This window comes from Rhipicephalus sanguineus, chromosome 10, assembly GCF_013339695.2.
Source record: "Rhipicephalus sanguineus isolate Rsan-2018 chromosome 10, BIME_Rsan_1.4, whole genome shotgun sequence".
Lineage (NCBI taxonomy): Eukaryota > Metazoa > Arthropoda > Arachnida > Ixodida > Ixodidae > Rhipicephalus > Rhipicephalus sanguineus.
Genome location: NC_051185.1, coordinates 44,278,858 through 44,423,036, shown reverse-complemented (window position 1 = coordinate 44,423,036; position 144,179 = coordinate 44,278,858). Strand labels below are relative to the sequence as shown.

General features: G+C 46.2%; 2 protein-coding genes across 2 annotated transcripts; one reads left to right on the top strand and one right to left on the bottom strand.

The window, feature by feature from the left end:
- Window positions 1-22,610: 22,610 nt before the first annotated feature.
- Window positions 22,611-129,796, top strand: LOC119371778 (orexin receptor type 2). The gene is made up of 6 exons (XM_037642238.1): window positions 22,611-22,974; window positions 116,740-117,221; window positions 121,539-121,731; window positions 124,290-124,584; window positions 125,753-125,865; window positions 127,151-129,796. The coding sequence occupies exons 2-6, from the start codon at window positions 116,829-116,831 to the stop codon at window positions 127,255-127,257; spliced, it is 1,101 nt and encodes a 366-aa protein (XP_037498166.1). The 5' UTR covers window positions 22,611-22,974; window positions 116,740-116,828; the 3' UTR covers window positions 127,258-129,796.
- On the bottom strand, window positions 103,403-105,049 carry LOC125760238 (uncharacterized). Its single transcript, XM_049420063.1, has one exon. The coding sequence runs from the start codon at window positions 105,047-105,049 to the stop codon at window positions 103,403-103,405; it is 1,647 nt and encodes a 548-aa protein (XP_049276020.1).
- Window positions 129,797-144,179: the final 14,383 nt, after the last annotated feature.

Sequence of the window (144,179 nt, the reverse complement as noted above, 5' to 3'; positions counted from 1 at the left end):
CTTGGCAACACTAGCCGATATTGTCCCTTATTTAGCCAACAAAAGAACGACGCAAGCCAGCACCACCCATAAGTAAGCTAACACTGGCCATCACTTAAACCAACGCAAGCCGACATTAAACATTACTGGTCAAGACAAGTCGACATTAGCGGTAATCCATCAGACACTAGCAGGCATTAACCAGTGCTAAGCACTGCTGATAGTGTACAAAAAAAAATGCGGTATGCTAGGTGCTGGTAATATGTGGGAAGATATAGTAGGCCGTAACCGCTGTCATCGTATTGCTGCCCTTCAAAGAAAAAAAAGGAGTCACACTACAATGTGCAGTAGCGCATAATGTAGCTACTTGTCGAGACAACCATGTACTCACCCCAGCTAACTCTAGCCAGATATGTAAAATATACCGTCGCACTATGACGACTGGCGACGCCACCAAATGCATATGTTGCTGACTAATGCATGTAGTTAGTCAAACTAAATTTTTTGTTCTGGCTAATAGCGTAATTAGGCAGGATAATTAACCAACTTTTGAAGCAATCAAGCTGGGCAAAAAAAAATAACATTTTTAAGAGTTGTAGATTCAGAAAACATCCCTTTAGAAAACATTCGATTAGACAGTTTTTAACGTTCCATCTATTAAGTATTTGTGTTTTTTCTGCTTGCCGCCGCCGCTAGAGTATATTCATTGGCTGCTCAGTGCGCGTGGCCGCAGTAGACATTTAATGCCCAAATGAAAGAATGTATAATATTACAGCCGATATGTAGTCGTACCGCATGTAGAGTACTGAAGAAGAGAAGGCGATAATTTTAGGGTGTTAGTCCTCTTGCTTCCCGCTATAGCGAAAGGAAAGTCCCCGGATTTGCTGAGCTTTATTGCTTTTAGTAGGCAGTCGAGCCGCGCCACGAAATAGATTGGACTTTCTAATCCTTACATACGTCTACGTCATTGGCATTTTCCGAGAAGCGCGATTATAAAAGTGAAAAAGAACTCTAATAACTAATTTTGATGGTTTAGTACGGCGGGGAAGATATATACGTCCTGTGGATGAAGCAGAGGATTATAGAAAGCAAGCTCGCCAATTAGGTTCCTCTTGCACTATCGTTGCTTTGACGGTAAGGCAAGGGCTGTGAAAGCCAGGGCTTATATATTAGGGATCTTGTTTTGCTACCTGATCACACTTGTGCTTGTAGCACATATAGATAACATTTCAATCACTTGTTTTCTTTCTTTCTTTCGTTCTTTCGGTGCGTAAATTGCAGATAGTTATAAGTATATAAAGAAAGTGTGATCACAAAATAGCGACCATTTTATTTACCCAATGCTGTCTCGAGCATCAGGCGATGTTGAATGCGTCACTGAAAATAAAAAAGCGAAAAAAAAGCACGAACGTTTCATTTGAAAGAAAAAGAAGAAACGTTCTTGTGTCATAATTTATTGCTGTGGAACACATTTGTTTTACTTCCGCAATCATGAATCAGGTATCTACGCATATTACAGACAGTGTTTATTGGTTAAAAATTACACCACATTTGAGCCTGTACAATTTACTCGAAGCCTAATTTGATCTTATTCAACAAACGTGTACAGATAACCGTACGACATGCAAAAAAGAAATAATAAGCAATTTGAATTTGCTAGAACTGTATTCTAGACGAAAATTGAATATTTCAGTTTTGAAATACGAAATTTGCGTATGTTCAGCAGCAAATTTTCCCGCTTCTGATAAAAACGCGTAAAAGTCCTTCCGTCAATTTCTGTGTGCTTTTGTACACGTGCGCGCCTTTTTAAAAGACCAATCACTACGGCTTGTCGAACTAATGCGCATCATCGTTTTTGAATATTATTTTAAATGCTGCTTAATGACACAATCGACTCGCGATGATTCCTTTTAATATGCAGCTTTTTATTTATTACTGGCATGAGCCATCACTCCTGGGGAAATTTATGATCCGCAATCCTCTTTTTGTAAGCAGACTGGATTAATAATACGCAATTACAAGTGAAAAAGAAATCACGTCGAAAGCTCAAACATACCTCGAATGCAAACTGATGTAGAAGAAAAAAAACGCCAGGCCTGCGCTGAAACCGCAGCACAGTCACAGCGAAAGCTGGAAGAGCAGCGTTTCTACAGCCCGTTAAGCTCTCTTGGGGCTACAAAACAAGTACACTAGAAAGGTACCCACTACGCCATAAATCACAATTTTTGTGAAGTTGGGAAGCACCTACTAAGCCATTATTCGTCATTCTGCGGAGAAGCGAGGCACCAGCTACACGTCAGTAAGGCATCATGTGCACTTTGTTGACGCGACGACTGATGACGATGAAGAATTATGGCTCAGCCCTTTGTAATGGGTTGGAATCTTTAAACGGCCCACCAGTTATGTAATTTGCATTGGGTGACGCCCGGTCACTATTTCCCTCTCCCGTCATGCTGTATAACATACGTTGACGTGGAAGAGAGACGGGGGGGGGGGCGAAAAACTTTACTGAGACCCCGAGGAAATGGATCATGCGCTTATGGGCTTCCTTGGCAACCAATACAAGTGCACTTGCGAGGAACCCACTACGCTATAAATCAGTGTAATTTTACTGAGACCCCGAGGAAGTGGATCATGCGCTTATGGGCTTCCTTGGCAACCAATACAAATGCACTTGTGAGAAACCCACTACGCTATAAATCATTGTAATTTTTGAGAAGTAGGGCAGCAGGCATTGTGCCATTTTTCGTCATTCTACGGAGAGCGTTGGTACCTGCTATACGCATGTAAGGCATTATGCGCACTTTGTTGATGCTGTGCCTGATGACGATGAAGAATTATGGCAGAGTCCTTTGTAATGGGTTGGAAGCATTCAACAACCTACTCGTTGCGCAATTCGCATTGTGTGACGCCTGGTTACAGAATTCGCGTTGTGCGACGCTTGGTGCTTATTTTACTCTTCTACCACGCTATATTGCATATGCTAATGTGGTTCCTTTCCGACATGAAGCCTGTATAGGACCTTTTTGCAAAGCAGTTTCAAGCACCGGCATGGCTCAGAGGTTGAATACTGGGCTCCCACGCAGAGGGCCCGGGTTCGAACCTCGTTCCATCCTGGAGTTTTTTTCTTATTTCGTTTTTTTTCTTATTTCGAGCGATACTGGTTAGGGACACCGGCGGCGGCGGCGGCGGCGGACAACTACGGCGCCAAAAACGGCCGGTGAAATGATCTCATAACAGCTTTCGCTGTAAAAAATAATGGTGTAAAAAGAAAAAAAAAATACCTGGGGCTACTGGCACCAAAGACACTTGTTTGTACTAGCCGTTGATATTGAAAGCGTGGTACGCTGCCCCAGTTCCCCGCTATCCCTATTTAATTATGTAATCACATCGTCGCTAATTGTGGATTCAGTTAAGTGCCTAATGGGACGGACTCAGGGAGATTGCCGTAAATAAGCCATGTTTTATTTAGTATTGACACGAGCCGCTACTTACGGTGCAAAATTCACTTGCCGTAATCTCCTCTTAGGAAGCACGACGCATTTTGTGAAGCTTAATTAACGCATGCACAAGGGAAACAAGCGCGCCAAATGTTGAATGATGTTCCGTATGCAAGGTGTTCTGTTTTCAGAGAATGGAGTAAGGCAGAGAGAGAGAGAGAGAGAGAGAGAGAAACTTTTATTGGTGCACGAGAAAGAGCTCTTCCTCGCTAGTTGACGGTCCCATTGGCTCGCGCCGCTCCAGTTTGCCTTTTGCTTATGAGCAGTGATATGCAGTTATCTATGAAACGACATGTTATCCGGTGTACTGTGGTTCCAACGTGGACAGAAATGTGCGCTTATGAACGTTCCAGTAAATTTTAAACGTTACCAGTGTACTGTCCATTGGCATGTTATTCCCTTTATCCCTTTGCGACAACCATTATGATCTAATGTCAATAAATTCGGGAAACTTACGTAATTTCGTGCTGACGTTCTGGAGACCAAAGTTACAGAAAGCGCAAATGTTAGAATACATTACAGTGTATTACAGCGTAAATAATTATCTAATTATTGTACAGTCAGTCAAACTATCTATCTTCATAAACCGAATTCCGGACCCACTGAAATTATATGCCATAGTTATCTGCTGGCAGTGAGTAATCCTAAAAAGGTAAACAACATTGCAGTGGCTTAGCTCGGCTACGCCAGGATAGACGTAGCGTTAGCTAAGGTTCAGCTGATTATTGTTAGCGTGCCTGGTTGTCAAGCTTCTCCGCTCTTCTGCGCCGCTTAGCAGCTTTCGCGCTCTCCTTCTTCATGGCTATACCACACTGGCAAACACCAGCCAGCCAGTCTGGCAACTGGCTAACCCCCCTGTCCTTCCGTTTTTCTGTATCTCCTCCTCATTCCAGCTTTATCTATACCCCCACTGATACGTCTGCGCATGCGCGCAAACTGAGCGGCGCTATCAAGCGGCTCCGGCGCAGCGTCAGACGGCCACTGTGCAACAGAGGCGCCCAGCTTGGCGCGCGCCGGCGCCAGTGTGTCTACCGCGGCTATGACGTCACTCCTCGGGAATGCGCCGACTGGCGAGGCGCTCGCGGCGGTTCCGGTGCGCCAGCTGTGCGCCGTGTGACGTCACTGCTCCTCCGCATGCGCAGCATGGCTCTCGGACTGCCAAGTGAAACTGCTCCACCTCGGCGTAGCTAACGCTACAAAACTACTTTGAAATTCCTGTCGGAACGCCCCACGCCCAACGTCTCGTTAAACACGGTACTGGCTTCTCCAAAGCCATATTGTGTAGCAAAATATTTCAACATAAAGTGATATATAGAAACTTTATGCACCCCGCAATGCTGGTCTAGTGGTTATGGCGTTGGACTGCTGACCCGAAGGTCGCGCGATCGAATCCCGGCCGCGGTGGGCGCATTTTTGATGGAGGCGAGAATGCTTGAGGCCCGTGTGCTTAGATATAGGTACACGTTAAAGAATCCCAGGTGGTCGAAATCTCCGCAGCCCTCCACTACGGCGCCTCTCATAATCATATCGTGGTATCGGGACGTTAAACCCCAACAAATATTGTTATTAAACTTTAGGCAATAAGAATGTTTACTTTGCCATTATCTCAGTGTTTGTGTTTCCTTCCTTGCCAATAGCGCACAGAAATGGCAACGCCACACTTTCGTGTAACAGGTAAAGCATCAGCAACAACCTTGCGTGGTTTCGTTGGATTCGTTTGGTGGCACATCTGCTCCGAGGTTTCATAGACGGCTATGACGCTGAATACTGGCTTCCCCCAGCGGTCTTGTGCGGTATTACTTCGAAATGATGCAACAGCTGGAGTATTATGGTTTGCAATAACACACACGCATACACGCACACGCACGCACATAGATAGATAGATAGATAGATAGATAGATAGATAGATAGATAGATAGATAGATAGATAGATAGATAGATAGATAGATGACGGATGTGTAATTCGGCATGAAGGGCAAATTTAAAGTTGATGGAAAACAACCGTCACTATTGCTCAATTGGTAGAACTTCGAGTGCATAGGACGCGTTGGTAGAACATCGGAGCTAACTATAATCTGTTCCACAACCTCAAAACCCACAACACTAATGGCTACATCAACAACTACACAACAACTCCAAGTGCAAAACCGTTTGCCACTCCTAAAGCCATTAGAACCTTTTCACCGCACTTTTACCATGGTAACACCTACCCGACAACGGCTCTGCGCCGACAAATTGTTTTCGTGTTACAACAAGGAGCGACTAACAGTACACAGAGCAAGAAGAGTCGAAAGAGGAGAGAGCAAGGTAGGGACGGGTTGCATACGCATTACGCAAACACGAGAGAAGAAGAAGTGAAACGGCTTATTGAGCACCGGAGTGCCACCTGGTTCTTTTGATCTCTCAGCGTCGCTCCCTAATGTTGCAGAAAACACGGAGCGGGGAATTACCGCTGGCAGCAGCTGTCGGGAGGATTTGCTGTGGCAACGTTGTTTTCCGGAGCACCCCCGCTGCAGCCTAGTCCCAGGTAAGGAAACACTAACACGTGTTCAGCGGCTTTGGCTGGAAAAGCACGAGCGACTGCAACGATCAAGAGTGCGGTAAGCGGGAAGGCACGAAAACATCGAAGAGGGAAACGTGGAGAACTGTGCCATCGATGCATCGGGACCGCGCTGTTGCTGCTCGAAGCCACGTGGCAAAACAAGCGAGGGCTTTTGCTGACTGCGGTGAAGGCCGCTACACTGTGTACTTTGGGAAGTTCGGGACCGATCTACGTTGGTATAACCGCCAGCTACTAATGGGTGGGATTTAATTAACGCGGGAACTGACGGTGGGTTGCGTTCGTCTTGCACACAAATCGATGGCACGCTTGGAGGTTAGAGTGCGGTTGTTTCATTCAAACCTTTTTTCTGTGTTTGTTATCGTTCTTCGATTGCTCGTGTTTTCTTGGCTTGCGAGTTAAGGAAACTTTGTTTACTTAGTTGATGTTATAAAACTGACAAAACATTTTATCTTCTAGTTGATTAAGCGATGGTATTTTGTACAGAACACTGCCGGAAACTTATTCGACCTTAAGAATAATAGCCAGATTACGCGCCAACGTGTTTACTTGAAGGAGTTGCAGTAACATTCAACGGCATACAATTGAACTGCATTGCCGGGATGTGATGCAGGTCGTGGACTAGCTCACGACGTGATAATCTAAACTCGGTATCACATTTCCTAACTGCGATCACTGATTACTGCTTGAAATAAAGTGGCAATCCTGGAACCTTTCTCCAAAGGTTACTAAACGTTATCACCCTGCTTCCGTTTATTATCAGCCTTGTGGCACGTAATCACGTTTGAATACATTTTGATATATTCGTATGACGTCAAGAAAACATGCTTCTAACTGTATTTATGCCTCGTCAGAGTAAAGTAGCACAAAATTCCGTAATTATTCAACAGGCTTAAATTCACAAGGTGAGCCATAACATCTCCTGGATTTAAACCAAATATAATCGCAGTAGAATAAAATACAGACCGCGGATACCGAATTAAGACTTAACCGAGACCAACCGTAAACGTACTTGTACAACTAATGAATGTAGGAGAACAGGGATGACATTGCAAATAACTATTTCTAACGTTCATATTTTACCGCTAAGGCAAACCGCTGGCGCAAGTGAAATGACTTTCCGCTTTACACGAAAGGATACGATCGCAACGCACCTTCATTGCAATTTCGTCACTTCCTCGTCACGTGTAGATCCGGCCTGACGTAACAGACAGGCCGCGTTTCCTGCGTAGCGGGCGTGGTCAGTTTTGATATCAGCCTTAAAATTCAATATTGAATACCTCTAACTATGTGTGACTTCCCTGATTTCTATAAAATTAATATGCCATAAATTGGGTCGCACTACACCTTTTTTAATATAAACAACTGCCCTCAAGCCAATCATTAAAAAGTGAACTATGTAATGTGTGTTAATTAGTTGCGCCAATGTCATTTTAGCTGTTGCAAAGTATTTTCGACTCGAAACACAGTTCATGTGCGAAAACAACAGGAGGCTGATTGTCATAAAAGCTATATAAAATATCTGAATTGTTTAAAAACAACACCATGTATATGTGGCAAGTAAGGACTGATCGACAGAGCAACAGTTACTCTTTCTTTTCCTTAGCGCGAAGCAATTTAGCGTGAAAAATATTGCTTAAGGAAAGGAAATGGGTCCAGAGCGTGCAATGATCGAAGAGATTCATAAAAGTGAAAATTTTAAAAACGACGGCATTTAACTAAGCATCAAAACGAGAAAGGCTTCGCAAATTTCGTAAAGATCAGTGCACTGCTTTGGTATAATATTGTTACAAGAATGTTTCACACTGCTGAAGCAAGGAAGCCACCAAAGAAGACGACGTGATGTTGCTGTGTGCGGCACGCTCTGCGTCATCTTTTCTAACTCTTAAGCGTTGTGTAAATACATTGTAAATACGCACTGCTTCCCTGTGTGCCTTCACGTAATATTTTGGTGGAGGTGCGGGGTAGCAACGCACAACGGAGCTCGGCAGCGGCCGCCAAGTCGCCACTTCAAGCATGTCTACCGGCAGGGATCCTGCGTCAACAGCCGCGCCCACCGTACCAACGGCGCCCACCTCGCCTGTGGTCATTGTGGCCGCCCCACCCCCTGATCCTGGCAACTTTTCGGGCACTGACGGCGAGGACGTAGATGAGTGGCTTCAACTCTACGAGCTCGTGAGCGAAAATCACAGGTGGGACCCAACCTTGATGCTGGCAAACCTTATATTTTACTTGAAAGGAACGGCCAAGGCATGGTTCAACAACAACGTGGAAGAGCTCAGAAGCTGGAGCGTGTGTAAGACCAAGTTACGCGAGGTGTTTGGCCAATCTGCCGGCTCCAGGCGGGCCACCAAGAGAGAACTTGGTATGCGTGTCCAGACGTCCACGGAGACGTACCTGGCGTATATTCAGGATGTCTTGACCCTTTGCCGTAAGGTTGATGCCACCATGGCAGAAGCTGACAAGGTAGCGCACGTGCTCGAGGGCATCGCGGACGATGCATTTAACCTCCTTGTGTTCAGAGGCTGTTCGACCGTCCAAGATGTCATCACTGAGTGCCGACGCTTCGAAGAGGCTAAAAGCCGTCGCATTGGCCACCACTTCGCCCGTCTTCCTAACACTGCTGCGACATCAAAGTGTGAGGACCTTCGTATAGAGACCCGTATAGGACATTCGTATAGAAATGGACAATATTTGGCGACTCCAAGCCGGCACTTCAACTTATCAGCAATTACATGAAGCAAGGAACCGCATACAGTCCCTGGTGTGCGACAAAATGAATATGTGTAACTGAGGCGTCTCAATCCGGCCATACCGTTGCGTTGCAATGGATTCCCAGTCACTGTGGCATAGCTGGGAACGAGAAAGCTAACGCAGAAGCAAAAATGGCGCACACTAACGGCGAAGTCACATCAATTCAATTTTCCCGACATGACACCAAGGGCTTTCTGTCTGAGTCTATGAAAACATCTATGAGACGATTATGACATGACCTGATTTTCGCCAAGAGCGAATTTGCAGACTTTACTCTGGTCACAATTTTCGGCTTCCGTTCCGGCTAAGAGACCAGGAAACACTACTACATTGATTGCGGCGGGGTGTTACATATACGCGAAGATACCTTTGTATGATTGGGCAGAAGCAACACTCTAACTGCAGTGTGTGCCAAACGTCAGAGACTATACACCGTATGCTGTGCGTGTGCCCTCAATACGCGACCAAAAGACAGTCACTTAAGTGCGTCACAGATCGTCTAGACTCCCGACCCCTTTTGGAGGAGAAGCTTTTGGGTGCCCGGGAACACGCAGACCACGCCCAACGGAGTTTAAAGCGCCTCTTAAGATTTCTAAGCGAGACAGGTTTAGATGCTCGTCTTTAGAGCATATAAAGACTTTCGCGCGTGTCCTGTCCCCGCCCAGGACAGAGTGTACATGACTCATTGTATCATACCCTAGTCACCTATCATCATACTTTCCTCTTTCTCTCCCTTTTCCCCTTACCCCCGTGAGGAGTAGCAGGCTATAAACCCGCTTTCCAGGCCGACCTCTCCTCCTTCTTGTTATTAAACATCTTCTCCTTCTTCTTGATTTTCAGAGGCAGCCGGTAACATCGACTCGACAGATGGCCGCACCTCAGCCAAAGTCACGTTATTAAAAAACGACGCTCAATGTATACGAAAGGACGACTAATCTTGCGTAACTCATGATTTCACGATGGCTTTGAAGGTGATTCTTTTCTGGTGTAATCTGTAATAATGCGAGGTTACCTCAACGCAACCGCAAAAGTTGCGTGTTTCACTGTCAACCATAAGAGTAGCAAAAGAGTCGTCGAGTCTACACGATACGCTGTGCAGGCGCGGAAAAATGAAACGGCATTGCAGTTTCGCAACTAAATAAACCATGCCGAAGTCGAAGGCGCGACAGGAGGTGAAGAGAGCACCGATAGAAGATTGAGAAATGTCCACTTGAATTTTAATGTTCTGATTAAAATGCGAGCAGCGGATACAGAACTTCCTTCACAGAGGGGCCTCGGCGAAGACACGTGCCGACGAAAGAGCCCCAGAAAGAGAATAAGGAGAAACCAGGGAGCTTAACCATACTCTGATCAGTTTGATGAACAGCATTATGACCGCTCGCTAGGAACGCTGCCCACTGTATACTCGCATGGCCTTCACGACGCGGCGGAAGGGAGGAACCGAGGTAAGAGGAGAAAGAAAGCTACGCCGCTTCAACGACCAATGCTTCCTTGCTCCATGTTCCATGTTCAAAGTTCCAGATGCTGAACTGGAACGAGCCCCAGTGTCTTATTGACCCGATATCCCGATGCCCGTCCAGTTCCTTCATCGGGGATTCCTTGAAAGGGGGGAGCGAGGTGTCTTTTCAAACACTAACGTCTTTTGCTCTGCTTCCAATAATGCAAATTATTGAAACGGACAAGACAACAACGCGTGCTTACTCTATATTGTATTTACTAAACATATTTCGACATACAAACCTTTATGCACCACATTATGGACCACTTTACTTCTCATGATATGATAACCATGTGGTTATGGTGCTGCACTGCGGAGGCCGAGCTTGCGGTTTCGATGCCCGTAGAAGCGGCCACAGTTTCATGGAATAGTAATAATATTGTTGGGGTTTCATGCCGCGAAACCACGATATCATTACGAGAGACGCCGTAGGGGAGGGCTCCGGAAATTTTGATCATCTGGTGTTCTTTAATGTGCACCTAAATCTAATTACACGGGCCTCAAGCATTTCGCCTTCATCGAAATGCAACCGCCAGGCCAGCATTCAATCCCGCGACCTTCATCACAACCACTAGACCACGGTGGCGGGTACTACCACATACGTAATTCGACTTAACTGCTGATACAAAATCACGCGTACTATATAATTATGCTGGTGTCTGCCTCAACGGCCTGGATTATATTGAGGTAGTTTTGGCACGTACGCAAAAAAGTCCGATATTTGTTTTTCAGTTGACCTTGTTCATGTCACGAAAAGCACCTTTTAACGCATAACAGTGAAATGTTAACTTTGCAAGCACCTTCATCAGTACAGTATTTAAGTTACGATACTTTGCTAAGCTATCAAAAATTGAAAACCTGCTAAAATGCAGCTAAACGCCACTACGGGATACGTATTAAGTTTTTCTTCAATCAAGCGCACTGCGTCTAATCAAATACGTTGGACAGGGGTGATTTCTTACAATCATCATATGATAAAGGTAAGAAAAAAGCAAGTGCGATAATGTTATTACTGACCACAATCAATAATCAAACTGCCTTTTTCTTTAATTTTACGTAGTAGGTATGAGCCACTAATGAGAAACAAGAGGTGCGAATCAAGAGGTACATGGGCACCGTTCGCTTGCACTGTTAATGGTGACAGCACAAAAGAGCAAAAAAAAATAAAAATAAAACGTAAACCTACGAGCCAGGTCTTGGCTCTGACACTTTTCCAATAGCCAGAGTAGATTAGCTGACACATAGACTACGTTCTCTGCAACGCTGCTTTACCACGGGACCACGTTGTGTGACCTGGCACGTTCGCGAAGCCTTACCTATCGATGCATTAGTTATGGCGGGCGTCACTAGAGAGCAATCTGGGTGAACATTTTGTGCGTGTGACACACGTTGGAGGCGGCCTACTCTGTCAGTGCAGTTGACGTGATCGCGATAATAGGGTGGCTCTGAAGAGAACTGTACCAACTGCCAACATATTAAAGGGGTGGTGCCATCAAATTTCGAGGCTATAACAAGGCTGTTGTGGGTGTCCTCTGTATGCAAGGACATTCCACACGAAGGGTCGGACACAGCAAACGTTTAGAATATACTTTAATTCACTTGCAAAGTGTACCTAAATGCCCATTCTCCCGATCGAAACCCATCGCTAGCGCGCCACCACTGACGTAGATCTGTAGGATGGGCAACGAAAGATGTAGTGACGTCACACCAAATCTGCTGTAGTAACGTGAGTGACCTCCGGACCTCCGCCACTCCCGCAACGTACGTACCGGCTGTAGTGAACTAGAATATATTCTAGTTCACTATAGTACCGGCAAAGCATCGGTTGCTACATCACTCGCCGAGTTTCGATCGCTTCCTGGCTAAATGCGTCACAGCCTTGTGTGGTCACGTGACCACGCCTCCTACATTTCTACGTCACTTCCCAACCTCGGCGCCCAGAAACCGAAACCTAAAGTTGTCCACATCAAACGGTGATATAAATTATTTAGCAAGGATGGATGAATCTTGGTGAGTGCATCATGCTTCCTGGAGCTATAGGAAACGCTTACAGCAAAGAACGCCCAAGCCACAAATTTAGTGGCACCACCCCTTTAACTTTAATTTTCCTTAGTAAAACGGAATCACAGGCAAGTTGGGACCACAAAAATATGACTAGCAAAAGCCGAGCGCTGAATAAAAGCTTTAACAAAACTCACAGGATACCTTATGCGTTCACCTAGGGCTACTTAAAGGCGAAAGCCATCTTTTTCTTCTCAGTCGATGTACTGATCCTGTGCCGCCACCCTCCGCAAGCTTTCTGCACCTAACGTGGTTTTGCACTGCCTCCAGGATCAGAGGCACCTCACCGGGTTTTGCACTGCCTCCATGATCGACCTAACTTCGACCAAGCTACAGTGTTGTGTGATGACGTCATCGTGGGATGTTACGTCACTGTGACGTCATAATGACGTCACAAATTTAAGCCGTCTCTTATGTCATGATGAAGTCATATGGTGACGTCACCACTTGATTTTTTTGCATCACTCGCGTTGACGCCGCCGACGGCGCACGGCGACGCGGGACGCCGGTCACTTTTCGCGTTTCATGAGACATCTAAGGCTTTCACCTTAATAATGGCTATGGTGCGTAAGTGCTGAATTGCAGCCAGTTTATTCGTTCTGTAAAATGCATGTGTGTAACATAAAAAACCGCAGGCATGGATGTTCTAGGGGCGACGCACGTCAGGCTCTCTACTTGTCGGCGGTGCATCGTCGTCTGCTGTCGCCGCTTGCATCGTCGAGACCCATTTTTTAACACGAAAGTGTTTTATGCCGGGGTCCACCAAGTACATCCGTCACGGATATGACGTTGATAAAAAGGACGCCAACGGTTGAGAAAGAAAAAAAAACCAAGAAAAGGATACCCGCGCTGGGAATCGAACCCACGACGTTGCGGCCGCGACGGCAAGCGCCCGACGCCCAACCGAGTAAACTCGGGAGATGCTAGACACGGCGCGAACGCGCCTTATATCTTTCACACATTCTCTTTCGCGGCAGGCGGAGCGGGGCGGTGCCGCCGTCTGTGAGATGTGAAGAGAAATAATGCTTCACGATCGACACTTACTAGCGCTTACTCCGAGATTGCGCTCGTTATCAGAGGTCATGGTTAAAGCGTCTCGATACCAGAGAAGTAGACTGGCCGCGCTGGCGTCGCCGAGGCACCCTTGACGCAGTTATGTTCTTTGCCTTTGGCTTCGTGTTAGCGTGCGTCGGCTCATCGGAGTAGTGCAGCTGCCACGTGCACCAACGGGCTTTCTCCGCCACCGACTGCTTCAATTGCGAGAGCACCGACTACTAACAAAACTGCTGCAATATGCGTTGCAGAAAGGACGCGATTTTGACGGGCGAATGTCGTGCCTTGGTGGAGCGAGAGCCGCGCCTGCGAGACAGAGGCCAGCGGGACGCACGCGTTTGCGGCTCAGGCTACGAACCTCTACCTCCCGTGTTGCTGAAGCGCAGTGTGTGTTATGTATGCATGAGCACAGTCGTCGGCTACCCATTACTAGAAAGCGCACACCGTGCCGTTTCTCTCCTTAATTGACGACGCTTTGAAGAAGCGCATACCGGGTACCAGTGTTGATTATGAGCTTGTTGATATCAACCTTACGCGGGATTCACGATTCGCTGTGTCCAAATATATGTTCACACCGTCAGCTACCACAACGGTTTAATCATGATCATGGGCGTTAGTCGTCGCGATAGAGAAATGCTGTCAACATGGGTGCATCCACGTCAAACGGTGCTATAGCTGCCAAACACGAATAGACATTGTACAAGCTTTCATATATCACTACACAATAAGCACTACTTCTGTGAAGATACGTTTAACTTTCGTGTTATACCGATTCCTATGACGGAGGGATCAGCCATGTTTTTTCTTACATCGTCGTGTCCTGTTCATTTGCTTGAGCGCAAGAGAGAGCGCCACCGCCTCAGCGCTCGCCGTGTAGCGAGAGAGAGCGAACGGCGCGCGTTGACTATGGAAACGCTCTTTGTGCGATGAACGCTGAAGTACCAGCTCGCGAGGAACGAGAACGCGCCCTCGCCCGCGAGAGATAACGCCGATGCAGGCAGCGTCTGCTAGAGAGTTTCTTGACTGAAAAAATCCACGCATATCCACGAAGTGAATGATGATGAGTGGGTGAAGCTCTGGGGATCGTTCGGTCACCGTGAATCTCCCGTTTGTCGTTTTTCCCGTTTTGCCGCCGCATCCCGCGCCCTCGCCTCCGGAGTAGTAGCTTGTCGTCGGCGTTCCCGTTGAGCCGCCGCACGCCGCGCCTTACGTTCGTTTTCATCCATGGCAGAAAGAGAATGTGTGGTCTAGAACGCGCTTACACACGCATTTGCGCCGCAACGTCCTGGCGTGTATTCAAAGTGAGAAAGAGTCGATGACAAAGCTCTGTCCTAAGGTCCATAATGTGTACGTTGAAGTCGCCGACTAGTATAAAGGGTTTGTGCTTGTAGGTGGTGTATATTGTTCCGTCAAAATTACGATTGTTGTTCGTCTATTGTAAACCTTTTTTTTATTCACAGACACACATATGTTTCGACTATAGCAACGGTTTTCTAACCACCATGGCAGCGGACAGTGAGCGTCGACGACAAAGCTAGGTCCTAAGATATATAATTTCTGCGATTAAATCGCCGACTAGTAAAAAGGGCTTGTGTTTCTAGGTGCTTTAAATTGTTCTGTCACAGGTATGATACGCCCTTGCGCACCGCAGCGCCCCTAGCGGACTCCATGCAAAACTGAAACACGCCGAAGCCTCGCTGGACACGGGACATGCCTCGACCCTAAGGTGCTTCGCCCCTAAAAACCGACTGCGCGCGCTGCGCAACCGTTCACCATCCTCCCCGTATATATAGGCACTGGATCTTCACCTGCAATGTAGTGCCGCTGGGAGATTTCTCTTGTGTGTAGTTGAACAACAAAGATTCGCAGTGCGCACGTTAATTAAAAGCGGACTGTGGGTCGCTGTGTGTAATCTTTCTTGTCTCCCATAACCCATTAGCAGTGATTTCACTGTGGGAAGCACCGGCGCGCACTGCATGCTTCGCCCCTCCACAGGTTTCACGTTAGTGGAGCTGGAACGCCCTTCCCTACATGCTTCGACCCTCCCCAAATTTTTACCGGCACGGAGACGCGTAAGGTACCCAGCTTTCAAGCTTTCAGTGGCTGCCCTCCAACGAAAAGCCAGGTGCTTTTGTTTTTGTTTTTTCATGAAAAGTTAACATATGCAAGCTTACATTCCGCAAGTAGTTCTATCTTCGCAGTCTAGACACCTGGTGAGGAGATCCCTTAGAAAGCAAGGTTAGGTACACTTAGCCAGCTCGCTCAAGCCTCTTTGAGGCCCACACATGGCGTATTTCTAAAGTGTCATCGGCGTCTGGTGCTACCAAATGAAGTTTTCATATGTTTGGAGGTCTTACCGTCAGATGCCTCAACCTTTGAGAATGAGCTAAACGCCAAGGCTTCTTGCGATATGCATTTGTTACAAAGCTGTCTTAGGCTGTCTGTTAAATAAGCTTTGCTCCGCAGCACAAGCAATCATTCCAGACCTCTTCTTTCTTGATATCACGACATCACTTTTCGCAGATTGTGTAACTAACACAGTTTCTAACTTCAATATGGGCGTATGCATGAGCCGAAACTATCCAATTTAATTTCTACGCTGACTGCTGGAATATCAAAGGAAAGATGTCCTTCGCGACGTCGCGTTACGCGTAGCTGTCTTGTGCAACAGAAAATCCTGCTTTGTTCTCAAAGCTTAAATATCAATCGGTCTCGAGCATACGTCGCCTACAGCAGTGAGGTTTGACCAACGACACCTGATTGGTTGCGAAATGTGGGTGGCGATGATGGCTGAAGCACATTTCAAGGCGAAAGCCTTTGATGCCTCATGAAACGCGAAAATTGACTGTCGGCATCGGCGTCATCCCGAGTGATGCGAAAAAATCATCATCTGATGGCGTCCTCCGATGACGTCATTATGCCATATCAGGTCCCAAAAGTTGCGACGTCACCATGACGTCATCAAATGTCATCGTCGCTTGGTCAAAGGTGGGCCGATGCCGGAGGTAGTACAAAACCACGTTGGATGTGGAAAGCCTAAGATGGGGAGGGGGGGGGGGGGATAATTACACTCGACTAAGAAAAAAAATGGCTTGGGCCTTCCAGTCGTCATAGGAAAATGCATAAGGCTCCGTGTCACTCTTTTACAGCAGAGCCGTATATGGCTAGGCGAAACCGAAATTCCTCTGTCCTATGTGCGCAAAAATTCCTAACGCGTATCTGCAAGATATATTGGGCAAGCCGCATCATTCACCACTGGTCCACTAAAAACAAAGACGGGAACACACAGACGGAAAACGCCAATTAAGATTCCTGGTTAGACGCAACCACTAATTCAGAACGACATTATTGAACCGTCGGGTTTAACTCGGTGATAAGCACCGGGGCCGCACGTTTCAGATTCGCTGGTTAACTATCTTTACGGAATGCTTGAGCGGTGTTTTCTTGTTTATTTGAAGGCCAGAACCTTCTTTCTACAGACTGAAGATGGTCCAACACCGCACCATTACACCTGTCGCGGCGTGCCTCAAGGTAGATATCGTAAAAAAGTCAGCGCGAACAAGACGGAGCACAAGAGAGGAAGGAAGGACACAGTACAGACACAGTACGAGTTCCATCTTATTTGCACTGACTTTCTTACAATATACACCAATTCTAACTCGCCCACCTCTCTAGCTTACTCAAGGTGCAGTTCTGAGCCCCACACTTTTCAACTTACCGCTTCTCGGCCTGATTGACACACTTCCACGGTCTGTTCATATACCAATATGTGGAGTGACGCGTCTCCACGTACGTGCCAGGCTTCAGAAAGCGGCTACACTAACATTTATGGACCTTCAAGGATGGGGGCTGGAGGTGTCATCAGAGAAGTGCTCGTTTGTTGCCTTCAGGCGCAAAGCGATGGACCCCTATGTGATTAGAATCAACGGCCATGCCATCACTTATGAGAAGACCCACCGCTTTCTGGGGGTCATAATTGATCGCGACCTGTCCTGGAGCGCTCACGTCGCCTACATGAAGAAGAAACTGACCATGATCACCCACGTTCTAAGGTTTCTTGCTGGAAAATCGTGGGGTGCATCTGTGCGAGCGACGCTGCAACTTTGCACCGTCCCGTTCCTCGGTTTCACGCGCTACAGCCTACCTGTGCTTTGTAAAACACGAAGAACGAACCTACGTGTCCTCCAGTCGCTGCAAGCTCAAGTACTGAAATTATGCCTTGGCCTTCCGAGACGCACATCTACAGCAGCGACTTTCGTCATTCCATGTCTGCTTTCTTTCTCTTATTATTTCTCTCTATTTTTATCTCTCTCTTTCTACAGCTTTCTCTCTCTCTCAGTGAACCAGTGGGATATGCCGAATTTATGTGGCACATACCTGCTCATAATGATGATACTTTTTTTGTTAGGCCACCTAACTTGCGGCTAGCTTAAACAGATTCGCTGTTAAAGTTATCCAGGACCGGACGGGATTTGAACCCGGGCCTTCTGCGTGGCAGTCGAGTACTCTACCACAGAACCACGCCGGCACTTGATACACTTTTACAAAAAGACCCTATACAGGCGTCATGTCGGAAGAGGAATCACGTTAACAGTTGTAATTAGCGTGACAGAAGAGTAAAATACCGCCAGGCGTCACGCAATGCGATTTGCATAAGGAATGGGTGATTTAAAGCTTCCCATGCATTACAAAGGGCTCAGCCATAATTTTTCATCGTCATCAGCCGCAGCATCAAGAAAGTGCGCACAGGCGTAGTGGGTACCTAGCTTATCCGCATAAAAACGATTAATGGCACAGTGGATACTTCCCTACCTCGCAAAATTATGATAGTTTATGGCGTAGTGGGTACCATGCAACTGTAATAGCAGTAGTCGCCCCAAGAGAGTTCACAGTGGGCTCTAGCAAGGTCGCTCCACCACCTGTCGCTGTGGCTGTGTTGCGTGTTCCGCGCAGGCCTGGCATTTTTTTTTCTTTAACATGAAATCTTCTTGTATTTATACATTGTCCTAGTCGTAGTTTTATATGAGCGTTTATAGGTTCTACTGTACTTCATATACTAAATACTTGTTTCCTAATTTTGGCTCGTAAGATGGCCATTTTATGGAGACTCAGAAATAGTCTACGAAACCAGAATTTGCTTCTCATAGAATGCTTCGTATTTTCAAGCACAGCTGGGAACTGCGCAGAAGCACCCAGACACAAAAATGTGTTCCACGAAAATTTGGATAGATAGAAGAGACGAAGCGCGGGGACAAGGAGCTCCAGCTGTGCCGGCTGGTCGATACGAAGCCATTGTAACTCCACACATTCGCACTTTCATTCAACGAACTCCGGTTAAAGAAAAAGTTGCGCAAGCGCGGCCGTTCGCGCTCGCAATGCTGTGCCGCGCTCCCGCCGTCTCGAACGCCAGAGCCAGAGGCCTCAGTACTCCTTTCTCAACACAGATGGCGCGACGAATCTGCCTGCCACTCTGGGGCTGGCGCTCGCCAGCGAATAATACGAAATGAGGCGTATTGAAGGCCAGGAAACGAAAAAGAGGTGCGTGGCTTCACGAATGAATTACGGCGGCATAAAAAGAAAAACAGATAGAAACTAAATTCTTACGTTTTAATTGCCAAAACCATGACGTGATTATGAGGCACACCTTACTGGTTGAATTCGACCACCCGCGGTTCTTTAGCGGGTAACTGAACACGGGCGCTGTTGCATTTAGACCCCGTCAAAGTGCGGCCGCCGTGGCGGAAAATAGAGCACGTGCTCTCGAGCTTAGTGGGGAAATAACCTCAGCCGCTAAGCTGCCATGACGGGTAAGGTGGGCAAGTTTCAAATTTCAAGTTTACTTCGCATTTTCCTTTTCTTACACCAAAAACAAAAAAAGACAGAGAAAATAGAAGGGCAGGGACAAAACCCTGCACAACAGCAGCTTGACGGGGTTCCTGCCCCCTTGGTTTGACAACCAGACTACGGCACGTATACAAATAAAGAAAAGAATGCAATACATATTCTACACATTTCTATATCAACATCTGTGCTTATACAACATCTGTACATATACCAATCTATAAACGTACACACTTCATATCCACATCTATTCACGTACAACATTTGCACATATTTACATCCGTACATTTGTATCTGCATAGAAATATAAATAAAAAATACAGTTATGCACACGAATAGAACTTTATTCATGCAGAAAATGATAACGAGCAGATACATAAGTTATGCTATTGCTAATATGGTTTTATTACCAAATATTGGCGTTGTTCAGCTGAACAAAAAAAAACAACAAAGCTAAGAAGAAATAAAGGAGGGAGTAGGAAAAGGTAAAAAAAGCTAGGAAAATTATAGGAAACATTACTACAAGAGGGGCACACATGATTAATGAAAATATACCTTTTTTTATTAAATTTGATTTCAGCGTCTTTTCAACGCGAAAGCATTCTGCTATTACAACGCAAAAAGCACTCTGCCTTTTTTTATTACATGTTTCATTCCTTTAATTAACTCTCACGACTCTGACTCTGAAGACTCTGATGCCTTAGATGTGTCAGAGTCTTCAGATGAAACGCGAGAAGTGATCGTCGGCGTCGGCGTCCACAAGAAGTGATGCCAAGTATCATGTGATGAAGTCATCGTATCACGTCCTTTTGACGTCATAGATTTCCAGAATTTTTGACGCCATCATGACGTCCCATGACGCGAGGTGACGTCACGTCATGTCAGTGTACTTCAATAAAGAGATTTCTCTCTCTCCTCTTTAATGTATCTGCTATGTTATGACAATCGTGTGCTGTCAGTGCCAAAGATTGACTGTGGTTGTCTGATTGTCTGTACAAGTCTGTTTTGCCTCTAGTTAACTTTCAATTAGAAGTGGCACGAAAGAGAAAAGCATGAACAATTTTGTCCACTGCTTACGTTAGTCATTCTGAGATGTTCATTTATCAGTACTCGGAGTAAAATTAATATTTAGGTGTTGTAAAATCAAAATCCGTGAAGATAACAGCCAACTAGCTCCCTTTACAACACGCATTACGTGGAGATAAAATGCAGTTAACTTTTCTTCCGAACTTATTGACTTCGGCTCTATTCCAGTCTTACGGAAACCATTCGTCTTCCGCCTTAAAGCGATCAATGTCCAGATACACCGCATAGCAAGTTGTTTTTGCCACACAAACACTCATGTTGCAGTGATGCACCCTTTACAGCTAAACTGCGGCAGCTTGATCTACGCGTTGCGTTGGGGAGCGCTAGCTTGTTAACAACTGGAAAATGACCTAGAAACGTTCTTTCATTGGAAAAGCAGGAGACGTTTGATGGAAAATACGGAACGAAAGAAGGTGATACGTCCACTTCAAGCCAAAAGACGATATAGCTGATATCTCTGTTCACACATACTGTGGTATTATGCCAAGAAAACGAGTTACACAATCGTGTCATACGTTTCGTGCCAAACGTTCTTCAGTCTATCACCCCCCCCCCCCCGCCCGTCTTTCAGATATTAAAGACATAGCGATAACGCCGAAACGCTACCCCGTTAAAAAAACGTACCCTTTTCAATGGAAGCCTTATCGCACGCGTAATTTCTCTGCACCGTTTAGTTTCGGCAGTGCGGGATTTACCAGCGTAGATGCGTAACATATCACGAATCGGCATTCTGCGCAGTTGCGTGCACTGTTCCAGGCTTCGCAGTAGCGCAATTGCAGTAATGAAAACAGTATATAATTTATTTTTGTTGTAATGAGTAATGTAATGAATTACTTCAAGCGAGTAATTTCTAGGAAATTACTCATTATTTTGGCAATTACTTTGGCTGAGATATAGCACAACCGCTTCTTCTATGGCATAAACAAATGAACAAGAAAGAAGGAAAAATAACAAAGAGAAGTCAACTTGAGGGCCAAACTCAAACGTGGGAACGAGGCAGGCCGATATAAAAGATGCGTAACATTCGACCTCGCAACCTCGAACAACGTTGCTTGAACAACTTTTGTTAAAGTAATTTCATTGCTTTTCACCAGTAATGACAATGCTGTCATTGCTTTCAACCAGCTGTAGCTTGTAGTGTAATTTGATTATTTTTTAATTCCGGAAATTTAATTGGCAACGTAGTCTAATTACGTTTCGGGATACGTGATTTCGCCACCTCTCATTCCTATCTCTAAATGCGGCCGGCAGGCTCGCGTAGTACTTCGAGCGAGGAAGCGAACTTCGACCCACTGCGATTTCTGTAACGTCACCATGTATGTACAAAAAAAAAAGAAACTCGGCCACTTACACGCCATGAAAACTGTGGGAAGTGTATGTGAGAGTAGACTAAGGCAATAATAATATTTATATAATTGTTGAAGTTTTACTTCCCGAAATTACGATACGATGATGAGGGACGCAGTAGTGAAGAGCTCCAGAAGTTTCCGCCACCTAGGGTTCTTTAATGTGCCCCTGAATCTAAGTACACGGACCCCTAGCATTTCTGTCTCCATCGAAAATGCGGCCGCCGCGGACGGGATTCGATCCCGCGACCTTCTGGTCTGCAGTCGAACACCATAACCTCTAGACCACCGCGGAGGGTTGTAGACTAAGACAGCGATGTCTCATTTCAAGCTTCATCATCATCATCATCATCATCATCATTATCATCATCACATAGAGATAACTGCACAGCGCAAAATGAACAAGGACAGATTAGAGGACACAACACAGGCGCTGTGTTGTGTCCTGTCATCCATCCTTGTTCATTTTGCGCTGTGCAAATATGTCGATACTAAATCACCAACTAGCCCAAGCTACCGTGCTATCGTATCGGGCATCACCATCAAGATGACCATCAATTGCGTCATCATCATCATTCTAATTTCGAGCGTCATCATCAATTCGTTTTACTTATTTCATTATTCGACACCCGTTCTGGCCACGTGACCTGCGAGACACTGGAGACACCGGACTCGACTTAGAACAGCGCCGCTGTCAAAAAGCCAATAAACGTAAAGGAAACCGAAAGCACGGGAACGCGAGGCGACCGCTGGAAAGAGAACGCTTTTGAATGCGAGCGCGCCTGTGCGCGCGAACGGGATGAGGGGAGTTAGGGAAAGACGAACAAAATACGAGAGAGAAAAAAGGGGAGAGAGGGAGAGAGCCTAGGCTCCGCCTCCCGGGTTCGAGGAAGACGGCCGTCGAAGTGCGCGCGCTCGACTCGCCCAGAGCGGGCTCCAAAAGTTGAGCGCGCGGCAGCGTCTGCTCTTCTCCCGGCGTGCAAGTTGGTGGCGCGCCGCTTCATGAACTTTGTTGAGCTTAGTGAGGCTGCGCCGAGAAGTTTTTTTGAGTTTGGGAAAAGATGCGTTCCGCTTCGTTGTGATCTGGGGAAGGAGCTCAAGAAGAAGACGACGGGAAAAGTGTTGCACACTTTGTTCACATTTTAGAAAAGAAAGCCACGAAGTTCGTGACGGTTGATTGACTTCTTCGATTGTGCGACGATACTCGTGGAGTTGGAAGTGTTTCTTCGGACCGCTCGCTCGGGGGAAAGTCTCGAAGGAAAGAGGAAGTGCTTGCCGGGCCAACCAAAAAAAAAGGTGAGAAAATTTAACTGTTTTTAAATAATTGGCGCTTTATTTCGTTTACTTAAAAGAAGTATGAGAATCTGTGAAGTTCAATGTGACGATTTTTAAAGCGAGTTTTCCGAGTCCTTTAATAAAAGAAAGGAGGTAAAATGTAAGCCGGACTTTGGGGCCAAACTCGCGAGCCTTTATCTCGGAAAACTCTCTAGTAGTCATTTAATGGTCCCATTTTCTAGGTCATTGATAGGTGGGGAAGCCGAAAAGTGCAGGTTCTTGTAATCTGCTCCAGTGAACCATGAGGATAGTTGAACAGAAGCTCATTTTTAAGTCGGGAAAGTCGACAAATGTTCGCCAGCGCTTAGGCTGTAAAAATGCTGGCCGTATTTTTGTTCATGATGTCTGTTTATTTTTTTCCTAAAAAGATATTGTGCCATATTTTGTATAAATAATGGCGGTACGTCAACAAACACAACAGAAAGAATGTGCGAATAAACGCTTTCAAGATGTAGCAATTTGTAACACAGCAATTTAGGAAAAAAATCTTTAGAAAACTTGCAAAACTTGTGTAGCAACATGACGTACACGTACGGCAAAAGAAAAGACGGGACGGCGCACAGACGCCCGTTCTGTGGAAACTGCTAGTCTGTACACCAGCAACTTTTGACGTTTGATAACCGCTTCAAATTAGACAAATGAAGAGCACGTTTTTTTTTTCTTTTACGAAAACAGAAAAACGAGCAGACCGTTTACATGTCAAATGCGTGACGAGATGCATGTACAAGCAACACGTATGTTAACGAGTTATTTTTTTTATTTCCGGAAAAACACACCACATTACGAATTATTTCTACGATTTTAAAGAGGTCATAAACCTCATACGAACATTTCAACAGACTTTGGAGACAATACTCAATGCCATAGACAATTCTTGGCATTGAGTATTTCCAAAAACTCACAGGTTCATCCTAGCGTTCGCCTAAAACGACTTGCAGGCGAAATATTCGGTGTGGCTATCTTACCGTGCACTTAATATCGCGTGAACACCGCTTTATTTTAAAAAAAGTGAATTCATGCGAACGCCGCAAAGACGAAATGAACGTACACCTCGCGGGGTGGCTTCACACTTGCGCTTTAAAGAAGCAAGTGCCAAGTGAACGCGCATCTTGGATGCTCACATGATCTTTGCACTTTCTTAGTCGTGCGAACGCCGCTTATTCATTTAACTATTCTGGCGAACGCCGCAAAGAGAAAGTGATCGCGCGGCTCGTGTTCAAGGTTACGCCCATGCCAGCTTTTCTTTCAAGGTCATGTTCGCCTGAGACATATAAGGCTGTAGCCTTAATATGTTTTTCAAGATAGAGTTATAATGTACCGTCGGCACAGTGCGCTTGGTCATGCGCTGAAAACGATTGCTTCAATCAAAAATTGCAAAAACAATTATAATTTCAGTGCGGATCGTTGTAATTTTGACTTTGAGATTTTTTTTGGTAGCTAGCGCAGTCAGCACAACAGCGGCACAGCGGAGGAATGTGCAAGAAAGAAAGAAAGAAAGAAAGAAAGAAAGAAAGAAAGAAAGAAAGAAAGAAAGAAAGAAAGAAAGAAAGAAAGAAGGAAAGAAAGGAAGGCGCCTGAAAGATGCTCCTGAACAAAAGAAAAATCATAACAAAGCCCGATAGTTGCCACAAAATTGTGGAGCCCGAACCATTGCCGAAGGAGGGCCATAGGACAAACATTCTAGCCGTTAGCACAGTAGGCATATTTCTTGCAAAGAGTAGTAAAATTATTGTTTAATTTTAACTTGGTTTCTCACACAATCCACAGTCGGCCGGACGGAAATGCGGGCTCTCCTCTTTGCACTCAGTGAGCCTTAAAGACTGAAACCACATTTTTTTTTTCTCAGCAAATAAATGAGGAAAAATTCAGAGCCCTTGCACTACTGCGAAGACGGAAGTCAGGGAGGTTGGAGCTATGGTGGGTCTGGTATAGTAAATTTCACTACAGTGAACTTATATATTAACGCGATAGCATTAAAGAGCTTGTTTCGCAGAAATTCCGGCATCGGTGTCGGAGTTATTGCTTGTGAGCGAAAGACCATCATTAGTCCGTGGCCGAAAAATCGAGAAAGATGCAAATAAAATAAATAACAATAAACTTCCGTTCGATACGGAATCGAATCCATGCCGTCGGCGGGACGACCAGGCGTTCTACCACACAGCCGCGCTATTGCTTGAAACTGCTTCGAAAAAAAGAAAACACCATATGAGTATCATGTAGTGGAAGGAGTCTCCTTAAGGCATGTAATATTGCGTGGCAGAAGCGGAGAATCGTGCCAGGCTTCAAAACATGTGAATTGCGCAATGAGGGGGTGTTTTAAAGGCCCTCCCATTACAAAACGCTCAGACATATTTAATCATCATCACCTACAAAAGCATCAACAAACTGATCAACTGCGTAGGTTCGCGTGTTGCCTTACGAACGCGCAGCAGGCCCTTCGCTGATTCACAAAAGGAGGAATTATGGCGTAATGGCCACTGCGCAGCTATACCTGCAGTATGCATTCTAGGATAGTTTGAAACGGCCAATGTTACGCGCACAGTCGTTCGTTTTGTTACGACATGGTTGAGGCATGCACCGAAAACCAAAGCCAGGCTAGCAGTTCAGAAGACGATGCGCACAGGCCCCGATTACGCTATCGCGTTCTACTCTTGTAGGCGAAGCTCAAGCGTCCTTCAAGTCTTTGCATTATTGACTGTATATCGAGCGAATTCAGAGACATACACTCAAAGTTCGTGGCGTTTCTTTTGCGCAACACGCATATTATCTCATCAACGGCGTTCTCAAAATGAAATCCGGTAGTACATAACAGACCCCGCTGTTTAGAAAGCGCGAAAACATCATGACGTTCGTTTCTTATGCAAGTGGTGTTGTCCTTGAGGTACACTTCTTCACATTACTATGCCACGTAGGCGAAATCCCACACCTGTATGTTCACTTTTACGCCATGCCCATTTTTCAACGCAAAAATGCTGGATTAGTCACGTTAATCGGTTGGCCCAAAATTCTTGTTCTGTGTGCATTTTTTTTCCGCTAACGCCATATGCCAGAACTTGGCCACGTAAAGATTCGCTTTAATATTAATAATTTGAGCACATTCACGAGAAACGCGTGGAAGCTTTGTGCGGTCGAATGCTTCCCGGAAATGCCTGACCAGTGCTGAATCCCTGCTCCACGATTTAACCCCGGTAAATCCTTGTAGTTTTAAGAAACTGGTCGGCGCTTGGGGCACTGGGTTTAAAAGTGGTCTCGCCGCCTTCGCGTGCTCACTGTGTCCCATTATTTATTTATGGGCGAATATGATTTAAACTTATGGCGAGCATAGAAGTTCACGAGTCCGCATATCTTCGTCAGCATCAAGGAATGAAAAAAAATTACGTGCAGGAAAATGTTTTCATTTGAACTAAATACTTCTCGTCGTTTCTAAATACGTCGAGCCTATTAAGCAGTAAAAGTGTTGTGGTCGCTTGCAAAGTTTAAAAAAAAAGGAAAAAAAAAGAGATCGGGGGTCCTTTCTCTATCGGGCTAACGGGGGCAGACAAAGCTTGGCCTATGCGTACCTTTCTTTCTTTCTTTCTTTCTTTCTTTCTTTCTTTCTTTCTTTCTTTCTTTCTTTCTTTCTTTCTTTCTTTCTTTCTTTCTTTCTTTCTTTCTTTCTTTCTTTCTTTCTTTCTTTCTTTCTCATACTCCCTGCGTGCCGGCAACTAGAACTTCATCCACTTGCTTATTAGCAGAAGACTTCGTTAGCTGTAGGCAACAACGATGGCCATGCGTGAAACAATAAAAGGCACCAACAAAAGGCAATACTGAAATGTGGCTACGTAAAATTACACGTGACCACGATAAAAGATCACGTTGCTTTATCAGAAACGGCATATCGCCTACATGCCCACCATCAAAGAGGGAATCAAGTATTGGAAAACCGCGCACAGAAATGCGCACGTGAGACCTTCAAGAGCGGCATTTGTGTGCGCCCTCATTTGTGCACACTCGGCGCCGCCGAGTTTTTCGCGAACCATGCCGCCGCCATTGAAATCTGTAACTCATAGAAGCTTCTTTTTAAAATTTCGGAAGGTGGAGAAATTTCTTGAAATCCTTCAAGTGATATAGTGATAAATCGAAATTGCGTTTCGTTGTGGGTATATCCAAGCCTACGCCAAATACGTATCGCCTTACGATAGGGTCCTGGGCATAAATACATTGAGGGTAATATGATTCCTTACGATATCACCACAAGTATAGTCGGAGAAGCTCGTAGCTCCTCAAAATTTGTGAATTATGAGGAAATAATTGGAACGATATTGCCATACTGCATCATAATCAAGATCACTAGCTTATTACATAAGCCAAGGTATGACTTTTTGAACACACAAAAAATGTTTATTTCATAATGACATAGAGCGACATGCTCGAGTAATTATGCGTGTGTAAACAGCCATGAACAAGGGGGTAACAAATATGTTTGTCCTCAAATGGAGTCGTGAGTTAAATTTCTATCCTTGCCATCATTAATGTTCCTAATACGAAAGTTCGAGGTAATGCCACTCGCCATGTTATTAACGCGATAGTGCTAAAGAGCTCGTTTCGAAGGAAATTCTAGTGTAGGCGTCATTGGTTGTGATCGAAACATCAGCGTTGTCCGCGGTTGAAAAGTTGAGATAGATGCACAGAAATAAATAGAAAATCTTCAGTCTGAGTGTGAATCAAGCCCAGGCCTTCTGCGAGGCAACCAGGTGTTCTAGCACGGAGACACACCAGTGCTTGAAACTGCTTCGTAAAAAAACAATTTAAAAAAGAAACGCTAGAAGAATAACATGCAGCGGGAGGAGGCTCCTTAATGCATGCAGTCTTGCGTAGTAGAATCGTAGACACGCACCAGACGTCAAAATATGTGAATAGCACAACCAGTGCGTGGTTTAAAGCTGCCCACCCATTACAATGTGCGCAGCGTAGCAGATTCGCGTGGCACTTTACGTACGCGTAGTGGGTACTTCGTCAATTTGCGAAAGGAGGAATTATGGCGTAGTGGGCACCTCCCAACTGTACTTGCAGTGGCCATTCTAGGAAAGTTTTGAAACGACCAATGTTACGCGGACGAAAATTACTTCCCTTGCGACACGGTTGAAGGCGATTCACAGGGGGCCCAATTACGCCATTGCGTTCTACTCTTGAAGGCAAAGTTCGAGCGTCCTCCATTTTTTTTTTATCTCGTACCTTAGTTAGGCTATGGCATCGCGCTGACGAACTTGAAGTTGATGTTTCGTTTCCAGCCGAAGACGATTCCACCTCTTTCGTTTTCCTCTGCTGCCCTCTGCCGTTTTGGTAGGTGTTTGGTAGGGGCCGGGACAACCGGTATTGTCAGAAGCAAAGCCTCCGAGATGATGAGACGTTTGGCGACTTTTCCGCTAGGGGAGAGCTCATGCGTGGAGGCGCCGTGAAAAAAATCCACGAAATCCACGAAGCCAATCACGAAGTGAATGATGATGAGTGGGCGTAGCTCCGGAGGTAAATCTGGTAAACCGTGAATCCTCCGTACATTTTGCCCACTCGAGTCCAGACCGTGACGACGCGCTCATGCTACTTCGGCTGCGCGAGCCCTCGCCGCCTCTGGATCGTTGGTTGCTCGTTGTTGTTGACGGCCAGCCCGTGCCACTTCGGCTTCTCGAGATATCACCTCCACGTCTTGACGGCGAGCCCGCGCTGCAGCCGCTTTGCCAGCCCTCCAATCCGCCACCTTGTCTTATTCGCTCCTATTATTATTATGGAAGCGCGCAGACTGACGACTGTCGAAAGAGAGAGGAAGCGCACCGAGAGCGAACGCGGTTTACAGTTGTGGCCCTCTAGCGGTCTCCTATCCAAGGAGAGCACGCGTCGGAGTATACGAGAGCAAGTGCAGCGGCGCCTCTAGCTGTCTCCTATCAAACTAGAGCACGCATCGGAATGGAGCGAGCGCCTCAGAGCCATCTAGTGGGTGCTCCGGGTGCTAGCGGCTGACTACGACGCAATGGCAGACAAGCGTCGACCTCGAGGAGCTTCGCCCCTATATTGCGGATTCGAATGAAAGATAAATTCCAGGCCGGCACGCAAGACGCGGCACAGTGGCGGCGTAAGTACCAGGAGCGAGATGAGAGAACTGCCTCTTATATGCATTAAGACCTAGAAATATGCGTTCTTGCTCTATCTACGCGGTGCTTGAGGCACATTGAACTAAAAAAAATATGTGTCAGCGGAAGTGGCTTCCTGGACGTTCATGTCCCGAGCTTCTAAATTGCTCTTTGTAAAGTTATTTGTCTGAAACCCCCAAAGTTTCTTAGAGCAACTCGTGTGCCCTTGTTCAATCACAGGTAGCATGCCATAAGCAACTTCGGCTCCAGCAGTGACACTGTTGTTGTACCTTGATTGCAGATGCGGTAGGACTTTCCTGTAACCGTGACAGCTTATTGCTCTACTGTAGTCGAGTGCATACAGCTAAAGCATTCTCTACTTTGTGTAAGCAGCCCCCGCGTCTAACCGTTCAGATTAGAGTTTTAGAATTGGGGCCCCGAGGAGCTAGGGGGCCCAAAAAATTTGCGAGCTGCCAGGGCGCATGCGCAGAACCCAAGCCACTCTTGGGTTTTCGGGCTCGCATTTTCCCAGGACTCGAAAAATCGAAAGCCAGCGCGGGTCGTCAGCGAGACGACGCAGCATGACCCGCGCCTCGCATAACTAATTTCGCCGCGTCTGGCGTCCCGTGCGTTTTACCCAACGCCGCCTGCGTTTGATCCCATTAGATAGTTTGAGAATTGGGGACCCAAGACCCTGGGTCCCCAAAATGCGTTGTGTAAGCTGCTCTTGCGTTGGGAACCGCAGCAGAGTTTGAGAATCGGGTCAAACGCACGGGGCGCCACATGTGGAGAAGTTAAAATTATGAGACGCGGGCCATACAGCGTAGTTTCGCTAGCGGCTCAAGACGCCTTGGGGATCCATGCTAGTTTGCGATTTTTCGGTCTTGGGTGAACGCGAGCACAAGAGCCCCAGAGTGGCTTAGGTTATGTGCAAGCGCCCTGGTGGTTCGCAAATTTCTGGGGTCCCGAAGCTCCTTGGGGCCCCAGTACTCAAACTTTATTAGAGAGTTTGAGAATCGGGGCCCCAAGCAGCTTGGGGACCCAAGAAGCTTGCGAGCCGCCAGGGCGCCTGTGCAGAACCCAAGCCACTCTTGGACGCTTGCGCTCGCGTTCACCCAAGACGCAAAACTCGAAAACTAGCGTGGGGCCCCAAGGCGTCTTGGGTCACCAGCGAGAAGACTCAGACGCAGCGCGGGCCACGGCGCAGTATGGGCCGCGTCTCGCATGATGTTAATTTCCTCACGCGTGGTGCTTAGTGAGCTTGACCCAACGCAGCCTACGTTGGCCCAATTCTGAAACTCTGCTAATCTTCCGAACGCAAGAGCAGGCTGCCCAACGCAGCTTGGGGGCCCAGCGTCTTGGGTCCCTAATTCTCAAACTCTCTATTCTGACCCAATTCTCAAACCTTATTGAAACCCAACGCAGCTTGGGGACAAAGCGTCTTGGGTCCGCAACTCTAAAACTCGCTAATATTTTTGTTCCAAAAGACGAGTTGAAAAATCATTTCTTTGACCAGACACATCCAGGTTAGCGACGCCGTAGAAAACCAGGTACTATAACATCAATTATTCTAATATTCGGAGACTTAGCGGGCGCTTCGCATTGCTCAGACGCAGCAGCTGCTTTTCGGCGTGTTCTCGGCTCTCCTGTTCTTAAACGGTCACTTGCCAGGTTTGCGCGCTCTAAAAAATAAGCGCGCTTCGCCGGTTAAAGCGAAAGCCTTAGATACCTTTTCAAACGCGAAAGGTCACCCTCGGCATCAACACGAACGCAAAAAATTATCGTGTGATGACGTCATCATGGCATCAGAGATGGCCAAAGCTAGTGACCTCAATATGACATCGTCACATCACATTGTTGCTTGGACAAAGGCGGGCCGATCCTGGAGGCACTGCAAAACCATGTGAGGGGCAGCAAGCTTGCAATGCCTCCGATCCAGGAGGCAGTAGCTTTAGGGGCGGGGTTCAACGCAATGGACTGAGTAGAAAATAAATAAGTAAATAAATAAACAAGGAAAGCCAGACGACGGCTTTTGCCTTCTAATCGTCTTAGGAAAATGCATCAGAGACATCGTGATATTTTTGTAGTTTAATTATTAATTGTTCGGGTTTTACTTTCCAAAACCACAATAATATTATGAGGTGCGCCGTAGTGGAGGGCACCGGAAATTTCGACCACCTGGGGTTCCTTAACGTGCACCTAAATTTAAATACACGGGCCTCTGCCCTTCGCCTGCATCGGAATGCGGCCACCGCGGCCGGGATTGGATCCCGCGACCTTTGGGTCAGCACGCTAGCACCATAACCACTAGTTCACCGTGGCGAGTTATTTTGGTAGCTGACCATGACGTCTGAAATATATGACGTACCTGATCGGCGCGAATACGGTCGAAATTTGAGTACAAGAGCCATGCGCCCTACCTATCAATGGAGACAGGCTTGGAAAAGGAGAGAGAAAGAGGGTGCCTTCGTAAAAGGTGCAATCCTATGTAACATGAGCTACTCGGAACGTCATTGACCAAGGCCCGTCAATTCAGTTCTTCAATAGGTTTGGGCTATAGTGGTATGTGACAGGGCTGTATATTTTTTTATTGTTGATATACGAATGGACTTATATGAACTCTGCCTAGCCGTTATTTTATGTAACTTTTTTATTGTTGTTATTTTCACATATCCTATCATCTGTGAAAAGGAGTAGCCATGCTATACAAAAGCGACAACGCCTTCTAAACATCACATAATAAAAAAAAAGCACGCAATGCGCGCGCTACAAATCAAATTGCCAAGAGAAGAAAAAAAAGGAAGCGGCGCTCGTGACGTAAACATGACGCGCACAATCTTATTTCTAAAATAAGGTACCACCCGTTTCATGGCCGATCCCCCACGGTGGGTTGCGCCAAGTAGCTGAGGATCAACCAACCAACCAACCCTTTGAGTCCGGAATTTGAGAGTACGCACAGTATGCCAACGCTAGACGAGTCGCAGTGGGAGAGCGTCCGCTCTGGTTGTGAAGCTCGATTTTTGGTTACAGTAACAGCACAGTTTTACCCTTTCCCTCCCTTTGACGAGTATAGTCGCCATGAGATTTTGTACCAAAATCATCGATGACGACTATACTCGTCATCGACGACAATTGGTCACACGAAGAACCAGTGACGACTATGCGCGGTACAGTTGCGTTTCTTGACGCTAGATGGCCACACTTGTCGATGTTGTGCCGTATGTGTATCGGCTTTCATTGTATCACCATCTTTCATCGTAATGCCATGCGGTTAACGCATCTTCAAGGAATCTTTTTTACGCAATGAGTGAGGTAAAGTAACCCCATTCAATAGAAATAAGGGTCGAGTTTTATTCAGAAAAAAGAAATCTCTACAAAGTGAGCGAAAAAAAATTCGGGTCAATTTGGCACAATTTACTTTTTTCTCCACGTTAGTGAAAGTGTTAAACAGTTCTCACATGTCCAGTAAGGAACCAATTCTGAAAAAAAAAATTCAGCTAATCCCTCCTAACACATACACATGTCAACTTAGAATGAGAAACCAAACGTTTTGAAGTAGAACCTCTAATTCTTTGTTATATATTTTTTTCTACGTTGCTACTGCGGGATATCGAACTAAAAAGCTTCGGCTGCGGGAGGGGGCAATTTTTAGGAACTTGTTTGCCGATGGCGCTGCCCACATACCGATATTCTATTACTCAAAAAGTCACGAAGTTCTTTAGAACCATTCATACGGCTGCGTTCATGCGCAATTATCATTTACCAAGTAAAAAAGGCTCCAATGACGCCGTACAACATCATGACATGGGTTGCTTAAATTGTATCGTCAATGTGCAACGCTTGTTAATGCTTTAAGGAACCGCCACAGGCGCTCGATAAATAAAAGGGAAATGGTGCGGCCTGTTGCGTCGCGCTGAAACACACGGGCCCAAGCGTTAACGCTTTGTTCACAGTTCCGTCCGCGTTGGCGCTAGTAGACGGACAGCCACGAGCGTTTAGAACAAAAAAGAGACGAAAGTTACACCATCTCCCAGTAAAGGGAACAATGTGGGGATGCGAAGCAGCGCGTGGGTCGACTTAAAGTTCTGTTCATCACGGGCACCTTGCCCGATGTTAACGCGTCCTTGCAAGTGGAGCACACCATAAATTCACTGTAGTTGCTGTTGCTGTTACTCGTCCCGTACTCTTGTTGGAGCACGCCACGCGGGTGCACGTGCGTTCATCACGCGTCTGCAGAATATCGTTGCCCGACACCATCACGTGATTGCTGAGAGAGTACAAGGGGGAGAGGCCACAGCGTCTTACCCAGCCCCTTACACAGGCCCGAACGCGCTGGCGCGTGCCAGCGCGTTCTGACTAAGACACAACGCGTTGGTGCATCGCGCGTCTTCAGAATGTCGTTCCCCGAAGCCATCTCATGATTGCTGAGAGAGTGAAAGGGGGAGAGGCCACAGCGTCTTACCCAGCCCCTTACACAGGCCCGAACGCGCTAGCACTATCTACGCCCATGCCAGCACACATGGTTCCCGAGCGGACGGTCGGCAATGGAAGGGCGGACACAGCCCCGAGCAAAAGCTGCTTCGCATCTAAAATAACGGGGTTGTGGCGTGCGCGCGACATTGTATCCCGCCATACATGCGCATGCCGAGGAGTCGCTGCGTCTCACGATGTCTTTGAACGACAATAAAGGATGTCAACATTGGGTACCACGAATTCACGAGTGACACGGAATGCCGTTAAAAGTCTCTACGATAAAACAATGTATCCTTGTTTGCGAAGAAAACAGTGCATCCAGCAGGGATGTTGGTGACGTGATACCAAAAGATATGCGCCAAACGTTCGATGCTTCGCAAGAAAACCCGCAACGCAAAGATATTGGTGCGTTCTTTAAACCACTTTGGTGCAACCCAGCTCTAGTGCGACCTGTCTTGTGGCGCCACAGCGGTAATAAGTTCAACTGGGCAGCTCCGGCTGTTTTCCGGGCATGCATCAGGCCGAACGTTTTTTTCTTTTTTTTTCTTTTCTTATCGCGCGGTCGTGGAACAGTCTAATGCTCTCCCATATTAATAAAAATAGACTCACAAAGGTCTATATATGCATTCGCCTAATACGACCCGGAGACGAAAGGCATCTTCTTTTTCTTCTCAGTCGATGTATTGATCTTCCTCCGCATCCCTCCGAAACCTTTCTGCACCGGACGTGGATTTGCACTGCCTCCAGGATCGGAGATATTGCAAGCTTTCTGCACCTCACCTGGTTTAGCATTGCCTCCGTGATCAGCGCACCTTCCACCAAGCGTCGATGTCACATGATGACGTCATAGTGACGTCGCAGACATTGGCGATCTTTGACGCCATGATGACGTCATTGTTGACGTTATCACGTGATGTTTTTTATTGCATCACTCGTGTTGACGCCCACGCCACGGGATGAAGGTCTACGCCCATGGCCAAGCTTCGTGTGTTTGCCGAGGCATCTGGGTCTCTAGCCTTAATACATGTAGTACTCCAAGCGTTCTCATTTTAAATGCGTAAGCGTTTGTCTGCCAACTCACCGAGAAAATTGTTTGTCCCTACGTTCTTTTGTCACGGTCTACGAATTGTTACAAACAAACAAATAAATAAATAAAAAAATAAATAAATAAAACGAAATGAGCTTTCTTGGTTGTGTGGGTTTTGAACATAGGGCCCTATGCTCGGAAGGCATCTATCTGTTACCGACTCAGCTACATGCCCACGCTTGCAGGAGGACGAATATATCTGAACCCTATAGGCACCGCCCATCGACCAGAGGGGGCTGCGCTGCTCGTACTGGTACGTCCCAGCTTCGCCGACATCGGCCGTTAGGGGCACGCAGAAAACAGACGCGCGCACGCGTCCCCCGTCTAGCCCGGTCACTATCCGCCGACTCATGCAGGGAGAGAAACCCGCGCATAGCATTACACTTGGACCGACCCCGTCTCATTATTGCTTTTTTAGATGCGAAGTATCTCTTGCTCGGGGGTATGTAACGCGGCGTGGTAATCCGCACGCAGCGTAGTAGTCCGCACTCACACTACGCATGCGCGACTCTCCTCCTTCCCTGTCTCCAACAGCTGCGCGTTACTCTCTCCACTTCTCTACCGGCACCTACTTGCGCTTCTCCTGCGTTCTCGCTTCTGCTCTCACGGCGCATACGCTACTCTCTTCCTCTAGACTTCTCTCCTTCAAGTGGTAGAGCGCTGCGCGCGTTCAGTCCAGCGCTTGCCTCGGTTGGCTCCTCTGAAATGCGGGCTCGACATGCCTAAATTCTCTCCTGCGCAGCGCCGCGACGAGGGCCAGCGTATGCGCGTTCCCTCCCCTTCTCTTTCCTCTCCTACGCTGCCTCTCTCTCGCGCGCCTGTCGACGTTCCCCGCGCGCCCTGTGAGAATTAACGACCAGGCAAGAGGGAAGACACGACGCGCGTAGTGTTCCTCTTCGCGTTCCACGAGGCGAGGTCGGTAGCATGCCCAGCGAACGCCAACGGAACGCGATCGTACAAGTGCTCCGGCTTCGCATCGCTTCATGGTCCCCTTTAGCGGGAGATGGTGTAATTTTTTTTATCCGCTAGACTTAGCGTTCTGGCGCTGCAGTGGCACTGGAAAACTCGACTGTACGGTGCCCATAAATGCGTTGAACATGCTGTACAAAACAAATGTAAAAGAGCTTTTCTGTGAGGGCTTTGTTGAAATATTTTTTTTTTAAATTGGCGCCAGTATGCCCTACGGCATAAGTTAAATAAAAGGAAAGAGTTCAGATTCGCTGATAAAGGCCAGGAGCGGTCGATGCAACGGCCCGTGCGTCCAGCGCGTTAAGTCGGGTGGTCGACCGGGGCGGTAGTCAAGGCCTCGTAGGTGGCTGGTGCGAGCCTTGTGAAGGCCCGGACAGGTCCCAAGTAGGTGATCGATCGTTGCCTCTGTGGCTGGAGCAACGCAGAAGGGGCATGTCGTTGGGGGAGGCTGTGCACCGGATGTCCATGCAGCCCGGATGGCAGGAGTCAACGCGGCGCCCACACGAATCCTCCTGAGCGCAACCTCCTCTCGGCGAGTTAAGCCGCCGGGAAGGTCCGATCCACGCGGAGGAATGAGTGCACGCGTGGAGCGCCGGAGGGTTTCTTTGTGCAGGAGCAAGCTGTCCTTTGGGGACAAACGAAGTAGAGGCAGCGGGTGTTGAACTTCCGCTGGATGGCAAGCGGCATCTGCGGCCATTTGAGCCAGTGTAGACCGACGGGTCCACAATACGCGGACAGGGCAGGCGCACGAGTAAATTAGTCGGTGCACATCGGAAGCTATATCGAGGGAGCTGCTCACTTTTCGCAACTCTCGAACTGCCTGCGTGGAGTCCGTATAGACGAGCAGCCTATTGAGTGACAAGCAATCCACCTTGGGTATCATGAGTGTTAAGCCGTCCCGTATAGCTGTGAGCTCCGCCAACACTGATGGAAATGGTGCCTCTGTAACATAGGAGCATGTATGTTGCGTTTCAGGTAGCGTGGGGCATACGAGGCTGGTGTGCAAAACGCAGTTATCGATAGCTGCATCTACGTATACCGCTAGTGAGTCGTCGATGGTAGTGACGACGGCTTCCTGTTCCGCTTGTCGGTTGGATTGTCGCAGGCGAGTCAGTGGTCGGTTGTCGCTGGCCTGTGCCTTGAGCCATGGTGGAATTTCTGGCAAGGGTGCAGCAGGCTGTGGCAGCGTTGAATTATAGTAGTGAGCTAGAGCCGCCGCCGCAGGAACAGCTTGACTCTTTAGGTGGCGAGCCATTCGACGCTGGTGTACGATTTCGTCGATGGTATTGAGCTGCGCTTCCGCCTGGAGGGTCGCGATAGGTGTTATCCGAGGAAGGCATGTGATCGCCCTCATGGCATCTCGGCTGGCGGTTTCGAGCAAGTCCCAATCTCTCAATGTGAGGCGTTGAAACTGAGCTTGATAAACAAGCCGAGGTTGCAGGATCGACCGCACTAAAACACGGGCCATTCGAGAGCAAGCACCTCCGGTTTTTTGAGAAATACGTCGAATGAGATGGAGGGTATTAGCACTCTTTCGACGAGCAGAGCGAACCCATGCACTCGCGGAGCCAGATGCGTCCAGTTCGACTCCGAGCACACGGATAGTGGATACAGTGCTGAGGGCTTGGCCATTTAGGCTCAAACAAATAGGCGTCTGCAGAAGGCGACGGCGACCTCGTCTGTTGGTGATAGACATGAATGCCGTCTTCGTGGCCGATAGTGTGAGTCCTATGCGCGCACACCAGTCCGAGGCCTTGTCCAGAGCACTCTGGAGTGCATGCTGCTGGCGTTGCAGGTCTGGATGTAGTGTCCACACAGTCAAATCGTCCGCATACAAGAGGAAGAAGGCATCTGGAATGCTTGCTAGTTGCCACGCGAGGGGCAATTGGGCAATATTAAAGAGTATCGGAGCCAGCACCGAGCCCTGCGGCACACCCCTTTTCGTGACAAAGTGGCCGGTTCTTTCCTTGCCGACTCGGATGCAGAAGGTACGGTGTGCCAGAAAAGACACCACGAAGTCGCACACACGAGGCGGAAGTTGAAGCCATTGCATTACGCGAATGATGGCAGAGTGGCTGACGTTGTCGTAGGCCTTATGAACGTCCATTGCGAGAAGGGTTCGAATGCTGCTTGTTCTCCCTCCCACGAGCACCATTGACGTCATATGATCCAGGCCATCGACCGTTCATGATACAGGAATAAAAGCCCTCTATAAGACAACAAGTAAAGAAGCAAGGAGCTTTCCATAAGTTAGGGGAATTGTATCTTTGAGAAAATTTAATTCCCGACACGCGTTTCAGGCGACGCGGGAAGCGTTTTCCGTGAGGCAGTTCCAGACGCTGAGGAACGCAGGAGTAATGTGGAAGACGCCGTGCCGATGAGCCGGTACAAAAAACGTTCCAGGAAACGACGCAGCGTGGCGCTTCTTACAGTAAAGCTCAGCGTTTACGCGTCCTTTAGACCATAGAGTTTCCTACAATACTTACTAGAGGGAACTCTGGCGCTAGTGTCTATGGGAGCTGCAATGCATCGCGCTTCAGCCAGCATGGGAATCATGGGTAGTACACGGATTTGTCTAAACTTTGTTCTTTCGGCTCCGTTTGGCTCCGCGTCGCCTGCATCCGCTTTGTCGCAAAACGAAGTTCAGCAAAAATCAGCAGTTTCACTTCACCACTTTAACTTCTTTAGGCTCACCGATTCAAATCTGGTCATGAAGTTCACAACAATCCATTCTTTTATCCGAAAGAAAACCAAAACATAGCAATAAACAAAGCCACAAGTGCGTTCGAAGCCCACAAGCACGAAGACTAGGCAAATCCGTGTACTACCCATCATTCCCATGGTGGCTGAACGATCGCAGCGCCAGAGTTCCCTCTAGGTGATTTTAGGAAACTCTATGCTTTAGACCACATAGTTTCCTATCCTATAAATACACTCTGTGTATACACTCTGTGTATAAATATTCTGGCGCTAGTGTATGGGAGCTGCAACGCATGACGCTTCAGCCAGCATGGGAATGATGGGCAGTACATGAATTCGTCTGAACGTCGTTCTTTCGGCTCCGTTTGGCTCCGTGAGGCATGGAGCCACATTGTCGCAAGACGGAGCTCAGCAAATGATCAGCAGTCTCACTTCCCTACCTTAACCTTTTAGGCTCACCAATTCAAATCGGCTCACGAAGTTCACAACGATCCCTTCTTTTATCCAAAAGAAAACCAAAATACAACAATAAACAAAACCACAAGTGCGTTCAAAGCTCGCAAGCATGAAGACTAGGCTAATCCGTTTACTACCCAACATTCCCATGGTGGGCACAAAGAAAGAAAAATTAGAAGGAAAAAATTCCGAAGCACTCGACCGCGGAATCAAACCAGCGACCCCTCGCTCCGCAGCGCACCGCGTTAGACAACTCTACCACGCGCCATACATCCCACTGGCGTAATCAGAGAGTTTCCTAAAATTAACTAGAGGGGACTCTGGCGCTGCGATCGTTCAGCCACCATGGGAATGATGGGTAGTACACGGATTTGCCTAGTCTTCGTACTTGCGGGCTACGAACGCACTTGTGGCTTTGTTTATTGCTGTGTTTTGGGTTTTGTTTCGGATAAAATAATGGACCGTTGCGAACTTCGTGAGCCGATTTGAATTGGTGAACCTAAAAGGTCAAGGTGGTGAACTGAAACTGCTGAACATTTGCTGAACTTCGTCTTGCTACAAAGCGGATGCAGGCGACGCGTAGCCAAACGGAACCGAAAGAACAAAGTTTAGACTTATCCGTGTACTACCCATCATTCCCATGCTGGCTGAAGCGCCTTGCGTTGCAGCTCCCATAGACACTAGCGCCAGAGTTCCCTCTAGTAAGTATTGTAGGAAACACTATGGGCGTAATAACAACCGAGCTACCTATATACACCATTCACCGCTGGCGGTACGGAGATCTCGAAGGAGCTTGAGCGTGTTCTCTGTCACGCAACACTCCTACATTTCCTTTAAATTTGAAAACTGCCCTTGAGACGCCCACGAAAAAGTGGTATTTTTTGTGCCCACTCGCGATGTGGAACGAAAAAAAGAACGCTGGGCACACCTTGCGCCAGACGCCACCGCGTGGCAGGGGACACAGGGGGGTCACTCCACGCGCCGCAGTCTAAAAGAAAAAGAGCACCGGGCTCTGCATAGTCGACACTTGCAGCGCGCTAGTCCAACACAAAAACGTAACAACTGCGACAATTGTTAGTTCCCACTTGTCCTGTGTACACCTGTGCGTTCTTGTCGAGCGTCCTTCTTTGTGCATCAGCGCCGCGCTTCAAGGTTCGAGTTGCCTGCCGTTCTTCGTGTGACATTCCAATTACTTGCTATCGCATTCATTGCTTCGCCCTTGCGGCGAAACATTGATTTTTGTCTATCTACTTACGACGACGAAAGCATTAAGCAACTCATGCAGTGGTGACCTTTAACGTGTTCTCGTAAAGAGACACAGCGAGCCAGATTGAAGCCGAAATTCCGAGCGGCGTTCCACTCAAGCATGGCACGAGGCACGCCAGCCACGCGTTCGCTGTCAGGATAATTGTTGAAAATTAATTGAGTTCACTGAAAGATTGTGAGCAGCTGGGATTGTTGCAGCACCTGGCGGCGCAGATTTCAACCACGTGCTTTCTAGGTGGCCTCCGAGATCCTCTTCGGCGGCGCGCGAAACACAAGGTCAACAGAAGGAATAATACACCAGTGCACACGAACGCCGGCCTTCGCGTGCCGCTACCAGAGACCTATGTAAAAGGTTAGGGTCGCCTCTGACCCTTTAAAAACGAACCCCATTCCTAGATAACAAAACGTCACAGCTTCGCCGCAAGGTTGAATCAATGAATGCGGGAACAACAAATTGGAATGTTATGTGAAGTTAGCCTAGCAGATCACTCCTTTAGCAAACATGGCCGCTGCAGCGAGAGTAGGGATCATCGTGAGGACTATGGCTTCAACGCAAGCATTGCCGTTAAGGCACAATCCGTAGAGAGCTATGAGCCAGAACTCCCCTCAAGAGACACCCCCCCCCCTTAAGAGGTAAGCGGGCGTACACAGGCGACGGCGCCCTGTATGTCAACGTACAGAGTCGAAGGCGCGCTCTGGCGAAAGACGCGAGGGGGGTGGGGGGAGCAGTAAGCAACGCTGAAACCAAAGGCTAGAACCAAAGGCCAGAACCCACCGAAAGTGTACGCATAATTGCTATCGCACTAAGATGGAATGCCACATGGCACATTAACAGAATGAAAACGCTCTCATTAGTGCGTGTAAGGCTTATAATTCTTTGTCGTTACTTAATTTTTACACGCTGCTATTAAGGTATATTCAAATAAAAAACTTCTGTTGCCGGCGTGAGTAGTTTTCGAGAGCTTGTTTGCGTATCGCGCTGGTCACACACGGTTCTTCTATCAATCAGAGAGCCTCAAAGCTTTTTAGGACGATTCACATGGCTGTGTTCAAGTACATTGAGCGTTTGTCCACTAATAACGGCTGTTGCGGAGATACGTTTTCATGTGTCCACTGAATGTAGCAGTTTGTTCACCAGCGGGAGGGCGTAGGGCTCTCCCATAGTATAGAGTACACAGTATTCTAGATCGTTTACTATTTCTTCTATGCATTGTATCAATGCGCAACACTTGCTAATGCGCTAAGGAACACCCTAAAAACTAAGAGAGTGCTGGGCACTCTCTCTGGGAGAGTATATTCTTGTCCCGTATTTAAATATCTTTTTCAGAGTAAATCACCTCTTCTTGAGGCAGAGTACAGTAATGCCCCCAGAAAGGGTTATAGTACTCCACCTCAACAGAGTAACATAACTCTTGCCGAAACAGAGTAGCTGGACCCCTCCGAAAGGAGTAGTAGTACACTCCAAGAAAAAAAAAAATAGCCGAACTCGGGCGAAAACAGGGCCTTAAAATTGCTTTTGACAATTTATTCATGCGTAGATCGTAATGATGACATAATACCGAGCACTAAGACAAAAAAAATATACGTTAAAAAAAACACGCGGGAGCGAGGTGCCAACCAGCGACCCTCAGGTTGCGAGCCCGACGCGCTACCGCAACGCCACACTGGAAGACGAGAACCAGGACCTTTTCTTTCATGTTGTCACGGATCATGTCAGTGGTCTGTCTTCATTTTCTTGTTCAGAAACGCCGGTTTGAGTGTCGCCATACGTGCGACAACCAAACACAGGGTAGTTCATTTGTTTGTTTAGTGCTTCCCGGTATCAGAACGTCAATCCGGCACGTTTCTCAGCAAACAAGATTAGCGTAACCGAAGATATGTGCGGCATCCGCATTGACTCGCTAAGCGGTTTGCCATTTCTGTGTAAAAGACGCTGTACTTCTGAAATGCACAGTGAACACTTCAGTTTTCGGCACGCCCTTGGACATATTTTCGGTCATTATTGTTCACGTTCCGCGACTACAGCCGTAATAGCCCACTCTAGCCGTACGTACCATTTAGCTTAGGACAGTATACTCTGTGCATGACGTTCGTAACGAAAAACGTGGATATTAAAATACGAAGAAATTAAAAACCTTTCGAATGTAGTTTCGATCGCCGACCGACTCCATGAGGTGATCTTCGCTTATTTAACTGCACAAATCCAAACCTAAAAACGCGGATATTATGCTTTATGCAAGTGCCGCCCAGTACACTAATTAGCACTGGAAGGCACTGGAAACGCTGCTTTTTTTTCATTAGTCGCCTCAAGCCCCGCGACGAATGCAGTGCTCTCTACTGTATTTACGTGTGGTTAATAATGAGTGGTCATCGCTCGCAGTATGCCGGCACATCGATATATATATATATATAATATATATATATATATATATATATATATATATATATATATATATATATATATATATATATATCTATATGAGGAGCCGGAGTATAACTGCATTTTACTCTCTGATGCCAGAAGAGTATACGGGCATTCCACTCTCTCAGACAGAGGAGGAGTATAAGCGCATTTCACTCTCTCCTTTCGTACGGAGTGAACGTGCGTTTCACTCTATGTGATGCTTTGCGAGAGTAAAAACAACGCTCTGTAGAGTAACTCGGCTTTTTTTACTCTTGCGATACCCTTACCAGTTTTAGAGTGAACGTCTTAGTGTTCTCTCACAGTAGAATGCATATACTTCTCTAAACCGTCTCCTTTTAAGTGCGCAAGCATTTCTCTGCGGTGCCAACGAGGAAATTGTCACTTCGTTCGTTTCTCCCTAAGACGAATCACCATGGAGAAATAAGTGTATCAAAACAAAAGCTCACAGGGTTCCTAATGCATTCGCCTTATACGATTCGAAGTCGAACGCCATCTTCTTCCTTTTTCTTCTAAGTCGTTGTATCGATCCTCCCCCGACCCCCTCCGAAAGTTGGCTGCATCTAAGTTGGTTTTGCGCCGCCTCCGGGATCAGAGGCCTTGCAAACTTTTTGCACCTCACTTGGTTTTGCGCTGCCTCCGTGATCGTCCCGCCTTTGAACAAGGAACGATGCCATGTTATGCCGTCATCATGTGATGCCACGTTGTGCGACGTCACAGTGATGCCATGATGAAGTCGTAACGATGTCAAGAATTTTGGCGAGCACTGAAGTCGTAATGACGTCGTACGGTGAGGTCATCGCGTTGTGATTTTTGCACCGCTCGTGCTGACGCCGATGGTCAGTTTTCGCGTTTGATCAGGCATCCAAGTCTTTCGCCCTAATAAATAATCTCGTTCTGCTGAGGTTTAAACCAAGAGCGCCCTTCGCTCCTAAGGCGACTGTCTTGCCGACCGGGGCACCCAGTCGCGTTTGCTTCAGAATGGGACGCAAGGAACGCGCAAGAAAGGCAATGTCCAAATATTCTCGTAATCGCAGCGAATAGTAAAAACGACTTCCTTTTTCAACATCGCCGCTGACAGCTGGACCTGGACACCGTAATTTGCCTTCGGGACCCCTTTTTACGCAAAGCGAATTTCGCAAGCCTCGGGAAAAAAAACTGAGAGATATCTTTCTATGAAGAGATTTTACAATTCTCTCTCGCGAATCACTTGAACGCGACATTGAATTGAGCGCGAGTTCCTTGATAATTGCCGTCGATGCATAGTGCTTGAATGAAAAAATATATTCTTCGCCCCTTTTTTTAAATTTTTTGTATGAGTTTGTGGTGTTGCAACGCCACGCCAGGTGTTACCTGGACTTTCGACGGGAGTTTCCAGAAATACTCTCGCCCGGTATTAGTGAAACAACCAGAATGTTAACGTAGCTAAATGTGACTTTTCGAGAACAATTTCTGTTGGAATATTTTTTTTTTCAAGTTAGTGCAGAGAGTCTCTGGAGTTACGAACTGTGGCAGGGACCTCCTATGAGCAATTAACAAGACAGCACACTTTTTTAGGGTCGCTTTACACTTTCTTGTCTGCTGATATATAAAGGAATCCTTCGAATCCGGTGTTCTTTAATGTCCACTGACATCGCACACAACACGGACCTCTAGCACTTCGCTGCCATCCAAATGCGACCGATGCAGCTGGGACCGAACCCGCGACTTTCGTTAAAGCAAACAAGCACCATAATCGCTGAAGCACCGTGGCGGACTCCGGTCTTTTCTGAATGCTAATGTTATGCTGAACTGCTTATTGTGATGCTGCAGTTTGTAACAATATTTACCACCAATAAAAAAAAAGCAGTCAGTCTTTCATCCTTAGTATTCAAAGGAGCAAGACAATCATCGTTAGAGGAGAATATCACGCAGTGGCTGCTGGTAAAAACATCAGTAATAATCGTACCTAAGGAAGTCATGGTTAGTTTTTTTTTATGGACACCCTTTTTAAAGGCGTAAATAAATGAAAAAGTAAGGCAGCTTCGTATTATTGGTACCAAGCCTGAAGGAAGTGCGGAGCTGGGAAGGCATTCTTTGTTTCTCTTCCGTTTTTCTCTTTCTTTCCTCCTCTCTTTCTTTCTTTTTCTCTTTTCAGTCTTTCTGTCTATTTTTTTCTCTCTCTTCATTTCTATTTATTTCTATTTTTCTTCCGGCTTTTTATCTTTCCATTTCTCGCTTGCTCCCTCTCTTTTCGCTATTTTTGTGCGTGGGTTTGCCTACGTTACGCCAAGCAAACGACAGCATACGACGACAGCATATGACAGCATACGACAGCCCGGACCCCTCATGTGCTCCACACTTAAAATACTTCGACCTCCATCAGCCCACTTCACGTTTATAATATACCACATAGGCCACCCTTGTTGCTAGGCAAGAAATAGAACAACAGAAAAATAACAATTATAAAACAGGCAGCGACGACGGCGCATTGTGATTAGTGCGTTAGTCTAGTTTGACTCCATCAATATAAATACCGCGTGCTTAAATATTGTTAGTTATTTTTTTTTTCACACATATCAATTTCTTTTTAACATCAGAAAGCTATACGCTGAATCAAAGGATGCCGATAACATTCACTTCATCACAACCATTCAAATATCAAACATCCCATTTGAATTCCTTACGTAAGAATAATTATTTACCCGCATCTTGGTTTCCACGCAAAGAAATGGTTTTAACCGTCATTTTTACTTGTGAGATCGGCATCCTACTATGAAGCTGAAGAAACCTGACTGGTGCAGAGTTCGGCGTACCGTCTTCCTTGCGTTGTCCAGCATCACGTTCTCAAACCCGTCCTCGACTCGAAGCTATTCTCACCCTGCAGGTGTTAAGCAACCGCCTCACACCTCGACTACGCTTCTCGAAAATTTCCCCCGTGCGTCATTAAAGATGCAGCAGCCAATTCTTTCCCAGTGTGGCGCTGCCGTTCATATTCTAGAGCGGACATGGAGTCCAGTTTGTTGAACGAAGGAACCTTCTGGAATTCGGGATGGTTAGATCTGCATCGGACTGGCGGGACATCAGAAAACAAATATACTTAAAAAGAGGCGGTAAGAAGTGCAAAAAAGAAAGTCCCTTTTCTTAGTCCTTATCTTACACTGACCGAAACATGACCGCGCAAGGACACACATTTCGCAACAGAGCACACTTTTGTTACGCGAAGCGTTTTTCCATCTCTTTGTTAGCTTTCTGCCGGACTCGCCATCTCGACGCCAAGTGCCCGAGACAGCGAGGTTCTAGGAACTTTCTTACTTCGCTCCAGAGCACCGAGCAAAAGAAGTCACTCCGAGGAGTGCTCGAGTACAACGTCCTTATCTCTCCAGGCGTCACGCTTTTTTTTTCTCGTTTTTTTTCCTTCCCAGGTCTCGAGCGACTTTTTTTTCTTCATTCTACGCACTTCTTGCCCCCTGTCCGGAACACAGTGTGCGAGCACGTTTTGCTCGCCGGTCACGGAGCGACGCGCTCTTCGCGTAAGTTTAGTTATTTTTAAAGACGATAGTCTTTCTCGGGGAACTTAAACGCAGAAATTTTGGTCTGTCTTTCTGTCTGTCTGTCTTTCTGTTTGTCGGCACGTCCCTCGATTCAGCCACTCGGCCAAAGTTGAACCCCTTGCACAGGGGCCAGCCATCGTGAACGGCTCACTAGGTTCATACTTCTCTACATGGTTGATCAAAAAGCAAACATTACGCATATCTGAGGCGCAACATCACTAGGTAAGTATTAGGCGGTGTGTTCCTTTAATAGAAAATGCATAGATACGTAATTCTAGAGACCCTAGTTTCTTAAGCTGCGCTGAAAATGCGACTGCGCCGAAACTTGGCTTCCTCCGTGCCTGCCCTCTGCGCGAGCTCATTGTTGTGTTTCGGTTTCAGTTCTTCTTCTTCTTCTGTGGTTATTAATGAAAGGAAAAATGCACCTAATTTCTCTCTGCCTATAGGCGACACGGCGCAGTGCCTTGTAGGGTGGGGGTAAGGAGGGAATAAAAGAATAGTGGGAAAATAGAGAGAAAAGCGATAGGAGCACATCCATCCAACGAAGAGAAAAGAGGACAGGAAAGATGGGGACACAGTCACGGGAGTTCATGGACGGGTCCGCGAAACACAGCTAGAGGCACGGTGCACAACATCGGCGAAGCGGCGAAGGCCCCGTCGATGAGCGGCGCAGGGCATAGCGGGCGAGGAGCCCGTCACGGGGCGCCGGTCAGCGAGAGGTACGAGGAGTAATCCAGGACATCGCGGCAGGCACGTCCGTCTTGCTTGAAATCCAGCGAGCGAGCTCAGTTCCGTTCTCGCATTCCTGCTTTACCCAGGCGACGTGAATATAAAAGAGTGTGTCGAGAGTACTCGTTGAGTGCGGACGTTTCTTCTGCTTCGGCGCTTCGCGCCAAACCGCGTGTTCGGGCTGGCAGGCGTCCCCGCCGTTCTTGCCTGCTGCTGCGCCGGCACTACCAGCCCGCAACACAGCATTCACGTTTCCCGACGTATTGCCAGATGGCGTTCATATCTCACGCAGCGCCTCTTCTATCGTCTTTACACGACATTTGCAGCGAAGCACGCAGATACGCGGCCAATTTTTTTTTTCAAAGAACAAGAAATATTAAAATTAATATCCCGGTTTCTTACGTGCCACAGATACGACCCCGATCACAAAGCACGCTGTAGTGGGCAACTCAAGGTTACGTTGGACGAGCTAGAGTTAATTAATATATGGGTCATATTTCAGTGCATTATTATATTTTGCCCCAGTCGAAATGCGAAAAAACATGGAGAATACATTTCATGCATGGACAGAACTTCTGGACGCGTACATGTCGCGCCATCTCTCGGTGGTGCTCCCATACCCTCCACCATAAATGAAATGCAAATTGGCTTAAACAAAAAAAAAAATTATAAAGAAACTCACAAAGTTCCTTATGCCTTCACCTAAGACGACTGGAAGACGAAATCCAGCTTCTTTTTCTTCTTAGCCTGCATGGATCCTCCTGCGCAACGCTCCGAAAGCTTTCTCCGCCTAACGTGGTTTTGCACTGCCTCCAAGATCGAAGGCATTGCAAGCTTTCTGTGCCTCAGCTGGATTTGCACTGCCTCCGTGATCGGCCCATCTTTGACCAAGCCATGGTGTAATGGTATGACGTCACAAGTTTTGGTGATTTGTGAAGTCACGATGGCGTCATGTGATGATGGTTTTTTGCTTCACTCCTGCATCACTCGACGCCGACGGTCAATTTTCGCGTTCTGTGAGTCATCTAGGGTTTTCTTCCTGAAAAGAATATCTGACGATCAAGCCTAATTATCGAGATAGATTCACGGTTATATGCGCTAGAGACCTGCTGGAAGACATGAAAAACTTCCAGAATCATTTCACGAAAAGTGTAGGTTAGCGGGTGATTTTGAGGTTTCACAACACCTCTTAAGTGTGCCATCAGAGTGTTTCTAGTAACATCGGCAGGAATAAGAATTAGACCATGCATGCCTACGCGCCGGTGCGGAAAGCAAATCCACACCTTTCGATCTGTTTGTTTAGTCGTGAATTGGAACGTCGTTCGCGGGTTCTGTCTCTAAACGTTCGTTATAGATCTTGCTGATAGCATACAGCCCCACTTGCCTGTATAATGAAGTGATGTCTATAAAAGCCAGTGAAAAGTACATTTAAACGGCGATTCTACCTGCGTTCATCATCACTCGGGTTAAAAAAGAAAAAAAGAAAAAGAAAACACTGCTCGGATTTGTTTAGGAAGTGACCGAAAGAACCCAAAGAGGTTTTTAAAAAATTCCGTGAAAGAACCAGACTTGAGATGAGTAATTACACGAGTAATTAATTCGATTTATGAAAAACGAGAACCGCTCTCAGTAGGCGACAAGCATTCATTGACATAGACACAGTCACACTGTGATGAACTAGTTAGTAATATCTGGCTTGATATCTATCTTTCACTGACAGAGAGAGAAAAAAATATAAAGAACAATAAAAGAGGGGGAGACCATCAGGGGTCTACCAGAAATGCATGAAGTCATAATAGGAATAATTGTTCGGGTTTTACGTCCCAAAACTACGATATGATTACAAGGGACACCGTTGCGGAGGGCCGCTCCGGAAATGTCGACCACCTGGTATTCTTTAACGTGTACCTAAATGTAAGTACACGGGCCTCTATCATTTCGCCTTTACCGAAGTGCAGCCGCCGTGGCCAGGATTCCATCCCGCGACCTTCGGGCCAGCAGTTGAGCACCATAACCACACCCTAAGAAAAAAAAGAGCATGTGTGACTCCTTTCGGAGAGTCCTGACTTGCCTAGTGTAGGACTCTCTTTAAGGAGTCACGTTAACTCTTTTTTGGCTCACATGACTCTCCGAAGAAAGTACAGCGATCGCCAAGAGAGTCATCATATACGTGGCAAGTCATTTGACTCTCCAAAAGGTCTCAAGAGACTCCTTTCTTTTCTTAGTGTGCACTAGACCTGCACGACGCGTAAATGCATCAACTAGAAAAAGCGATGTAGCGCGCAATCATTCGCCCAAGCTTTTTGAAAGCCAAGGCAAAACACTAACAATAAGAAAGAACATGCGCGTATAATCAAAACCCCAGAGTTCCTCCCGAGGCCGTTAATCCTCGGTAATCAGCGTTGGGACATATAGAAGTCATTTAGCGAGCGTCGAGCGAAGACTTGCGCAAGAGGCTTTCAGCGACTCAGTCCCGAGTTTCTTAATCATGAGACTTCGCAACGCAGCTAATAAGGACGCATAGGCAGCGATGTACTTCTCTTGCTTTCCGGCTCGCGAATCAAAGCACTTTCTAGTCGATGAGTTACGCAGCGGTACACATGAAGCGGAAGCTATTTGAAGCGTGAAGAGTGTGATGTCAGGGAGTGTTACCGCGACATTTTGCAACCCTAATATCGACTCTGTGAACGTTGGAAGGGCTCGCGGTCCTTCACTCTAATGTGTACGATCGCGAGCAATACGAGCGGGAACACACGAGTGCGTGGCAAATAGCCTCAAATCCCAAATTGACTGATACTCGGATAGCACTCTTGGAAATGAAGTGGAAATGGTGACGCTTTTTCGCGAACTGTTTGACTCTCACCACGCGTTTGTTTTGAAGACACGCCAAAGATGTGACACATAACTTGGTTCTGTAGCGCCTAATATAGCGCTCACGCATCGAGAAGAGTGCTACTTTTTTTTTTAACAAGGAAGCTGCTTAAGGCGGAGGTTAGACCGTTCGGTGGGCGCAGAAAAATCTCGCCGAGCGATGACGCCACCATGCGTCGCCTAGCAACGCATTGGATGAAGGAAAAAAGGAGGAGAGGAGAAGGTAAGTGGAGAGGAGGAGAAGAAGAAATAAATAAAACGGAGTAAAATTTCTTGGCGAGGTGGGATTCGAACACGGGTACCCACGTTCCGACTGTGAGCGTCGTAACCTCTCGGCTACCGAAGCACGCTAGCAGAGCAAGTATTCACGGAAATCATGTGACTGCGTTGCTAGGGGCGAGGGAGCGTAAAAATCATAGCGAGAAAGAGAAAGAAAGGGAGAAAGAGTAACAGAAAGAGAGAAATAAACATAGAAAGCGAGAGAAATAAAGAGATGAAAAGAAAGAGAAAGAGAGAGCAGCAAAGAATGAGAGCCCCAACTTGGCTGTCCTAGGATCAACTTGGCTGTCCCTGGTCTAACTGCCCCTCTCCACGCTGATGTGGCGATATCTGGGCTTAACTGGCTACGTCTAGTCTTGGCAGGTATGCTAAGGAAGGCCGCCGAGCTCCGCTGTTCCTTCAGGCTTCTCACCACCTGTGCGAAGTTGCCCTAATTTTTAAATGCTTCTTGTTCATTAACTTGCCCGTTTTGCCTTGTGTGTTTGCGACGCACACACACACAAAAGCGAATGAAAAACCAGATTAACTGCACTGTCTTGCGCAGGGTCATAGGAAGCACACCGCCGCGCTCTGCGTGGTATAGCCGCTTTATGACTGCGAGCGGCCGGTGGCACGCAATCAGCTTTCGTTATTTATCAACACTGCCGAACCGGGAGTGCTAACAGTTAGCGAAACCACGTTACCCTTGCCACTATTTTTTCAACTACAGAAGCCGCGAACCGCCCCACATCGCACTCGAGACTATTTGCCACGCCGCTCACGCGTTCCCGCTCAAATTTCATACAATGGAACAAGACCCAAGTGCTCATTGGTCGATTACAACGAAGTGCTGCGGCGGTAATATCATTTACGTGAGAGTCCGAGTAGGTCGGCGTAATGAAAAAGAAAATCTCGCTCAAAAGCACAATGCCTTCCTGTATGCCACGTTACTTCGATAGAGCCACGTTACTTTGAGAGCCAACACTACTTCAATAAGATGTTCTCAAGGAACATCTCTTCCATAACTGCAGACAATACCTTATTACATCCTGCCTTTTCGTTCAAGTTATGTCATGGTTCCCGCAGTAAAGAAGTTACCTGACATCACTTCCTTTACCTCACAGATTCTTTTAAATAAACAAAATAATAAGACTTTTTTACAGAAATCCGTCAAAGACGGATATCACATATTTAACTGAAAAACTCAATCAGTCATGCAATAAAGAAGGTAAAGCTGACGATAGTGAAGGTCTGTCGCAATATAAGTGCACCCGGCTGATTCAGTGCGGACGTTCCCTTTGATCCCACATAATTTCTGTTACTTGAACGATAAAGTAAGCCTAGAAAAATAAAGGTTGGTTACAGCATCCTGTTACAGATTATTATAGCATAGTTAACTAAGAAATTCTACTAGTCTCACATTAAAGAAGCTAAGCCTGACGGCAAATCATAGTGAAGGTCTCTGACAATATATAGGTGCAGCCGGATGGAGTGCTGACGTTTACTTTGATCCTACATCCCTTTCATCTCGACAATGACAGCAGCGACAGAAAGATCAAGCGTGGTTACAGGATACTGTTAAGCCAGGTTACCGCATAGTTAACTAGCAAATTGTATTAAACCCAAGAGTAAGGTGAATCCAGGGGCTTGGTTTTTCTCACTCAAGGTAAGATGAAATGACACGGGCCGAAGGGAGAGAAAGTATAGTTAATAACTAAGTCAGCTGTGATGTTTAACATAAAATGTAGGAATGATAGACAAAATGCAATCGGAGGCGGATAGAAAGGGAACATGCCACTGTTCGAGATCTAACCTATACTTCGTCGCATCCCGCGCATATCGTGCTCTAACGTATTCAGCTGACGCGATGTCCCCGCCCCTGACAACTTTTAGGCTGTCTGTGCACGCATGATCATGAAGATCTGGGCCCGGATTCGCAAAAACGTCTTATGCTAGAATTTTTCGTATCAGAACATTTGAGCCACTCACGATGCAGGACATATCGTTAGCGAAGCCGGTTGACCAATGGGAAATAGCACTTACAAAAGAGAAGTTTAGTGAATTGGGCTCAGCATTATGAGTCGTTTAACAGTTTCACATAGTTCGCAAGGATTTGCCCATTACAGTTAGGAACCTGCATGCGTGCTTGAGAAATCGTCAGTTGAACTTCAGAAGCACTCTAGATTTTCTCAATCAAGGTAAGAGGAATACGTGTCGTTTGTGACCCACGTCGCACTCGTCTGCTTAGCTTCGTACCTTTTCTTCTCAAGTCATGAACCAACTAGCTCAGCAACAAGTTGCCTTAAATCAATTTCCGCAGTTTCAATATCAGAAGCAACTTCCGTCCGAGTCAAACTTCTTCTGGGTACTGGCTAGTGTGTAAATTTTACTACACTATTAATCTGATATGAAATGAGTAGCCACCGCTGTATAACGGCTCCGATATTTGCTAAATATTCTGTGTTGAAAAGCAGGCAGCCCACAACATGCGTGTAAGTTGTGCATCACCTAAGAATTCCTGTCTATGTATTAAAAAAAGCGCATACACATTTCCTGAGGAAAGCTTGCCTGTCCCAATACAAGAAATAAAGGAATGCTTTTTGAATTCCATCACTCGGGAACTTGTGCCTTGTAGAACAACCTCGCCGAAAACACTTTTTCTTGCCCTCAACTAAAACAAGAACGAACAAAGAAACGGACAATTCAAAAAGGCACAAAAGAATGAAAATGATATACTGCGTTAAAAAAATAAAAATAAAATAAGAGAGCAACAACTGGCTGCTGATATCAGGTTGTTGGAAACCGCTTCTTTCCTCTTTTGTCGCCGCTAGATACACAACCCAATATTTCACGCTTGCGTCATGCAGATCCACCGAGGCACCCACAAAAAAATAAAGAAAAAAAAAGGAACGAAAGAAATAAGGCAGAGAGAGATAGAGAGAAAATGACAAACATCGGGAGCAATTTCTCAGCGGCATAACACTCTGCAGCGAGCGGTTGCCTCCATAACGCATCTCAGAACAAATCTCAGCAGTTCGCATTACAATGCGCCATTGCCCGTCGGTTTCTGAAATGCGTTCCCCCACATATTGCACAAAGCTCAGCCATATAACAATGTTTATGATAACCCAGGAAATATATATATATATATATATAAGCCAGACCCCGTGAGATTGGGGCAGATGGTAATCGAACATGGCTGGACTCGGCGCGCTTCCAAATGAATTATTTATTTTAATATTTTCACTGGCATTCTAAATTCTTCCGTAGCTTGTTTTCTTCGCGCTTTAATCGGTGTTTATCCATGCAAGCGGTGCTTTTAAGCGTCATGCCAGAGATTGGCCGCACGCGGATGTGCATTTTTTTTGGAGATGCAATTATTTCCGTTTCACGGCCTGAAACGCGAAAATTTAGGGCTAAGTAATGCGCGTATTTTCATTTGCAGTGTCTTATGCTCGTTTAATATCTGCGTAATTTTGACTCGAGCACTTGCATCATAGTTAACATTACCTTTAGTGCCCAGGGACCACTAGGGTACCAATATGGGCTTGTTGGTTCATCTTGAACAGGCTAGTAGCATAGCGCGGGAAGACACACGGAAGACATAGCGCTTGTGTTCGTCTCGTACCTCTTCTTTGTCCGTCTGTCTTCCCGCGCTATGCTACTAGCCTGTTCCAGGGACCACATTCACAAAACTTCTCTCCCGTAAGTTTTTTTTTTCTATTGTACAGCCTGCTTCGATAATTATATGTCCCGCATAGTGATTGGCTGTAATATTCTGTTACAAAATTTTTTAGCTTAAGACGTTTTCGTGAATACGGGCCCAGACTCGCAGGGAGATCACGCGGTTATCTTGAGCAATTTCTCATAGCATTCGTTCTATTTAAAAGATTGATGTCGCATTTCAATCTGTGAGGACTACCACATCGAAATAAAACACCAAAAAACCAGAACAGGTGTAAAGTCGTTTGGCCATCGGTTCTGCGGAACCCCGCACGGTGACGGAAGGGTTAGGAGAAGGAAATTGACGACGACCTGTTTGTAGCACGAAGCCACAATCAAATGCATACAGAATTCCCAGAAAGGAAGGTTCTTAGTAGCTGAAAAATTCGTCCTGTTCGGGGGATCAAGACCGGGACCAACGTCTTGCCGGGGCGTTCCCTCTAGCAACTGAGATAACAATTGTGAAAATGTCTCTTTTGAGAGAGAATTCCATAGGTGAAGTCAGGATATACACAGCATCACGAGAATAAACGAAAAAAAGCTACAGCATCGGTAAATCATGATTGTTTCCACATCAGAGAAGCACAAATACTGTACGCAGCATCTGAAAGGCTGCGTCAGAGATGTACGTCTTTTTTCCGCGGGTGTTCAGCGTTGTTCGGCTGATCCTTATGAAGTAGCAACCCAAAAGAAAAGAAAACATTAAGAAAGGCGTGTAGCTTCTTGCTACAAACGGGTCGTTGTCAATTTTCCTTTCTCAACCATTACGCATCCTTACGGTATTCCGCAGAACCGACTCGCAGTGTTCTGTGCCCGTGGGCTTTGAGTTGTCAATTATTTCATTCATGTGATCCACTGAAGAGATTATCACAGTGAGAAATAAACGAGACAATGAAGGAAAGGCAAATGTCAGCACGAAGGTGCTCATTTTTTTTTTTTCCATAGCTTTACGTAACACCTAACAGTCGTTATCGGTGGTCATCCAACCGGGTGTTGCAACAGTGTTCGGGTTTCCATTTCGCAACGCAGCGGACGTGATGACAAGCTAAAAATGTTTCAACTACCTGACGCAATATAGTGCGGCTGCGAAAGGTTTCGTAATGCAATCTTGCCGAAGTCAAGCTAAAAAGCCTTACTATTTTTCGTTTCATTTTCAGTATTCCGTAAGGTGAGCTCGTTCATCAGCTGGCCTCTGGTGCTTGTTTTCTGTTTATTCTCGCAAAAATGGTCCCGAGTGCTTCTTTTGTGGGCACTCCTTTCTTTTTCTTTCTTTATATCTTGTTTTGATGCGTGCAGCTCCATCCTTATATTGTTTTAACGTACGTGTATGTCAAGTTTTTCAAGTTTTATACTTTGAGTGTACTTTCACTTATTCCTAATAGATAGATAGATAGATAGATAGATAGATAGATAGATAGATAGATAGATAGATAGATAGATAGATAGATAGATAGATAGATAGATAGATAGATAGATAGATAGATAGATAGATAGATAGATAGATAGATAGATAGATAGATAGATAGATAGATAGATAGATAGATAGATAGATAGATAGATAGATAGATAGATAGATAGATAGATAGATAGATAGATAGATAGATAGATAGATAGATAGATAGATAGATAGATAGATAGATAGATAGATAGATAGATAGATAGATAGATAGATAGATAGATAGATAGATAGATAGATAGATACCTTATGTTGTAAACACCCAGAGGCGTTCACAACGTGGCGTCACCACAGCTTGCACCGAAGATGGCTAGCAGCTTTCAGAAAAGACAGTGGAATCTTTCGTATTTAATCAACTCGACAATGACGTTCCTAAAGAGTGGTTATCCGATGTCTATATCGAGGAGATCTCCTTTTGATGACTGTGACTGAAATGTTTTGTTCTGTAGGAAAAAAAAAACATGACCAACTTGAACAGAAACTGTGATAATGAGGGCTCACTGCCAGTGGCCCGTTGGAAATGTCAAGCTGAATGCTGCTCTTTACCTTTCCTTGTACACTGAAACGCGTCGTTCGAAATAATGGAGACCAGTTCAAGACCTCGAACTCGTTTCCTAATTCCAAGGAAAAGCAGGCACCCGGTTCCTCAAATTTAACGACCGATTTTGTTTGCTTTCTTCTTTTTCCTTTCCTTGTCTGCGGTTCCTCGCGTACAGCTACCGAGATTGTTTACGTTGTTATCGCAAGCGGAGGAAACGTTTAATCGCGCCTGAAAAAACAATCGCGACTCGTCGTCGTCTTTTTGCCCAAAGACTCGCCGTCGCCAAAGTTTCTAGCAAACGACGGTCAAATAAAATATCCCCAAAAGATGGCGGTTACATCTGACGACGGCTTTCCGGACGTCACAACCATATGACACAGTGCTCAGTTCTTTTGTTTTTTTTCTCTTGAATCGGTGCGGGCAAACAGAATGTCTTCAGCACAGTCGTGTAATGGAAAGGGCCCAAAGAGAAAATAATAATCGAAACCCAAGAAACACTTTCTCGGTTTCTTCTATGTCCAGCAGACAGAATTGCAGGCAAAACGCATCTCACGACAAACACTTGGCCGTTGCAGCCGAGGGTCTTTCTGCCTTTGCTTCGGCTCTCCCATAGCAACCGTGCACGCGTCCGCGACCCATCACGACAGGCGTGTGAAACTTTATCCTCGGAGCAAATTTGCAACAGGGAGATTGGGGCCTTTGAAGTTGCGGTTGAGGGTGGGCCATTATCGAACCTTAGGTTGCGCGCCACGTTTCCTATTTATTCTTTTTTTCCATATTACGGCTCCCTTGATTTTATTGAAATGATGAATAAGAGAGGTTGGTGCCTTTGGCGGCAACGGCTACTCCTTCATGCTTAGCGAACTAAATATACAATAATAAACAATACATAAATAAAAAGGCCACACAATATGTCATACTGTAGAACACAGCATGTGCAAAAACAGCACAATCCGACAGCACTTGACTCCCAAATGCTCGAGCAAGATTTCAGTTAAGTAAAATAAGTTCATTTGTACACGTACAAAGTCAGGTGTTCTGTATGGATTGACGTGAACAGTAAAACGCACGAAGTACAAGTAATTACACATAACATGAAACCCACGATCACAAAAATATACAACACCGAAGACATATCAAGATTAATGTTAAAGATATTCCTTTCGGTATAAAGTGTACCTTAATGTTGAAATATCCTTTCTTGAGTTCTAATGTTTTTCTTTTGCCTCCTGGTAAGGTGTATGTAACACTACGCACGTGCCTTTCGCTGAGTGGGCGTAGCGGACAAGATGTTTTACTGGCTTTGGGAATTCGTTGCACGGCGAGGTAGTTTCACGACGGGGATAGGAGATAAAAGTTAAAAATTCAGTTCTCACAGGTCTGCTTCCCGGTGAATAAAAATTAAAGAGAGGCGAGGGTTGGGGAGGCGGCGGAGGGGAGGCAGAAAAATTGCTCCCTCGGAGATAAAACAAACTCGGTTCCTGACGCAACGCCTACACAGGGGAGTTCTACATGCGTACTCTTTTTCACGGGATATATATATCTTCTTTCTAGTTCACGCATGAAGAACAGTACTCTGGGGCGTGATCTTTTTTCTTCAAAAGAAGGTCTTCGCTGAGGACGAAGGCGTGCGCCGGCATATGATGCGGGACACTCTGTTTGCGGACTACGCTGCAATTAAGTGAATGAAAGCCCGCTTCAAGTAAATTCATTGAAAAATGGTTCCCGGGAAGTGCGCGGTAGAGTTTGTTTCGCTTCCGACGTGCGTGAGAGGTTTTCAACGCGTGTGTGTCTGGTTTCCTCTCTCTTTAACGGCCCACGCTTCTTACGACATACGCTGGAAACCATGGTAACGGCGCGTTGGAATGACAACGTACAGTGAAGCCGAGAAAGAAATAAGGTGAGTACGCTGGCGTGCCACTCGGTGCGTGTAAGCATTCACAGCGAGAGCATTCACAGTGAAGTTAGAAACGCGGGTCTTGCCCTCGGACAGGAATTGAAGGAAACTTGGCGATGCGTAATGCTTAAAAGATAGCTCCGTTTTTTTTTTCGTTTTTTTTTTGAGATGACGAAGTGCGTGGCTGCTCTTTACACACTTGGAGCCGGTTGAGATGATAGAGCCGCTTTTCGTCCGTGCAAAAACCCTGCGCTCTTTCTGTCTCTTTCTTTTCACTCTGACTGCATTATTTCTGATTGTTATCCTTATTCTATTTAGCTTTCATTGCTGTCCTCGCTATGAATAATATCGAAACGTTTCGCTGCGTTGGCTGCAAAAGCGTTAAAATACAAAGATGAAGAGAAAACTCAACAAAGAGAAAATATTCACGCATCTCCTTTGGGAGCTGTGTAGGTGATGCGTAAGCGTGGCGGTTTGTGGCGCCCAAAGGCTCGTTATGTTGCATTCGAAGAACTGTTAACTTGCGAACTTTACCCCAGAAAGCCGCACACCAATGGCAGGCCTTTGTTAGAAGCATGTCATAGCTTCGTTTTCACTATGGCATCAATTGTGGAGCTCGTTTTCTTTCGGACTCGACCAACAGGGACGCTGCAACAACAATTCCTCCCCCCCCTCCCTAATGAGGAACCCCGCACACGCCTATGTTCATATCTCCCAGGTAAAGTACTTTCGAAAGCTATTATTATCATACGCAGGGTTTCAAGTGCGGAGCGCTTTAGGGGCCCCGGCTGTCGTATGCTCTCGTATGCTGTCATATGACTTGGCGTAACGCAGGCAAAACCACGTATCAAAATAGAAAAAAAAAGACGAAGCAAAGAAAGACAGAGATAGAAAGGCAAAAAATTCGAAGAAAAATAGAAACAAACAGACGCAAAGAGAGAAAGAGAGACAGCAAAACAGGAAAAGAGAAAAGGAAAGAAAGAAAGGAGGAAAGAAGGAGAAAACCGAAGAGAAAAATCACATCATCTCCCGCTAAAGGGGACCATGAGGTGATGCGAAGCAGCGTTCCGGCATGTCGAGCCCGCGTTTCAGAGGAGGAGCGGAGAGAGGGAGTGGGAGTGGAGAGGGGGAAAGACGGGAGGGGGAGAGGGGAAATGGAGAGGGGGAGTCGAGAGGAGGTGTGTGGAGAGGGCTTGCGCATGCGCAGTAAGGGTGGTCACGCCGCACACCACCACCACCGGTTTGAACTCCGCCATAAGATGCTTCGCATTTAACAAAGAAGGCTGCCCAGCTCCGCACTTCCTTCAGGCTTGGCACCACTAATGCGGAGCTGCCTTCATTTTTATTAGTGTCTCCGGCTGCATGCTTGAGGATCTGCTCTTCGGCAGTTTAGGATAGGAAACTGCCGCCGACCTTCGCCCTGTATGATCGCAAGTTGACAGGAACACTTCGTCCGATTCATATATAGCCTCGTCTTCCGCAGAGCCTTTGAAAGGCGGGCGTTCCGCAGAAGCGTCATTCCTCACCGCAAATATATTTTCCTCCCAACCCTGATGAAAACCAGAACACAGGGTTGCTTGGTGACCGGACACGCGTTCTGCGGGCATGCTTCCAAAGTTCTCGCTGCTTGCTCCGCACTGGAGAAAAAAGCAGCGATAACTATTTCCCCGAAAACTATTCCGAACTACAACACAGAGCCCTGCCCCTTTCCTTTGTTGTTTATTTGTTTGTTTGTTTGTTTGTTTGTTTGTTTTCGCTTATCGGGCCTAATCGGCTCGCAATTCGGGCGTGTTATCTGTCTTCCGCTAGCTCCTTTGTCTTCCTCTCACGGCGCAGTCAGTGCGTGTTTGCCTGACAGGCGAGAGATAAATCATACCATACTACGGCCGCGATAGATGGGAGGCGCGCGCGTCGCGTCTCCCATTTAGCGCGGCCGTGACCGAACAAAAAGACGTTGTATAGGCAGAAATGGCTGTTATAAAACGATGCGTTCACGGAGTGAGAACGGAGCGGCTATGGGAGGACGGTGCGAAATGCAGAAAGTGTTGTTGTGCGGCATCTGTCTTCGTGCCAGCGTTTTCCCGTTGTGAATAGACGCGGAACCGCGCGCCCCGGCAAAATAGAAGCATGGATATGAATGTGCGGTTCGAGTCAAATGCATTCAAAATGAGGTTAACGTTGTGATTTGGCTCGCACTGCTGCAGTTGTGTTTCGTTTAGGTTCCTAAAGCAAAGCGTCAGTATACTTTGTTGAGCTCGATTCTAAGAGCGCATTAAGTAACAGCGTATTAAGTCGCCGAGCGTCATTAACACATGGTTTTGTTGGTAAAGTAAGAAGACTGCGTCTTGCAAAAAAATATCAATATTATCGGTAGATATCATTAAAATTATTCAAAACTGTTTTCATGGACGTCGATACACGACTGCGAACGCGATTTCAACGCTACAAAGCCTCCCCGAAAGTCAACTGCCGTGACCTCTTTCAGAGGGTCTGTGAGAGCCCGTTGGATGGTGGGAACAACGTCGATACGTTGACCTACGTGGCTTCTCTTGAAGTTAGGGCGCAATAAGCTTGCTAGGCTCACATCAGGGCTTTATCAGAGCTGCATAAGCCGTGATGCGAGCCCGAAAGACTTCCTCTTTCACATATGGTTCCATGCAAGTCCCACAAACAAGTGGAACATTATTACGAACACGTTCCAGTTATTTAGAGAAATATAATAAAGTGGAACAGCATTAAGACTGTAGACGTATAACCAGCGAACTTTACCACCGCGTCCAATATCGTACGATGTTGACGTATTACACATGCGTTCGTGCCCACGAACCAGTTGGTGCGTACACGCGTAAACTGCTTACGCCTATAACTGGTTATTCCTCTAAATGGTTACGCCTTTAACTGGTTACACATATCCCAGGTTACGACTAGACAGTTACGCCTATAACTGGTTACGTCTAGACAGTTACACTGGTTACTTCTACAGCAGGCTACGGCTACAACTGGTCACACTTACAACTGGTAATGCAATAACTCATTACGCCTAGGGAGTTACACGTACAACTGGTTAAGCCTATAACAGGTTATGCCTAGAGAGTTACGCATATTTGCGTAACTCTGTGAGGATAGAGCAAAAATATTTTTAAAAAAATGTGAGTATGCCCTCGTCTTAAAACTCTCTTCGAGCATTTTGATAAATTGCCAGCCTAATGGCAAACACAAATGCGCATGCAGTTAAAGTATACCTTAGCCAAAGTTCCCCAGACGTGCTGCACCTTTCGGATTAAAACGCTCCCGCCGGTCTTTCGCAGTTCATAAAAGGAGACGGGCGAACCTATTATTCTAAAACCGACGTTTTCATACCTCGCAATTATTCATGAGGGCGGAGCAGGTGAACAGAGAACAGTCGGAGTGGGGGCACTCGTGGATTTGTCTCTGAAGAAATCTCACGGTGAACGAACACCTGGTCTCCTGGCGGGAAACTTTTAAGCGCCGCACACTGGATGGCAACGTATGCAGCAAATGCGCTCAATATGTTATCTAGAACACAGGGCAAGGAACTTTTCGTCATAAAATTATATATATGTACATTCCAGAGTTTTTGCAGTCAGCCTACTTCAATGACTAGTGATGTATTGCGTGGGAGCGATGTTTTCCATACGCTTGGCATCGCGCAATTTGCGATATAGAGGGCGCGCCAGAATGTTAGCAATGGCTGGAGTTTTATGTGCTAAAAGAGCGATATAATTATGAGTCATGTCTTAGTGGAAGCTCCGAATCAATTTCGACCACCTGGGGTTGGTTACCGTGCACCTACATATAAGTGTACCCGGTTGTCCTTGCAGCACGCATCACCCGTGAAATTGCTCGGAATCGAACCCGCGTCCTCTAGCTTAACAGCGTTGACATCCTACACTCTAAGAAAAATATTAAGCCAGCTTCGCCCTGGTGGTGCCAAGCCTGAAGGAAGTGCGGATGCTGAGCGGCCTTCTTAGTCTCTCTTTCTTTCTGCCTCTCTTTCTTTCTTTTTGTCTCGCCTCTCTTATATTGTGAAGTAGCGCACTTTTGACAGGGACAAAGGGGACAAGAAGGACACGACACTCGCTAGCGAGTGTCGCGTCCTTCTTGTCCCCTTTGTCCCTGTCCAAAATGAGCTACTTCACAATATAAGTATAACGATCAGTCACCAACTAGCCCAGCTTTCAACCTTATTGAATCTCACCTCTCTGCTTTTTCCTACCTTTTTTTGCCTCGGTCTGTTTCTTTCTTTCTTTCTTTCTTTCTTTCTTCTTTCTTTCTTTCTTTCTTTATGTATTTCGTTCTCTTTCTTGCCTTTCTCTCTTTCTCTCTCTCTATTACTGGTTTCCTCTCTCTTTATTTCTTTCTCGCTCTTTTTATCTTCCTTCCCCGTCTTTCTCTACATTTCTCACATTATTTCTACGCTAAGCTTTACTCTCTCCCCTTATCCTCCTCCTGGCATCTCTCCTCTCCACCTTCACTTCCCTTTCCCACCCACTGGCTATACTATACTATACAAGGCTCTGCTCTGCTCTGCTCGCGTGCTTGGACAGCCGAGTGGTTTCTACTCTCACTTTCGGATCGCGGGTTGGCGGACATATCGGCGCACGTATTTTGGGAGCGGAGCAGAAGACGAAGAAGAGCACGAAGAGAACGCTTGCCGTTTCATGATGATGGTCGTTTTCCGTTCGTTCTGCACGGGCTAACAGTCGGCTTAAACAGATCTGCTGTTAAAAAACAGTCCTTTGACTTTTTTTCTTTCTGAGTCATCACTTGTCAGGCATAGACTCTACTTAAAAAAGACACGTGAAGTATCTTAGAAGATCATCATATTCTGCTCAAAGAGTCATGCACCAAAAATAGCATTAACGTGCCTCTTTAAAGAGAGTCATATACGTGGTGAGTCAGGATTCTACCAAAATAGTAACATATACTCTTTTTTTTTCATAGAGTGTACCAGCTAGTTTAGCACGGCGTTCAGAGCGCTAGCATGTTGTTAATCCGTCGTTACTCTAGGATTTATTGGCCATTCTGACGATCGCACCACAACACAGACAACACATACGGCTGACGTTACGACGGCGAAGCGCATTATCGCGCTGAACTCACGTCATACGACGACGCTGGACGAAAACATCATCAATCCGTATACGACACAACACACCCCGTCCATTCGAGACGTATCGCCGCCGTTTCATTATAGCCCCATACACCAGTACCTGGGTCTGGTTTCTTCCGTCGCGCCGGTCTTCTCACAGTCAGATGGCAACGTGCTTGCGCCCGCAATTTCCGGCTCAGTGTCGTCTCGTATTCGTCGAGCACGCAGTCACAGGCCTCGCGTCGTCGTAGGCCGGCCCCTAAATGATTGATGGCGCCGCGTAGGGAGAAACGGTGGCTGCCTCCGTTTGCGGGACAGCCTTCATCTCGCAAGCTAGAAGCGTGGTGCGTGCACGTCACGACACTCAGACGTGCCGAAACGCAAAGACAGCGATGTCCCTAGGCACGATGGTGTTTAGCGAGAACGGAAGCTTCGTGTTTGGACTTTTCCTGCGCATTTTGGTTGGATTCGCGAGCAGATTGGTTGCTAGGAGCAACAGCTATTCGCGCTCAGTAAAGTTCACCAACACAGCATACTGTTCACTTCTTTTCCTATGGACCACAACTGTGATACAGTGTTCGCGGTGTACGGCTGCTGACCCGAAGGTCGCGGGTTCAATCTATGCCGCTTAGGTGGCATTTCGACGGGGGCCGAATGCTATAGGGGCCCGTATATACTATGCGATTTATTTGCACGTTAAAGAACACCAGATGGTCGACCTTTCCGGAGCTAATGTTAGCTGAACTTCGAATATTAATGTTCAAGCAGATTAGATATATTACCCTAAAGGGTTCGAAAAGAATATGTCACGAAAGTCTACATATTATGCATGACTCCTGCTTTTGAAGTCAACTTTCAACTTATGACTCACATATATTGATTAATATGCTTGAGACATCCATATTCCGGATAGCACTGTCAAAAGAAGTCGTTATAAGTTATTTAGTACATACACTCTTCCGCTTGCTGCTTCAAGCGTTTGCCACTTTACAGCGGGGAAAAAAAAGAGGAAAACACCAAGATGGTCATTTTTGTCTCTGAAGCATCTAAACCGCGTGTTGGTTCCACAGATGCCCAGCAGGATTTATGATTCTCGAGCTCTGACACTCTAAGATAAACAAAACAAACACACAAAAAAGCAACGCGATGAACGGCAGGCAACACTGTTAAGCGCACGATTACTCCTAGTCGAGCAAAACATAACTGTAAGCGGTGTTTATCGTCAAATGAGGATAAACATCGAATGACGCAGACTCCTGATTGGAATGATTAGATCATAAACGGAGACATATCACCACACTGCCAGTAAAAGTTCTTACGTCCAGACGCGGTAAACAACGTCGGGTGATGGTCTTTCTCATAGCCTGGTCCCGAAATGTCGTTCCAGAGCCGACGGATATGCGGCGAGGAAGGCCGTTTCTCGGGAATGCCTCATTTCGGACAATGGCGTTTTTTTTCTGTTGTAGTTGTCTGCGACGCCTACTCGAAGTTGTATAGAGGAGCTCTCATATTCACTAGCGCCGCTCTGCCGGCAATAAATAGGTGGGGGGTCTGGTACATGTATTCTTCGTCATCCACGAAAGACAGCTCACGCGTTGCTCAAACGTCTTGCCGCGAAAAAAAAAGACTATTATTGGGGGCGACCAAGGCAGCGTCACCGCAACGCACCTAATGATCTGACCCCCATCCCCAATTCTTGACCCTCCTGAAGCTAATACTGTCATACTTGCGGCCGCGAACGGGTTCGGTATGAAGAAACTCGGGCGTAACGTTAAGTGGGGGCTATATTGGTATCTTGTGACATATAGGTCTCCTGACATGTGTCCCGTACTGCGAGTTGTTGACTAATTTGCCATCGCTGCTAGCATCCTGATTAGTTCAATTGGTAGAGCGACCACACCGAAAAGCGCGTTGACCCCGGGTTCGTACCGCGGCTTCGTACCCCGGACCAGGATGAATTTTACTTCAACTAAGAAGCTTTTCTTTCTGAGAAATTCTCATGGGTTTCCTTATGGCTTCGTGCTACGGGCGGGAGGTTGTCAGTTATCCCGTTCATGCTCCAATATAATTGAAGAAGGATCAGACGCATAGTTCCGATACTGGGTTTTTATAGCGTGTCGTCTGAGACAGCGCGCCAGTTATGACACCAAGCCGACTACGGGATGTAATTTGGCCTCACTGCATGACCAGTGCTGCCTCGCCTCCTTTCATTGCCAGTCCATTCGCGTGGCTGAATCGACGGCATGAAAGGTGGTCACTCTCGACGCAACGTCGACTAGCGCCAGCACGTATTGAACCTTAACAACGTTCTTAATATTGCTCCGCATAAGTTCCTCCAACTAATCGGAACAGTTCTGTAGATAGTTTACTTTAGTGGAACTAACCTAGTATAATGTAAAAGCTTGTTAATTCGGATTTCACGGCACCGGAAATAGTGTCCGAATTAACCGAATTCCGAATGATCGAAAGTATGAAGAAAACAGTAAACAAATGTATATTACGTCAATACGCGCTCATTTTCTTGATGAATACGTAAATCTTGTACTTACTTTACATAAGAGCAGTTTAAAAGCCTTAATTTTCGCCACTCGCGACGTTGTTCACAATGTGACCGCGGCTCAAGACCTTCCTGTCGTGACTATGCGGAAGCGTGCTAACCAGAAATTAACCAGAAACTTCGTTGCCGTCGTTACCGTACGGTTCGCGCTGATGGCAATGCCCTCCTAGCCATATCCTGCTTTTGGGACGTTAAACCCCAGATGTTATCGTTATTATCACAACGTATTTCTCTAACGCCAGCTTACAAGCCACTCAATGGTTCGCCCACAAAATTAATTGCTGCAAGCCCGCTTTTGGTGGCATTACATAATGATCATAAATCTTCCGGGAAATAACGAAACCCCATAAGGAGAATCATCAATAATTCTAGCGAAGTAACACCCGCCTAACCCGCATCAGCATACCTTACTTCGCAGTGCGATTGTGCAATTGCCTCATTACGCAAGCATTCCCATCACGCACCCCAGAGCAACACAGCAGCGCCGCTGCAACAAAGACACTTTATTGCATACGCAAGCCAACGCTCACCACGTTACTTGAAGCAAACCAAACTGAAACGCTAGTTCCCAGTTAGATCGGGCTTTCTCTCATTGCCTTGCCTAATGATAGTAGTCAAATTGGCTCTCACGTTGTATGACAAACGATGACAGGAGGATTTACGAGTGCGAGATGGCGTGGTCGCGTGCGTATGCAAGAGTTGCCAGAAAACGCAGCGTGTGGCACGCCAAACGTGGTGGTTTCTTGCGTAACGCGAAATCCCTCCTGTGCCATCAAGCACGTCGCAAGTACGTTCGATGACAGTACCAATCGAGATCGTAAAAGCATTCCATATTTACGCGCAGCGCACGTCTGTGCAACTTTCATTACTTTTGCTGGAATGTCTTTACTCGCATTGGTTATTGCATACGAAAGGTTGATGACAATGAATGAGTGGGTTGTGAAAATACGAGCGCATCACTGCTGTCACGCGCTTTATGGCGTCGCCAGGAGATAAGTACGTTAAAATGTGTCATCTTGTAGTCGGAAAAGATAATTGAGTTTAATGAGAAGAATATACGGTGTCGATTGTCAGAGTCCTTAAAAAATCGCGCTGTATTGGTGAGGCTCTTAATGAAGGCGTGTTTATTGTTGGAGATATTGCAGTTCTCTTCGTTGTTTTCACATATACATTAGGGCAAGAGCCTTCTACGGCTCATGAGTAAGACAAAAAAAAAAACGGCGTTTGCGGCGTAAACACGATTGTTAAGAAAAGTGAAGCGGGCCATACCCGGAGGCAGGGTGGCCCCTGCCTCCCAGGAAGCTTCAATGCAGGAATCTTCAATGCAGGAAGCTTCAAGAGGAAAGGGGTTGGGCGGTGTGTGGGGCAGTTAATGTATCATAAGAGAATTCAAAGGGATTAAAGGCGATAATTAATGCATAAGGCGAATGAAATGTTAGTGAAAGTGAATTAAAGGGAATCGAAAGTAAATTACGTAATACAATGTAAGATCACTTGAACTAAAGTTAATTAAATATGAGGTATTTGTGAACTAACGTGAATGGACACATAGGTGGCCAAGTCTCATTATATTGAACCAGTACTGGCGTCTAATAGTAAGAACTCTAGGGGTTTTACGTCCCGAAACCACGATATGAGCTTGAGGGACGCCGTAGTGGAGGGTTCCGGCAATTTCAACCACCTGGAGTTCTTTAACATGCACCTAACTGTAAGTGCAACGGGCCTCTAGCCTTTCGCCTCCAACGAAGTGCGGCCGCTGCCCGCGACCTACGGATCACTAGTCAAGCACCATCCCAACTACACCCCCGTCGAACGTGTAGTGATGTCTAGGCAACCGGAATACAACCACAGGAAGTAACAATGCGGTCGACTGCGAACGTCTGAGCAATTTGACGATTGCCTCGTGAGAACGTAAACTTTCAACTATGCTTTTCTTAGCGTAGTTAGAGGGGCTGTAGTTAACTTTCACTAAGACAGACCTGCTGGCTGTTATTCTGAAGCTGCTGAACCGGTCTCGTTAGGTTAAGCTGCAGAAACCATATCCTCATTTAATGACTTCCGGATGCAGGGCAGGCAACAGATCGCCGACCATATAAGATCCTTCTTCCTGAACCCTTCTGACGCTGTCAACGCATCTCAAGCAAGTTTTCTTAACAGCCGCTTAACGATCGCGCGGGGGTAATTTAAAGTTACGACGCGCGACCATTTTGACCGTTTAGAGCTTAAGGACGAAGGCCGTAGCAAACAACAGCGCGAAATTGGTTTCCGAGCCGCCCTCTTAAGCCGCAGTTTGAGTTGTGTCTTTAATGAAACAATTTTTGTAGTATCAGTGCCCCTTCTGTACGACGTGGATCTGTATCGCTTTGCAGGAGTCCGCAGCTGCTGGCGACGTGAAAATAAGCGTCTTTAAGAAACAGTGTCGCATCGATATAATTGAAGCTATGAGTCTAAATGTTTTTTCCTTTCAGTGTTTGGGGCAAGCCTGCTCTTTCACGAAATAGATTGAGGCGGTTTAATACTTTCAAACGGATGGGCAAAATGAGAAAGGGTATGCTCACAAATGAGGTTTAAAGCGTGGTGGAAGTGGCGGCGTTATTTTTTTTTGCGGCCAATTGCAGCAGAACGGTGCAGTGGGCTAAATTGAAGAACCGTGCGTGGTTTGATCTGTTATATCGTGGTTTGAACCGTTGAGACGAAATTGTTAGAATTACCCGCAATAGAATGGTCATTCATTTCGGAAGTTGGTGAACCCTGTGATAGAACGAAAGGCAAAGCGATATACATAGAAGCAAGGCGTACTTAAGCACGTACACATACATACATACATACATACATACATACATACATACATACATACATACATACATACATACATACATACATACATACATACATACATACATACATACATACATACATACATACATACATACATACATACATTCTTGGCGGTGGGTATAAACCTGGGGCCCCATTCACAAATCGTTTCGCTCGTTACTGATTTATTGCAATTAGTTAGTCGGCTTCTCTTACAACTCTTTTTTCCGCTGCAGCAACAACACGTAAAGTCACGACTTAATATAAGAAGAGCAGGCGGCCCCACATGAGCACCAAATTCCCTTCAAATACAGTTGACAAAAAACGCCATTAGGCCGTGGCGTAAGACACATCTGATTATAAAAGTTTCCAACTTTCCGAATCAACATTCAGGCTGTCAATAGCGTCTTGTCCTGTTTGTTTTGTTCCTTCGCTCGTGCTCCACTAGTTCGCACCCCTTAATTGCCCTGCTTCCAGACCAACACGCCCAGATTTCTCTTCTGAATAATCAGTACGTAATCCCACGGTCTTGTACGCATTTGATGAGAGTGGGTTCACGATTTCAATTGCCGAGCGGCCCTTTGTCCCATGTGTATAGCATCCCTGTAACCCGCAAGTCACCCGCAATCATCGATCTTCTGAACGGTGATTCACTTGGGAAATCTGGATGTGAGATCGCGCTACTATTGATCAGCTTTTCATATATATTTACGCAGCAATAAACGCGCATAGCGCGTCTCTCTACATGCCACCCAGCCTTAACTACCTTCAGATGAGAGTCATATCGATTGCAACGCTTAAAAGTGACGAAACTAAATTTCGATGCACTTTCGCGTTATCGACGTGTGTGCATTCCCTGTCAGGCGAGCAGAGTCGGCATACGCTTTCGACACCAGGGATGCGGAGAACTCCCGCTTAAAGTTGGCTCCTTTTCAAAGTGGTCATTGCTACGCGGTCATTTGGTCACGGCAAGCTAATTACACACTGACGGCTCACACTTCGCCGATGTGCTGTTTGCCTCAACCTCTCCGGAGACGCTCCCTTTATTACAGAACAGATGCGCCGCGTAAGAAGCTTAATTGAATTTCTCATAGTCCTCATTGTGAACTGGTTAGCGAAGACCGATGAGTAGTTGTCAGTTAGTATTCATAAGACAAGAAGTCGATGATTACCCAACAAAGGGTGTCGAGTGGCCATAAGACAAGAAACTGATGAGCAACCATAAGACAAGAAGCAAAGGGCGATAAGTAGACATAAGACAAAAAGTCTATGAGTAGCCAACAAAAATTGATAAGCCACAAGACAAGAAATAGCCGAGACCACATATGCGCCAACTTCTCCCATGCCGTTAATACTAAAAATTTTAAAAAAGGCGGCGATATTAAGCAGATTCTCGACCTGCGAATTCCGCACACAGGTAGAAGTGAAAATGTTCTTTAGGAGCAATTGAAAGCAGAAAACTGCGAGTACATATTTAAAGCCGTAGGAATGCATAAATACTTCGACTGTACATCGAACAGCGAGCAGTCAACTATAAGAAAAAGTTCCGTATATAGGAGTCGAACCCATGACCTCTCGGTCCGCGACGATGGCTGGCGAGCCCTTAGCCCACTGAGCTACCGCCAAACACATTGCGGAAGCTACATGAAGGCGCCTTTTATCTTTCACACTTTTCTCTCACAGTGCTCTTAGTTGAATGGATGGATGGATTCTATGAGCGTCCCCTTTATAACGGGGCTGTGACATGTGTGCCACCAGGCTCGAAAAAAAGAAAAGAAAGGCGCCGTTGCTACGACCACCCCATTCGGCGCGTTTCCAATAGAAGTGTAGTTTCGTCAATGCTTTAACACACCCCGAGCCTCGCTCATAGCATCCTTCCATATCGAAAAATAGCTCTCCGACGCTCGCCTGGCTGTCGCACCACGCGCCCTGCTCGTCCTGCGATAATTAACCGCCCGGCTAGAGGGAAGACACGACGCGCGTATCGTTTCTCATCGCGTTTCCCGGCGCTTTGAAGGAGTGCATATCGAGTATCAGTGCTTGTTATGTGTTTGTTGATGCCATCTTTGCGTGGGATTCACCATAAGCGGTGTCCAGGTATATGTTAAGAACTTCAGCTACCGCAAGGGTTAAATATGATCATGGGCGTTATTTGTCGGTACGGAGATGTGCCACTAGGTGTCAACGTAGCTGCGCCCTCATCAAGCGGCGCTATATCTGCCAAACAACAGTAGACGTTGTACAAACTGTCATATACCAATGCAACATGAACAATCAACTGCTTCTGTGGCGACACGTTTCACTTTCGTGTTATACCGATTCCTATGACAGAGAGATCAGCCATCTTTTTTTTTTGGTCATAGCTTTATCGCATGTCCACTCTAACAAAAAAAAAAAAATAGTAAGCGTTACTCTTTTTGGTGAGTCCTGACTTGCCACGCATGTGACGCTCTTTAAAGAGCCACGTTAACTCTCCTGTGGGTCCGATGACTCTCCGACGAGAGTACAATGCTCTCGAAAGAGAGTACACGTGTCTCTTTAAAGAGAGTCATATACGCGGGAAATCAGGATGCGCCGAAAATAGTCAAATGACTCCTTTTTTATTCTTAGAGTGTTGAACGACTAAACAAGAAGGAAACAATGACCCTGACAATCGCCGACCATGCCTGCAGTTTTCCCAGTGATAACTTTCTATTTCGGTGTAAAATAGGACAAAATAAAGCGAGTGACTTTCCCAGGAGGCGTGTTTCACGAACAACGCGTAACATCTGCGTGGGAAGAGATTCTTATCTTCCGCTAACAACAGTCGAACACTACCAAAACACCGTTCTTGAGTAAACTAGGCAACCCCGCAACAAAAGCTTGATTTGGGCGCGTTGATTCATGCTGAATATAGTAGGTGCAGTGGGAGAAGGGTAGGAAGGAACAACCTGTCTCTGTTGTTCCTGCTGTAATCGGGCAACCCCGGTCACACTCACCTTATAGGAACCTTACTACATCTCGCCTCTAAGGTTCCTCGTTTTTACCGCGAGCTGTTTCACCAAAAGAGCGAGCTTAATTATTTCGCGCAGCCGTGTGAAACGACCCCTCGAAAAGCGCAGTACGCACAAAGAAACCAGCGGAAAAGCTGGAAACGACGCTTAGCCAGTTTCAAACCAAACTCTCCGCAAGTGCGCTCCCGATAATGGGACAATCCCAGGAGACAGGGGCGGAGAACAGTTTAAAACTTTCAGTATGCAGGGCATCAAGTGAGTCGACGTCGAGATTAAGGCTTCATACCACGGAGCTTCAGCTGGGCGGGGCTAGAGGCCGTATCGTTTTAACCCGAGAATGCAGGGGTGGGGGAGAAGTTCGAGAAGTGGTTCTGAATGGAAACTACTCTGAAACAGGCCAAACACATTGTGCGTATTGGGTATATATTCCTATAAGAAACAGGCCTAGGCGGTGTGCTCCTTACAGCTCGGCGATTCGCCTCTACGTGACTGGTCGAGGTTGTCGGCGTTCCCTTTGAATATCTGCTCCGAGAAAGGCAGTGGGAGACCTTACAACGGTGATCGTGAATGACTTTCCCCCTGAGAGGCCGACAGGCTCGAAGCTGATTAAGCCTGGCGGGTCGCTTTCCTCTCGTTGCGATTTCTTTGGCGCTGCTCCCCGGTGTTTTCGTCCTCTATAGAGAGTCCGAGGAATGTGTTTGCGGGATCTAACAAGTCGCGGAGGGAGGATTGGAAACGACACGACGCCACGATAAGGCGTTAGGGTCTGGTCGGTCGAATCAGTAGGCGTCGGTGAAACTGCTGGACAAGGCAGGCGGCGCGAACAGTAGTGGCCTTCCAAGAATACAGTCCTCTCCGATAAGAATATTTGGAGGAAGTTCTTTATTTTTTTGTCTCGATTCGTGGCCCGAGCTGCGAGCGTGGCCACTGGAATGTAGTTTTCGCGGAAGTGTCTCACGGTTGTTCCTCGAGAAAGACTTTGGTGAGACTTAACCTCTTATAGCTCCAAATTCATTTTTTTTTAAACCCTAAGGAATGCGTTCAAACTGCAGTTGTGAATGCTTGAATACGAGCTATGAATAAGCGAAATTCTTCTCACAATAATTTATGACCGCGGATAGAATATCTAAATAAACCGAAACAATGTTTCTAGTACAAAACAACGTATTTACGCTTGTATGTTCTTTCACTGAACAAATTCAGATTTAAATACTGGGTAGCGAGGATTCGACAGAGGGCACAGAAAGAACACTGATGCACAGGACAAGCGCTTCTTTGTTCTATTCTTTCTCTGTCCTGTGTCGAATCCGCGCTAACCGGTATTTAAGATTATGAACCAGCTAATCTAGCAACGAATTTTTTTTAATTTAGACTTGGTGGCTGAACCGGTCTGTAATCTTACGGCAGTCTGCAAAATATTCGATATTCCATGGACAGTGCTTTCAATTTACCCACCTGTGTGGACACACACGAGCTAGTTTTTTTTTTAGGTGTTCATCCTCCTAGGAAATACCATGCGCAATGCGTTCATTTATTTCCTAAGTCTGAGACGGTGACACGATGTCATATTATTTTTGTCATATGGCGACAGACGACTTCAAAATAGAGATATCGCTCTCAGTATCAAGATTCCAGATTCGGTACTTCGCGAAAACACGGCAACGGTCTAAAATAGGTTAAGAGTACTTGAGTCTTAACTCCCTGGTTTTGTCGCATAGGACTTGAACGCTTTGGAAAAGTGGATAACAAAGATTAGGTGCGAGATTCATGAAGTCTGCATTGGTGATTATTCGAACCACTGCTCACGAGTAAAAACACCATCAAGAGCAAAAGCGCGCATGTCATTGGAGTCTATCCAGGAACTCCTAATTAACTTCTCTTGAACCACCGGCGAAAGCATTAGAATCAGACTAAGAATAAACGAACTAGTTAAGTCTTTCTCTTGAAAACTCTGCTTTTCAAGGGCCTGAATGAAAGCTTCTTTCGCAACGCTGCACCACGGCGCAGAGCATTTCATTCGGTGGTCGCTCCGGTCAGAGAATAATTAAGGATTTACGCCTCGGCGTACGGTTTCCCTAAAATGGTTCGAAATCTGTGCACTCCAAGAGCAACTAGAGCGGATAATGAACAGGGCACTGCTTACAAAATGTTAATCACTGCTCTAGTGTCTGTGATCGCATCTTCTGATGCATAAGCGCCGGCCTTCTTCAGTTCAGCCGTTTTGTTACTGCGTAATTTACAACCTTCAGCGGACGTCTGCGCCCACAGGAAGCCAGTATTTCTGTCGTAAAGACCGGCGTTTTGCTAAACGTTGACTAGGAAGAAGCTTCGAAAATATACAGTAACTCTGATCAAGACTAGTGTGTAGGTGCAATTAAAGGAGATAGCGCTTCATTGTTTTTCTAGCCATTATTGGGAAATTTGTCTGACATTGTTGAACAGAGAAATATGGCTCTGTTAGTGTATGCAAGTCTTGGCAGTAGCAAGAATAAACTGCAACATTCTTCGGAGAACAGGAGTGAGAGAAAAGCAAGGAAAGAGAGGGCGGTTAACCAGACGGGGGGGGGTGGGGGTGGGGGGGAGTGATTTTAAAAAGGAAGAAGGGTGTGTCCAGATAAGATCGAACACGAGGTCCCGGTCACCATTCCCGATTGTGATGAAATTTACTGTAGGTCTAGGCATTACACCCAGAACAACGGTTTCGCAGTTAGTTCTGCGAAAAAAAATTTTGTTCGCCTGAAAAAAATATATATAAATTTTGGCCACAAAAAACGCTTTTCCGCCAATTTCGCGATTTCTGAATTTTGAGCGCACCTAAGAAAAAATCGGTGTACTTCTTCGTCACAATATTTATTCCCCTTAAAGAACAAGTGAAGTGCAATCTTATGAGTCTATTATTTCCCTTGCTTGTCGAAGCACCTTTGAAAAAAAAAAATCGCAAACGTGGCAAATCGCACAAAATACCTCTATTTCAGGAATTTATTGCTGCAAGCAAGTTAAAGTGAGGATAATCAAAATCGGTACATATTAACTTCGATACTTTCGCTCTCTTTTAAAATAATTCGCGTGGTTTTATCGCGCTTGGTTTTACTTGATATTCGGGCTGAAACGTAAGTGATTTACCAAAAACGCCGAACTTTGAAAATGATTTCCTCAAAAAGGCCATTTTTAATTTAAAAAAAAAATCCCTCTGATTGAAGTCAAGGACGTCATCTACGATTGTGCAGAAAAAAAACGTTGCATTATTTTGGTTGCTAACAAGTTATAGTGCGTCAAATGTGACCAGGACAGCCTAGCGGCCGCGTCGTTCGTTATTGGCTGAAACTCGGATATAAGTTGCTAAAAATGCTTGTACGTGACATAATCACAAATCAGCAGCTCTACACCAACAAATGCGCAGCCCGGTGTCATGGTTAAGCAAGCTTTGTCTTGGGATCAGCCGCTTGACAAACCCGCAGCAGCGGCCGCTCGATGCTGCGGGCACTCACATTGCATGAGTACCGCTTCGACTGCGGATGAGCTCCGCTTGCGCGCCAAACTATACGCTCAGAGGACAAACGAGAGAAGGAAGGCATCACTGTGAAAGTTAAAGGCCGTTAAGTGCCAACAAATGTCATAATATGCAACGAAAACTCTGCCGGCGATTTCCCAGTGAGCGCCTCCAGTAGTGCGCTCATGTGTTGCTTTCTTTCTTCGGATGGCCTAAATATATTTAGATACATTCTATGAGAAACATATGGCACAAAAGAAAGCCACTGACGTCTAAAGACAGCTGTCATACGTGCTTCCGATGGTCGAGCAACTCAAACTGCAGTTGTGCATCTTGTGCCAGAACACTTGTGTCAGCCGGCTGTGAAAAGAAGTGTGTCTAAGTCCATTACTTCATTAAAGAAGCGCTTTTACAATACTGTATTGTTGCGCGTCCGCAGATAGAATATTCAACGCAAGTCGAGCGTTTATCACGATATTATGCGGCTTCGGGCATAACAGCAGGGAAAAAAATACATCCGTGCTGTATTGAAGGAGCTCACTGGGAAATTGCCGGGAGAGTTTTCTTTGCATATTATGACATTTGTTGGCACTAACGGCCTTTACCTTTCACAGTGATGCATTCCTTCTCTCGTTTGTCCTCTGAGCGTAGTTTGGCGCGCAAGCGGAGCTCATCCGCAGTCGAAGCGGTACTCATGTAATGTGAGCGCCCGCAGCATCGAGCGGCCGCTGCTGCGGGTTTGTCAAGCGGCTGATCCCAAGACAAAGTTTGCTTAACCATGACACTGGGCTGCGCCTTTGTTGGTGTAGAGCTGCTGATTTGTGATTATGTCACGTAAAAGCATTTTTAGCAATCTATATCCGAGTTTCAGCCCATAACGAACGACGCGGCCGCTAGGCTGGCATGGTCACATTGGACGCACTATAACTTGTTAGCAACCAAAATAATGCAACGTTTTTTTCTTCACAATGGTAGATGACGTCCTTGACTTCAATCAGAGGGATTTTAAAAAAAATTAAAAATGGCCTTTTTGAGAAAATCATTTTCAAATTTCGACGTTTTTGGTAAATCACTTACGTTTCAGCCCAATTATCGAGTAAAACCGAGCGCGATAAAACCACGCGAATTATTTTAAAAGAGAGCGAAAGTATCAAAGTTAATATGTACCGATTGTAATTATCCTCACTTTAACTTGCTTGCAGCAATAAATTCCTGAAATAGAAGTATTTTGTGCGATTTGCCAAGTTTGTGATTTTGTTCTTCAAGAGTGTTTCGACAAGCAAGGGAAATAATAGACTCATAAGATTGTATTTTACTTGTTCTTTAACGGGAATAAATATTGTGACGAAGAAGTGCACCGTTTTTTTCCTAGGTGCGCGCAAAATACAGAAATCGCGAAATTGGCGGAAAAGCGTTTTTTGTGGCCAAAATTTTTATATTTTTTTTTCAGGCGAACAAATTTTTTTTTCGCAAAACTAACTGCGAAACCATTGTTCTGGGTGTAATGCCTAGACCTAAAGTAAATTTCATCACAATCGGCAATGGCGACCGGGACCTCGTGTTCGATCTTATCTGGACACACCCAGAAGGAAATGAAAATGAAAATTGGGTGTGGAGTGCACGAAAACTGTCTCTCAAGTGAGGACACCTCAACCGATACACTCACGGGGGATTGGGGAATGAAGGGACTGTGAGAGTGAAAAGAGTATGGTAAAAGAAGAAAAAGAAAGGTATGAGTGGACTGCACTGGGGGAGAGGGATAAGGGGGAGAGACAGAGGGAGAGAAGAGAAGAGGGATGGACACAATCACGAGAACACTTGGGGGAGCACATTCAGTCCACAGGCGGTCGCTCAGATTTGTCGATTTCAGGTACTTCAGTAGCGCTTTAAGTGCGCTTTTGAAGCTCGGAGCACAAGAATTTCGAAAAAGAATAATTCTGAGGACATGAGTGAAAGTGTGTTCACGCAATGAGTGAACGAGTGAGAAAACTGAGAATCGAAAAAGGCAAGGGAGGTGGAAATTGGCCTCTTCGGCACTCGCTACATTAGATGTTGGCCCCTAAAGAGACAGAAGACTGCATGCGGAAGACACACACACAGACCAACAAAATACGGACTGTCCGTGTTGTGTCCGCACGTACACATGCACAAACATGCAAACACACACGCACACACATACACACGAACACGCACACACTCGTGCGAGCCAGCACCTATTATGTTCCCCGCTTTAAACAAGTATATTGTCCGAGCGCTCTTGGGAGCACATAGACTTCAGAACAGGACTGTATGCCATCTGTAGTAAGTATGCAATATACAGGGGGGGGGGGGGGCATATATACAATTTATGGTAGTCGTATACCGGCACGAAAGCCAAAAGAGGTCCGCTTGCCAAACTGTAACCGACATGAAATTAAGAGCTCTGAACGGCGGTCAGCAAAAACCTTTTAAATAGCTCATCTTTTCTGAGCGGTTCTAGATAATTTTTTCCTGCACATCTGCACCGCTGTCCTCTTTCTCTGGTTCACCTATCCCTATGACATTTCGAAGAACTCGTCACGGTTGAGGTTTACCGTAAATCCGGTTAACAATGCCGCAAAGGCTGTATTGTGCGGTGAAGCAATATTGTTGATCGAGGTTGATATCACGCTCATAATTTATTATTTTCTGGCCACTGAGAACCGAGAGTCTAAATGCCCAGAGGACACTTGAACAAGCCCCCCCTACCCCATTGTTTAGGACTGTTAATCAACTCTGCTACTTGTCAGAACTTGCACGGGAACACAGGTCTCAGAACCGATGACAAGCAGTTTTGACGGTAACCAACAGAACAATAGAATGTTCGCGTGAGCTGGTGCCACTTGACAATCCATTTACGAGGTTCTGGAAAAAGTAAATTTTCTTCTTTTGCGATTCCACGATTCTTAAATTCTTTCTAAGCCGCATGCAGGTCTTTCATTCTTCAAACTTCAGGCTTTCAATGTCGAGAGAAGTGGAAATGTACGCAGCTCACCGACTCAATTAGACTCAAATCTATTGAATAGAGTCTATAAGCAGCGGACATTTCGCCCTTCTTTCTGGAGCGAAAGGCAAAGACGCCAAGGTGGCCTCGTGGCTTCTGAGCGGCCGCGCAGACTCCCAGTGTTTTGATTCGCTTACTGTCACCGAAGGGCTTGCGCGCGAAGCCCATGATTATTTGATTCAATTATACAGCTGCGAGCTGTAATCTAAAGGCACCGCGCCGAATCTGTAATGACAGGAAATCCCTGTTGTTTCCACCTGATTTCGGTACGGCTCGACACACTGGCTCATGCGAACCTAAACAAAAGCACTTCCTGCTAAGAAGAAATATTTTACACAGCTGCTGGTATAGATCAGCGAATGCTTTGCTTTTGTTTATTTGGGCACTGTTGCCATGACCATGTTTTTAATGACGATACTTTCCTTAGCATCTTTGCCAGCCTTGAACTTCGTGTTATTACAAAGCGGTAATACGGCTTGAGTTGCGCTGGAAGGGTAGGAAAATAAGAACAGCAAAAAAAAAAGAATTCCGAAGCCCTTTCCCAACTGGAACATGGGGACAAGCGAAGTTCTACCTGTGTGAGCCTGACCTACTACGTTTCTTTCTTTCTTTCTTTCTTTCTTTCTTTCTTTCTTTCTTTCTTTCTTTCTTTCTTTCTTTCTTTCTTTCTTTCTTTCTTTCTTTCTTTCTTTCTTTCTTTCTTTCTTTCTTTCTATCTATCTATCTATCTATCTATCTATCTATCTATCTATCTATCTATCTATCTATCTATCTATCTATCTATCTATCTATCTATCTATCTATCTATCTATCTATCTATCTATCTATCTATCCACATGCTCAGTGGCGCAACACCTCAGTTGCTACAGGCAACAACGACAGTCATGCGTTTGCATTCAGGCAACAATGAAACGTGGCAATATGAAATCAGAAGTCACCACGATAAAAGATGGCATCGCCGTGTAAGAAACGGCTTGTCTCCGACGGGCCCACGCTCTCGAGAGCATCAGTTATTGGAAAACGGGGCATACAAATACGCTCGTCACCGGCGCACCTACGAGCCCCGCATCTCTGAGCGCTCGCCGGCGCCGGTATCTTACTTATTCATTTTGTTTTCGCGTACGACGCCGCCACTGAAATCTGTGAGTAATGAAAACTTCGTTTAATAAGGAAGCGAAACGACACTTTGCAATGAGCTTACAAACCTACGGCACCCACGTTTTTTTTGGTGGCTAACCTATTCCTGCGGTGCTCCAGATGAGTGACCCTTTCATCTGTAACATCCAGGTCATGTTATTTACCGAGATCGCAAAGTGTATCGCTTACCCCAGGATTTCGGGACATGTACAGGCGGGTCCAATGTTAAAGGGAACACTTGCGTGCAGGGCATGTTTGGATTTCGCTCTCTTGCAAAGAAATAGTGGCTTAGATTTGCACTAGGCTACTGATGGTTGACAGTTCTGCCTCTTTTTGACAGACTCGTGCAGTGCATGAACAATGTTTCCATGTCAACTTGCTGTTAGAGGGTCAGCAAAATTAAAGGTGCTCATTGGAGTGTTCCCTTTAACAGTGGACTATACTGTACATTGCACGCCGTCTCTCGGCGGCGGCCGGGCGCCCCGCCGTAACTGAATGGTTAGTACAAAAAAAAGCATATCTCACGAAAGAAACAAGATATTAAAAACCACCCTCGGCTTCAGATACTAGGGAACCAGTAGAACATTTTAGGTGTAATTCTAATAACGTGCCGCAAAGCATCTACCTCGCCAGGCCATTTGAAGATTTTAACACACAGCCTATGAGAGCCGCCTCAATTTAGACCCATTTTGGCCTGTTTAAACTTGGACTGCTAAGCTCAGAGAAGAGGTTTCAAAAACTACTCTCAGTTTTAGATTGGCTGAGAAGCGCTCTTTGAATTCATATGGTGCTTCATTGTGTAGCTAAAGCTATGTAATTTCATCGGTCGATTTGTCGGCCTCATTCTTGTTGTTTCCAAAGCCCACATCTGCTCCATTGTATCGGGGTGTGTCGGAGCAGCTCGCGGTGCTGACAAAGTTTTTGAATACAAGACTAAGAGGGTGCTTCTGTGCCCCAGTGAGCCCGCCTCGCCACTGGGGACTACCGATCAAAAGTCCAGCGCCGGCGAAAGTTCAGGGCTAAATTAGAAGAAGCTACAAAACACGACGCCCCGCCACCAAGATCCACCCGCTCCTACGAGGTCATACTCAGAAGACTACAAACACGAAGCTTCACAACAATCCCAGTGCTTCACAAGATGTACCCGACTAAATACCCTGACCCCAACTGCGGCTACTGCCAAGCCCCAGCAACCACGGAGCATATCCTCTGGGAATGCCCAATTCACGAATCAAGCCGAGCTGCTTTCATAAAAAGAGCCCAACGTATGCTGCCCCACCTACGGCAAGACATGGAGGAAACCATCCACTGGATACTCGAAGATCCACTCATCAGAGCCAGGCTAAATATATGGTGCAATGACTTGCGCAAGACGGCCATCTCCTGCCCAGCAATAACAAGCACAACAAGCTCACCAGATTAAGAAAATCACCTTTTTATCTCTTTTTTTTCTCTCTTTTCTTTCCCATTTTTTTACACCATGGTGCTGAAGCCAACAAGCGAGAGCACTTTGTATATATTCCAATAAAGTTTTCAATCAATCAATCCTGGCCATTGTCGGACCTTAGGGCGCCGCAGTGGAGAAAGTTTTTCTTTGAAAGAGAAAGAGTGAGAGAGGGAGGGGGCACAACTCTCTCACGAGTTGTGCCCACCCCTCTCTCACGAGAAAGGACACAGGCGAGATCTATGCCTGCAGCGGTTTTCATGAATACCGTTTCTTCCGAAAACATCCACGTCACGAGATTTACCGAGCAAACGAGAGCGTCGTTCCAAAGCGCCGGCGCAAAGCCCCTAAGCGATACTGTTAAACCACTTACCCGCTTGCTACAAAGTTTCCATCCCACGAGCTCAAATACTCGAGAGACGCTTTGAACCGCCCTAACTACCCCCAGGCCACTCTTTACAAAGAAAGCCTTTTGACTTAACGCGTTAGATGGGTTATTAAGTTATTAGTCCGAAGGAGTGTGGCCATTTTGTCTTTGTGTTCGTTTTTGTTTGTACGAGCGTTTCGGGAAAGTTTAGGGAACGAATAGGTGCATAAAAGGTGTTGATGAAGGCGTTGAGGAACTCAAACACTCAGGGGAGAAAGAGTTAGGCTCGCATGAGTGAACGAATATAGGTTTTGTGCACGCGCGCTATTCCTAGCTTTATTTTCCCCCACGAATGAAGCTAGAGGCCTTAGCAACAGTGTTTACGAGCGTCTGATGTACAATAGTGCCAACTGGGAATCAAAAGGGGGTGTGTATGGGCTTTGTAAATGCGTTGTGTCCGTTTCCATCCATCCATCCATCCATCCATCCATCCATCCATCCGTACGTCCGTCCGTCCGTCCGTCCGTCCGTCCGTCCGTCCGTCCGTCCATCCGTCCATCCATCCATCCATCCATCCATCCATCCATCCATCTATCTATCTATCTATCTATCTATCTATCTATCTATCTATCTATCTATCTATCTATCTATCTATCTATCTATCTATCTATCTATCTATCTATCTATCTATCTATCTATCTATCTATCTATCTATCTATCTATCTATCTATCTATCTATCTATCTATCTATCTATCTATCTATCTATCTATCTATCTATCTGTCTATCTATCTATCTATCTATCTATCTATCTATCTATCTATCTATCTATCTATCTATCTATCTATCTATCTATCTATCTATCTATCTATCTATCTATCTATCTATCTATCTATCTATCTATTGCTGGAGCTGTGGAGGGCGAAACGAACCTTTCGTGTTGGTCGAACTGCGCGCGAGACAGGACGACAAAAAAAAAAAGAGACATCCAATATATACGTCGTTTAGTTGTGCCCCGCTATGCAGCGCAGTTTGAACCAAGATAAACGCGTACCAACCTTGCCCAGGTTTCTGCGCTGTTTACCTAACTTTTTCTGAAAACGCGACAATAGAGATGGGATTAAAAAAAATCGATAACGCGTGTACTGTATTTCACCTTTTTGTGGACAGGGATAGATTAACAAAAGGACAATATCGACTATACAAACAACACCTCCGCCAGAGCGAACATTGACGTGCACGCTCGGCTGTGTTCTGCACGAGTAAGCGCATACGAATGCGGAGTGAATAGCCGTAATCACGCTTTGAACCGTGCATTAGTTCACGTTACCAAGTTAAGCGCTACAGTTGTGTATAGGCGTGATTAATGAAGGTGCGACAATAGAGAGTTAGCGAGAGCCCGAATATCTACGAAAATTTAGATTTTATGATTATCCGCTGCGTAGTAAACATTTATTCGCAGTCTCTTTATTCGAGCGCCGTTTAGGAATAGCGTCAAAGTTTGTTTAGCGTTGTCAGGGGATACCACGATACAATGGGATCTTCTTTCTCTTTGGTCCCGCAAACTACCGTTCTCGACCTGTTTCTACGTTATCGTGAATGTAAAGCTTGCCCTGCCGCCGAATCGAGACATTAGTTTCAGACGGAGGATTCCTTTCTTTACCTAGGCTATTGATTTCAAGTAATGTCTCTTCCTACATATCAGCGACCGCTGTATCTCATTAGATCGGCGACAAATACTCCCACACCATTCCGAGGAACAAAATTTACTGATAGTAGTCTGCATGCTTAACACACAATGGGACAGTACAAACAATCACTCTCAGCAAGTCAGATACGTTCAAGAAAGCAGCTCGTCATCGGAAACCCTCTAGTGATTTAGTAAAACTGATGTGTGCTAGGAATAAAAAGAAATGTTTTATTTCGCTCAGTAAGTTATGACTACAAGCAAAAAAAAAAAGACTAACTATACGGACATACGCTATAGCTGAAGCTTTACCGAAACACAATGCCGATTTGGGAAGCTTTCCAGTTCACTGATAGAGGGAAGACATAAAGTGTTTTTAAATGCGAAGCATTTCTTAGCGAACCTCTGGCACTTTGAGCGTTTCTATCTACGTATCTATCTATCTATCTATCTATCTATCTATCTATTTATCTAGCCGCCTAGGTCTGGATGCTCTCATGGTCGCCTCCTTAACTTGGTGTAGACCAAAATTTGCATGGGAAGGTAAGAGGATTTGACGAATATGACTGCCGGGTCATGACATGAATAACTTTAAAATCCTGTCGCGTACGTCGTCAAACCCTTTCCACTAGACACGTGTGGCACATACCCGTTTACCACGGGCCGCGGTGTACGGGTATGCACCACAGGTGATTGACAGTTTATATCTACCCAGGAACGGCGAGAACAGACATTGGTAACTTAATTTCTAGAGCGTTAAGAAAAACCAACATCGGCAGCGCTGACTCAACGAATAGAAAGAATGAAACCTAGGATCCCAGCAGGAATCGAACCCAAGCATTCTGCGTGGCGATTAGGCATTCTACCACTGAGCCACGCCAGGTCTATCAACTGGTTTGGAAAAACAGCCTACGCAGGCGTAATACGGTGCAACGTCAATTGTGGTTGTGGTTCTGGCTATTTAATTTTACAAGAAAGCAATAAACACTACATGATCCTCCTACGATGTGTACTCTTACGATACAGGCGTCATTTCAGATTAACGTCTGTGGTTCCAGTGTTGGCTCCGCTTTTATAGCCGTCTAATAAACATTACGTTTGTATTCCTATGATTCAGCAAGCTATGTTGAAGCATTGCTCGACCCCGGAGGAATACATTAACGAAAGTTACATATGATATCCACATCACCGCACCGTAAAGTGCACTTCGGCCACCAGAACGACGTAGTGTCCTCTTCATTACTTACGAGGCTGGGTGATGCCTCATGCTGACCGAGAATGACGCCAGATTGGTTGACAGCCGCTTTGTAGACTAGGTACGTAGGCCACATACTCCCAGGTAGTCTACCAATACGACAAACACCATCCACTGACGTTGGTCTACGTAGCACTATCCAGGCCTACCGCCTCGATGGCCTATAACTCACCAACGAGAAGGGTGACTTCAGGTTCCGACATGTCGCCGGCTCTGTCGACAGTCAATTTGTCGACGAAATGACCGAGGTATCCACGAATTCCAACAGCTCTACTATACCACATACTTCACTACACATGAACCCCTCGTCACCACGATCACGACCGGATCCTATAACAAGTCATGACCAGCTGCTGGTGCTCACTGATCACGGTGATGATGCACTTGTTCAAGAACTGTCAAGAACTTCTTGCACACATGCACACGGGTTCGTGAAACGTGCGTGCGTTCTCGGACCCGTATAGGCACTACATATCAGCATACCGCTTCTGGTGTTGGTAATACCCACGTTGCCATTGGCAGCGTTACCTACCGTAAACAACTGGTTATATAACACATATGCGGCTCTTCAACATATATATGTGTGCGTATAAAATTTGTACAATTTCTTTAGCGTCATTTTGTAACGTGTCACTCAGTAAAAAAAGTTACGCCACAGTCACCTACCCGCCGCATGCTTCGCATAACATCGACTCCCACGGTACGTGGGACCTGCCGAATTTTTTTTCTTAAAGTAATCTAGACGTAGGATAAAACATCGCACTTCGTGCCTTGCTTCTATAGCGTACAGTCAAATCAGCAAACTTACTTCCGGGAACTTACTTGCATCCGGCATGAAGACGATGTGGATGCACACTGAACACGCGGACAGAGATGAGACGGGACCTACACAGGGAAACTTTCAACTTTTTTTCTGTGGTGGGCGTTCCGGCTCATGTCTGTCCGCGCCTTAAAAGCGCACCAACATGCTCGCCATGGAGAACCAACTTGTCCAACTAACTTCTTTCTTTCTTTCTTTCTTTCTTTCTTTCTTTCTTTCTTTCTTTCTTTCTTTCTTTCTTTCTTTCTTTCTTTCTTTCTTTCTTTCTTTCTTTCTTTCTTTCTTTCTTTCTTTTCTTTCTCTCTTTCTCTCTTTCTTTCTTTCTTTCTTTCTTTCTTTCTTTCTTTCTTTCTTTCTTTCTTTCTTTCTTTCTTTCTTTCTTTCTTTGTTAACACTTCCAACATAATCGACCGGTTCTAGGTAAGTTGACATGATAAGAAAAGCAAGACTTAGAGATAAAAATTTGAAAGTTAAAGTAACCTGCTTTTCTCATGCTTGCTAGCCCGGAGTTCATTCTTTTCTTAGCACACTTCCCAGAACTCGTTCGTCACGCTAGTTTTCTTAATAAATATTTCGTAAATAAATGTACAGAGATAACAACTGCAGCGGGATAAGCTTGGAGAGTTTAACGTCTTTCAGGACGCCAGGCGTTGGAACTTGGCGGTGCAAAGCTTGAAACTTCACTGTCGGCGGTCAGATTCAGCCTTTTTTTTGTCACCTCACTGAGGAATGTGATGTACAAGCCCTACCAAAGAACAATAAGTTTTTTTTTCTATTCATACAAAGGCGGTGCTCCCTTGAAGACGCCACCCAAACACTTTCAAAAGAATTTCGGAGCATGTTCTTTACGTCCAGAATAAATTAAGCCTCCCCCACTGACCTTCTCTTATGGTTCTCACTTCGCCTCAGCTAAAGGTCCGAAATAACTCGACTCTTCAGATATTCAGGAATGCTAACAGTTCCCAAAGAAACTTAGATACAGAGTTCATGAAGAGAGTAATCAATTACAGGGCACTGATGACGTCGCAACTCATTTCGTGTCGTAGTGTGTCGACTTCGAAGTAATGAAACCTTAAAGCTCGAATGGGAAAAGACGAGTGAATTTGGCATTCGTTTTTTACTTTCCTGTCCGTGAGTATTTGGTTAATGTTGCAGATGTACCCTAGATTACACATATTATTGAAAGTAAGGTGCTCGTTGTGATGTTAAATGAGTACTGTGATTCCGTAAAAGATCATCAGGAACAAAAGTGTCAGAAGTCGTCACGAATTTACTATATCGATTGATCTGCTGTTGTAAACTACCGCCTCATCTTCCGGAGAGGTGTCTTTCAAAAGATATTATTGTTAGTCGCGCTGGTTTCCTCGTCTTGAACGTCATAGAATTGACAATGACGATAAGTGGTATAGCTTAGGAAGTTGGCTAATTACGAGTTTAAAAAGCTTCTTGTAAGGGCGGTAGCGTTTTTACGCTTGATGTTAGGCCTCATTCCTGTTGGCATATGGCCGCTTTGTTCCAAAAAGCAAAGCACTCTACTTCGGAAAGAATATTTATGTATCCATAGTAAAACGTAGAACGACTCGAAAAATTATTGTAGGGCAACACGGTATGCAGTAATTATTGAAATTGAAAGAACGAAATTGAAATAATGTTGGTTAAACGCAACGTACTGCACGGCAATAATTTCAACAGTACATATACCAATTAACACTGAGTCCATTTAGCGTGCGTAAATAGCAGGTGCATAGTTTACCCAATGCATCTTCGTGAAGACATAATTTATGCGATGTTTATTTACAGTCTTGTACAGACACAAGACCAGTAATTCATAAGAGCACCTGTTACGTGCCTAGAGAAAAACTTACTTGGCTTGAAATGTCGTTGGTGCAAAAAATTTCCCTTAAGAACGATGCGATGCTGTTTTTTAATGAGTAAGCAAGAAAGCGATACCGAGTAACAATGAAGTTAAAGACAAAACAAGTAAGTAGATAATAGAGTAATAAATTTTATTTGAAAGACACAGATGGCGCACAGTTGTGCCGCGAAGCAAGGCCTGGTAAACCAAGTGTTAATTCTACGGCTCACACCAAAGTGATAACCCTACTACCTGTTTCCACGACTTGCAAGTTCGCAGCGCGCAGAGGTTGTAAAAATAAAAAAAAATAAAAAATAAAGAAACATCTAAGACAAACAAATGCTTGGGAGAATACGAAATTCATGAGTGGCTTTGAGTGTGACTCACGTCAGGAGAAGCCAAAGACAAGGTCAGAAAAAAATGGCAACGAAGTTATGGTCACAGCGGCAACGAAGAACAAGGGAAAAGCACATCAGTCTGCACGCTTCAAGAAGGCGGTGTTTAGATGCAATGCCCACAGCGCCAAGGCGTTCCGCGGAACGCCTTCGCGAGGTCATCTTGGATGCAGAGAAATGGACACGAGCGCCAAATGAAATTACTGGCCAAAACAAAACGGTCCCCACTTTGTTCTGTACGAGCATGCTCGCTGTCTGTCACGCATAGGCAGACACTTCGATCGACCATATGCACTCCGTTTTCCTCATACCCGACGGGGGGTTACTTGGAATCAACCAAAGCCTGTACGTGTTCTCGCTGTGACAGAGGCCCGCTCGATAGCGCGCTCGCCGTTTGCTTCTTGCTTACTGTGGTGCGTGACCTTGGGAACATTGCTTGAACATAAAATATTAGAGTGTCCAACAATGTTTGACGCGGCGTGAATAGCTACTGAGCTGTACGGCGCTCTACGATCTCCTATTTCCGAGTGGATGTTGTGGTTTTTGACGTAACGAGACTTATTCGTGACCTGCTAACTTTTTGATCACTGGGCCTTCTCGTTTGCAGAAATTCTTGTTTGCGTTCCATACTTCTAGTTTAGTACTCCGCGTGTTTTCTGTATGTCTGCGTATTCCTTCCCTCTCTATTTCCCCGTATCTTACTTTCATCCGCCTATGCGTTCTTGCCGAAAGAGAAGGCAGGCGTTGTAGCCGTCTAGGCGCAGTTGTCAGCCTGGTCCCTCCCTATTTCCATGGTGTAATTCTATATCATTGAATAAATATGAATTAACAATAACGACGATGACGGCGACGGCGACGCCGACAAGAGCAACATCAACAACGACAATAATAATAATAATAATAATAATAATAATAATAATAATAATAATAATAATAATAATAATAATTATTATTATTATTACTATTATTATTATTATTATTATTATTATTATTATTATTATTATTATTATTATTATTATTATAATAATCAATCAATCAATCAATGATTTATTTAACGTGCCCAGGAACAACCGTAAGGTCTTTGTGCTGGCGCACGCAAAAAAAAACAATAAAAATAAAAAATACAATACAGACAGTTTTCAGAAATAAAAAAAGCAAAAACACGTAGACAAAGAGAAATGAACACAAAAGGGGAGGAGTAAAATAAGACAACACGAGAAATATTGACGGAGCATAAAAAATTAGATTGCATATATACAACTATGTGGAAAGACTGAGAAGGGAAGACTTTGTACATTGTGCCACACTATGTCAAAACAGTGCAAAGCTCGGATAAAAACAATGATTGTGGGCTATGAAAAACGTCAAGATCAAGAAAATTAACATTATAGAGACTTTGTATTCTGTGAACGGTAGAGTGTTGGAAGAAGCAGGCGGGTACATGAAACGGTCTGTTCTCTCTGGTTAACTTACGCGGAATTCGAAAATTCGAAAATAATAATAATAATAATAATAATAATAATAATAATAATAATAATAATAATAACTTTCTTATGCACCCGTAGCACTTGAACCGGGAAGCGTTGCCGCAGAAGCGCCCATCTATATACATGAAAAAGTAGGAATGGTGTTCGACAGCCACTGCAGTCCACAAGCTTTCACTAAGACTGTTGCAATAAAAAAAAGAAACGAAATAAACGTGATATCGTACTGTCTGTAGAAAAAAGTCTGTGTTGACCAAGCTTTGGGATCTAACGCGTTGCTCTTTAGTTTTATACACTCTATTAAAGCGTAACAGAAACAGCAAATAATTAACTTGGATGACACTCGGTTTTCGATACGTCAGGTGCTATGGTGGTTGTACCGAAGGACTAGTTGCCCGAGAGCTTAGCTGAGTTTTCTATCGCGTATCTTGTTCGATTATATAATCCCGTGCAGGAAGAACAGCTTATAGGCTCATAATTTTCTCTAAGCAGGATTTCTTGCGCACCGTTATTGGATGCCACCGGCGTTATACGTACACCTCGTTGTGCTCAAAGTTGGCTTAGCAGGACATTGTTCGCGCTGTAAAGGATTTTCATAAACCGTCAATGTATACCCATCCGGGTCTACACCCTAGATAGGTAAAGCCGCCTAAACAGCTTTTCACGCAAAGTGCTATCTAATAACTCACCGATACACTGGATATTGGGTGGTTCCACGCCCACGCGCTAGCTATGGTCTTCAAACGCTTTATTATTGTCTTTCCTCAACGCTGAATAAATTATGTGATGAAAACGTACGTTTTGTTCCTAAAACACATTGCTCCAAGCGTTATTGTGAATGGAAAATTTTTTGCGTGTCTCTTGAAAGAAGTTGTCCGTGCCGTTCGAAAATGCTAAATTCTCATTTTTGTTTTGGTTTGCTGTTAGTATTTTTTTTTTCAATACTGCTACAGGTGTATGAATTGAGCATTCTTACCATTCTTCTTCTGTTTCACGGGGACGTGATATTTGTGAAGCCATTCCACAGCTTTTATCCTACCATCCTCGTTGTTTACGTATGTTGTGTACAGTGGTAATGAAATTCAATTTATTTAAGCAAGACGACAAGTTGGAACAGTTGGTTGGGATTCAGCTTGAACTTGGTTACAGCGCAACAATAGACAAGGACAAAAAGAAGGTAACGAACAACACGGCGCAGACTCTCAACTGATATTTCCCTGTAAATTATCAGAAAATATCATTTGAGAGTCAGCGACGTGCTTTTCGTTTCCTTCCTTTTGTCCTTGTCTATAGCGTGGCGCTGTAACCAAGTTCAATTTATTTAATTGAATTCACAATTACAGAGAGTTTCTTCGAGAAATGTCCTGATCCGCCACGGTGACCTAGTGGTTACGGCTCTGGAATGCCGACCCGGAGGCGGCGGAATTACCGTGTACTTAGATTTAGGCGCACAATAAAGAGGCCCAGGTGGTCGAAATTTCCGGCGCACTCCACTACTGCGTCCCTCAATCATACAGGGCTTTTGGGACGTAAAACCCGTCAATTATTATGTTTTACAAAGTGCGCAAATCCCAAAACTGTGCAGTGGTTTCTAACGGCGCTGTTGCTCCGATAGATAGGTCATCCGCATTTTCTGCGCTTGGTATACATAGTTGCCTCACAGCCAACGCTGCATCTAACTAAATTTGTAAGAGTAAGGTCGTTCCGCGGGCTAATTCGGCGCACAAAAAAAAGAAAGAAAAGAAAATGCGCGCGGATGTTGAAGGCGAGATAAGAAAGAGATAAGCCCGCGTGTTATCACGTGTGAGTTGATCCCCGGTATTATACGAGTTGAGTCAGTACGCTGTACGCTCGGGCTCCACTGATGGCTTCTTTGGGAATGACGCTGGCATTTCTATAGCTTACGTGAGGTACGATGGTGACGTCCCGCGGGTAATCAGGGCTGTTGTGTGGCCCGTCGCGAATCGCTGGCCTATACATATACGCGCTTTTACGACAACGACGACGTGCCAGCACCCCCCCCCCCTCCCTCCCCTTTACCCCCCCTGACAAGCTCATCGTGAGCGGCGCTGTTCTATGACGAAGCGCTGTCGGGGGAATCTCGCCATTAGAAGACGCACACGAGCGACGAGGCAAGCGTGACGGCTTAGTGGTGCGCTCATTGAATCGGCCCATCAGCAGCACTATAACTGGCCTTACTTTGCCCCTTTTTTTTTTTTTTTCGTGTGAATTTCACGCCACGCGAACAACTGAGACGCGTTGAAAAGCCACTGGCGGTTTGAAAGCTTTTTTTTTTCTCCCCTATATTTTTTTTGTTATACGGGAGACAAAAGGCAGCCACAATCTTAGTTCTTCGTCAAAAATAAGAGAGAGAGAGAGAGAGAGCAGGAGGAAGAGGAGAAGATAACTTTAAGTAGGTAACCTAACGGCATTTCTGGGTCGGGCCCTCAGTCCAGGGCTCCAATGGCTCTTGCGGCTCGCTGAGCTTGGTCCAGGCGGAACATCGATTAAAAAAAAAATTATTATTTCCAAAAAGCTGTTCACGAGGAGCCGGTAATTAATACCCTAGGAAGAACCGTGAGTAAAGATTAAAAGCACCACTATATAGGGTGACCTAGAAAGATCTCTTGTGCCCAACATTTTTTTTTTCTTTACAAAACTGATATAGCGCAAAGTGCTCCGAGGAAGTTTCCGCAGACAAAAAGAAAGCATTACCTGTCCACTGTGTCTGACGCTTTTAATATGTGCGCCCATCGACTGAAACGGGAGGAAATAATGTTCGAAGATTCATTTATCGGCGGGAACCACTTTCTCCTTGTCCACGGAGACTGATGCCGTGGTTTTTCTGATCTAATGGAAGTTCTGAAAGCGAGTCACAGTTGCTGGGCGCTGAGCGCTTAAGCGTATAAGCACAAGGGCAGTGAAACAAAGGAAGAATCGACGCGGTAAAAGTCTAGCGAAATAGAACCAAGGTGCCGTGCACATTTATACCGCAGCGTGAAATCTCACGAAGCGATCGATACGTACAATGTGGTGTCGTAGGACATGAAATGTTCTTACGGGGACAAGCGTGCGAATATTTCTCCCTCTTCGATCGTGGGTAATGCGTGCCGTTCCGGCAGAGGCTATAACATTAGCTACGAATGTTTCTCCCATTTATCGCGTAATCAAGAAGAAGAAACAAAAAAGAAATCTATGAATGTGGTTCGTTTCGGTCGATATTTCTCACACTTGGTGGATCGAAGCGAGCGACGGCCACGCGAGCTTTTTTTTCAAGAACGAAAAGACACCGCTGCGTACCACACGCAAGCTCGACCGTGCGAACGCCCAGTGTATTTCTTTGTTTAACTTTTTGTGCACACCTATATAAAGGGGCCTGATAGTTGGCTACAGCCTTGGTACTTTGCGTGTAGCAACCGTTGTATGTGTGTCCGCGAAAATCACTAGCTGCGTTCAAGGTACGTACTCACGTTCGACAACTTGTAACACCCAATAACGGCACAACAAACTTTCGTGCTTTTTGTAAGGTGTATGTTCCAGTTACAAGGATAGTAGTACTTGAAGGACGCAGCAACAAAACTTATTGGTATTTTCGGGAAAATGTGTACTCCCGTTACACTGATAGCAGTTCTTTAACCTTCAACGACATACGGAAGTACGGGCCCCTAAATTGCTCCACACTTATCATCATCAAGACGCTCGAAGAACAAGAGGATATTGGCGCGAGCGCGCGCTCGGTATGCTACAGATGGCTACGCTATACGTAGTTTTGCCTGCGGTACGCCAAGGAATGACAGCATACGACGGCATACGACAGCCCGGGCCCCTTATGTGCTTTGCACGCAAAAGCATGTGGTTGGTTACCCCACGCTGTGGGATTGGGAAACGGGAATAGAAAGAAACTACACAGATTATGGAAAATGTCTGCTGAATTAGTTGACGCTTGTGGGACGGCACCACTTAGTCAAAGGCGCTTGCACTCGCCTGTCGTCTTTATGAAACACAGAGCTGTTAGTTCGATAAAGAGCAAAAGGAACTGCAGCACGTTCATTTAGTGCTCCTTTTTCCACTCCCTACGATAACACAATATCACCTCCTGGCGAATCGTGCAGTTCATGAAATGAATGGCTCGCTCTTGGTCTTCTGCTCACGTCGGCTATATGCGAGAGGCAAGGACAACCACGCCAAAGTTGCGTCGCTTTGCCGCCGCCATTATTCTGAAAGGCGATATACGCGAGGAAATGGGCGCCTATAGGAGGAGACTGTGGGCGTAGAGTGCCGACACAAAACAAATGACAAATCTCGGAGCCACGAGCGTGTCGCTTTGGCTCTATGATACCCGCCAGTAGACGCGCGAAACGCTTTGTTCCGTATCCATTTCATTATCTTGCTTGAAGCGGCGGAAGGCGGCGTTGCTTCTTACCTAACAAGCACACGTCCGAGAACGTTATTCAGGACCATTCATCTTTCAAAGTCGTCGTCCAACTCCCAGGTGCACGCGAAAGTGGAATGGCTTTCTCTATGCCGCGAACAGAATAGGAAGATGAGTGCGTTGCGTGTACATCTTTCTATGCCATCAGTGCGTATTGATGAGCACTGAGGTGGCTTTTCTTCTCACTGCGACTTGTTTGGCCGCTGCTATTACCTTTCCTATCGCACTCTGAACGGTGCCTGGTTGTTTGGTCTGTTGGTTTCTCGATTTTCGTTTACCGAAAAACTAAGCCAAGAATTCTATTGTGCAATCTGTAAATAATCTATACGTCCACACACCGTTTTCTAGCGGTTTTACAGCCATGAGTTTGATAAAGAACCTAAACGCTATGAATGATGTTTACCGGACAACACGTTCTATATATAAATTTCGCAGCATGTGCATGAAATTAGAGTAAAACAAATATATGAAATAAATAAGAAAAAAAAATGCTTCTTTTGAGAAAAGAGACTTGAATCGAGCAAAAGTTACAGTATAGAGCAGATGTTACGAAGCCGTATGCAATACGGCCACTTGTTATGATCAGACGTGGAGTCGGTGGCAGGTCGCGTTAGGTGTGGCGGCTGTTCGAGTTAGGGATGGGTGAAAGCTGCAGATCTTTCTGCGTGCATCTTTCTACGTCCTTGTCTTATTCTCGCTGGTAAACTGTGTTCAACTGAGAACCAATTAGCCCAAGGTTCAGTACTGACGACAGATGTTCAAGAACGAGAGTTGATCAAAGCGTGCCTCTTTCAGCCGTCACTGGGAAAACAGCTTATGCACGGGAGCATTGTTTCGCAATAAAAAATGTTTTTTTTTAGGAATGAATTTTTGATGTTAATTGGTAATCGGCCATTTAGTTGCCTGTTCTATCATTCTACTTTTAGTAACATAGGACATCAACATCTATAGGTTTAATGAGGCTCAGGTGAGCCAACACAATTCTGAAGACAAAGAATGCTGCATAGCGAGCATTGAATTGACGAACGACTCATTTGCAAGAAACACTGCCACAACAAAATCCTAGAGTTATCTATACATTAGAACAGCCAGCCGCAGTACTTCAGCATAGCACACAGAGTGGCTTTGGTTTGAAGTAAAGGACACCAACCCAAACTCTCTGAACTTTTACTTCAGAAAAAACCACTAACTTTGGTAACTGGGTTCATTTGATATTTTTCGTCCTAGCAGCTCCCATTCCTTGCCTTTCTCGTAAGTGTTAGCGCAATGGTTCAACGTTTACTCTCGCTGTTTCTTCTATAAACATTTTTGTACACGTTGTTTAATATAGGTGAATCGGTTTCTCACATGTAGCTACATCTTACAATGAAGTTTTCGTTCAGTAAATAATGCTGCATTGATAATTACAATTTATTCACTGAACGCAGTCGCAGACTTGCTGCAAGTAATTCCGTTGCGGTTATTGTGGCAGCGCTCACAACAGGAGGGATCCTCGACAACATTTTGCATTCGAGGTTAAAAGCCACGTTATGGGACGTCATGGTGACGTCATGACGACATCACAAACTTTTGTGATCGGCGACGGCATGACATGATGATTGTTAGCATCACTTCATATTGACGCGCTCGCTTTTCCCGTTTGATGAGGCATCTAAGGCTTTCGCCTCAGTAAATAGCACTCTAGGAGTAGGCGAATGTGCTTTCTAATGGATAGCTATTTGTGCCGGTTTATAGAAAAAATTCTATTCCGAGATGCCCCACAGTTTGGAAAAAGAAAAAAAAAAAGCAGGAAAGCGTATGACAACAAAACAAGATAACAAAATAACCGAACAGTACATGACAAAATTAATGCCACCCTAGGGAACATCGCGACCCGCGTACATTTTCTAAAGTTGTTTATAAAACTTCAGCTTTCTCATCCACGCCCTTAAAGTTCGTTCTTCGCCGGAAGCTCTACTGATTTTTGTCGCATTGGTCGCCCGGGGGCGTCGTTCTTGCGCAAGGAAGTCCCGACATTGATAAATCGGCGTACGGCGCCGGCGATCCGCCCTTGCACCCTGCTACGAACGACGCTGCCAAACAAACCGTGTTTTCCAAAGTACAGGTATGGCGCAGTGTTTACACACTAAGCGCGTATAGAGGTCGCTTCCTGATGATGGCATTTTGGCGCGACTCCGGAGAGACTTCCAGAGGATCTCTCCTTCCAAGAACAAGAACAAGATAGATAGATAGATAGATAGATAGATAGATAGATAGATAGATAGATAGATAGATAGATAGATAGATAGATAGATAGATAGATAGATAGATAGATAGATAGATAGATAGATAGATAGATAGATAGATAGATAGATAGATAGATAGATAGATAGATAGATAGATAGATAGATAGATAGATAGATAGATAGATAGATAGATAGCAAACGACGATGCATCGCCGACAAGCCGAGACCCTAACCCCCGAATGCAGAGATGTTACTTGGCTCGTGCCTTCAACTTGACTTGAGCAAGTCGGCCCGAAGCAAGCAGCGGACCTGAAAACCCCCAAGTCGGCCTTCGCGTTTCATAGACGCTCAAGCTGTCTTGCTTGGTCAAGTCAAGAACGAGCTTCAATGCAGAAACACGTTGCTCGCCTGGTACCGAGGTTAATAATGAAGTTGTTGGCGTAAGGCACGTGTTACAGCAAGAAAAGTTCGTATATTTGAAAAGAACTATCCCATCAAAGTGCTACAAGCATATTTTTGTCATTTTACTGTTAACGATCGGCACGTGGTTCCCGCCGCCGCAGCGATGCGCAGTGTTGCTTGTGTAAAGCGTCCGTTGCCCGCTGGTTTCAGTGGCCGCCCAAGCGCGGCGCGTTACTCCAAGCTTGCTTGTTTTGGCGTGCGCGCTAATAGAATTTCTCATAAAGATGCGAAACAAGGCATGGTTTGGGTTGTGTCCTTTCGTCTTTTTTTTTTTTTCTTATCGAAAGCGGAGTGTATATGCGCTGCCCTGGCTCGCAAGTTTTAAGCGAGGTATCGCGAATTTTCAAGGTACTAGCCTTTCTATTTGCCTAAGGACATGATTGTAGCGAGCTAGGTCGCAGTTATATATGAATAAATAAAAAAATGCAACAAGTTCTGGAAACAAAGTGTACAAAGCCCTTGTTCGGGCCCATGTGGGTGCCGCCACCCAACAAAAGAAGCTAAAGAATAGAACTGGAAATGCTAATTATTTGTCTGCTTTCGTTGAACATCTGATTCTTGGTAAACAAGACAAGAAGCGGGGCTGGGGATCATGGGCCGCGGCGGAATTTTGCCTCGCGGGGTGCAGCAATGCCGCGCTGCATGTTGGTGAGGGGAGCGGGGAGGGACGCACATGGTCAGGATATGTTATCTGCTGGAAGCTTTGTCGCGAACAACGAAAAAGAGACAGGCCTGCCATGTGCGTCCTGCGAGGTGAACGAAGAGCTCATCCACGTATTTGTACGAAAGCACCTGTTTGTAATACAAAGCGACGAGGGAGTCCCAAGAAAAGCTTCGCCTTGTCACCAAAAAATTTGTGCTGGTCCGTGGATTAAACCCGCACTAGGGGAAGCTCTTTTTTTCTGAGAAAAGCTTAAGGAATTTTTCGTATCGTTGTGCTGCAAACTGATGCCTGTCAAGTTTCTCAATCCCACACAGCTGCACCGAACGAGACAAAAACGATGTAAAATGTTGTGTACTATGAAAACATTTTCCTGCTCATGCTACGTCGCCCACGTCACTTTTCGAAGCGAAGTCGTCGAATCAAGGAGAAAGAACCATTCGCTGAGATGTCGCAGCAAGGCATGTTGTGGTCCCAAGAGACACCACAACGCAAGGCGGCCCCGCGCTTCACCGAGGACGAAAAAAGTGTGCTGATCGATCTTGTGAGGCAGTTCAGGCACGTTATCGAGTGGGAAAAAAACTGATGTTGCGTCAGTGGCGCAAAAAAGACAAACGTGGAAAGAAATAGCCAAGCGCTACAACGCCAACCACGGGATTACCAGGCGCCACCACCTGCAGCTCAGGAAATGCTGGAATAACCTCAATCAGAAATGGAAAGAGGAAGCTGCAAGAGAAAAGCGAGAGTGCCACAAAACTGGTAAGAACAACATTTTTTTGCATGACTGGTTCACTTGAGCTATTAATCTTGTGACCTTCCACATGTTTTGTATTCGGGAGATGAGTGATTGGTGAGCGTAAATACACCGGGGCTATTAATGCGCACGTGTGTGCAGTCGACACATCCTGTAACGCCAGGGAATTCGGCCACTTCATAAAAGTCCCACATAACTTTAGGAAATCCCGCCGGCTGCGGGAAGCGCACCAGCATCGAGTACAAGTGCTTTGCGATGAGTAGGGTCACTTTTCCGACTGCGCGGCACACTGTCGACTGCGGAATGCGGATGAGATCACCGGTGACTGTCTGGAATGTGCCAGCGCCGTAAAACCTGAGCGCCATCAGTAGCTGCAACATGGGAGGCACAGGCTGTCCTCGGTTGTCCCCGCTTTCTTGGAGCGGCAACTGCAGCACGGCGTTCTTGGTGAACCTGTAGCGAGCATGGAATTGTTCCTCGTCGTACAACTCCATCGGATTTCCTCGGTCACGTAACCTCAGAAAATGCTACGTCCATAGCGTGGCAAGCAAATTCAAAAGCGTACAACCTCCGCGCGACGTCCATTCGAGAGGCGGCCATGTTGGAATAACGCATCAAGACTGTTTCAAGCTAGCCCCGCAGCAGACTTGAAACTCGTCCTGACTTCGACCGAGCCAAGTCGCCCGCAAGTCGTCCGCAAGTTCGAGAACGATTTATGGCGAGCGGCAAAGCTGTCTTGAGTCAAGTACGAGTCAAGTACGAGACAAGTAACATCTCTGCATTCGGGGGTAAGGTGCTGCGCCCCTAAAAAATGCGTAGCCATAACCCTGCGCATTAAAAAATTACGGGAAATGTCCGACTGAGTATGAGGCAGACTTCAACTACCGCCCTTAGATGTGTGGCCGTTAGGGAGGGTGGCCGCACTCGCTGCGCTTTCCTCCCCGTGCCCATGCCTATGGCTTGACTGACAAAAAGCTCAGCTACTTGTAGGGATTCGGTATAGAAGATGGTAGGCGTGGCAAACAAGGACGCCAAGGAGAAGTCAGGACAACATTGCGTTGTGCTGACTTCTCTTGTGTCCTTGTTTGCACGCCGTCTTTTATCAGGGATCTACAGCCTTGCAAGGTATGCGCCACCTACAAAACGTGGTAAATCAGTAGTTCAACAGAACTAGTACCCGCTCGTTGCGCGTTTCCCAAAATAGAAGACAACAGCGAGCTCTGCTTGGTTTGCTTTGAGGGAGTTACAGCGGAGTAGATGTTGACATAGGGTCCAGTTTATTTGTTATTTAAGGTCCATCTCTTCGGGCGCGTCTGCAAGCGCGAGTAGCAACGGCGCTTTTCGTCTCGGGAAAAAGTGAACACCGTACTCCCCTCAGGAGGGACGGTGGAGATTGATCGGGCTCCCAATGTTGCCTCACAGCCGTAGATATTTTTGTCTTGTTTCTCTAGCTTTTAAGCTTAATAGTGTTAGGTATTTGCCAGAAGTTTCCATTGTGCCTAGCGGCAGTTTGGAAAGCGCGCTGTCTCTCAGAATTTAATAACGTATTTTCTCTTCAATTCCGGTAAATCAGAGCAGGCCATATAACGCAGGTTGGAAGAGAAAAGCGTGACCGCTGGATTGGCTAAAACCAAAGTTTGATTACTTAGATTGTTCCTAATTCGTAAGAAATAACGTTCAAGCACATAATGGCCGCGCCGAAGCACACCGTATCAATATTATAAAGACTTTCTGGGAGCTCTTCGGGGAGAGAAAGTTTGCCGGACTTCTCCCGCGACAAGATATAAGCGCCGCGTTCACTACAATAACTTCTTCATGACGAAGGATCTGTGCGACAATAATGTAGTTTCTGGATCTGGTACTTCCCGAGTGAAGCGTACTGTCACGCTTGCAGCAATTTGATGTAACCGGTGTTACAACACACTTGTTTCCTGTTTCCTGTCTCGTTATATATTTTGTGGTGAGCCGCTAAATGAAAAGTTGCCCAAGTACGCTTTCTCTGCGCTGATATTGTATCGCCCTCTTCTTATTACGTAATGCACGCTGGGAAAGTGATAGAACGAAATGTGTTTACGACATGTGAATTGAGATGGACACTGTTATGGGAAGATGATCATTTAATATACACCACGTAGTTTTGCGAAGGAGGCGGGGCTTATTAGTTATTAAATAAGTGATAAGTATGATGACTGGATAAAAATATAAGGCAAAGTGATCGAAGGTTTCAGGATTGCTCATCGTTTAAACTATTACCGCACTGAGTGCGGCGCTGGCGTTCTTGTTAAGTCATACGTAGATAAACGTTTTGCTGATATATATCTGTTTAGATTTATCAGACGCAAGTGTGAGCCTGCTTTTTTTTTTAAGTGCGGAGCACTTTAGGGGCCCGGGCTGTCGTAGGCTGTCGTCGTCTCATGCAGCTTGGCATAACGCTGGCGAAACCACGTATAGTATAGCCATCTGTAGCATATTGAGTGCGCGCTCGTGCCAAGAAGTCTTCTTTCTCTTGTTCTGCGAGTGCCTTGCCGATAATATCAAGTGCGGAGCACTTTACAGGTCCGGGCTGTTGTATGGTGTTGTATACTGTCGTCGATTGGCGTAACGCAAGCAAAACCACGTATAAAAATAGAAAAAAAGAGCAACCATGCGATAAATAGAAAGAGAGAGAAAGAAAGGGAAGTTACGCAGAAAAATACAAATAAATAGACAAAAAGAGATAAAAAAGACAAGAAAACTGGAAATGCGAACAAGAATGAAAGAGAGGAGGAAAGAAAGAGAAAAGCCAAGAGAAACAAACAACGCTGCCCAGCTCCGCACTTCCTTCAGGCTTGGCACCACTAGTTCGAAACTGCCTTAATTTTTTCTTCGTCATTGCGCGGAATAAACGTAGTTTTTTTACTGAGCTTCTCTTTCCGCTACAGTTCAGCTTCAATGTAATTTCTAGCATAGAAATAGGTACAGGAGAATCTATTCCTCAAATTAAAATGATACCACACAGGCACGTGATGAAGGTGACAGGATTCGAAACCAAGTTCATCCGCCATGTGTTCTTCCGTATTAGCTTTGACGACCTTGTGTTCTGTAACGCACACCTTAATCTACGCACACGGCTGTCCTTGCATCGCCCCCCCACCCATAATTACGCCGCCGCCGTAGCCTGAATCGAACCCGCGTACTCAAGTTTATCAGCGCGGTACCTTACCTCCTGTCAGCGCGCTCTTATTAAGTCTTTGGGGATCAAACGTCGGTAAGTGGCGCTCACTCACAATTGGTTGGTAACAACTTTATTGATGGTCCGGCAGAGCTTTCGCCGACTGGGCTTTAGGTCTCCCACGTGGGGACGTCGAGGCCTTGCCTCACCGCCGCCTCGCGGGCCTGCTGGACAGCCCAAAGTTGGTCGCCGAGGCTGGGGCTGCGCAAGGCAGCGGCCCACCGCGGCGGAAGGGTTCCGGAGTTAGCACCTTCCGGATTTTTGTCACAGTCCCAGAGCATGTGATTTAATGTGGCGACCTCAGTGTGGCAGATCTTGCATATATTTGTCGGGTATGTACTCGGGTAGAGCCTGTTACACTGTGCGGGGTTGGGGTACGTGTGCGTCTGCAGTTGTCTGAGGGCCGCCGCCTGCGTCCTGTTCAGCTTGTCGCTGGGCTGAGGAAAGGTTCGGCGGGCCAGGCAGAAGGCCTTGGTAATTTCATTATAGCTGGTCAAGCGGTCTTTGGTGTTGCCCCATAGACGACGGTCGCCGGTGCGGTTTGTGAGCTCGCGCGCCTTGGCGTGTGCCGTCTCGTTTAGGTTGCGTTGAGTCTCTGATACCTCTCCCATGTGAGCCGGAAACCAGATGAGCCTGGTTTGACAATCTACCACTCGATGGAGTTGGCTATTGCGTAGGATTCGGGCCGCTCGTCGCGAGATCCATCCTTTGGCGAAGTTTCTGATTGCTTGTCTCGAGTCGCAGATGACCGTCGTGCACGTCGTATCCGTGAGTGCGAGCGCCACCGCCGCTTCCTCCGCTTCTTGTGCGTGCTCGCACGGTATACTTGCCGATATTCTCGTTTGGCCTTTCCAATCGACGACCGCGACCGCGAATCGTGAGCGTTCTGCGTATTCAGCGGCGTCAACGAACCGCGCCCCCATTTCGTCTCCGTAAGTGTGGAGGAGAACTCTGGCCCTGGCCACTCTTCTGCCGTGGTTGTGCTCCGGGTGAACGTTCCGTGGAATTGGGTCAACCCTTAGCGTTTGCCTGATCGTGTCTGGAACGGCGGCTTTCTGGCCTTGTTGTGTGTGGTAACGAATGCCGAGACTTTCCATGATCTGGCGTCCCGCTCTCGTGCTCGATAGTCTTTCTAGTTGTGAAGTGCGCTGCGCCTCGGCGATTTCGCTGAGTGTGTTGTGAAGGCCAAGTTGAAGCAACAGGTGAGTGCTGGTAGACTCGGGTAGCCCCAGAGCTATCTTGTACACCCTGCGGATGAGGACGTCGATCTTGGCTTCTTCTGCCTTGTACCAGTTGTGGAATGCCGCGACGTACGCAATGTGGCACATGACGAAAGAGTGTATAAGTCGTATGAGACCTTCTTCTCTCATTCCGCTTCTTCTGCTAGTAACCCTCTTGAGGAGTCTCATGGCGTTAGTCGTCTTGTGCTTTAACTTAGCAATCGTTTCGCCGTTGACGCCGTTGGCCTCAATTATCATGCCAAGGACCCTTATGCTCTTTACTATCGGGATGGTTGCTCCGGTGCTCGTGTGCAGCCTGATCTCTTCATATTCTTGCCTAATTGTCGCCGCCCTCCCACCGCCCCCGAGTGGTCTACCCCTTTGCGTGGGGCGGTAAAGTAGGAGTTCAGACTTTTTCGGGGAGCATCGTAGCCCTGTTCCCACGAGATGGTCCTCTATAGTGTCGATTGCTAGTTGTAGCGCCGTTTCGATGTGGCCGTCGCTGCCTTGGTGCACCCAGATGGTAATATCGTCAGCGTATATTGTGTGCCGGACGTCTTCCAGTTTTGCAGTTTTTCCGCGAGCCCGATCATGACCAGGTTAAAGAGCGTGGGGAGATGACCGATCCTTGCGGGGTGCCGGTGCTTCCCAACGTCTGCTCTGCTAGCTCGAGGTCTCCCGCCACTAGAACGGCCCGTCTGTCCGTCAAGAAATCTCTAACGTAGTTGTACGCGCGTAAACCGAGGTTTAGCCGTGATACCTGGTGTAATATCGCCGAGTGCGCGATCTTATCGAACGCGCTCTCGAGGTCGAGGCCAAGAATTGCTCTGGTCCCCCTCGTCTTGCCATCGAGCACGTGGTGTTTCAGCTGTATCATTGCGTCTTGTGTGGATAGCTGTGGGCGGAATCCTATGATCGACGGTGGATATGCCTCTTTCTGCTCTAGATGGGCTTGCCAGCGGTTAAGCAGAGCGTGCTCCATGGTCTTGCCGACACACGACGTTAGTGATATGGGGCGAAGGTTGTCGAGGCTCGGCGCTTTACCCGGTTTTGGGATAAGGATCATTCTCGCAGTTTTCCACTGTTGCGGGAGGCTACCGCGCTGCCAGCAGTCGTTGATGTATTCCGTCAACTGTTCCACGGATCGGTCGTCGAGATTCTTCAGGGCGCGATTTGACACCCGGTCGGGGCCCGGCGCCGATCTGCTGTTGAGATTGTGCAGTGCCGTCCTGATCTCTTCTACGCTAAAGTCCTTATCCAATTCCTCGTTCGCGTCACCCTCATACGGGCGGTGTTGCACGGACGAAGTGTGCGGCACGTACTTCGCCCGTAAACGGGCTGCCACCGCATTTTTACCATGCTTGTCGAGCTCCTTATGTAAGAGACGTGCAAGACAGTCCGTCTGGTGGGACTTAGTCTTCGTTTCGTCCAGCAGGTACTTGAGCAGGTTCCACGCTTTCCCGTTGTGTAGCTGCCCGTCCACTGCATTACATAACTCGTCCCATTGCTGGCGGGTGAGCGTGCGGCAGTGTTCCTCGATGTTGCGGTTGATCTCCGCTATTTTCTTTCTGAGTCTCCGATTGAATCTCTGTCCCTTCCATCTGGCCAGGATTGAATTCTTCGCCTCGATGAGATGCGCCAGGCGGCTGTCCATCCTGTCTGTTTCGACCTCAGTTTCGATTGTCTTGGTTGACGCTTTTGTGTCCGCGACCAGTGAGCGGGTCCATGCTTCGATGTCCGTGATCTTATCTTCTGTAGGCACTTGTTGCCCTCGTTTCTTTCTGAAATCTTCCCAGTCGGTCCAATCAAATTTGCGTTTACTGCCCTGCGCTTTGTCCGGCGTCGGGACATGGATTTCTATTATCATGTGGTCACTCCCCAGGTCGGCGGACGTGTTTTTCCACGTGATGGCTGCCACCCCGGCATTTCTGACGAACGTCAGGTCCGGAGTCGTGTCCCTAGTGGTGGAGTTGCCTATTCTCGTCGGGTGCGCTGGATCCGTAATTAACGTGAAGTCTAGTTCCTGCGCGTCTTGCCCGAGTTGTCTTCCCTTGGCCGTGCTGTATCCGTAACCCCACGCCGTGTCTGCCGCATTGAAATCACCTCCTGCAATAAGCGTCCGGGACCCGGCAATCTTGAGCGTCTTCTGAAGCAACGCCCGAAATCGTTGGCGCTGTTTCGACGGGCTGCTATAGACGTTCAGTAGGAATATGCTTTCTTTCCTCCGCTTAGTCGGCACTAATTCGATGAGAGCGTGTTCCATCTGGACGCCGCTTAGTTCGTGGTCAACGAATGTGAGACGCTTCCTTACGAGCGTGCATAGACCCCTTCCCTCGATTTTGCTGCTGTGCGCTTTGTAGCCTGTTAAAGTAACCGCGTTTGTAAGCGTTTCTTGGAGTAAAATTACGTCTGGTTTTCTTGTTGAATGCCTGATGTGTTGCTGTAGAACTGCCTTTTTGCCGGCGAAGCCGCGGCAATTCCACTGCCATATTACTATCCCTTGATTAGCGTTGGCCATGATGCGGGTTTAAGGTACCCGGCTGCCCTTGATGGGTGCTCGGTCCCGCATCGCTGCTCGCCGTTACGTTTCCGTGTTGCGTAAATACGGGGTGATTAATTGTCATCTGCATGTTTCCCTCGAGGTTAGTGGTCCTGTTTGCGAGCCCGAGGACTGTTGCGTGTAGTGTCTCAATGGTGCTTTGCATGGTGCGTAGCATTTTCTTGATGTCTATAATTTCCGCTTGTACCTGGCTCTCGGAGCCTCCCGCGTAGGCTTCTGGTTGCATCGCCCGCTTTTTCGGAGCCGGTGCGCCCGCGTCTGGAATGCTCGCCGGCACCGGGTGTTTTTCGTTAGGTTTGCTCTGTTCCGGCGCGGCGCGCTCGCGTCTGAGTTCTCGCACCTCTTGCATTAGCTTTTGGAGTAAATCGCGCATTACCGCGTTCTCTTTTCTGAGCTCCTCCACAATACCGGTATTGGTCGCTTGATTTTGCTCTGGAACTGTAGGTGCTTTACCGACCCCCTCCCGCGCAGTGCCCCGGACCTTGTCAGCCCAGCTCACCTTGTCTACGGGAGCCGGCGTCGTGGATCTGGATCTTGTCGGAGCGCGGCTGCGCCTTGTCCTGCTACGAGACCGGGACCGGCTACGGGATCGCGACTTGGATCTGGGTTTGGTCATCTCGGTGGGCGGGAGGTCTTGCTGCGTCAGTTGGTTATTTGCAGATTGATGCTCCCATCGTCGTCTGCGAATCACGTACGGAGTCTTGTACCTTGCTTTGCAGTCCTTGTCGGCGGTCATGTGGGCGCCGCCGCACAGGTCACACTTGGGCGAGCATTGGTGTTCTTGGTTGGGGTTGCGGAGACCGCAGCCACGGCAGATGCGGTTGGCAGGATTTGGGCAAACGTCCATACGGTGGCCGAGGCGGCCGCATTGGTAACAGATGTCGATTTGCTTGCGATATAAAGTGCAAGGGATGAGTGTTGCACCGTACCTGACGAGCTTGGGCACCTTGAGTCCGTCGAACGCGATGACTACCGTGGACGTATTGCCTATGCGTTTGGCGGCCAGTGCCAGTGGGTTTCTCGGGTTTACGATGTTCTCGTCCAGCGCTCGGGGTCCGTCCTCAATGGGAATGCCTCGAATCACTCCCTTTGTTGTATTATCGGGTGCAGTTTCGTACACATTCACTTCGTGCAGTCTCCCTTGGATGTAAATCTGCCGCATTCTGGCGTAGCGGTCCGCGTTCGCTCGTTTCGGAGTGCTGACGACGACGATGTTCTGGTGCAAGTTCGGACAGACCGTGTCTTCCGCGCTTTCTTCACCCGTCATACTGGCAGCCGCGAAGATGGCGGCGGTGACTGCCGGGGCGCCGACCTTGACGATGTCGAGGCCGCCCTGTGGTCGCACCACAATCTTGATATCCTCTTTCGGTAGTCTGGGCATGCGTCCCGCCTTGATAACCTTTCCTTTGACATTCTTAGGTTTGTTACCTTGCTTGCCTGAACCGAGCATGTCCGTTCTTGCGTCGATGTCGTGCGGCGAGTCCTGCGCGCGGTGCCGGGTTCTCGAACGCCGCGTTCCAGCGGTCTTCCATCCGGCGTCTTCGGTAAGTTCTTCGGCGGAAATATCTTCCCCCATCACTTGCACATTCATTCTTGAGTCACGTTCGTCGGCTTGTGCCGCTTCGTTGGAAAGTGTCCGCATACGTGGCACCGCGTCCATCGGCGGCACGCAGCTGTTGCGCCGGCTAGGCCTAGCGGTAGGCGTTCACGCCTAGACCGAGAGTGGCTGCGGCTGGGTCTCAGCACAGAGAGTTCAATAACTCCGCGAAAAATGATGGCCCACCTAAAAATCAGGTATCTGTCGATTCCTCTCGACTTCACAGGTCCGTTAGTGAAAGATTTCCGGTGAAGCACGGTTGAAATCGCTGCGAAATCATTTGTTGAAGCCGGAGCCGATGAAGCACGTCCGCTTACTTCGGCGATCGCAGCGCCCTCCCACTCACAATCACCCAAGAAATATATTTCGCGCTTAGGGCTCACTCGGACACAGACTTAACAATATTTTCCTCAACCGGACTCACTCGGACTTAAACGCACCAAAATATTATTCACTCGGACTGAGTCAGTCTCAGACTCACGGTTCGATATGAATGGGTGAGTCGAAGTGAGTCGACTCATGATGGAGTTTTGCCGAACTATGTTGGTGATACCGATAATATTATATTGATTGGACATGAGCTTATGATATGGTAATTTGATATCGTCACTCACTATATCCTTATTCATTTACCTGTCTCCTATTCGTTCCTTTGAAGAGGGTCAGGCCAGGCACACGCTTGGCTGAGCATCCTCTCCACTCCTTATCTTATCAAACGTTCCATGTAGCTGTGTCAAGTATGGCTAATACTCAGCAACGGGTTATCATCGATAAAACGGCGGGAGGAGAAGGGGGGGGGTTAGGGGCGCCTACGCCGCATATCGCAACACTTCATTGAAGTGGCCGAGAAAATGACAGGCCCTCGTCCTCGAGGGCCTCAAAATTGGATTCGGATGCGAACGCCGGGGATGTTATTATTCGCGCGTGCCGAACACTGCGAATAGATAAAAAACGCGTTATCAGAGACGTACTGCTGACGTGCGCTATAGCTGCACCCGAAAAGGTTTTATCAGCGCCGTATCAGTTGTATGGGCAAGCTCTTTTCTTTTGAACCGTGGGCCGGCACGCATTCGCTATATGACATCATTCTTTAGAATGAGGTAACGCGGACTTCTTTCTTTCCTTACCTCCTGAAATAGGAAGGCCATCCACTGTGTATAAAAAATTGCACTATCTCCGAACAATTCGGAGATTCAGTGCGCAGTGTTGCCGATGTGCAGTGTCAATCTGCATATCGCTGCGACTTCGGCAACGTAGGCCAAGCTGCATCAGTTGTGTCCATGCCTTCCTTGCTGTTCTGCTTCGCGTGTTCGTCGGCAAGCTGAAATCCCCCTACGCTCAGTCCGTACAACAAGTACTGGATGTTCTGTGTCCAGCAATTGCAAGCCTTCAGTAGGCACCATGAGACGACTCTCTAAAGCAGAACGTATATGCCTGAGATCCTGTGTCCAGTACCATGGAACGCAGCTGTGTTTATTTAAGCTCGCGTAGATTGTTTCTTTTTTGTATGCTCCCTTCTTTCTATCTCCCTTCTTTCTCTCCCTTAATCCCCTTCCCCCAGCGTAGGATAGCAAACCGGACGCGCGTCTGGTTAATCTTTCTGCCTTCTCCTCTCTATCTCTCACTTAAGGGGACCGTGAGGCGATGCGAAGCAGCGTTTCGGCATTTGGTAGTGCGTTTCATAGGGGGAGAGGGGGATTGGAGAGGAGGTGTGTGGAGAGAGTGTGCGCATGCGCAGTAAGAGTGGTCACGCCGCACACCACCACCACCACCACCGGATTGAACTCCGCCATAAGATGCTTCGCATCTAAAACGTCATCGCCAGGAACTCTTGTTCCAGCTGCCGCAGCTTAAATCTTAATTTCCTAAATATGGGCACTACCGTCACATACGGAACCTTTTTGTGGGGTACAGTGTTGGGTGTGATGGTGCATAGCTGAAGTGGTGCTCGTGTTTTCTTAGGTGCTTCGCAGAAACTCGGGCATTTAGGAACGCGGCTCAGCATACCCACACCTGACCACGTTAGATATAAACATGCGCAGTATTCACAGATTGAAACGGGACACTTTGGCTAAGCAGCGCACAAACTTTCGTTTTCACCGTCTTCAGTTCGGGTCATATCGGCGCAATTTCGACTCGAACACTTAGATGAGAGCCAGCGTTATCTTGAGAGACCGGACATGACGTGGTTATCTCGAACGATTGCGCATATCAGTCGTTGTACTAAAAAATATGATGTCGCGTTTGAATTTCTGAGTGCTGTACACAAATTATTTTCCTGCAAGCGCTGCCTATGATAGATAAATCGCAAATAGCCCGATTGGGCTCAGAAGAAGGAACTCTCGGGCTTGCTTTGGTACTAGGGGTATTTAGTTTGTCTGTATGCTTTTTAACGTTACCGCGTTACAGTAATACCGGACTGCGTTTACCGTGTTACCAGGACGCATGTTTTTGCAAAGTTTTAGTTAACCATACGTAAACGTTTACGTACGTACGTAAACGTAAACCCCTACGTTTGCGCAAGCCGCTAAATGATTATGATAACTCAATTTAAACTATATTTAACTTAGATAAGATTCAATCACCGCTGAGAAAAATCGTAATAGAGGCTTTTACGATTTTTAGATAGATAGATAGATAGATAGATAGATAGATAGATAGATAGATAGATAGATAGATAGATAGATAGATAGATAGATAGATAGATAGATAGATAGATAGATAGATAGATAGATAGATAGATAGATAGATAGATAGATAGATAGATAGATAGATAGATAGATAGATAGATAGATAGATAGATAGATAGATAGATAGATAGATAGATAGATAGATAGAGAATTAGGGAGGAAGAGACAAAGAAAGAAAGAAAGAAAGAAAGAAAGAAAGAAAGAAAGAAAGAAAGGCTCTGCAAAGAGTAGTCCACACCTGGCCTTCACTGAAGCACTCCAAGAGACCGGAACTGTCTTCATCCACTGCCTGAAGATTTTTCTCCGCATATTCTATTAAGCCCGCACGTTTGGTCAACCGCCACGGGCAAGAGCTCAATGATTAATCGCCTTGTCCAGAGCGGCCATTTCAGCGACTGTATGACGGCGTTGGCTCATATGGTGAGCCAGCTCTAATCGAGGCTTTAAAGCAGGTTCTGGACCCTGCAACGGAGTTCCCGTGATCCCGGCTGCGGACCCAGTTAAGCCCATGATCACTGCGTCTCCAATTTAGGGCTAAACCATGCGTCAAACCAACCTCTGAGCAGAGATGAAGACGCCTCACTTTAGCGCGACTCTAAATTCGAGGCTTTAGTCAGAAAAGTTTCGTAGCTTTAGGGCTAGTCGATGTTTTAGGTTAACTGAAATCCTTGTACTAACGGGACGTTTTTGTTTCCTTGTTCCCTTCATTGAAGGTACTTCGTTAAAAAGGACCTATATCAAAATAAAGACGCCTTAAACATACATGTTTCTTTACGTTATGGGCCATATATTCAGAACTTCAATGAACAACGGCGCTGTTGAGAACATATTACCAGCTTTCTTCTTCTACGACCACTATTATTCATTCAGTCAGCCTGCTTTGGAGTCGAGTCGAGTCGAGTCGAGTCGAGTCAGTCAGTCAGTCAGTCAGTGAGTCAGTCAGTCAGTCAGTCAGTCAGTCAGTCAGTCAGTCAGTCAGTCAGGTCAAGTCAAGTCGTCAAGTCAAGTCAGTCAGTGAACCAATCTATCCATCCATTCATCCATCCAGCCATCCATCCACCCATCCACCCACCCCTCCATCCATCCATCCATCCATCCATCCATCCATCCGTCCGTCCGTCCGTCCGTCCGTCTGTCCATCCATCCATCCATCCATCCATCCATCCACCCACCCACCCACCCCTCCATCCATCCATCCATCCATCCATCCATCCGTCCGTCCGTCCGTCCGTCCGTCTGTCCATCCATCCATCCATCCATCCATCCATCCATCCATCCATCCATCCATCCATCCGTCCATCCATCCGTCCGTCCGTCCATCTATCCATCCATCCATCCATCCGTCCGTCCATCCATCCATCCATCCATCCATCCATCCATCCATCCATCCATCCATCCATCCATCCATCCATCCATCCATCCGTCCGTCCGTCCGTCCGTCCATCCATCCATCCATCCGTCCATCCGTCCATCCATCCATCCATCCATCCGTCCGTCCGTCCGTCCGTCCGTCCATCCATCCGTCCGTCCATCCATCCATCCATTCATCCGTCCGTCCGTCCGTCCGTCCGTCCGTCCGTCCGTCCATCCATCCATCCATCCATCCATCCATCCATCCATCCATCCATCCATCCATCCATCCATCCATCCATCCATCAATGAATGAATCAATCAATCAATGGACGGCTATGTCGTCTCCAGTATCGGGCGGCTTTCCTTTAGCGCATGCTTCGCTTACGATCATCGACAAACTCACATAAATAGGAGAAAAGAATGAAGCTCCAGTTGCCGAACTCTCTGAAATCCGCTCCGCAGAGTAAAATGCACCGCTTTATTGTCGAAGGACTAGAAGAAAAGATTTTGCGGTCAATGTGCAGGCTTTTACGACACATTCGCGTATCCGTTCAGCGGCTTGCGACTGGTAAGAATTCTATACATTAAACCGCAGTGGCCGTTCAGAGAAGTTTGCTCAAAGAGCTCAATCTTTTGTGCGGAATTCTGAGTGAATGAAAAAAAAAAAAACGCTTGTATAGGCTTTGTAGTAAAAGCACTGCTGAAAGCTTTCCTCGTGGCATTTCAATCGTAACTCTCACATTCGCGGTTATATGCACGGCACGGGAGTTGAAAAGAAATACGCAAGCGGAGCCACGGATATTATAGAAAAGTTCTCGCAAGCACAATTCTCGAAGATTGGAAAAGGAGCAATCCGAAACCTCACACATAGCAAAACGCTGCAGCACAACGTCTTAGTGTGCTTTTTTTTTAAATAACCCACGTTTTACTAAAGAAGCGGAATAAATAAGCAAACCAAGTAAAAGGCATCGCAATCATGAGACTGCAGGGGTTTTCTTGGGAGTGTAGCAATAACCGGGCACACACACGGCGCATACCATGCACTACACGCAAACGTTCGAATCCATTGACCAAAAAGCCGAAGCTCTCTCTGCGCCATATTTTTTCATACGTGCACGAACAGTCACGTCTGTGCTACGAGCTAAAATTGCCCTTATCTCTGTGCAATAAGAAAAACCAGCGGCGTGCTTTTGTGAGGCTCTGTTTGTAGTGTACACATTCTCAGTCGCGTAATGCTTGGCATTGCTACAACTGCAAACGTTGCTGGAATCCAAAATGAGAGCCCGCATTGCAAAGTGGTACATTTTTTTCCATAGCGACGGATGTTCAGTTTGATACGCGCTGAAGCTTCCCAATGCGACTCTTGGAATTGCGAAAGTTGGAACTTGACAAATACTTCGCTCACACTTAAAGAACTATTTGCGTAAGTAAAGACACTGTATGTATATAATAGCTAACACTGTAACACTTCAGAGCGGAGATCGAGTTATTAATAATGATAGATTCGCTTCCCTTCGGCAACCTTACGCGGTAAGTAAACAGTACGACTGTGTACAGCAACCTTTCTCTGTATTTATGAAAAACAGCGTTACGATGCTGTATGCAGTATTTAAAAATGTCACAGTCCTCTTAATCTCTATATAACGGTGACAATTATCGAAATTTACTCCTTTAAAACGGAATCGCTTTTACTGAACGTCCACCATACCCGAAGCAATGCTGCAAGCAACGAGCATTATTATAGATGTTTGCCTTTTTCTTCTTTTTTAATGCTCACATTCACCATATCTAAGTGTTACGCTTCAAAACAACGTACGGAGCAATTATCGCCATGCGAAGGCTGACAGAGGCCGAAGTTCTGCTTTTAGATCGATAATCGGGCCTTGTTTATTGGCGATAAGAAAACCCAGAGATTACTTTTGCTACAGAGCTCCTGCTTTGTCAAAGCCTTCGTTTCGTTGCGTGCACAGAGACGTACGCCAAGCGAAAATGTCCGTAGAATATATAATATGAATATTACCTGCGGTTCTACTTGCCAAAATCACGATATGATTATCAGGCACGCCGTTGTAAAGAGCTCCGAAAATTTGAACGATTACGTGTTACTTAACGTGCACTGAAGTCGCACAGTAGATAGCCCTTTAGCAAATTGGCTCCATCGAAATGCGACCGCTGCGGCCGGGACCGAACCCCCGACTTTCGGGTCAGCAGCCGAGCACCGTAACCACTGTACTAGTGAGGCGTACGAAAGTCTATAGAAACCTATTAAAAAAAAAGCCGGTAGATCCCACGCATTGTGGGAATCAATGTAATGCGAAGCAGCCAGCAAAGAGCTGCATACATCGTCTTGTATGTCATTCAGGAAAATGCGTGTCATGGTTTTCTTGTTAACTCCTATTATTTATGTTCGTCACACAATAACGTCGCGCAATACCAACTTCGGGTTAGATCAAGCTAGCGAAACGGCCGCCAGCGCACCATGACCGGGGCACGTAAGTCATGCTGTACATGACATGTGTGTCATGACTTTCATGTTAACTCGTGTTATTTATGTTCGTCACACAGTCACGTCACAAGATACCAATTTCGGTGTATAAAAAGCTAGCTAAACTGCCGCCAGCGCACCATGAGCGTGGCACGTAAGTCATGCTGTACATGACATGCGTGTCATGATTTTCATGTTAACTCGTGTTTTTACGTTCGCTACACAGTCACGTCGCAAGATACCCATTTTGGTGTATATAAAGCTAGCGAAACGGCCGCCAGCGCACCATGAGCGTGGCACGCAAGTCATGCTGTACATGACATGCATGTCATGATTTTCATGTTATCTCGTGTTATTTATGTTCGCTACACAGTCACGTCGCGCAATACCAATTACGGGGTAGATCAAGCTAGCGAAACGGCCGCCAGCGCCCCATGAGCGTGGCACGTAAGTCATGCTGTACATGACATGCATGTCATGATTTTCATGTTATCTCGTGTTATTTATGTTCGCTACACAGTCACGTCGCAAGATACCAATTTTGGTGTATATAAAGCTAGCGAAACTGCCGCCAGCGCCCCATGAGCGTGGCACGCAAGTCATGCTGTACCTGACATGCGTGTCATGATTTTCATGTTAATTCGTGTTTTTATGTTCGTCACACAGTCACGTCGCGCAATACCAATTACGGGGTAGATCAAGCTAGCGAACGGCCGCCAGCGCCCCATGAGCGTGGCACGTAAGTCATGCTGTACATGACATCCATATCATGATTTTCATGTTATCTCGTGTTATTTATGTTCGTTACACAGTCACGTCGCAAGATACCAATTTTGGTGCATATAAAGCTAGCAAAACGGCCGCCAGCGCACCATGAGCGTGGCACGCAAGTCATGCTGTACATGACATGCGTGTCATGATTTTCATGTTAACTCGTGTTTTTATGTTCGTCACACAGTCACGTCGCGCAATACCATTTACGGGGTAGATCAAGCTAGCGAAACGGCCGCCAGCGCCTCATGAGCGTGGCACGTAAGTCATGCTGTACATGACATGCATGTCATGATTTTCATGTTATCTCGTGTTATTTATGTTCGTCACACAGTCACGTCGCGCAATACCAATTACGGGGTAGATCAAGCTAGCGAAACTGCCGCCAGCGCCCCATGAACGTGACACGTAAGTCATGCTGTACATGACATGCATGTCATGATTTTCATGTTATCTCGTGTTATTTATGTTCGTTACACAGTCACGTCGCAAGATACCAATTTTGGTGTATATAAATCTAGCGAAACGGCCGCCAGCGCACCATGAGCGTGGCACGCAAGTCATGCTGTACATGACATGCGTGTCATGATTTTCATGTTAACTCGTGTGTTATTTATGTTCGTCACAGAGTCACGTCGCAAGATACCAATTTTGGTGCATATAAAGCTAGCGAAACGGCCGCCAGCGCACCATGAGCGGGGCACGTAAGTCACGCTGTACATGACATGCATGTCATGATTTTCGTGTTAACTCGTGTCATTTATGTTCGTCACACAGTCACGTCGCAAGATACCAATTTTGGTGTATATCAAGCTAGCGAAAGAGCCGCCAGCGCACCATGAGCGTAGCATGTAAATCATGCTGTACATGACATGCGTGTCATGATTTTCATGTTATGACTTGTCATTTGTGTTCGTCATACACTCATGTTACGCCATACCAATTTTAGTGTACATTCGATTAACCTAGCGACCAGGAGAGCACAAAGTCGTAGGCGGCTAGATAGATAGATAGATAGATAGATAGATAGATAGATAGATAGATAGATAGATAGATAGATAGATAGATAGATAGATAGATAGATAGATAGATAGATAGATAGATAGATAGATAGATAGATAGATAGATAGATGGATGGATGGATGGATGGATGGATGGATGGATGGATGGATGGATGGATGGATGGATGGATGGATGGACGGATGGACGGACGGACGGACGGATGGACGGACGGACGGATGGACGGACGGATAGATAGATAGATAGATAGATAGATAGATAGATAGATAGATAGATAGATAGATAGATAGATAGATAGATAGATAGATAGATAGATAGATAGATAGATAGATAGATAGATAGATAGATACGCTCAAAGTCGCAGAAGTTCGCTAAGAAATGCTTCGCATTTAAAAACAGTGTACCTTTTTTACTTCTGTTTACCTTCCGTAAGGGTCTTTTGTTTCCTTCTCTGTCCTCTATTTTATTGTTTTCGCGAGCCGTGTTTGCTGGGGAGCCACAACCTTCAAGTCAGTACGGTGACCTCGGTTTGTAAGGCTCTAAATCCGTAGGCTAAGAACCAAAGCTCTTGGATCACGAAATGCCCAAAGTACAGGTGGTGTTTTCAGAGCAACCACCGGATCAGTATAACGTCAATCCGCTCAACCGCAGACGACCCTATAAAGCTCCCCGGTGTTGCGACAGCGGTGACTGCGGCATAGGGTATTTAAGGCAGTCTGCGACGTTAAGCTTGCAGGCCGTGTTTACGTTCTCTTAACCACGCTTATCTTGGCCAAAGCACCGTGTATACAATAACGGCAATTTCTGTCCTGCTGTCAGGAGTCTCGTAAGCCTATCACGTCGGAAAGCGATGGACTTCGCCTGTACGGTAAAGAACGTTGTATCCCTGTTCGCCAGAAACTGTAACGTTTACTAGCGCGAAACAGTGAAACGCATAAAACATTAAGGCAGCTTCGGAAAGGTTGTACCAAGCCTGCAGAAAGTTCCTCTCTTTGCAGCCTTCTCTGTCGCGCGGAGCTGCACGCCGTTCCTGTTTACGTGTCGGCGCCACTAGGGTTTCGCTGAAACTCTTTGGCCGGCATTGCGACGACACGTGACTTGGGCCTTCCGAAAGAACGAAGCTTAGGCAAATAGGCAAATCCATGTACTACTTATGATACCCATGCTGACTGAAGCGTCATGCGTTGCAGCTCCCATATACGCTAGCGCCAGACTTCCCCCTAGTGCATTATTATGAAACTTTATGCGCCTTAGTACAGTTGCTGTTTGGACAGAGGCTGGCAGCACAATTCGCCGAATACTGCTAATTGATGTTCCATGTTTGCGCGTTCCTCCTGTTTGGTAAGTAAGGTTAGCGCGCTCTGTATACCTTTCTTAAACACGTAAAGTGCATCAAAAAGCCCTTAAGCTTATGCTGGTTACGCAGCTAATGTACAGGAATGCGGAGAAGATTCTATGTAATGGCACAATGGTGTGACTTTGAAATCGGGATGTAAACATTCACGCGGTGTGTTACCAGGAGCACAGGTGGGACACGCCGATGGAAAACACGTAATTCCACTTTCCGTTTCAATGGAACCGAGCCGTTCTCTCATCACTGTCATAATATCATCATCCGGGTTCTCCCATCCTCACTGTCACATCTCTCCTCTTGACCATCACTTCCCTTTTTCATCCCCTTCTTATACTATATTAGAGAAAAGTATGCTATGCTATGCTAGCGTGCCTGGATAGCCGAGTGTTTAGCACGCTCGCCTTCGGATCGTGGGGATGCGGGTTCGAATCTCGCCTCGCCAAGAATTTCTCTCTTGCTTTCTCTCTCCGTACTCGTTCCCTCACTCATGATAGTTACTGCACCGCACACCGTACAAAGTGGCGCACGTGTTCTGGGAGCGATGCCGAAGAAGAAGGCGATGAAGAAGAGGACGAAGAGAACACGTGCCGGTTCACGATGATGATAATGTTTATCTACGACACACGGCAAACTTCGACCACAACAGCTCTGCTGTAAAACAACACCTTGGCTAGCGTTAGCTGGGACACCTTGTAGATACGAGCTTCGTGTCCCCTGCAACGCGAGCATTTTGTTGCGCGTAGCATTTCTTTGCTCAACGCTTTGCGTGCGATTCGAGTGAACCAAAACTTTGCATCGCTATTTCTGCGTGCCGATTTGTGCGCTATGCTAGGTCCGCAAATTTCTTGGGCTTTCATAGAGAAGATTTCTCTCCGGACTACACAGTCACGTATTACATTGTGACACCGTGAGAGTATGGCAGTATTATGATAGTATGACAATTTAACACTCCTAGCTTCACGGGCACGTGTATACCCCATAATTAAAGTGGACGGGAGGATGGCCGCCGCCGTAGCTCAGTGGTAAAGCATAGGACGTGTTATTCGAAGGTCGCGGGTTTGGTCCCTGCCGGTGGCAAGGAATGTTTTCGTCCACTTTGCTTTCTTCGCGATTACATCACAATTACTACAAATACCATCCCCTATACTTTCCTTGTCTGTTAATTTTGATTAATATTGGGAAAGCAAGATAATATAATTTCAACGAAGCCAGCGTTGTGGTTACGATGGTGAATAGCCTACATTATGAGACATTATCTGACATGGCAACCCTAGGACACTCCTCATTAGTAAGCAACTATCAGGCAACATTAGCAATCATGTAGCCATATTTAGAAAGTATTAGTGAATAGCTAGCCGCCATTATCCACTGCTTAGTCAACGTTAGCCTATAGTGACCAACGCTTGGGCGTGGCAGGGGGCAGACTCTTTTTATTTGTTCGTGTCTTTGTCACCTTTTCTGCCCTCGCACAGTTGTAGAGTGGCGAGTCCGACAGCTTGTCTGGTTGTTTTCACTACCATTCGTCAGTTGCTCTCTCTATGCTACATTCTCTCGTGTGCATAAATTTCTTTACATTTCATGCTCGCAGTAAGGTTGAAGTCCGTGTCAGTTGGTCCATAACGCTGAAAGAATGAAGCAGTCGAAAGGACGAATGACAAAGGAGAGCAGCGGCACACACAGCGACTGGACTATCAACTAGTTGATTGTCCAGTCGTTATCAACTAGTTGATATTCTGATTGGACTACCAAATAGTTGATAACGACTGATATCGATTGATTGATAGTCCAGTCGTTATCAGCTAGGTGATAAAAGAGTTGATAACGACTGATATTGACTGATTGATGGTTTAGTCGCTACCCCTATAAACTAGTTGATAGTTCAGTTGTTTTGTGTGACACCCTTCTCCTTTGTCCTTAGTCCTTTTGTCTGGTTAAATTTTTTCAGGATTTCCTGATCATATATTTTGCTTTAACTCAGATTTCTTCCGGTGTCTTCCTCGCATCGCCGCAGGTCTTGAGTTTCCGGCAATGTGTAGCAGGAACGGGAGGACAAAGCGATAGTGCAGCGACGGTGACGTCAATCTAAAAACAAAACAAGACATGGACGACCTGGACCCTCCACCCTTGAACGAGACAGGCGGTGTCGGCCTCTCTGTACACGGCAACGTGTCGCCCTGCGTCAATGAACTGTGCGTATCCGAGGCCGAGTACCTGGACCTTCTGGAAGAGTACATCTTCCCTTCGTCGTACGAGTGGGGTCTCATCGGTCTTCACGTAGCCGTCTTCGTGGTGGGACTGGTGGGCAACTGCCTGGTGTGCGTCGCCGTCTACCGGAACCAGACCATGCGCACGGTGACCAACTACTTCATCGTCAACCTGGCCGTGGCTGATTTCCTCGTAATTTTGGTCTGCCTACCGCCTACGGTGCTCTGGGACGTGACGGAGACGTGGTTCTTCGGGGCCGCGCTGTGCAAGATTGTCTTGTACCTTCAGGTATGGCGATTTTCTTAGTGTTTCTATTGCTTTATGAATATTGTCACGAGTAAAAGATGGCACCACCGCAATAGAAGACAACGAAGCGTGGAAAGCGAGCAACAATCACCGTTCCTATAAGGAAAACGAGGTTGGAGCAACTGCTATTGTGACTCCTAGGGTGGGTGTACAGAGTGGCTCTCGGCCTACCGAGGCGCCTGGGCCGAGCTCTTTCACAAACAATGGGGCTCTCCCAGTCAACATATTGATTGAGCCCACAGGTTTTGCGAATTACCACGATGCAGCTTGGAGGCCACACTGCTCAGCTCCGACCCAGACGAGCAGGTCTGGACCGCGGGGTGGGCAGAGGCAGCCGCCAAAGAGCAAGAGCTAGTTGGCGAGGATTCATTGTGGTCGTAGCTCGACAAACGTACACAGAAGAGAAGAGAACCGCACAGGACAGGCGCTAAACTTCAACTGGTTTTTTTTTATTCGCAGAAGTCACATGCTTGAAGAAGAAGAAGAACAACAAAACTTTATTTTGAGGGAATGGGTAGAAAAGGGGGTACTCAGGAGCCTGTTGGTTGGGGCCCCAAGTCCAGGGCCCCACTGGCTTGCGCCGCTCGCCTAACTTGACTCAGAAGCGCTAATTGCACCTCTGGGTCCGAGCTGGCAAGTTGTGCCTCCCACTGCTCCGAACGTCCTACAATGTTGCTGCCTAAAAATGAGTTTAAATTCGCTGGCTTTCGGTCACACTCCCACGAGATATGGTATAAAGTTGGCAAACCGCCGCACCACGGACAAGTGTTACGGTACAACGTGGGATGTATTTTACTGAGCCGCGATAAATTTGAAAAGACTCCCGTCTGCACCTTGCGGAGATCCGTAGCGTCTTCCCCTTCAAGCGATTTATGGGGGGCACTATATTTTTGCCGTGTGCTCCGCTGGTAAGCGAGAATGTCTTTTGGGGCCATTAAATGGGGCTCGATTGCGGGGGGCTGATGCTCCGCTCGGTTCGTCAAATCTCGAGCTAAAGCGTCCGCTCTCTCATTCCCTTCTAGGCCAGCATGTGCGGGGCACCAGATTAGCCGGTGTCTCTTGGTTAAGTTAGGTCCAATCAGTTTAATTATGTTTGCGGGTAAGCGTCCGTTCATATAAAGTCGGCACGCCTCTTGGGAGTCTGAGATGATGATTGATTGTTCTTCCTCTCTATGTTCTTGCTCTCTAATGGCCAAGGCTACGGCAAAGGACTCCGCCTTGACAATTGAGGAAGTGCATAGAGAGGCACTCGTGACCGTCTTAAAATCCCAGTCAACTGCTGTGGCTACGCATTTCGCCCAGTTGTATCTGGCCGCGTCAACGTATATGACGTTTGTCTTTGCTGTTAATTGTTTCTTAAGCCACTTGACTCGTTCTTCCCTCCTTCTTGTGTTTTCCTCTCTCGTCATATTTTTCGGTAAAGGCGCGACCGAGATCATGCGACGGATGATTTCTGGCACGCCTATCAGTTGCTCGTCTAAGTGTTGGGGGTATGGTGGTATACCTAGCCGTGTCAGGATCTCTCTGCCAGACCGTGTTTTGCTTAGACGGTTTCTTTGGGAGATGAGAACTGCCGCCTTTAGCTCGGCGTACGTATTGTGTACGCCGAGCTCAAGTAATTTACTGGTTGGCGTATTTACAGGTAGTCCCAAGGCCGCTTTATAAGCACTTCGGATTATGGAGTCGACCTGCCCTTCTTCGCTCTTGTTTAGCGTGTGGAAAGGCAGGCCGTATGTAATCCTGCTCATCACTAGCGCCTGCACCAGTCGTAACGTGTCTTTTTCCTTCATGCCTTGCCGGTGAAATGTGATCCCGCGACTGGGGTACACCTTATACGCGGACGACATTACTCTTTGGTCCACGCGAGGATCTTTGGCAGCGAAAGAGGAAACTCTTCAGGAAGCCGCCAAAGCTGTAGAAAAATTTGCCAGTGCCAGTGGACTTCACTGCGCCCCGGAGAAATCAGAAATCATCCGAATACACGGCAAACGATATAAAAGCAATGGGAACGTAGAAATTCAAGTGGAAGGGAATAACATTCGGGAGGTTAACATAGCGCGAATCCTGGGATTCTGGATTCAAATCAATGGTAGAGCAAGCCACACCATCACTACATTGAAAACCACAACAAAACAGATTGCAAGCACATGCTTGAAAACTGACACACAATGCAAACACGTCAATCACCCAGCATGATGACACAGGAAACTACAACATATTCTACTAATTACCTGATTAGAGGTGCAGAACACGCGCTAACAGGGTGATGAGCCTTTTTGCGATCACTCTTGATGCACCCCGCGCATGCCTACCCCTTTTCCAACAACTGTAATTCATTTTCTAATAGTGCCACGGGAGTCTCGCTGATACAAGAATCTCCACGTTTCTTGATCTGATATGTTTACACCACCTCGCGTGTCCTCTGGTTTGATGATGAAAGATCACTGAAGTTTCGCCAAAGACCAGTGGCAGCCGCAACTCCTGCCGTGCATTGCCAAATGGGAATAAGGTGCGCCTTTCAGTCGGCTGTGATGCTCCTGTAATCTTATATTCAGGCACCTCCAAGCTTGGCCTACGTATACCTTTCCACAACTGGTGGGCAAGCGGTATACCACACCATACTCACAAGGCACAAATTTCCTGTTGTGCTTCACATTACATGCGGCTCGCTCGGAAGGATGGTTGCGGCCGTTTCTTGAAACTGCAGCAGAAATTGTTCGTAGTTTTCGACTCTACGTGAAAACCAAGTCAACCTTGTTACTACTGGAAACTTTTTCTTCAGGCGGTCACACAGCGCATGAACTTAAGCAATGGCTGCCACTTGCTTCGTCTTGACCTTGTCAATACCTTCCCCGCATGACAGCGAAATTACTGAATTGGGATAGCCAGCTTCTTTCAGTCGTTTGATTTGGGACATGGTACTCTCTTTCTTGCAAGAAGTGAGTGCAGGATTTGAATAGAGCAGACCAAAAACACGAGCTTCTGGCCGACAAACCAACGTCGCCTCCCGCAATTGAAGAAACGCTTTTTCATTGGCTGCAATAAAAGTTTTGACCTCCTCTTTTATGATATCTGAATACAGACCTTGTTTTTCCTTGTCACACCATGGTCTTGTGTATTGTTCTTTCCGTTTGCGACAGTGTATAGTTCCAAAAAAGTATACTGATAATTCTTACGCTTTTTTCTATACCTATATTTTTCTTTTTCTGGTTTAGCCTTTACTTGTGTTTCAGTAAGTTTTTTTTACCGTGGCAAATCATGATCTGCGCGTTGCAGACCACGCTGCTAGAGGCCACGTTTTTCAGAGGTCAGGATTCTGGGTAAGAGCAGAGACAAAACTAGAGTCTTATCACATTCACATTGGTGGTCAAAACTATGTTAGTCAATCGTCTATTTTGCTATATGACGCCGAAATGGGATTGATATGCTTGTAGTGAAATAAGTGACCTGTCATCTGCTCCATGCTGCCCCTGGTTTCACGAGTGTGTGCGTGAGATGCAGATGCAAGAACCTTCATGCCGAATAAAACACTTAGTGCGGCGCCGTGTCCCTTTCTACTACTGTCTGCCTCCTAGTCTTTACGAGTTTTGCGCTACAATTCATATTATTCAGCGGCGAAATCAACTACGCGGGAGCATAGGTGTAGTAAAAAAGTTGTCTGGGAGCAACTTTTCAATCTACAAAGTCCGAAGCGGCATATTTGGAATGGTAGATTAAAAAAAAATTATGGAACCTTTTCTTTCCAAAAATGGTCTTCAAGTGCGATGTGCTTAATATCATTGTATATTTATAAACAATGTGAGCAGTAAGGACATTCCATGAACACTTGATTAGCCATTGAGTGACCAACAGTTTGCAGATTGTTCGATCTGCATGCATCTCTATAACAAGAACATCGTACGCCTCATACTCAATTGTCCAACATGGTCACACACGACTTCAGGGGTCAGCACATTTTCTCGCGGTAGTATAAAACCGAGGTTGAGGTGGGGGACACCGTAATAGCCAAGCTAGTGTGACTCCTATTTTTCTTGTCAATAATGTTTTGCCAAGGTGGCAGAGAGATTCTCTCTTGCCCAACATACTGGTGTCGTTGAAACTGCAGTGCCACACAAGGAACAATATAATCGACTCCGGACGTCAAGGTAATTCAACGCGTGCCTCTCACGTAGAGGATGCTTATGTTATCCAAGAGGTCTTGTCCGCGGTTAGGTTAGCGAGCGCGCAGCATGCTTTCGCCTTCAAGTCTTACAGAGTGTAACGGGCTGTCGATTTTTTTTTTAATTTACTTACGCGCAGTGCGTGTCGGTGTCCGTATCGGTGCTGACGCTCACCTTCATCTCTCTGGACCGGTGGCGCGCCATCTGCCGGCCGCTCCGCTCTCAAGGATCCACTGGACCACGCGTTGCCATAGGCTGCATTTGGATTGTGTCGTGTCTGGTGATGTTGCCGGAGCTTGTGGTGCTGGACACTCGCCGCGGTCCAGTCGCAGGTGAGTGGGCACTGCGTCGCGTTGGTGAGGCTTAACAATGTGCTCCAGCAGTTTCAAACGATGTTTAAGTTGCTGGGTTGGGCTAAAAGAGAGCGAGCTTGATGGGCTAAAAGAGAGCAAGCTTGATGTGATAAAAATGAGCAACAACCAAGTTACCCGTAATGCACATTCGTATAGTGAGAGTGGTAAAGTGCTGGTTAATAAAATGTAGAAAAGTCATTGTATTTGTTCAGATTTAGAACTTGAGGGGGCGGGCCACGCAATGTGTACTGTGGACGGTTGTTCGTCTAATAAATTTACACGACAGGCGCCAAGTAAGGCAAATGCTGTGATGAACTGGCGATCTATAGCTGGAGTGATGAAAATTGAAAACTTGCAGGCTTACAACAGCGCCTGCTGCGGAAGCGAGGCATAACTTACTTCGAATTTGGTGTGAAAAGCCTTCGCCATGAATTCAACAAGACGGCGATGATAATGATAAAGTGATAATGATAGTGACCAATTATGTGAGGAATTACAATAACTTACTAATCTGTCATTCTTTCTTTTTTATTTTAATATGATTTGCTCATTTCTTTTTTTATTATATTGCATGCTTGATTCGCTATCATTACCTCTGAATACTTGTTATTGTTTCACGATGAATTCGCCTTGTTTTTGTTTCGTTGCGGCAGTTTGTATATCGTTTTTGTATTCATTGTTTTCTATATTACTTTTGTGTTCAGTTTTATTGTATTCACTTAGTTTCAATGATTTCTTGATGCCTGCATCATGTAGATTTTCACTAGCATTTTTTTCTGCTTATACTAACTATTGTATAATCATAGATTTATATACCAGGCGTTTTTTTCTTGCTTTGATTTTTTCATTCACTTTTTGCTTTCATTCGTCAATCTTGCGTTCTGCCTAGCTTTTCAATAAATTTTTAATCAATGCATTCTTTTTTTCTCATGCTGCATTTGACACTTAACATACGCGTGTATCAGTATTAGGAGGTCCCCCGTCAGTTCTCACAACTATGTGACCTCAGAATGTAATACATATCACTAATGATGTTACATTGTAAAGAAACTGAATAAATTAATAGCTCTTCTGTAAGGCGGTTTACCCCTTTGCTTGCCAAATTTAGCAAATCTCTCACAGTGGACGTTAAAGAAGGACTGTCGTAAGAGATATCCGAGTAATCAGAAAGAACCTGCACAGGCTAAGATTAAGTCAGGTTACAGTCAAAATTACCAGGCTAAAGCTGATTTGCCTGTGACAGGGTGACAGTCTATCGCAATAGGGAAGTCGGTGCACTCTGTTCCACTCGAGCAGCATTCTTTTGTGCAAGATAGCATACCCCGTTCTTCCAGATAGTGTTTCGAAGTTAATAAGAAAGACGATTTTATATGCCATCAATGAGAAAGCACGGTCCAGAGTCGAAGGAGGTGAAGAGAAGTGATATGGGAAAAAATAGAGAAGTCGCCTCGTCTCTAGTCGGATACAACCTTACAAGTAAGGACAGGCCCCGCCCAGACAATGCGTGTGCCCCGCCCTTAGGGTACTGCCACTCTTTCAAAGCAGTGATGCCGCCAAGCCGCGATTTTTGTTCGGCCAGCGTCCCGCGCCTCTCAGCGGCGCCGTCGTAGAGCGATGAGAAACCGTGAACGCAAATATAGCAGCAGCGGCGTAGTAGACGCCACAGATGTCCTCCTTCTAAAGCAGAGAAAGCACGCATCAAGACAACCCCCCCCCCCCCCCCGCGACTAAATAAATAGTCGCGCATTACCGAGTGGCGCACTCGGTAATGTTCCCCGAGGGCGGAGTCACCGGCCGTCCGGCGCATGACGTCACTCTGAGGGGCACGCCCATTGGTGCAGGCTTGTGTGCACCCGCATTTCACGAGAAAATGACGTGGACTTATAAAGCTATATCCTGCTATAGTAATACGCCATTCCTTAACCCTGTCCTCCTTCTCTCTTTCTACAGTTTAGCAGCTTTTCATGATTGCCATTGTATCATTCTCATTCTATATGTACAAGAGGAATGCTGAAGCAGTCTGTAAGTCGAGGTACTTCAACGAAGGAATCTCAGTTTCTGCGATGTGCTATGCGTTGTCACTAACCACACCTTACTGTAGTCTAAGGATCAAACAGCGTACGTATTCGACCAGGACACAGGAAGGGAACACAGTTGATCGGAAGTAATTATCTGCTTTTGACATGCGCAATGAAGTGGCTGATTCCCTATATACATGTGACCTCGAAACCTCGAAAAATTGTAAGTCAGCGCTGTCGTGTGTTCGCTTTTTGTGTTCTGGTCGTATACGGGCGCTGTTTGATTCATAATGCCTCATAACGAGACGGAAAACAGCGCACACTTGACGAGAATGAACAGAGGGAACACAGGACACAGGCTCTGTTATGATCGAGGCGCTGTTATGACGACGGCACGGCGCCTCGTTATGATCAACCAAATAGCTCCTGATTTGTTATTCCAGTGTATAATGCTTCACCAACTTGCCCAAGTTCGCACTAATATTTACCCTCATTTTTACCGGTCCCCACGACACGCAGGTGCTCTCTACCTGACGGACTGCGCGTACACGTGGCCCGCGGGTTACACGTCCGTGTACCAGCTGTGCCTGGTGGTGTTCCTGTACGTGGTGCCCTGCCTGCTCATGTCGGCCGCCTACTACCAGATGGCGCGCGTGCTGTGGCGCATGCCCGCGCTGCACGAAACCGGTTCGCTCACGGGCACCCAGCCACCGCCGCAGACGCTGGCGCGACGCAAAGCGGCCAAGATGCTCATCGCCGTGGTCAGCCTGTTCGGACTGTGCTATTTGCCCGTGCACACGCTCAACCTGCTCAGGTGGGACATCGCGACGCTGCACGGACCTAGTGTCCGTAATAGACGTAAACTTGGAGTTGAAGCATGTGAGGTTACTTACATCCTCAGGTCTAGATTATTTGTAGTAACATGCAGTAGCTCATTCAAGATAAGCTACCTAATGGTAATATATATCACAGATAACTTACTTATATTAACAGTAAATAATGGGTCGAGCTACTTCGTATCTCATACTCACTTTCTGAGAAAAGACGGCAAAAAGCACAGCGCTCGTCAGTGGTTGTTGCCGTTTCTTGCCTGAAAGGTTTTGCGCTTAGCATTGTTGAGTGCAATAGATAAGTTACAAGCAACTTGCAAGAGTTCTTCCATCGGCATTGTAGGTCCACGTAGACGATTATAGAGAAACATATATGTGGACAGTATGATAGTTGAACGAATATCCACTTTGGCGGGCAAAAGGGGGGTGGGGGCGGAGGGCGAGTTTTAACTTACTAATCACCTGATCAGCTTTATAGGGGAAGACAGTACCGAAGCAAGATATTTATGGCTTTTAATATCCGCTGCAGCAGTGACATTACATTCGTAACCGAACTATTGATGGACACACGCCTTGTACGTACGGGAATTTGTCCTATGAACTGTGGTTAGTTGGGCAGGTTAGTATGCATGCATCACGCAATATACCCGCGCACGAATGACTTAGACAACGGAAAATGACGTTAGGTCGGTCTAACGTCGTTTACTCTTGTCAGATTGTACCGACTTCCAACGATGCGCATTTGTAAGCAGACGTGAATTTATACAAGCGTAATCAAAGCCATCTCACATAGTTCCGTCTACATCAGCTCCCTTTGTCCCCGTCTTTCATGCACTGGTTCTATTACGTCGCGAATTGAGTGATGAATTGGGCAGTTGAGAGAAAAGTTGAGATCAAGCACTTCGGTGATGATGATTCTATCCTTCATATATGGGTTTAAGCCATATATGAAGGATAGAATCGTCATCACCGAAGGGCTTGATTCGCATCCGCTCACTGTTCTTCCTTGGCAGGCTGCGACAGTCAATGAATCTTAATATACGAAAAATAGAGTTACTCATTTTTCAGCTTTAAATCTGTGTATTGACACCATGACAAATGTAGATGTGTGGTAGAGCGATGACTGATGCTCTTTCATGTTTTCAAACGCAGGTACACGACAGATCTTCCCCAGACGCCTCTCATGAGCGTGGCCTCCCTACTGTCCCACTGGCTCTGCTACTTCAACTCGGCAATCAACCCGATCGTCTACAATTTCATGAGTGGTGAGACGACTTTTTTCTTTCCGGCTATAATGTGCCCATAAATATGTGAGCTTTTGTAGAAGTTTACAAATATCATCACTGATAGTCGTACACATGGCCTTCACTTTACGCCAAATACTTACAACTTCTAGGCTTCACTGGCATAGCGTGGATGTGCACTCCGTTTTGTACCTAACAGACAACGCTGTGAGAGAAACGTTTATCATTATCACCACCGGTCTCCTCCCGTGCAAGCTAGGAAAGTGGAAGTGGTCTGGCTAACCTCCCTGCTGCATTCCTTCTCTCTCTCTCTCTCTCCCTCTAGCACTTGTTGGAAAATATTGCGGCCGATTTCTGAAAGAGGAACTGTCGCAGTGTGCGAGGCACTTAATGGATTGAGGCTTATAAAAAGTAGTAAACGGGCTTTACTTTATTACGTTATATAAGAGTGGGTAACCAGTATTATTTAATACTAGCAAACACTTAGCCTACAATAGCCAACAATAGCCGATGCCGGTTGTGGGTGAGCAAAGACGGTAGGCATCTCATAAAGTATACACTTTTTTCAATTAATCAAGGTTGTGTCTTGATCAAATGTCTTGATCAATTAATCAAGACATTTTACCTTGATTATAGTTTGATAGGAGGGTTTGTACGTCCTTTTCTGCATCACAACGTTTCTTTTAATTTTTTCCATCTTGGCAAATGTTCCTTCTTCAGGCTGATCGAGCCAGAATCTGTTTTTGCACCATTGCTCATACCCAAAAACAGTGTACGTTTCTATTATATACAAACTCTCTCTACATCCCTAATCATGTCCTGCATGAAGTGCTAGATACAGCCATAGGTCGGCAAAAAAAAAAAAAAAAGGAAGTGGAGCTTATTTAGCCTCAGTTAAGAAAAACATTTTGCGCTTAGGGCTCAATCGGGCTCAGACTTACCAAACTTTTCCTCAACCGGGCTCACTCGAACATATACTCAATCAAATTTTAATCATCCGGACTCTCTCGGCCTCAAACTGTTCAAAATGTTGCTCACCCGGACTCACTCAGACTCATACTAAGGGCTCGATGTGAGTCAGTGAGTCTGAGTGAGTCTACTGATGAGTGAGTTTGCAGACCTATGAATATAGCCCAGACACTAGACCATTTCCGTGTACTTTACAGACTATAGTCTAGTTTCTACCTGGTTTAAAGTGTATATCTGACACATCTCACCTAATGTTCCTTCCTAAAAGTTTACCTGGTCGGTCTGACATACTTAGCGCTCTTTTTCGTTCTTTCTCACTTGGTTCTCTCACCAACAGGCAAATTCCGCAAGGAGTACAACAAGTCCTTCCGCTGGCTTCTCAAGCGCGTCCTGCTGTGCGGAATCGACCGGCGCAAGGCGGCCACCAACGCCTCCGAGCTATAGCATACAGCTGGCCGGCTTCGAGCGGATTCGAGGCTAGCCAAGATCAACCAGAGTACGCGACAGCGTTCGACGCGACAGACCTCTTGGAAAAGCACCTCCGCCTGTACCGTCTGCGAACTCTAATCGAAGACACCTTGCGCGGTGTGAAGTAGGTCGAAAAGGAAAAAAAAATGAGCGATTTCGCATTGACGCGTTTGACACCCGCCAACTTGGGACCTCGAGACTGTCAAGGATCATGTGTGTGACACGGCGGTAGTGGTGTGCTTGAGTCTTCTTTTCTTGTCGTTGTGACCGACTATCCGGGCTTTCTTTTGTGTCGAAGAGTTGGTGTACATTATACCTGTGGAACCTTGTATATTTCTCCGCCTACCCTGCGTGGATGCTAGATGTCGATATCAACCCAGAGCTACGTATTAATTGTGCAAGAATGCGGAGTGCCAGTGTGAGTTTGTGCTTCGAGTGTTCTCCGGTGTTTTTGAGCTATGGGCCTCTCGTTGTGTCCGCCATAGTGAAACCACGGCTTAGGGATATCACAGCTGAAAGCGGCAACGCCATCGTGTATCTCTCGTGTTGGAGTGGTCCAAACACCAGCTCTAACAACCATTCCCAGCCTTGCAGAACCGAAGGAGGCGACCTTAGATACGTTTGCTTTCCTTCTGCCCAGAGCTGTCGTACTAGCTTGTACCGTTATATCATGAAGCTTTTGCGGCTCTAAATACTAAACAGTAAACACGCACAAGAATAGCGTCTGGTTGCGAAGAATATCCACCGTTGTTAATCTGAACATCGTCTGACAAATCTGCTCGTCCTTTGTTGAGAGTGAGGTGGCCATAGCTTAGCGGATACGAAACCAGCAAAACCTTTGACGCTAGAATGACCACCACTTAGGTTTAAAAAGTGGGCCATTAGCATAAACAAATAAATTTGCAAAACCACAAGCTTCACTCATATTTGGCTGATTTGCAGCGAATTTTTAAAATTTTCCTTCAGGGCTTCATCCTTACGTTGGAAGAATGAGAATGAGATGCCGTGAGACACGTTTCTCGTCTTCTTTCAAAGGTTTTTGATTTTGCATTTCGAACTACGCGATGTTATTAGACACGTGATATCGCCCACGCTTTTTTTTTTCACATTATAAAAACAGCTGTGCTCTCCAGAATATATTTTAATGTAACATGCCCCATCTAACAGGGTATTCTAGAAATGACACATCAAACACGCATGCATTTAGTGCAACAGGATGGTACCAGCCGCACAAATTGTGTTCAATGACCACTGCTTCGCCAAAAATACCAAGATGTCGTGTGAGAACATAGATGACGAGAGCTTGAAAATACGGAGGCGTCAGTGCCATTTTAATGTGTTGAATAGTTGGTACATAGGTAAATTCTAATAGTTGGTACGTAATACCATAAATTATGTTCTTAGATGCTAACCATGTCGCATATATAATAACGCGCGTTTCTGGGCTAGTTGGTCAAGTATTGGGGTCACCTCTAACATTTATTTCTCTTGTGCATTGCGTTAGTGTCATACGAGATGAAGGGTGTGCTACTGTTCCTGTCAGAACCATTTTCACTTTGCTGCGTTGGTGCTACGCTGTCTAACGACTGTTGAATCGTGAACGCCTCGGCAAATTTTAATCATTCATGCATATCGTGACAGAACTGTCACAGGCAGCGCACCAATGTTCGCGGAAAGAACTGTGATGTGTGTAGTGCCAATTACTGTGTCTATCGTCTTCTCCATTCATACCTGAACGGCTAATAAACATTTTTATGTAGTGATATTGTCATACGCCGGCAACACTCTATTTTCATTGTATTTTGCATTCTATCCTCCCCCCCCCCCTCGCCTTACACATCTCTCCGAGCAAAATGTGAGGCATAAATATTTCATTTCGTCTAGAAATACATGTTTCTGTGACAGTGGACTTATTTTTTTTTTCCTAGTCCAACTCTGTGTCTGTCTTTAATACACGTTGCAATGTAGCAACAAGAGCTTCAAACACTTACTAAACGCGGCTGCCGAATTCCACATTTTTGCCCTAAAAGTTTCCCCTTCAAACCGCTACATCTATGCGGAGTGCTGGTGAGAATGTAAAGTTTCAAACAGGGTCACCTATTAAGCATTGTTTGTTGTGCCCCCGAACATGAAACCCAGGCATATGATGTAAGTGTCCTTCCATCGTAACTCCACTGCTTAATTTCCCAAGTTTTCACTTAGAAATGAAAGGCCACATAAGACCAAGTGTTACCCAGGTATCTGATGCCAGTGATATTTTGGTGCGGCTGTACTAGTTATTATCAAGCTCATGTAAAGCACTAATAAACCTCGTAAAACTACGGTAAATGACAAAATTATATGTTTACATTGTGAATCTTTTTTTAGTACCGCCAAAAACACAAACTTGACAGAAGTTCACTGGAACATGGAAGCTTGAAGGGATGGAAAATGCTAATTCCCAGGATTTGAGGACATATGTACGTGGCGCCATCTCTCGGCGGCAGCAACGGCGTCCTGCCATAACTGAATGGGAAAAAGGTGAAAAAAAAATCATACATCTCTTGAAAAAAGGAAGTGATCAAAAACTACTCCGGGTCCTATACAGCAGAGACCTACTGGAACATTTTGGTAAAATTGCAGTGTCGCACTAGATAGCGTGTGGCTTCTCAGAAAAATTGAACACCGCCCATTAGAAACACGCGGGGCCCCATTGTAAAATATTAAGCACTCTGGGAAGCGACGCGGTTTGCAATGCGACACTAATTTTCGCAGAATGTTCGAATAAGTATCTGCTTTATTGAACCGGGATTCGTTTTTGATAATAAGCTTTCTTTGTCAGATATAATTTTTTTTCGCCTATCTCCCATTCAGTGACGGCAGGCCAACGCTGTCACCGACGAGAGATGGCGCTACGTTCACGTGTCGCCAAATCCCGGTCATGAACAGGGAGCGTCGCAGCAGCCGACGTTTCGACAGGTAGACTGGTCTCCATAAAGGCTGCCTTGACGAAGATAAGTTCACTTATCGAAACGTTGGCTGCAGCGACATTTCGTGATCACGTTCCTCACTACCGGCAAGGAATTACTACAAACACCGTCGCTTGTGACTCTTAGATTGATGCAAACTGTGAAAGCTACAAGCGTTCATTACCGCTCGTAATGTGTGCCTGCTGAGTGAAACAACAAGTGAAGCTTAAAAATTGGCGTAATCAGCAATCACTTTCGTGAAGATTTATCAATACCGTTTTCTGTAACGTTTAGTATACCGCTGAGAAAGTATGGGATAAATATAGGCAAAAACAGTGTCATAAGGTCAAACCGGCACAAGGTAGTTATTTCAAGAATGGCTTAGCGCTCACGTCAAAAATCTCACAATCAGAACCTCGTTCTCAGATTTGTTGTGCATATAACAATAACTTCAAAGCTGTCTGAAGATCTTCAGTGGTGTCTATTTGATAACGAAGAAGGGCAGCGTTGTAAACTGTGAACTTAAGTGGTTTGCGATACAAGTGGCAGAGTTGTTGAGAGTATACTATCTATACATAGAATACATTACGACAGATGTATCACAATATAATTAATAATTTTAGAATCTTCCAGCCTAGAGTGTTATGTGGTACGTTCGTTACCCTGACCGTTTTTCGATTCCTTAGAACTAAAGGGAGCAAAAAAAAAAAAAAAACAGCGTTTGAAAGTGTGGTTTGTGGTGACATTGTTAAATGTTACTGACGTCATGAACTGCTCTTGCGTCACAGAGCGCCTGAATCAAGTACGATGTGTGTGTAACAAAAAAATGTGAGATCCACATAAAACGCCTTTCTTGGGATGTCTTGTTTGAATTTTTTGCACGATTCTGATTGTTCCGTTTGTTTGTTTTCTTTCATTATTGAGTCCGCACCCGCTGTTTCTCCTGCTGCGCAAAAGGAATCAAGATCTTTTCATGTGCCGAAAGTATCGCAGCGCGTAAGATTGGTAAAATCAAGGTTATCGGTTGATATTCTTTGAAAGAGTAAAACACAATAAATGATGTCGAAAGCAACACGTCTCAGTGTTCCCGGGCTTTCTTTCCGAAAGTAAGTCTGTGCAGAATCCGACATTATAAACTAAATTGCGAGAACATCTACCGCAAGGATGGATGGATGGATGCTATGAGCGTCCCCTTTATAACGGGGCGGTGACATGTCTGCCACCAGGCTCGAAGGATAAAAAAAGAAAAAAAAAAAAGAAAAAAAAACTTCCTTGTTTCATGTTGTCCTAATGCCTTATCTACATTGATTAAATCTATGTTATTATAACAAAAAATAGAAATTCACAGTCCATCTCTCTGCCTCTTAAGGCAGAATAACCTTTTTTCCCCCAATTATTTATTTTTGTACTTTATCTCTACTTTTCTGCCACCAATACTCTAACCGTCTCTTACTTATTTCTATCGCGGGCGTGTTCAGCTTTCCATTGTTGTCCCTAAAACCCAAGGCTTCATGTAGACTCGTGCCCACACGTATACCTGGGTGAATATCGCCACATTCAATCAGTACATGTTCCATCGTTTCCTTAGTTCCCCCGCAGCATGTACATAGTTCTTCTTCGTTACTGAATCTCGCTTTATAACTACGCGTTCTCAGGCAGCCCGACCTTGCTTCAAACAGTAAAGCGCTTCCCCTTGAATTATCATAAAACCTTTCCCTCCTTATTTCGTTTTTTTCCTTTTCGGTAGTTACTCAGAGCCGGCTTCTTTTCCATCGCTGTCATCCAATAAGTCCTCTCCGCCTCTCTGACCTTCCGCTTAATGCTCCTTGTTGCCATATCACCCGCACTGCCAGCCGTATATTTACTGGTGAGCCTCCTAGTTCTTTTTCTCCAATGCGTGTCAACGCTTTTCCTATACAAATACCTGAAAACCTTCTCTGCCCATCTACTCTTCTTCATTTTCCTCAGCCTCTCTTCGAATCTCATTTTGCTCTGCGCTTCCCTCACTTCAAAGCCTGTCCATCCCATATCACCCTTCACCGCCTCATTTGTCGTCTTCCCGTGAGCGCCCAAGGCGAGGCGGCCCACCGTCCTTTGATTTACATCCATTCCTGATTGCACCTCTGACTTCATGCACACCACTGAGTTCCCAAATGTAAGCCCCGGAACCATCACACCCTTCCACAGCCCTCGAAGCACCTCGTACCTATTGTATCCCCATAAAGCTCTGTGCTTCATAATTGCAGCATTCCTCTTTCCCTTTGCTACCGATGCTTTCTCTTGTACCTCCATATATCTATCCCCCTCATTTACCCATACTCCGAGGTACTTGTACTCGCTTACCCTCGGTATTTTTTGGCCCTGTATTAAGACCGTATGGTCTCCGTGATCATTGAATATCATCAATCCACATTTTGTTGCACTAAATCCTAGTCCTAGAGCCTCACACTCCCTTCCGCATATATCTGCCAGTCGCTGTATATCATCTTGACTGTCCGCAAATAAGACAATATCATCAGCATAAAATAGACCTGGAAGCTTCTGCTCAACCATCGCTCCGACCTGTTTGTGTGACAAATTAAATCCAATGTTGCTACCTTCTAGCGCTTTTTCCATCCTCGCCATGTACAGCATGAATAACAGCGGGGACAAAGGGCATCCCTGTCTCAGTCCCTTGCTAATTTCAACGCTGTCCTTGCTACTTATTCCTTCCCATTCTATACAAACTGTATTTTCTCGGTATATTTCTCTCAAAAGCTGTACACAGTCGTCACCTACGCCCACTTCCTTCAATATATCCCACAAAATTTCCTGATTAACGTTGTCATACGCCCCGGTGATATCTAGATAAGCTACGTATAAGGGCCTGTTTTCTATTTTAGATATTTCTATACACTGGGTAAGAACAAACAGATTGTCGTCTAACCGCCTGTCGATTCGAAATCCATTCTGAAGTTCTCCCAAAATATCATTTTGTTCTACCCACGCTTCTATTTTTAATTTTACTGCCTGCATCGCCAACCTGTATAGCACCGATGTAATTGTTAGGGGTCTATACGAGCGAATGTTATCTTTTTCTCCCTTGCCTTTATAGATTAAGTTCATTCTACTTTTTCGCCAACTGTCTGGTATTTCCCTCTCCTGTAAGCACTTTTCTACGGCTTTCAGCAGTGCTTCTTTAGTGTTATGTCCGAGTTCGTTAATGAGGCTGACGGGAACCCCATCTAAGCCCGGAGTAGTGCGCTTAGGAATTTTTCCTTCGGCCTTCTTCCAATTGAAATTCTCTAGTACTACATCTTCGTCGGTTGCTCTCCTTTGCGTACTTTTACTCACCGGGGGAATCCCCTGGGGGACCTTTTTAAACGAATCGGCTGTTATCTTTCGAATGTAACCTAGCGCTTCATATCCTTCGAATTTATTTCCTCCTTCATCTACCATATGTTGTTGCATTGTGACAGACTTCCTACCCAGCGCTTTTAGGTGGCTCCAAAATATCCTAGGCGCGGCCTTCTTCTTTTCGCGAATCTCTGTCATCCAGCGTTCACTTTCACCTTTAATTTTTGCCTCGACTAATTTCTGCACAATGGATTTTTGCTCTAAATATATTTCCCATATTTGGTTAACTTCGTCCTTTGGCCGCTTCTCCTTTTTTGCCTGTCTGTGCTCCCGTGATGCCTGACGTCGCATCTCGATCGCTTCCCGGATTTCTTTGTTCCACCAACTTTTTGGCTTTTTCTTTCCTTTCCAACAAATAGTTTTCTTCTCTATTTCCATTTCTTTCGTGATTACATGTAGCAGCTCACTATACTTCCAGTCTTTGCCTGGTAGTTCGTCTACTTTTTCCTCGACTCTTGCGGCTATATTTGTTATTTGTTTGTCATTTAGATACGAGCTGCCAAACTTTGATTCTATGTTCTTATTTTCAGTTTTATATCCCATTTGTAATATTATGCGTTTATGATCACTACCCAAGCTGTTAATGCCTTCTTCGTCTATTCTCATGTCTGTAAGTTTGTCATATATTCCTTCTGTCATGAGACAGTAATCAATGCTCGATTGCCTGTTTCCGACTTCCCACGTGATCTGCCCCTCACACTTAGGCCCCACGTTAACTATCTCAAGACTATGTTGCTCGCAGAGATCTAGCAATAACTTGCCATTGGTGTCTGAATATCCGTCAAGGTCATGAATGTGAGCGTTCATGTCCCCTAGAAGGATTATTTCGGCATCACGACCAAATTCTTTAATATCGGTGCTTATGCATTTCACTATCTCCATATTCTTTTCTCTGCAGTTATTCCCCGTCCACAAGTAAGCTACACCTAGCCACGTTTTCTTTCCACCTACTGTGCCCGAAACCCATATGTGCTCTGAACACGTTTGTTTCACTCTCTCCCATTTTGTTCTGCTATGAATTAGCATTCCAATCCCCCCACCTCTCCTTTCTGATGTGATCCTGTTACATCCTTCCCAAACATAATTTTCAATATGTGGTGGCTCTTCCAAGTCTCTAAGGTGTGTTTCTGTAACCGCATAAACACCTATCTGTTCCTTGTTTAACTGTCTCTCAATCTCTAACCATTTTGCCTTTTTTCTGCCACCCTGCATGTTAATGTAACTAATTGCAACACGCGCCTTCTCCCTTCTTTTACCTTTTCTCTGTTTTTTCGCTATACTACCTGTCAAAGAGTCCCCCTGGTTGTTTTCCTCATTACAAGCTACCTTGGGCACCGAAGGGCCCGCGTGCCCCCCAAAAAAGCTACTGCGCGTCCTGCAAGACGCCAACCCACCTCATGGCCAAGCCTCCTATCGAAGTGTATTCCGTCTCTTCGAAAACCACCCCACCTGTGCACCTCTCTGTTTATTTCCACTACCTCGATGCCTTTCTCTCGACTAATTCGCCATATCTCTCTGTTTGCGACGACAACCGCTCTTTGCAAGCTGATATTTCGCACTGGTACTTCCGGTATTGTGCATACCACTATCTGCACCTGAGGGGAAATGGCGCGCATGTCATCGACCCCTTTCGCCAATGTGGTCGCTAGTTCGGCTGATTCTTTACTCAAGACGTCGTTTAGACCTCCCGCGATTATCACGAGGTTACGTCCATTAGACTTAGTTGCGAGTTCTGCGCTAGCTTGTCTCATCACTGATCGCAGCCTATGTCCCGGGAACTTCCCTATTAAAACTCGTTTGTCGCCTCTCACCCTTTCCTCGATTGCTTCTGCGCATGTAGCTAAATTCGAGTCCCCGGCGATTATCACGTGATCCGACTTTTCTGCTGGACTCTCCCGCACCTGGCCACTGCCCTGGTTACTAGCGCCTGCTACTGCTGTTGTTTTGTCCCCTCCCGTTCCCAAGACTACTTCGCGGAAAGTGGGTCCTGTGACCCTTGCACCTGTCTTTTCCAAACCTGTTTCCCCCTTCGCGCCTACCACTGTCGGGGTCGATGCCCCATTGTTGCCGCTGTCGCTTGCTACCTTTGCTGGCATGGCTACCTTTGCTAATCCCTCCTCGGCTGACTTAAGCCTTTCCGCCATAGCCATCGTTTTTTCCCGCTCTGTCGCTACCGCTTTCTTCAGCTCGGAGATTCTCACCATGAGCTCATTCTGGGCGGCCATCATTATTTCCATTTTCGCCTCTAACTCGCATTGCTTACACTTGGCGTCAGCTGTCTCTGTCGTCTCATCCTCACAAACCTCTATTTTCCGCCCCATTCCGCATCCTGAACACTTTACGGTCTTTTTGACCATGGCTATAGATCGTTCACACGGTGGATTAGATACACTTAAAGCCAAATGATATCACAAAACTCCGCAAGCACGTTACACGTCAAAGCACCTGTGCACCTTTCAGCCACGTGGTGGCCGAACAAACAAATATTTAAAAAAAAAAAACACCCGAGGCGACTGTCACACCACTTTGTACCAACAGTACAAAGTTGTAAGCTCTATTAAGCTGCAATCTAGTGGATTAACTAAAAAAACAAGCTCGAATCATGCAAAAAAAAAACACTTATCTGACGCTGTCATTCCGGAGCCCACGAAAAACACGTCCGTCCTCTAGCAGCACCAAACTTTCCAAGCTACATCAGCGCCAGCGCCTTCTAAGGGCGATGATCTGCTAGAACGGCAATGGTGTGCGCATGCGCATAGAGCAATCTACAGTGCAGGCGTCGTCAGCTGTGCTGCTTCCTTCAGAAGGAACACTCCCTTCCTTCGTTTTAGACCCTTTTCGAAAACGGCCGCCCCTAGCGCCGCGCACGCAAACTACAGTCTGCCGCCATTGTGAGGGCACCGCAGCAGACGACGCAGGCTTCGGCAACGTGCCAGTGCGTGACATTTCAGCACCGCCGAATCGTGAACTGTCATCAACGTTTTTCGTACAGACCGCGTGCTGCAATGGTGCAGACGTGCTGCGTTCCCATGTGCCACCATCGATGATATCGCGACGAGAACAGGGATAAGGTACGCGATAAAACGTGAATAACAAACGCACGTGCTCTCTCTCTCTCTCTCCGTACGTGATGTCAAACGGACGTGCGGAAGGGCGCCGTTTTGTAAAGACGCTAAAGAAACGGACGTGCTTATTTCACAGCGCCATGTGTAGCCTTGCTTTTACGAATGAATAGTCTTCTCCCGAGTGCCTGCATGCGGTGCATCGCGATAGATTGTCTGTGCAGAAATACTGCGAGGGTTCGTAAGGCCAGCCAGAAAAATAAAAATGGAGTTGCGTACCGTTCATTTAGTAGCGACAGTACTCGCAAATCGTAAGCCACGTGTCAACGTTTTTTAGTACAGACAAACGGGCGTTGGCAGAAATGTTTTTCGGGAGGGGGGGCCCACCTTAATCTGAAGTGGGGGCCGGGCAGGCAGATGTGGTCGAGTGTCATTTTGTGCTCTGTGTGCCATGGCAAAAAAAAAAAAAAATCGGGGGGAGGGGACACGTGCCTAGTGCCCCCCCCCCCCCCCCCCCCTCTCTGGCTACGCCACTGCATACAAATATACACAGCACGTGGCGTCGGAAAATAGTTGCGTGGTTTGGCTTGCGGCAGACAGGATTTTCAGCGGTTGCGGTCGCGTAGTTCCGGGACAGTGACGTCCTTCCTTTAATTCGGTGAGAAGGTTTGTAGATTCGGCGAGCCTATTTTTCCCGGTCCGGGCGCGCACGCGAGTTGGCTGTGGTCACGGTCCCGCAACCGCGGCAGTCGAGCCAAACTGCTCGTCCAACCCGTTGGAGGGTACAAAACGTTGCTCATTGTGCAGCGGAAGCACCTCAGAAAGACCAACGGAGAGTACTAAGAGCTCGTTCAAGCACGCAAACGGTGAGATTTCAGCGGATGACACGGAGAACTAGCCGCCAACACAAACATCACCGCACTCACGCATTTGACGGCTCGCTTTCCATGCCCTCACGATGGCGCTGGCTATCCCACGCTTCCTTTGCGAAGCGAAACTGACGAAAAGCCCGCCGTCCGGTGGCGTATTTATGAAAAGGGTCTATCGGAGGGGGGCATCGCGCTCAACAATACATAGCAACGTAGCGAAACGTTGCTTCGGTTTGCAAGGTCGTGTGAATGGGCGTGCATGCTGAAAGGAACGGAGTATCTGAAGAACGCCTGCGTGGGAGATACTTTGTGCGCATGAGCGCATTACTGCCGATATCGCCGACTATCACCGTTGTAAGACGATGACATAACACGCGGTCGATACTGTAACGATGCGGTTAAAAATGCAGAGGCCCTACTTCTATGTTATTACGGGAGATTAGACCGCGCGTTTCAGCGGAGTCAAAGGTGGCAACACTAACATGTAGCAATAGACAAAAACTGAAATTATTTGAGTGCACCAAGCTTTAAATTACTGTAGCAAAGCCGATGAGTGCGATAAAGAGCTGACAGCACGCAAAAATTAACATTACATGTGCTTTATTAACTCAACTGTCCAGGAAATCGGTCAGACAGTTCAGGGGTCTATCACAAAGTTTTGTTCGTACCGCAAGAACTTCTACATTGCGAAAAAAAAGTCTTAATTCGATCATCAAGGCAAGGCTAACGCACATTACAGATGGAAGCTTTGCACTGAAGTTCACCCCTTGCGCATGCGTAGTCTCTTTTACCTTAATTTATATGGCACGAATGTTAGTTTCCCGGGGATTCTCACGGTACTGCATTTCTTCTCTATTTTAAACGAAAAACTGTTCTCAAACCGACTTTCTTCACTTCTCATCGATGCATAGTGGCCGGTTACTATATTTTCATCGCCATTCCATAAAAAAGGGGTTGAACGAATCATTTGTTTCTATTAGAACATATCGCCATGACACCATAGTCTGATATGATCGTATGAGAGAGAGAGAAAGAGGTTTATTGTGACATAAAAGCTGAGGGGTCCGCCTGAATCAATTTTCGGACCTGCTGCTCAGCGTTAGGAAAGTTAGGAGGGGTGGAAAAAAGAGTAGAGATAAGGTGTTGATGTTCAGGAGGAAGGTGGTGACGAAAGAAAAACTTGAATGTCCGAAACCTATTTGCAGACTCTTGTCGAGTTCTATCGCGCGTAAATACTTGTTCAGCGCTTTCAGAATATTGCGCTGGTGACGATGTGGGGGTCCCTACGGAACTTTTGCCGATACTTGTGGCTTCGTAGATTTCGACAAGAAGCTGGCCATCGATTTCGTTTTGCGTGATACATCGCTGGCAGTCGCAAAAGAGGTGTTCAGTGGTTTCAGGAGTGCCACATACATCGCCATTCATATGCTCACATGGAAAAATACAGGCTTTCATAAAGGACTTCACAGGATCAAATATGATTGCGGATACAGGCCTCAAGGGGCATACGGGATTTTTAAGTGAGGTAGACCTTTTTAACGAGCTCAACAGGTCGCCCACGCTAACCAGAGGAATCATCTGGGGAGGGATTCCGTAAGCGTACACTTTCAGCGCGCGCTGATTGGATAGAGCTCGATTACAGGCGGTGATGATTGGCGTCTATTCACCAGTCTCTAGCTCCAGCCAATCAACGTGCTCTGATGGGAAAAGTCGATTTAGTGGACTATTACACACTGTGCCTCCAGAAAAAAACATCACAAAGAGAGCTCTATATCCCGGCGAAGTCTGGTAACAGAAGAAAGGCACGTTTTGGCGTTTCTTACGAGGGATTTTTTATCGCATAGGTGAGCCTCACTGTATCGGATTGTAGCCACTGTAGCCGTGATTTTAGCCGTGATTGTAGCCATGACTGCAGCCATGAATATAGCCATGACTGAAAGTTGCTAGCCTGTGTGTTTCCATGTCGTGAGAAGCACCATGCCGAGTGGAAAGAATGAGAAATTCACGTTGCACTTCACATCCACAGTTTTCATGCTTTTTGTGCTCTGTCTTTCGAATTATGGTATTTACCGTATTTACTCGAATCTAAGCCGATGTTTTTTTTTTTGAAATAACGATGTGCGAAAGTGGGGGGGAGGAAGGCGGCTTAGATTCGACTACAATGATTAAATTTTGTTCTGGCCTTGCGAATTTCGGGGGTTGGCTTAGAATCAGGGCAGGCCAAAATTGGAATAAATACTGTAGTAGTGGTTCATATGATGATAGGTGCACATTACGAATCTGTTCACATTAGAGGGACGGGAAACTTCCGAAAGACATTCAAGCTGTAGAAAGACAACTCTGTTCAAGAGCCCCACATCGTGTTAAGTGTCATAGCAGCTGCGAGCGCATTTTCAAGGCGCCCTGCGGGCTAAAATGCGTGGAGGCAAATGACGTTATCATGTAAAGCGCTGTATGACCAAGGCAACAGCGTCTGGAATCGCCGGCTATTCAAACGCCAAATATAACGATGAACAGGCAATTATAAAAAAAAAACTGTGCTGGCTCCTTAGGGTGCGTTTTGAGGAACATCATCATGAACACTATCATCATCACCATCATAATCATCATCATCATTTCTTTATGACCACGGCAGAATGAAAATCTACCCCAGCGACCTCGGATTACCCATCTCCTGCGCTAGGAAATTCAAGTTATGCCGATATTTTTCCCCTTTTTTTGTAGTTTCTACCACCGCCTTCTTTTTCTGTTGTGCTCAGCTGCACTTCTTTTTTTTTTTTTTTTATTGCGACACAGAGTTGCTCTTAGGGCATAATACTTTGTGTGTATATTTGTATTGAATGAGCAGCGTTAGGCTGGTGTTGCGTATGAAGTGAAGCAGTGTTTTGTGGAATCTGTTATCATGTATCCAACGGATAAAACTGGTCGCGTCACTGTAGCGAAGACCGACTTGCAGGAGGTGACGGGAGCGTTCCGACTGTAATCCTTGGCATGTCCATATAAGATGGAATGCGTCTGCTTGCATCACTGAAATAGAGCAGTATACGGACACCTAGCACCCAGCGTTAAATGCAAACCAGTTTCACGTTCAGATGACAGCCGGTGTAAGAGTCATCCCTGCCTGAAGCCTATTAAGTACAACTTCCTCCGCCCTAGTGAGGTGAGCGGGGAGGGAGAAGACACACGATGGGATAAGAGTTCTTGTAAACTTTTTTACGGACTCGGAGTGAGTAGAGGGGTTGATGTGGAAGGGGGCTACAGTTCTCACTCCTCGGCACTCATTCTGTAAGCCTTATACACCGCTATTTATATGCCCTACGCAAATAACCTGTCCAGCTCATCTCATGTTCTAAGCACAAACAAGTACTCTGGTTCACGGCCCGTTACTGCACAAAGGTACCTAGATACCGTGCTCTGGGTTCAGAAGCACGTGCGCTATTCGGCTACACCCAGAATTCATGTGCTGGCGAGTACTTCTTTGTTTGCCCAAAGCGACAAGCGACTTTCAAAACTTTATCCGGTTTATGCGTTCCCCGTTACAGCTAGCTCGTGCCTGAACTATTCTTTACTATGGATGGGAGGTAACAAAAAATACCATAACGCGCTCTACAGACAACCTAAATTGTCATCACGTTAATTAATTTGCCAGAGAATGCAGCGCAGCGCAACAGCATCTTTTCAGTGCAAATCCGGAAGCCGCACCGTTTCTACAAAACGAACCGCTTTTACAAAGTGACCATGTGCTAGAGAGCTTTCCAGCTTGCACAATAATCGCCCGAGGGCCGTCGCTGTTGAGGCACAGCGATGATGGGAGGCAGACGCACGAGTTGCGCTCTTGAGTGAAATTATTTAAAAAAAAAAACGTCATTAAGGAGAGGAGACCCGCCGGCGTAAAGTACGTCCGTAATCAACCCCACAAAAGGTTCTCCGCAGAAAGTTTTCGTGGAAATGCTGGTGGTTTACAGTCAGGCACGCAAAGCGTCGAGCTGAGCTTTGCACCGTAACTACTGCGCGCGTTCGCATTGGAGGACACAGCGCGCGAGTGAGGGGGGGGGGGCGAGATTTGCGAGTCGTTAGTGCGTTTCTCCTCGTTCGCTTCTCGTTAGGTGGACGACAACATTCGTTGAGTTAAAAAAACTATCTTGGCTCATCAACGCCATTCTGGCGCTGAATCACGGCGCTCGGCTAATTGTCCGCCTTTCTCAAAACAGTCCACCTTTGTGATCTTCTCTGCCATCGTTCTCAAATAGTTTGTTGGTACAAGCGTGACTAAGCAAAACCTGGCATTCATGTTTCAGTTTTACGAAATGGAATCTTTCGTAAGCCATTTCTTACCCATGTAGGCAATAAATCTAGGTGCCCCTCGGTTATCTGAGTATATATTTTGGTAACTTCGCTTACGTTTTAATGTTTTAGTATCTATCTATCTATCTATCTATCTATCTATCTATCTATCTATCTATCTATCTATCTATCTATCTATCTATCTATCTATCTATCTATCTATCTATCTATCTATCTATCTATCTATCTATCTATCTATCTATCTATCTATCTATCTATCTATCTATCTATCTATCTATCTATCTATCTATCTATCTATCTATCTATCTATCTATCTATCTATCTATCTATCTATCTATCTATCTATCTATCTATCTATCTATCTATCTCCGTGCCTGCCACTCCCAGGCGGCGCAAGAAAGCGCTGTTTATCGCTTTTCTGTTGCTGAGCACTGCACAGATCGGTAATTTTATTCTTTCATACATGTCTTCAATTTCATACTTTTGATAAGCATCATACGGGACCTTTTTTTCGTGCCAGCCATAGTGACCCGTTACAGCGAGGCGACGAGTCAATGTCCGTGCCTTCAAGTATACAGCAACTGCATCGCCAACTCTAGTAAAACTTCGTGTCAATTAGGTTACGGCATTGCAGCATATCTGTGGTTTCACATTGCTGCAGATCCGACTAAAATTTAGTTTGTTCTTTTGCGTTCTTCTGATTCCTCACATCGATACTATTTCCTCGTCATGGTCCACGTCACCGGAGCACACGTAGTGTAAAAGGAAGAACCAGTTGTCGCACTTGCGAATGTGCCTCTTAGGATGATTCTTACGGGGCCGTATCTGACAAACTTATGTATTAGGTAATCACCGAGATGTGTTCAAAGTATATGTAGAAAAAACTTGGGAAAATGGTTTCGCTCAGCCGCAATGTTAACAACTATGCCGAATCCTGGGGCCAAGACGCACGAAGGAATAACGGCACCTATCGCGACTTTCCAAAAGTACCATCATAATCATCATCATTGTCATCATCAGCAGCAGCAGTAGCAGCAGCCTGACTACGCCCAGTGCAGGGCAAAGGCCTCTCCCATTTTCCGCCAATCAAACCGGTCCTGTGTTTTCTGCTGCCACGTTATACCCGTAAACATCTTAATCGCATCTGCCCACCCAACTTTCTGTCTCCCCCTTGCGTGTTTGCCTTCTCTTGGAATCCCTCTTGTGCTTCTTGAGGACCACCGGAATTCACGGGCGCCTGTGAAATAACAGCGCGAGTTCGTGTTGTGTAGTTTCACGCTGTTCATCCATCTCTTTGTTACTCTTCTTCTTTTTTCTCTACCTTTTCCTTTCTATTATTCCCCCTCTCCCCCACCCCATGTGTAGGGTAGCCAACCGAGCCAAAGCTTGGTTAACCTACCTGCCTTTCCTCTTCGTTACTCTCTCTCTCTTGGAATCCAGTCAGTTGCTCCTATTGACCAGCGGTTATCTAGCCTACGCCGAGACGAACCATGAGACTGAAGTAAGTAGAAGAATAAGGATGGGATGGAACACATTCGGCAGGCATTTTCAAATAATGAATGGTAGTTTACCACTATCACTCAAGAGGAAGGTTATAACAGCTGCATCCAAAAGTGTACATGTCAGCAAAAGATTCGTCAAAACTCCGTAAGCTCAATCTTAAGTGACATTATTTTTCTTTTCTATGAATCGTAATGACTGTTTTTTTCTGCGCTGAGAGAAAGATAAGTTTCAAATGTACACGATGCGTTTTCCAGCACATCGCCACGTAACTATAAATGAAGAAAAGTAAAAGCGAATGCAATTTTATATCTACCTGAATTATTGCTCTGCGCTAGTACATCGACTAGTTGACGTTACCAGCACTCAAATGCATTTCCACTCATACCTGTGTCCTTAACGAGGTACAGTAGAAGAAATATGCATAAATGCTTCGTAAATGTTTGTAAAAAGCAATTTCGTACGCCTACGTTGGAAAAATACCGGTGTATTGAAGGTTGCATCCTTGGAAGTTGAATGAAAACATCATCGTAATAGTAACCGTCATCATCGTCCAGAGCAACATGAAAAAAAAAGACTGGATATAGCTTCCAGGCAATGCGGGATAGGGCCTTCAAGTAAAGAAGGAAGAATGCATATTAACGCCAAAAAAAAAAAAAAATCGTCGTCTTGGCCTGGATACGCGAAAGCGTGAAATGGCGTGCCGATCGACGGTGTTGCGTAGACTGAAGGTAAACAAACAATTCGCCGCCAGGGAAGCGAGAAGCTGGCGATGATGGAGCGTCGTTCGACCGTTGACGAGGGCACGATAATGCAAT

Coding starts and splice junctions, on each gene's coding strand:
- LOC119371778 (XM_037642238.1), top strand. CDS start 116,829: ATGGACGACCTGGACCCTCCACCCTTGAACGAGACAGGCGGTGTCGGC. Junction 124,585..125,752: donor CACACGCTCAACCTGCTCAG/GTGGGACATCGC, acceptor TTTCAAACGCAG/GTACACGACAGATCTTCCCC. Junction 125,866..127,150: donor CGTCTACAATTTCATGAGTG/GTGAGACGACTT, acceptor TCTCACCAACAG/GCAAATTCCGCAAGGAGTAC.
- LOC125760238 (XM_049420063.1), bottom strand. CDS start 105,049: ATGAATGTGCAAGTGATGGGGGAAGATATTTCCGCCGAAGAACTTACC.